This window comes from Pelodiscus sinensis, chromosome 3 (assembly GCF_052426305.1).
Source record: "Pelodiscus sinensis isolate ZL-2025 chromosome 3, ASM5242630v1, whole genome shotgun sequence".
Classification (NCBI taxonomy): domain Eukaryota; kingdom Metazoa; phylum Chordata; order Testudines; family Trionychidae; genus Pelodiscus; species Pelodiscus sinensis.
Genome location: NC_143054.1, coordinates 161,831,822 through 161,975,493, shown reverse-complemented (window position 1 = coordinate 161,975,493; position 143,672 = coordinate 161,831,822). Strand labels below are relative to the sequence as shown.

Below are 143,672 nucleotides of genomic sequence, written 5' to 3'. Positions count from 1 at the left end.
ACTGTTTAGGGTAAAAATCCACATGTAACTTTTCTTACTACATTAAATTAGCTGTTATTCTTTTGTTTATTTTAACTTAGTAACTTTCTTTGATCTTACTGTTTTCACTTGCAACCATGTAAATTCTACTGTTTGTACTTAAAAAGCTTTTCTTTATTATCAAGCCCACCGTAAATAATGGTTAGCTGGGGGGAGAAGGAGGAGCAACCATTGTGCATCTCACTTTTTCACTGATAAAGGGAGTGGACATTCTTATGAACTTTCTCTGTATGAAACTTCTACACGGGGTAAGATGGATTTGTTTGGGGATTTGGTCGCTTTGGGGGATGGTTTCCAGGGTGCTGAACTCAATGTATATATTGCTCTGCAGGAGGGCAGTAACCCCAATTCTACGCATTTCCTGGGGGGGCAGTGCTTCTGGCCCAGAAGGACAAATCAGTGGAGAGCCCCAGAGGGCAGTAAGATGTGTCAGTGGCATGATCAGCACATTGGGGAACAACCCCAAAAGGACTCCTGTAATCTAACCCATCACAAAGGTGATAAGGATTAGCCAGCTTGTCATGCATAAATTATACCAAACCAGTCTAATTCCCTTTTTTGCCAGGATCCCCAGACTAGTGAATAGTGTGGAAAGATGGGACGTGTCTTGATTTTTATATGCCTTTCAATGCTCCCTCAGAATATTCTAAAAAACAGACAAGGGCATATCTTCTAGATCATGGGGTTTCAAACTGGGGGCTGTGGTCTCCTGAAGGAAACAAAGCAGCTACTGGGGAAGTGTAAGGTGCGATAAAGGGGCTCTAGTTGGTTGGGAGTCAGGACCATGGGAGCAATGGGGACTCTTCAGTGGTGGGGGGATCCCTGCCAGGCCCCTTCCGGAGCCTGCTGTTTCCCTTTCTTCCCCTCTGACCACTGTGAGTGCTGTCTCCCCAGGCTAGCTGCAGACCCCCCTATTTTAAACTCTTCAGAGCTCAAGGGAGCAAGAGGCTGTAGGAAGTGGGGAGGGAAGTGAAGAGCCCTGTTTCACACTGCCCGGCCATGGGTTCTGCTGAGGACTGAGTCAGCCCACTCTTTCTATGAGTCACTTCCTGTCCCAGGCAGGTAGGAGTTGTCTGACAGGAAGGGGAGTCGTGGGTGAGAAGAGGGAGTGCATAAAAAAGTAGTCACGTGGGAACCTGTGCCCTAGTTTAAATTATTATAAGGTGAGTGTATAACATTTGAAAACCTGCTCATATTGTAGTTAGAGAAATTAGCAACAATTCACTATCAGAGTAAGGATTATCAAGTAGGGTCCTTCTGGGGGGGCTGTCAAAAAATGAGGAAGAACGGCTCTTGCACAAGAGGGGGGTTTTACGCAAAAAGATGTCTACACTGCTCTTTTTTGTGCAAAAGCCTCTTGTGCAAAAACGGCTGCTCATTAATTATGCAAATGAAGCGTGGCAATTCCACGTCAAGCTTCATTTGCCTAAGCTTTTCCACAAGAAGGCTACAGTGTAGATGTAGCCTAGGACTTTAACAGGATTCAAAAAAGAACTAGCTAAATTCATGGAGGTTAGATCCATCAATGACTATTAGCCAGGATGGGGAGGGATGGTATCCCTGGCCTCTGTTTGTCAGAAGCTGGGAATGGGCAATGGGGGGGGGTGCGGATCACTTGATTACCTGTCTGTTCACTCCCTCTAGGGCACTTGGCATGGGCCACTGTTGCAAGACAGAAAATAGGGCTAGATGGATCCTTGGTCTGACCCAGTGTGGAGAATCATAAGAGAGGGAGGGAAGGAGATGTGGTGAGTCTGGGACCTGTGGAGCCAAGGAGAACAAGAGGGGTTTGCTGACTGACCTCCCCAACCGAGAAGGCTTGAGACAGCTGAAGGCAGGAGGAGAAGCAGAGGGGAGTGCCAGCTGACTCTAAGCCAGAGGGCTGAAGCTAATAAGGACTAGTGGAGGAGAAGCTTACCTGCTGATTTCTCCACATCTGACAGCTGGATCCAGAGGGTTAGTGAGAAAACATGGGGGAGTAAAGGACGCTCCCTGGGTCATGATGGCCTTCCCACATGGGAAGAGCAGGATTGCATGGAGTGGCTGGCCCAGGACCCCCACCCCTTTCAAAAAAAAGCAGCAGCCAATAAGGAGCCTAAATGAGGTGGAAAATATCAGAATCTGGCATGAAACCAGTCTCAGCAGATAGGCTTGGAGGGGGTAAGTGGCTCATTCTGATAAAAGCAGGGTTGTAAGAACTAGATGCATTGGGGATGATATAGAGCAGGGGTGAGCAATTTTTTGCCGCAGGCCATTTCAGAAATTTTTGAAGTGGCCCCTGGCTGCACCAGAAGGGGCAGGACCTCAGGCAGGAGGAGAGGAGCGAGGATACTTCCCTGCTTCCCCTCCCACAGATCATGATTGGTCTGGGAGGGGGGAGCGTGTGAAGTCTTTGTCCCCCCTCTCCCTCCGAGGTTCCCCCTTGGCACCCATGCCCCTGGCAGTGGGAGGAGACTTTGCACATTTCCCCCACCTCCAGGCCAATCAGGGCTTGGGGGCGGAGGAGTGCACAAAGTCTCCTCCCACCCTGCCAGGGGCGTGTCATGCTTCTAAGTGTGTGGCATCCCCTAATTGGCCCGTGGGCAGGGGACCAGCAGGGCATCCGCGAGCCAGATCAACTGCTTGGCAGGCCAGATATGGCCTGCGGAGGCCCTTTTGCTCACCCCAATATAGAGTATGTTTGGGACAATTTGTTGGGGATTATTTGATCAGTATTTTTGTAATAATCCAACCCCCAGAAGGGGTGTTACTGGGACTGGCATCCAGTTCTTGGGTTACCTGCGAGGGGAAGCTGAGGCAGGCACTTCAGCTGAGTCACGGTTGGCTGCAGACGTCGTTCCAATTGGGGCTGTCTTTTGGCAGTGCTGACTGAAGGTGGTATAATGGTGATACCATTTCTCCTACTTTTCTACCGTATATTCCGGCGTACAAGACGACCTCTGATGTTAAAAAACATCCCCCAAAAATCGGGGGTCGTCTTGTACGCCGGATGCCCCGCTGCCGGAGCCCCTCCGCGGCTTTGAAAGCCTCGGGGGAAGCCGGCGGGGGGGCATCCCAGGTGCGCATGGGCTGCCCCCCCGCCGGAGCCCCTCCGCGGCTTTCAAAGCCACCGCGGAGGGGCTCCGGCGTGGGGGCAGCCCATGCGCACCTGGGATGCCCCGCCGCCGGCTTCCCCCAAGGCTTTCAAAGCCGCGGAGGGGCTCCGGCGGGGGGGCAGCCCATGCGCGCCTGGGATGCCCCCCCGCCGGCTTCCCCCGAGGCTTTCAAAGCCGCGGAGGGGCTCCGGCGGGGGGGGGGAGGGCAGCCCAGGCGCTCCTGGCGGCTTTGCTCCCGGTGCCTCTGGTCTGCTGGGGACCATCTCCAGCAGACCAGGGACACCTGGAGCAAAGGAGGCGGAGGGGCGCTGGGGTATAAGATGAAACCCTATCTTTTAATTAAAAAGATAGGGGGTCGTCTTATACGCCCAGTCGCCCTATACGCCGGAAAATACGGTAGTTTGTTCCCTTTGGCAACCAATTCCTTATCCCAGCAGAAAGGCTGCTCATGCAAGTAAGGGTATGTCTACACTACAGCACTATTTCGAATTAACTTAATTTGAAATAGTTAATTCGAATTAAGCTAATTCGAAATAACGCGTCTATACACAAAAACTATTTCGAAATAGCACGTCCACACTGAGTGGACCCTGAATCGAAGGTAAGGCTGGCTGGATCCAGTGCCAGCAGAGCATCAGGTTAGGACTTAGTGTGTGGGGCTGCTGCCTGAGGCTAACTGAGCTCCGTGCTTAAAGGGACCCCACCCCAGACAAACAGTTCTCAGGGTTCCCCGCTTGTTTGTCTACCTCGATGAGGGACACCACAGCACTCGGCCACATGGAGCCAGAGCTGCCCCTGGGCATGCCGGTGCGTCTCGTGGGGTCGTTGCCATCAGCCCGGCTGCATTTGCTGCAGGCTGCCATCCGGGGGATCCATCGGGGGTCTGTCAGGATCCAGGAGGCCCTGAGGAAGAGCATCCACCCTGAGGAGCCCTCAGAGCCTCCCCAGTCCTCCCCACCGGGGGCTCGTGCCCCATTCCTCCGTCACGTCCTTCCACTTACCCCTCCCTAGTCCCCCTTCCTGATGACAAATAAAAGACACGTATGTTCAAAAATACAAACTGGATTTACTGAACAAAACTGGGGAGGAGGTTGAACCTCTGGGGAAACTGGGAAAAAGAGGTGGGAGAGGGGAAGAGAAAGGGTGGAAGGGGGGAAGGGGAAACCTGGGAGGAGGGAGTTGGAAGGGGGAAGCAAGGGGAAGAAGGGGAAGGGGAAGCTCAGGGTTGGGGGTCTTGCCAGACCAACTTGACTTTCATGCTAACCTGCTCCTGGGTTCACATGTAGCCTTCGGTGGCCAGGATGGCAGCTATCCTGCCATGGATGGCCGCGTTCCTCTGTCTACTGCAGAGATCATGGAAGTTGGGGGCATCCTCCCCAAACCTGAATAATGTCCATGATCTCCACCCTTGACAAGGAAGGCGCCTGCCTTCTCCAGCCCCTGTCAGGCTCCTGGAAGCTGGCAGACGGCTCCTGGGGAGCGGTGGAGGGCTGGCTACCAGTGGCTTGCTGGCTCATGTTTTGGGGCCACTGGGTCAGGGGCTCCGGTGGCCACTGCTGGCTCTGGGCTGGCAGGCTTGGAGCTGGCACAGGCACTGTGGCCAGGGTCTACCCCTTTAATGGCTCTGGGGTTGGGGGAGAGGAGAGTAAGTTTTCCTGGTTGTGCCCTGGAGCACTTAATTCAAAATAGCTATGATCTTTGCCTTTGGGGGCCAGTAAAGTAGGTTTTTTGTCCATCTCCTGTCACACTCACTATGCAGAGGGCTACCTGAGGAACTTGTTATTTGAGATATACCTCACATGTAAACGTTGTGTGAGCAGGGGCTCTTCAGGTACCTGCTGCTGAAAACACACCACACTGGTCCTCGTTCCGATCAATCCTGGAGACAGATTTTGGTTTCAGAGGAAATAGAACGGAAACTTTTATTTAAAAATCAAAAGCTGAAATTCCCCTTTACATTTGGGCTTCCCCATGCTCACTGAAACAGGGACAAAACGTTTTGCAAGGCCACCTGGGGAGAGACTGTGGGTGTGTCTAGACTACATGGCTCCATCGATGGAGCCATGTAGATTAGACAGATCAGCAAAGGGAAATGAAGCTGCGATTTAAATAATCGCGGCTTCATTTAAATTTACATGGCTGCCGCGCTGAGCTGACAAACAGCTGATCAGCTGTTTGTCGGCTCAGCGCGCTAGTCTGGGCGCTCCGCGCCGACTTGAAAGCCTTTTATCGATATCCCCGTTATGCCTTGTAGGATGAGGTTTACCAGGGATGTCAATAAAAGGCTTTCATTTCAACAGGGGAGCGTCCAGACTAGCGCACTGAGCCGACAAACAGCTGATCAGCTGTTTGTTGGCTCAGCGCGGCAGCCATGTAAATTTAAATGAAGCCGCGATTATTTAAATCGCGGCTTCATTTCCCTTTGCCAAACAAACAAATCTACATGGCTCCGTCGACAGAGCCATGTAGTTTAGACGTACCCTGAGAGATTGCAATCTGTCAGAAGTCTGACCCTGTTTGCCTAACACTCCAGTCAGTACTGCAGGTCTTGATCCTGCTGGGACAGGGTTAAGTGAATTTTGCTGACTCATACTTGTTGGCAGGGGAGAATGACTCTGGTGGGGAGGCTGAGCAGTCCTGAAAGAGGAACTCCAGCAGCAGCCACAGGAGCTGAATTTTCTTGCCTTATTGTTGATTGCTTCGTTAGTGAATCCAAATCCCAGGAAGGGAATTCGTTTGTAGGCTGCAGCCATACAGCAGATTGGGAAAGCAGCCTGTCTGCACCATTATACTCCCATCAGATGGGAACAAATAGTCATAACCAAGCTGAGCTCAAACCAGTGACCCCAAGGCAAAAGACTCCACATCACATTGCCAATCCCTTGAGTCAGCCACTTACCTTATCTCCGCCTTCCTTTTGTGCTGAGCTACTTTCTGATGGTGGTGATCCTATGACAGGATCATCCTCTCATGACACATCCACATGTTATGAAGCCATATAGAAAAGACTTGGTTCCACAGATCACATTCAAGGGGATCTAATATTCAACATAAGATAATCAACGAACAAAACTAGCTAAAATAGGAACAGCCATTGCCAAATGTTCCTGACTCAATAGGCAATAAAAAGACACTTCCAGTTTATACTGCAAGTTTATTACAGTAATACAGATTAAATAATCTTCATAGTTGATATAGCTGTGATATAAATATTTTAGTTTCAATACAGGCAATCATTTCATTTTTACCGTGCAGAGAGTAATGTACAAATAGCCATGTGGAATAAAATTAAACAAGAGAGAAACATAAATTATAAAGTATGGCTTTAATCTATAAGAAAGTCGAATCACACAGCGAACATTCATTTGCACTTAGGCTTAGCTGGATTCAGTTCAATCAGTAAACATCAGCATTTGTCAGTTTCTCACTGAACCCCAAAATGGACAGAGGAAGACAAATGGCCATCAATGCTAATGAACATGTAGATAGATGAACAATATTTTAGACAAGTTCTCAGGGGCTCTGTCCCTTTGCTGTTAGTGGTTTGACAATGGCACCAAGAAGCCACAGTTCTTGGGCAGCACAGAGGCAGGAGCCTGCTTGTTCATCTGCATAGCGACAGAAATGGAAACTGGGGGTATCCACTTAAAAGATTTTATTTCAATAAAAAAAAGGGGGGAGGAGACTCAAATAGATGCTGACATGATAATTGAGCACCCATGGATTTGTTATGCCTGTCACTATGCTCTAACCGTGGGTTTCCTCAAAACTGTACCATGATTCCCTTCTGACAAGAAAAGTTGCTGTCCAACCTGGGCAGGGGGCCCAAACCCGAGCACCACCACCCAGGGGACAGAAGACCTTGAGCTTTGACCCCAGGGAGTGGGGCTCAACAGGAGAGCTGACAGCCATGCTGGGTCCCTGGGCAAGGTGGGGGTGGGGCACTGCCACCCCTGCTCCTGGAATGGGCAGGGCTTTGGGCAGAAGGGGCAGGGCCAGAGCACAGATAAGTGCATCACCTGCCCGGCCGTAGAGCTGCCCCAAAGCACGTCTGCGGCGATTTAAAGGACCTGGGGCTCTGGACACCGCTGCTGTCGCAGTAGAAGCCAAGAGCCCCAGGCCCTTTATAATTGCCAAGCCCTGGGGCAGTTGCCTCCTTGCCCCCTCCTGTCAGTGGGCTTTGGGCTCAGACTTTGGCCTTGGGCCCCAGCAAGTCTAACAGCGCCCTGGGGACCCTATTAAATGCAGTCATGATGACCTACAACAGGGGTGGGGAACGTAAGGCCTGGGGCCGTATGTGACCTCTGGGTTGCCTGGATCTGGTACCCAAGGCTTAGGGCCTCCCCCAGCATTGGGGAGCCCACACTGGCACTCCATCCCCCCACTACCTCCCCACAGCTACTGGCACCCGACTGATTTTTCTGTGGGTCAGCGGTCCTTGACCCAAAAAAAAGGTTCCCCACCCCGACCTACAATTTGAGAAGTGCTGCTCTAATCCATTGCCATGTGGTATTCAGGGGCGGAGCTCCTGCTTCAAGAGCACAGGCCACTGCCACTTCAGCAGATGACGAAACTTCCTTAGCTGCAACCAGTAGCTTGCCAGGCATATGAAACTGTTTTCTTGATTTAATGTATAGGCTTTAAGGCATTGATCACTGAAAGATCTGAGTATCTCACAAACATTGATGAATTTATCCCAGAAACTCCGTCGTCAGCAGCTCTGGAAGTGCTGTGGTATACACACATGCACACCTACACAAGTTAGGCCTTTCCAACTATAGTCATAGAAATAAGTTAAAAATCAAATCCTGCTGAGCCTACTGATCATCCAGGGCCAGGCACGCATTTTTCCCTCCCGTCTTTTTCTGTCTTATTCTTTCCAAAGTTTAAAAACAAAGATCTTAAATTAGACTCAATGAATTTTTAATGCCAAAGGTAAACATTGCTAAATGGCATCTAGCACCCCTTTTCTTGTTAAAAAAATACAATCACTAATATAGATATCATGCAAGTGCAGGGAATTTTCTCCTCCGGGACGATTCAAGGCTATGGGCCTATGGGATGGAGGGATTGTTTAACAGATCTAGAATTTAATTTTGCTCATGAGCAGGCTTAAGAACAATGCATAGGGATCCCCCCTCCCACCCAAGGTCAATGAAAACTGCGATGAAGCTGAGGTAGATTTTGCCATGTAAGGTGTAATATCCTTACAGCAAAGGAAGACACATGGGAGATCAAAATGAGCTGACAAATCAATGCGAAAGATAGGTGAACTAGGATGGGGAAAAATTCCCTCCCTTCCATCAAAACAACCCCACCTTTGGTGGTTTCCTCATCACAACCGGTCCAGCAACAGCACCAGCCTCTCCACTTTGGTCAGCCAGTGTCCGCAATCCCTGGTCCTAAGAACACCTCTAGATGTCAAATGGTAGATCGACCTCCATGACCTATCTGGTCTTTGTTCACTCTGCTAAGACTACCAACAAAGGAGCAAACTGAAGACCGGTGTAGTGATTTCTTTGATTCAGATTTCTGCTCATCAAGAATTGGGCTGAGGACACCAAACTCATTGCGTGCAGAGCAATGAACACACATCAGATACTAGCAACTTTCGACCCATATGGACCTAAGCTGCTATAACACCATAGTTTGAGCTACAGGAGAATTCCTTTTTCTGCTGCTGCTAAGATATTTCTTCTTGCTGCAGGCCAGCTGGCAGAGGGCAGCTTCTCACAACCATCACACTACCCTTGAACTTCCTCAACTAGGCAAACTGAAGACATCTTCATAGACTGGAGCAGTGGGGAACCTAAGCTCTGACCCCTGCAGTGAGTGAAACTTGCACCTGTTCACAGGGCCCACATTCAAGGCCCACTTGTGCCATATGCATTAGTTCTAGCCCTCTGCCAAGGAGTGAATTTCCCCATGTGTTACTGGGAAATACCAAATTGTTCACACAATCAATCCCTACTAACAGTGTGGAAACAATCCTCCCACCCACACTAGCTGGAGTGGATTTTCTGAAGCTCTGTTTTGCACTGAAGGTCTAACGCTATCAGGGAGCGTGAACATAGCTGACGAATTCCCTTCTGCTGTTGTTAATATGGATTTTCTGTTGCAGGAGCTTAATTAGCATCTTAATATTCCTACCCACTGCCTCCCCCTCTCCCGCACTGACATCAAAATCAGCAGCAGTTCCAGCGTAGTGGAGCTTGATCTGGCTCCCACTGACTCCAGCAGGGGCTTTTAGCAGCTGTGCTATTGTTCTGTCAGTTCAGCAGCCTTGGGGGTGGATCATCTGCTTTGTCCCCTCCCACGCTGTGACATTGGGGCCTGATGACTGCTTATGGCTGTAGGTGCCTGCATACTCTCTGCAGACTGGCAGGGTTGGCTGGGCAAGCACTTATTATGCTAATCTACCTTCCACTTGGCTCCGCTTCATGGGAAAGACACCCCTCAGCCGTGACAGCCTTCAGCTCTGCCAGCATGTGTTGCAGAGGCTGTGTCTTTGCACAAAAAAAAAATGGAATTGAGGCTTTCACAGAATTCCACTCCCACCAGCTGCCCTGCCCAAAAGGAATACATGAAAAAGGAACTATTTGTTCCTGGAGATGCCACAATAAGGGACATGCAGGGAAATAGGTTAACCCTGTCACTGCTGTTCTGCCATTGAAAAAGCCGTGCTGGCATTTTCTTCACTTGGCAGTGATGATAAAGGGTGTTAAGCTGCACTTACAATCAGCATTGCAGAAAGTGCCATGCACTGGAATAGTATGTACAGTAGCAGAACTGGAGCATTCTAGCTGGATGTACCCACTACATGCCGCAGAGATGCTCCATATGGACATACCCAGTCAGCAGCCCATTGGGGCACCTCCCCCGGGCATGCCCAGTTATTTAGTATTGTGCCATCCAAATACACAGAGTGCTGCTTTCCATACTATCACTGTAGGGGCTGCATCCATTGACTTTAGCGAAGCTGCACCCATTTATACCAACAGAGAACATAGCTCAGCGTTTCACGGTCTCAGATGTAGGTCATCGATACATGTAACAAGTGGCCTATTCAGTGAGTCATATAGCAGACCACTCCCTTGCATATCAGTTCTTGTTCATAACCTTCTGAACACTGACAGTGTAATTATGCCCTTTGCCTATCACTGAGTATATCTCTCACACCCTACAAATAGGGTTCCTTTTGGGGCTGGGGAGTAAAGAAAAGAGTTAAATTGGAAGAGATGAGACTACCTTGGCTGAAATAACTTCATGGCTACACACTGACTATGCTGCAAAGGGCATTAGAGTGGCATGCTGCTGCATCACGATTTCACTAGGCTGCTTTGATTGTGGTTAGAGGTGTGGGGAGCAATATTCCCCGCTGGCAAGGTACTGGCTAATTAACAAGGGGAGTCCCCTCAGTTCCTTTGGGACTTCAAGGCAGTCTACATCACCTTATGGGACCAATCCAGTGAACATCACCCCCTGCATGATTGGGCCTTTTTTCTGTGGCTATGGCATGAATGACCTAATATGCCATGCTGACGATTTATAGCAGCAAAATACCACATACCATCTTTAAGTAATTAACAAAGGTAGGTGGCTTGGATACAAATTTCTAAATCAAGGCACAGGCATAGCTGTAATTCTCTCGGGGGTCTCATCACCCCTTAAAACAAAAGTCAAGGGTAACTAATGTCACTCATTAAAGGTGGACTTCCACTGGTCCTGCCATCACTGAACAGCATGAAAGATGGTTCCCTCCTCTCTGTGCAATTCTACAGCAGCTTCAGCACTGGGATAGCCTTTAACCCATGCACCCCCAAATAAGAAAGGGTGCCTTCTCATCAATATGCTACCTGTCTTTATCCTCTGAGCAAGAGCCTCTGACTCAGAGGAAATGCAATATTATTCTGCAGCACTGACTCAGTACCACTGCAGACTGCAGTGAGTCCTGCCAGCCATAGGATTCCTCATTACTAGAGCAGAAAGGAGACCCAACATCTCCACCCCCTTGGTGCTTTTTATCCTGCTGGTAGAACCCAGTTCCACAGTTAGTCATTGAAAATTCCAATGGATAGGTCATTTTTTTGCCAGCATAATTTACACAGGGTAATGTTAATATATTGGGAATTCCGATACATTGATTTCAGCTGACAGTTAAAAAAATTGCTTCAATTATACTTAACCCTTCACATGCACCACAAAAAAGGAAGGATTTTGCTTTTTAAAAGTGCCGTGCCTGCAATGAATTAGAAAAACATTGAAAACCTTATCATAAAATATTGGATTTTCAAATGGGACCTACAGGAGTTAGGTACCAATATCTCATTGAAATTCTAGGGGAGGTCAGTGCCTAACCCACTTAGGAGCCTTTGAAAATCCAACCCCCCAAAAATAGTCAAGGAAAAACATTTACCACATTTTTTGTCTGTAGCTTTTTGCCATAGGAAGGTAGGGGCTTTAGTGCCTGAGGTATAGGTAGTTCCTGGATGCTTTTAGGAAAATGGGAAGGTGGGAGAGACTGGAGAATAGTTTGCATAGCTTGCAGGTATAAAGAGGCGGGTGTGTTCCCCACCAGGCTGTTGAATTTGTCTTCTCCTAGCAAAGTTGTCCAGTGATCGGGATGATCCTGCAGAACTTTCCGCATCTTAAACTGTGGATTAGGCATGAAGAGCAAGAGGTAATCGAGGCAGAGTTTTTTTGATGCCACGTTAACTTTGGAGTCCCACATCTGCTCCAGGATGACATCCAATGGGGTGAGCCCCTTGCTGTCCTCGATCCTGGGAGAAGCCCCGTTTCCTAGGAGGATGAGGACAGTTTCGGACCTCAGCAGTTCGCAAGCAAGGTGCAGTGGGGTTTTTCCATCTTCCAGATGAAAGCAGCCAGTCCTGTTGATGTAGGAGTTAAGGCTGGGTAGCTTGTGTGCAATCTTGATGATCAGCCCCAAAATGTCCCTCCTGTCGTATGTTACTGCCATGGCCAAATGAGGCGCAGAAGACGGGCAATAGCAGAAATGTTCTCCAGGCACCTTGAGAGCCTCCTCTGGAAAATGAGACAGCAAATACTGGGCATAAGGCAGGTGATTATGCACCACTGCATAGAGAAGTGCTTCCGAAGGTGAATAGGTTCTCAGGCTGGCATTTTCCTCCCAGTAAAAATACTCCATAGTTCTCATATCTTCCAGCATCCACACAGGTTTGTGGTCTCTTACAGCCTGGTAGAACATATAGGATAAGAACTTACAATGCCTGCTTTGCTCATCCTGCAGGCTGGCCTGGTTACTGGCCATGTCTCAGCAAATAAACAAGCTCACTCCAGAACGTAAGATTCACTCACTTTGAATGCAGATCCTGATGCTGCCTGCTGCAACCTTCAGCCTGTCATTGCAGCCCAGACTGCACTAGCTGGAATGCCTCCGCTTTTACTGGCTGAACATCTCCACCCATTCATTGTTTTCCCCCTCATTGCAGTGGTTTTATTTAGGTAAGCACAATCCCACAGCTTCTGTTAACCCGTGCCATGCAGTAGATGGCTCGTCAGTGCACCCTGCTCTGTGCACGGCACAGGTTGCTGGATCACTGTCAGACTAGCAGAGATTTTATCTATGCAGCGTTACATAGGAGAGACTAAAATTAGCTTCAGAGGTGAGGCAATTTTCTGTCTGTGTTTGATGCCTACCCAGATCAGCTGATATAGTGCAGTAAGCACAATATGCATTTAGTCATTTGTCACTGCCACATGCATTTGTACAATTCATTAGATAATAAATGTATATTAATGCTACATGATCAATATTGAGTGCTATATTGAATGTCTATATATTGATTGCTATCTCTATGGTTAGCAAGTGATTTCTGTTTCATGAATTCGGTTGTGGCTGGCCTATTAGGAGACACTGATAAGGGTTTGTTTTTTAGAGGTCATTGCTGTATAATCCAGTAGGCTGAAACTCCACACAGAAGGAGTTGAAGGCATCACACAGTAACTGCATCCAGAGTCATAAAGGATATTGTATGGTTAAAGCACTTCCCTTTATTGCCAGTTAAAGCTCTGGGATTCTTTTGTGTTGCAATGCAGGTGTATAAACAAAGGATTAATGCTGAAGCCACTTAGACCAACTAATCTGAGGGGGATCCTTGCATTAGGAGTTTCCCTGGAGTCTAACACAGGGACTAGCCAAGCAGTGGAAAAACGGGAGTAGGTCCATAAATTTGTGGGTGCTCACGCCATGCTCTGACCACTAGACAATATGCCCCTCTAACTGATGGCAGAAGTTTGTAGCCAAAAACAAAATTCAAAATTTGTAGTCTCTTCCAAAATGAGGGTAATTCTGTGGTGTTAAGTGGGTTTGGATGCAAACAGTATTATCCTTCCCATATAAAATACCACTGGCCTTGGGGGAGTGGAGAGGTAGATGCTTTGGCTAGGGCAGGGGTGGCCAACCCGCGGCTCTCGAGCCACATACGGTTCTTTGCTCAAAGAAATGTGGCTCTTGTTACTTCTGATCCAGGCGCCCAGACGACTCATGGCCAGCTGCTCTGCGCACATGCCCTAGCACCTGAAGGTAGAAGCATGTGGCGGCAGTGGCAGCAGTTCCGGTGAGACCCAGGAATTAGGTTAGAGCCGGGGGCGGGGGGATCCTGGGAGTGCGTGGTTCAGGGGGAGGGGTGACGCATTGGGTTAGAGAGGGGGGCTGGGGGTGCCTGGCTCTGTGGGAGGGGTGGGAGACTGGGTTAGAGTGGGAAAGCTGGGGGTGTCTGGATCTGGGGGAGAGGAGGGGTGGGGCATTGGATTAGCACAGGAGGACTGCGGGTGCCTGGCTCTGGAGGAGAGGAGGGGGATTGGGTTACAGCAGGGGGTGCCTGGCTTTGCGGGAGGGGAAGGGCATTGGAATAGAGCAGGGGATCTGGGGTGCCTGACTCTGGAAGAGAGGGTGGGTTGGATTAGAGCAGAGGGTCTGGAGGTGCCTGGCTCTGGGGGAGAGGAGGAGGATTGGGTTTAAGCAGGGGGCTCAGGGTGCCTGGCTCTGGAGGAAGGGTGGGGCATTGGATTAGAGCAGGGGGGCTGACGCACCTTAAACTCAAAGGGTATGTCTACACTACCCCGCTAGTTCGAACTAGCGGGGTAATGTATGCATACCGCACTTGCTAATGAAGCCCGGGATTTGAATTTCCCGGGCTTCATTAGCATAAGCGGGGAGCCGCCATTTTTAAATCCCCGCTGCTTCGAACCCCGTGTAGCGCGGCTACACGGGGCTCGAACTAGGTAGTTCGGACTAGGGTCCTATTCCGAACTACCGGTACTCCTCGTGAAACGAGGTGTACCGGTAGTTCGGAATAGGCACCCTAGTCCGAACTACCTAGTTCGAGCCCCGTGTAGCCGCGCTACACGGGGTTCGAAGCAGCGGGGATTTAAAAATGGCGGCTCCCCGCTTATGCTAATGAAGCCCGGGAAATTCAAATCCCGGGCTTCATTAGCAAGTGCGGTATGCATACATTACCCCGCTAGTTCGAACTAGCGGGGTAGTGTAGACATACCCAAAGTCTTCATGCATGCAGAATAAGGGTATGGCTACACTGCCACCCTAGTTCGAACTAGGGTGGCTAATGTAGGCATTCGAACTTGCAAATGAAGCCCGGGATTTAAATATCCCGGGCTTCATTTGCATGTTCCCTTCCGGCCGCCATTTTTAAATGCCTGGTAACTCGAACTACCTGCCCGCGGCTACACATGGCACAGGCTAGGTAGTTCGAATTAACACTCTTAATTCAAACTACCATTACTCCTCATTGCAGGCATAAGGAAGGCATAGGGGAGCAGTCGACAAAGGCTTCCCTTGTCGACCGAGCCGCGTCTTGACTCGTGCGCTGTGCCGATGATCAGCTGAGCCCGCATGTAATCTAGACGTACCCTTATTGTTTTTGAACCTCTCATATTTGCAGTCTGGGACAGACATGAATTTTTAGAACTATAAGAAAAGCCATAATCTTCATAAGTAAAAAAAAAATGAGGAAACCATACCAGAGATCAACAAGCTGGAGTGAAATAGGCACTTCAAATTGTGCTAATTTACTTCTCAGTTCAGTTTAATTAAAAAAACCTCACAGGACATAATAGGGCAGTAATGTTAAATTTAAAATACATGGTGGGGGATGCTTTTTGTGTGTGTGTGAGGATATTTTAAAGGGTTTTCTTTTATTAATTTGATATTTGTTCCTTCTCAAGTTCTCTGAAGATCTATGGACTGGCCGTGAATTTTTTAAGTGACTAGAGACTTTTTTATTGGTTTTTGTCTGAAATGTCCTGTAATGTTATTTTTATCACTACATTTTGTGTACTATATCTATATAGATAGATATATAAAAATAAATATATAATACGTGTAGCTTTGCATTCTATCCACAGCTATTTTGGCTCTTCGTCTCTAACTGGTTGGCTACTCCTGGGCTAGAGTGATCCTTAAAAATGAATGGCCATAAAAAAGTGTGCCCTATGCCCTCCATCTGCTTCTTCCTCTCTGCTAGACACTTGGAGTTCACCCCACTCTGACAACTGGGCACTCTTACTGGGGAGAAGGATCAGGGAGCTTGCCCTCCTCTATACACTAGGGCTATGTCTACACTGTGCATTGTTGCACAAGAAGATATGAGAGCGGAGGGTCATGATTCTGGGGGGGTCTGATACATGAATTTTGCTCTTTTGAAGTTGGCAATACTGACAATGAGATGGGAACTCAGAATGTGGAAAGACCCAATTTAGCTCCTGCTGACAAGGTGACTCTGTCTTTTGGAAGACAGAGCAGAGGTGCTCCCTGGTGAACAGTGGGCTAAGTGCCTCTTCCCCTTCTTGCACATGTGAGCATGTAAAAGGCAACTGAAGTGGTTGCTTGGGAAACAGGAGACAATGTTTTGGGGAAAGTTGAGATCCATGTTCAGTATCCTAGGACTAGAGAGGTTCAACCTGTATTTCCAAAACTGACACAATACTGACTTTCTTCCTGTATATTGCTAATAATGATCTTAAGCACATATTGTACTCTAAAGCATTCCATACAAACATCAGCCCTGATCTCACAAAGGGGCCTATATAGGAAGACCCTCACACCTCCCTTAACTTTGCAGCCATGGAGAATCAGTGTCTTTAGCTGAAATGCAGAAGGACCACTACATCCATCAGACCTGTCTAAAATGCAGCAACCTTAGGACAGGAGGAGCAACAGTCTAACCATGAACAGTAATGATACCCAACAGCTTACGACAGTGGGTGAAAAAGAATCTAACCACTTGTTAGAGGGAAATGTAATGAGAGAATGCCATTGCCAAAGTCGAATCCGGCCAGGATACAGGGGCAAGTCCCACTCCCGCCCTGATTAAAAGGTCATGGCACCTTTAAGGACAACTAGTGATCAGGGTCATTGCTTCAGAACAGGAAGGGGTCGAGACTCACCACAATGGCACTTCCTGCTGCTGGTCCCACAGGGCATTCGCTCTGACACTCCACAGGGCCCCCTCTTCTGGCCAGTGTCTTGCTCGTCACTCTGCTGGCTCTCCTTGGACCCATGTTTCTCCCAGGACCACAATGTCCTCTTCGGGACACTGCCCTCCAGCAGTGCCCCCTACTCCAGTCACTCACCCCTTTTGCGGGAGTATCAGCAGTCCTCAGTCTCTACACCTGCCACTGTGGCCAACTGCGGCTGCAAAGTCTAGCCCCTTGCCTCAGGGGCAAGTCAAAGTCTACACAGGCCATACTGTTGGTGTGGGGCAAGACAGGGCCAAGGCCCACTCAGGCACCCTCTGGCAGCAGCCTTGTCCTGTCCTCCTTCACTTTCCCTTAACGGCTCATGTTCCCTTTCCCTGGGCCACTTCCCTGTGACCCTTGCACTCTCCTGGCCCTTGTATCTAGGCCTGCAGGTATCAGGCTGGAGCCCTTCGCCAGCTACACTGAGCCTGCCTGGCACTGCTCTTTCCAGGTGCCTCACCCTTGCAAGGAGCCAGCCCTGCACCCTCCATGGTCAGGACCCAGCAGCGCAATCCTTATAACCGGGACGCCCCAGCAAGCCACCTTCCAACTGGCCCCCAGTGAGCCTTTTCCTGATTGGCTGGGGCTCTGCGGGCTCTTGCCAGCCTGCTTTAACCCCTTCCCTGCTGGAGTGGGGCAGCCGTCTCGCTAAAAGAACTCATCTAGCCGTCAAATTGCTCTCCAAAGTGAGCTGCATAGGATTTTTTGTTGATGTTGTTTCCCGTGTCATAAGGCCCAGGATTCAAATAAAGGGGGGGAAGAGGGGAAGGGCACAGCTCCCCCTCATCTGCTCAAAGCTAAGTGGGGCCCCTCCTGTCTGTGGCTCAGATAAACAGTGCTTCCACACAACTCTCCTTCCTCCTTGCTATGCTCAGACATTCCCCTCCTCTTTCACCTGCCTTAACTACAGTTCCTGCTGCATTGTGGTGTGAAATGATGGCTCCCACCCCTACCACTTCCTTCTACTTATTCTTCCCTATCAAATCACAACTTCCCTGTGTTAAATGAGGGTCAAATAATTAGACTGGGAGAATGACATTATAATAGGCTGACCCCTTCAGCCACAGCATCCACAGCCCTCAAAGAAGTGAGGTGGAGACGCTGAGTCTTTCACAAAGAGCTCTTTCCTCCTGTTTGTCAGGAAGAGGAGTTAAATGTGTTTTGTCTGGTGTCGCAATGAGAGGACCCAGTGCCAAGGGCACCCACCAATAAATACCTAAAATAAAAGCATTGCTAATTACACCTGATGAGTACATGTCAAGTATCCTTCAAACACAGTCTAGACAAGGCACAGTCTATATCTGGAGTCTGAGATGCCTGCTTGGTTCAGTCAGCTTAAAAAAAAGGCCTGATTTTATTACAGCCATTTCAAATGCTTTTGAGATCTGATTAACACAGCATCTGCCCAAAATGTACTCATGTCATGCTCAGGTGACTCTCCTCCCATGTCCCATTTCAAAGTGGCCTCTTTGCTCACAGTCCTGGTTCCTACCAATGTTCCCTCAAATCTTTTCCATCCATGTATGCAATATATATTGTTCTGAGCCCCGAGGCATGTGCAAACATGCACTTCTAGTAGAAGCAAAAAGAAACTAGCTGTGGGTGCTCTGCTAATCATCTGGGTGGCATTTGAATTTCTCCTGAGTGGCTGCACAAATTCATAGTGTACAGGGAACACTGAACCTAGTCTATTTTGGGGATACTTTCCCCATAAATAATGCTAAATGTCCAAAACACCCTGCCCAATCCAAGACCATAAAACCCTGACTGTTAAGTTGTGGCTATGCTTCATGAGCCAGAAATACTCTGATGGTTTGTAACTACACAAAAATTAAATCACTCAGTAGCTCTTTCCCCAATAAAGGGAAGGGGCCATGCTGCAGCTCGGCTTTTATCTGGGATTCTCTCCATCTAACTGGATACAACATGGTGACTACTAGCACAGATCCCTTTGTTATCTGCTTCAACAAAGCACAGGAGATCTTTTATAGGGGAAAAGGCAGTACGCCGCATTTATTGAGAATACTAGGGTATGTCTACGCTAGCCCCCTAGTTCGAACTAGGGAGGCTAATGTAGGCATTTGAAGTTGCAAATCAAGCCCGGGATTTAAATATCCTGCGCTTGATTTTCATCTTCCCGGCCGGTTGCCACTTTCTGAAATTTACAAGTCCGGACTAACTGCCCACATCTACACGCGTCAGGGACCCGGTAGTTCAAATTAAAGCCCTAGTTCGAACTACCTGTTAAACCTCATTCCAGGAGGAATAACAGGTAGTTCGAACTAGGGCTTTAATTCGAACTACCGGGTCACTGCCGTGTGTAGACGCAGGGTACGTCTACACTACAGTGCTAATTCGAACTAACTTAGTTCGACTTAGTTAATTCGAACTAAGCTAATTCGAACTAACGCGTCTAGAACTAAAAACTAGTTCGAATTAGCGTTTTGCTAATTCGAACTAGCATGTGCACATTGAGTGGACCCTGAACCGGGCTTAAGGATGGCCGGAAGCAGTGCCGGCAGAGCATCAGAGGAGGATTTAGAGCGTGGAGATGCTGTCTCGGGCTAGCCAAGGGCTGCGCTTAAAGGGTCCCGACCCCCACCCCGGACAGACAGTTCTCAGGGTGCCCCGCTTGCAAAGCAGTCCTGGCTTGGAGTGCCCTGAGTACCCACACTGGGCACATCACACCACTCGGCCATCAGCCCGGCTGCACTTGCCGCAGGCTGCCATCTGGAGAGAGGGGACAATTGGGGGGCTGCAGGAGAGCTTCCACCCCCAGAAGCCCGCAGAGCCAGCCCAGTCCTCCCCATCGGGGGCTCGTACCCCATTCCTCCCTCACCTCCTTCCACTTACCCTTCCCTAGCCCCTTTTCTTGATGTACAAAATAAAGGACAATTGTGTTCAAAAATGGAATCTGTCTTTATTGAACAAAACTGGGGGAGACTGGGAAAAGGAGGTGGGAGAGGGGAAGAGAGAGGGTGGGAGAGGGGATGGCAACTACAATGATCAGGGGTTTGGAACAGGTCCCATATGAAGAGAGGCTAAAGAGACTGAGACTTTTCAGCTTAGAAAAGAGGAGACGGAGGGGGGACAGGATAGAGGTCTCTAAAAGCAGGAGTTGGGTGGAGAGGGTGCATACAGAAAAGTTCTTCATTAGTTCCCATAAAGAAGGACTAGAGGACACCAAAGGAAAGGAATGGGTAGCAGGCTTCAAACTAGTAACAGAAAGTTGTTCTTCACAAAGCAAAGAGTCAACCTGTGGAACTCCTTGCTGCAGGAGGCTGTGAAGGCTAGAACTAGAACAGAGTTTAAAGGGACGTGAGATCAAGTCATGGAGGTTGGGTCCATGGAGTGCTATTAGCCAGGGGGTAGGAGTGGTGTCCCTGCCCACGGTTTGTGGAAGGCTGGAGAGGGATGACACGAGACAAATGGCTTGGTCACTGTCTTCAGTCCATCCCCTCCAGGGTCCCTAGGGTTGGCCGCTGTCGGCAAACAGGCTACTGGGCTAGATGGACCTTTGGTCTGACCCAGGACGGCCATTGTAAGCTCAGGGCTCAGGGTCGGGGGTCTCAGTGGACCCCCTTGATTTTCATGCACACCTGCTACTGGGTGGCCAGGCTGGCAACTCTCCTGCCCTAGACGGCCACTTTCCTGTGCCTAGTGCGGAAATCGTGGACAAGGTCCATGATGTCCGCACTAGACCAGGCGGATGCCCACCTCTTGCGGTCCCAGGCAAGCTCCCGGGAGCCTCCAGCCTGGTCCCGGGAAGAGGGAGAGGGCTGGGGGGCATCGGGTGGGTGGCTCGATCCGTGCCAGGTGCAGGGTCTGCTGGCTAGGTGCTGGCAGGCTTGCACATGGCACGGGCACCGTAGCCAGCCCGTGCCCCTTTAAGGGGTCCGGGGCCGGGAGAGGGGCAGACGAGTTTCCCTGGTGTTGGCCAGAGTGGCCACCAGGGAAAGCTGGGGAGGGCTAGCCTCCCACTAGTTCGAATTAAGGGGCTACACAGCCCTTAATTCGAACTAGTAAATTCGAACTAGGCTTAATCCTTGTGGAATGAGGATTACCTAGTTCGAACTAAGCGCTCCATTAGTTCGAATTAAGTTCAAACTAACGGAGCGCTAGTATAGCGCCTATGAAAGTTAGTTTGAACTAACGTCCGTTAGTTCGAACTAACTTTGTAGTGTAGGCAGTTAGTCCGGACTTGTAAATTTCAAAAATGGCGACCGGCCGGGAAGATGAAAATTAAGCTTGGGATATTTAAATCCCGGGCTTGATTTGCAACTTCGAATGCCTACATTAGCCTCCCTAGTTCGAACTAGGGGGCTAGTGTAAACATACCCCTACAGTTGCATATGCTTTTCAATCACTCACACACAAACATACACACACGCAGTCCCACCATGATGTTATAGTTACCAGTCCAGAGACTGTATCAATCTACTGGCCAGCCAGATTGATCACAGAGGGGGAGCCGGGCTCTGTCGGTCAATCGATCTGATGCTCCTGGAGTTAGAGGCAAGATGAACCCAAAGTTTCATAGCAAAGCACCCTTCTTTTATAATCCTTTTGGGTATGTTTACCCAGCAAAGTTATTTCTAAATAGCTGTTTTGAAATAACTTTACTAGAGTCTACACAGCCAAACCACTATTTCAAAATTTATTCAAAATAGCAGAGCGCTTATTTCAAATTTGGTAAACCTCATTCCACGAGGAATAACACCAAATTCGAAATAGCTATTTCAAAACAAGTGCTGTGTAGACACTTATATCAAAATAGGGGGCCTCCAGTCTTCCCAGGGTGCCCTGGTGGCCACTCCAGCCTCAACCAAGAACACTCCTCTCCCTCCCCCCTCCCTGGAGCCCTTAAAGGGGTAGACTCTGACCACAGTGCCTGTGCCAGCTCCAAGCCAGCCAGCCCAGAGCCAGCAGTCACTTTCCCTGACCCAGTGGCCCCAAAACATGAGCCATCAAGTCACTGGCAGCCAGCCCTCCACCGCTCCCCAAGAGCAGTCTGCCAGCTCCCAGGAGCCTGATAGGGCCCGGAGACGTCGGGTGCCTTCCTTGTCCAGAGTGGAGATCATGGACCTTATTCAGATTTGGGGGGGATGCCCCCAACGTCCACGACCTCCGCACTAGGCACAGGAATGCGGCCGTCTATGGCAGGATAGCTGCCAGCCTGGCCACCAAAGGCCACGTGCGAACCCAGAAGCAGGTTTGCATGAAAATCAAGTTGGTCCGGCGAGACCCCTAACCCTGAGCCCTGAGCTTCCCCTCCCCCTTCTTCTCCTTGCTTCCCCCTTCCAGCTCCCTCCTCTGAGGTTTTCCCCTCCTTTCTCCTCCCCTCTCCCGCCTCCTTTCCCCAGTCTCACCAGAGTTTCATTCCCCCCCACCCCAGTTTTGTTAAATAAAGAGTTTGTGTTCATGAAAATACATGTATTTTATTTGACATCAGGAAGGGGGGTTAGGGAGGGGTAAGTGGAAGGATGTGAGGGAGGAATGAGGCACAAGCCCCCAGTGGGGCAGACCAGGGAGGCTCTTAGTGCTCCTCAGGGTGGAAGCTCTCCCGCAGGGCCTCCTGGATACTGACAGCCCCCCGATGGACCTCCCAGATGGCAGCCTGCAGAAAGTGCAGCCAGGCTTGCAGCAACATGTCCACGAGAAGCACCAGAGTGCCTAGGGGCAGCTCTGGCTCCATGTTGCAGAGTGCTGTGGTGTCCCGAGTGAGGGCAACCAGAGCACGCAAAGACAAAATGTTTTATTGTCCCTCATTGAGATGGGAAAGCAAGCAGGGAAACCTGAGAACCGGCTGTCCAGGGTGTGTCCCTTTAAGCACAGGCCTCAGGCAGCAGCCACACAAAGTAACTCCTGACCTGATGCCCTGCTGGACCTGGTTCCGGCTGGCCTTAAATGCGATTCAGCGTCCACTCAGTGTGAACGCGCTATTTCGAAATAGCAAAACATTATTTCGAAATGTATTTTGTGTAGACACGTTATTTCAAAATAAGCTATTTCGAATTAACTATTTCGAAATAAGATATTTCGAAATAACGCTGTAGTGTAGACATACTCTCTCTCGCTGTTGAAATCAATGTATTCCACTGTGTCATTCTGTGACCGGAATGTTATCTTGTTGATGTCAATTGTTCCCAAACATCTCTTGCAGGCTCATCCTGTAATCAGTCGTCCTTTGGGGGTGCCCACTTGCTTCAAGGCTTGTCAATCTGCCAGTAACCCAATCCCTCCTTATTATGGGTACGCACTGGTGATTATAGATGGCTTCTTTGATGCCGATATGATTCTTTTCATAGTCTGTCCTGTACAGTTTGTCTTCACCCTGCATTCTCACCCTTTTCTCTTGACCATCTGGCTCTAACGATGACCTTCACACCGTATCTCATTCATGCAAACAGTTTTTCACAAAATCCTTCAAAAGTAAACAGTACTGTTTTATATTAAGCAAAAGCAAAAGCAAAACAATTCACATTGAAGGCCCGGGACTTCAATATTTCTAATCTCATTAAAATAGACATAATATGAGATCCTGTCTCTTTACTTACTAAACTTTAGAACAAGGAAATATAGGAGATATATACTTAACTAAAAAATTTGACTTCCTACATTTATTAAATATGATTATATATTACCTTACATTACTACATTACTAAACCTAAAATACAAATATAAAAAGAATAAAACTTTCAGTTCCAACACCTTGCTCTGCTATATCTATGTGCCACTTTCAAGGCTGAGGACTGAGAATCCAGAGAGACCCAAATTAATTTTGTCTTCAGTACAGATACAAAGAAAATGCTTTTCATGCAACACATTATTAATCTGTGGAACTCACTGCCACATGATATCAAGGTCAGAAGCTAAGTAGGACTCTGAACAGGTTAGTTACTTTTGCAATTTAAGCTCTTTGGGGTAAAGTCTGTGTTTTGTGTTTGCACAGCCTGATTCAGGACTGGAGCTCTTAGGGTATGTCTACACTACAAAGTTAATTCGAACTAACGGATGTTAGTTTGAATTAACTTTGATAGGCGCTACACTAGCGCTCCGCTAGTTCGAACTTAATTCAAACTAGCAGAGTGCTTAGTTCGAACTAGGTAAACCTCATTGTACGAGGACTAAGCCTAGTTCGAACTTTCTAGTTCGAATTAAGGGCTGTGTAGACCCTTAATTCGAACTAGTGGGAGGCTAGCCCTCCCCATCTTTCCCTGGTGGCCACTCTGGCCAACACCAGGGAAACTCTATTGCCCCCCTCCCAGCCCCGGACCCCTTAAAGGGGCACGAGCTGGCTACGATGCCCGTGCCAGGTGCAAGCCTGCCAGCACCCAGCTAGCAGACCCTGCACCTGGCACAGCTTGAGCCAGCCACCCGATGCCCTCCAGCCCTCCCCCTCTTCCCGGGACCAGGCTGGCGGCTCCCGGGAGCTTGCCCAGGACCGCAAGAGGCGGCACCCGCCTGGTCTAGTGCGGACATCGTGGACCTCATCCACGACCTCCGCACTAGGCACAGGAAAGTGACTGTCTAGGGCAGGAGAGCTGCCAGCCTGGCCACCCAGGAGTAGGTGTGCATGAAAATCAAGGTGGTCCACTGAGACCCCCGACCCTGAGCCCTGAGCTTACAAGTCCGTACTGGGTGAGACCAAAGGTCCGTCTAGCCCAGTAGCCTGTCTGCTGACAGCGGCCAACCCTAGGGACCCTGGAGGGGATGGACCGATGACAGTGACCAAGCCATTTGTCTCGTGCCATCCCTCTCCAGCTTTCCACAAACTTTGGGCAGGGACACCATTCCTACCCCCTGGCTAATAGCACTCCATGGACCCAACCTCCATCACTTTATCTCACTTCTCTTTAAACTCTGTTCTAGTTCTAGCCTTCACAGCCTCCTGCAGCAAGGAGTTCCACAGGTTGACTCTTTGCTTTGTGAAGAACAACTTTCTGTTACTAGTTTGAAGCCTGTTACCCATTCCTTTCCCAGTCTCTTTAGCCTCTCTTCATATGGGACCTGTTTCAAACCTCTGATCGTTTTAGTTGCCCTCCCCTCTCCCACCCTCTCTCTTCCCCTCTCCCACCTCCTTTTCCCAGTCTTCCCGAGTTTTGTTCAATAAAGAGAGATTCTATTTTTGACCACACGTTTTCTTTATTTTGTACATCAGGAAGGGGGGCTAGGGAAGGGTAAGTGGAAGGAGGTGAGGGAGGAATGGGGTACGAGCCCCCGATGGGGAGGACTGGGCTGGGTCTGTGGGCTTCTGGGAGTGGAAGCTCTCCTGCAGCCCCCCAATTGCCCCCTCTCTCCAGATGGCAGCCTGTGGCAAGTGCAGCCGGTCTGATGGCCGAGTGCTGTGATGTGCCCAGTGTGGGCACTCAGGGCACTCCAAGCATGACTGCTTTGCAAGCGGGGAACCCCTGAGAACTGTCTGTCCGGGGTGGGGGTTGGGTCCCTTTAAGCACAGCCCTCGGCTCACCTGAGACAGCAGCTCCACGCTCTAAGTCCTCTTCTGATGCCCTGCCGGCACTGCTTCCGGCCAGCCTTAACCCCGGTTCAGGGTCCACTTAATGTGGACATGCTAGTTCGAATTAGCAAAATGCTAATTCGAACTAGTTTTTACTTCTAGATGCGTTAGTTCGAATTAGCTTAGTTCAAATTAACTAATTCGAACTAAGTTAGTTCGAATTAGCGCTGTAGTGTAGACATACCCCTAGATGCTACAGCACATTTGCATATGCCTCAGTGCTCATGTTTATATAGTTTCTAGCATAATGGGGCCCTGCCTCATTGGTACTTTTTAGTGCCACCACAATTTAAATACTTAATAAACTCTCCACGTTAACATTAGCTAACTATCAAATGCTAAGGTTTAGAAAATACAACCACCTAGAGGGCTGTGATTTTACAACTGTCCATTAAGAAACTTCTTGCTCCTTTGTCTCAAGCACTACAAACTGGCCACTGTCACAGACAAGATACAAGGCTGAGTGGGAGTCGACCATTGGACTGAGCCAGAACAGTAATTCCTAGTTTCCTATGCCTCACTTTGAACGTTGCCTTGTTTCTGACCCATAGATACCTCCAGAGGCAAAAAATTCCATTACAGAATTGTCAACACAGAACATTATCAGTGTACATCCCAGGCAGTAATAAGAACAACAAAAAAGCTTGGAAATTAAGCTTGTCCAAGATCCTTCTAGAAGAGATTATCTCCACCACTGGGCCAGAAGAACTGTGATTGAATAATAATTGAAGACAAAAATTGCTGCTGCTATTACCAGCTGCTGATTTAATATTTAATAGGTTCTGAGCCTGCTAGCAGGCAGATGATCATCTCAGGTTCCTCCTCACGTATGGTTTAGTGTACAACTTCACCCGGGCATTTAAATTCAGTAGGTGGATTAGTGGTAGAATCAGCTGATGCAAGAGCAAGAAATTCAAAATGCAGCTGAAAAATAAATGTATGAGACTCAACACCTGTCAAAGTTTCAGGAATGTGAAGGATCTGAGAGATGATAGGTTATTTTTTCCAACTCTAGTTGTTAGGGTGAGGCCTGGGAAGCAGGAAATCAGAGGCTCTAATACTTGCTCTGCTACTTGCTGCTATGGTGATCTTATGGCCAGAAGGACCATTGTGATCGTCTAGTCAGACCTGCATATTACAGGCCACAGAACCTCCCACCCATTCCTGTAACAGCCCCCTAACATCTGGCTGCAAATCTAAGTTTTCAATTTTTTTAATCTTTTTGACCTTTTAAAAAATTTATACTAGAAAAGAAAAAAAATGTCCAAGTGAAAAGTTGTTTTTTAAATGTTAAAAGGAAGCATTACTTTGCCAAAGTGTAAAAAGGAAACATTTCAACCTTGCCCACATGCTTTCCTACAAAAAAAAATCTTCTCTAACTTTCATCAAAAGCAACATGTTCCCATCGAAAGTTTTGGTTTAGATGAAACAGCATTTTCCGTTCTATAAGAAAACATCTGTTCCACCACTGCACATTTCATCAGAAAACTTTCAGCTAGGTCCACTGCTGAATGAGGCAAAAGGCAGAAAGGATGTCAGATCTTAAGCCTCAGCTACACCTAAAATTACGATTGACGTAGCTATCTCTCTCAAAGGGTGTGAAAAATCCACATCTGAGCATTACAACTATTAGCATTGCCAACCTTGTATTTCAAAAACATGGGACTGTCTTCTTAGCACCCCTATAGGAGAGAAGTATCCTGTACCCCACAGGAGCCAGAGGGTGGGTGCCCATTGCCACAGGAAGTATGGGAACTAACCATGGTGGGAGTTGAGGAAACCTTCTGCTCCCTGCAGTAGTGAGGCATTGTTGGCAGCAGGGACCCAGCTCCAGAAATGAATAGGGCAGCAATGAAGGACCAGCAGAGTTGTATGGGGAGTGGAAAGATGCTCCAGTGGATACTGGCTACCTGCTGACTCCAGTCCTTGAGCATAACCCTGTCTGCTTTCCCTGCACAGGCTCTGTCTGGCACTGCTGGTGGATGCACTTTAGAGCTGCACTGAAAGCAAAAGCTAGGAAGGGGCTCTGTTTGACAGCAGGATTAGTACTCCTGGGTTATAGCTGGGAAGCTGACGGACCCTGGTTGTCAGCAGGTGGGACTAAAGCTGAGATCTTAGGGGCTAAAGCCATGTGCCTCTACCACATGAACTAAATGCCAACTGGCTCTCAGCTAAGGCTGTAGAGCAGACTTAACTCTTCCTTTTCAGTGAGCTCAGTGCCTCTGGGTTACACAGCCTTTCGTTCCCCACTTGCAGAGTTTCTGCCAACCTCCCCAGCAGAGGAGTGTAATTGCTGGTTGGTGGCAGCGCAACAATGGGGAAGCAAGGCAGGCAGGGACTCTAGTCTTGCACCTGAGACCACCTGCACAGAGCCCTGGTCATTTCCCCTGCTGGATAGAATGCTCTCCTGACTCCAGCCTGTAGGCTGGCCCTATCAGGTCTTTGTGCTTCTCTCCTCCGGATAACCTTATCTTCCCCTCCACTGGGGTGCCACACACCATAGTTTGAGAGCTTCTGAGGCATAGCTACATAGCTTATGGAACCAGCTCTGCATTACCACATTGTCTATTTACATACTTTATATCCCTGGCAGGAAAGGTGGTAATAAAACTGACTTTGCATAATGATAATATTTTTAATATATTAAACTATGGGATAAAAGGGATCTCTTACTGATACATTGTGGGGCAGGCAATTTTCTATTTAAATAAGGACCTGTTGTCCCTTTAATATGGACCTGTTGTCCCTTTAATATGGACCTGTTGTCCACGCTAGTAACTATACCAACCCAATCCCCAGTCTAGAGGCAATTAAGTGGACCACTTCAGCTGAAGTAGCTGCCATTCCTCAGTGAGGCGGAGTTCTTACACTGATGGAAAAACTCTTCCATCACTGTAAAAAGCAATATGGCACTAGAGAGGTATAGCTACAGTATTTTAGTGTAGCTAAGGATCTTAGAGTTTATAGGGCCAGCTACTAGAAAAACCTAAGTGTAAGTGCCTTCATTTAAAAATTTAGAGAATGAGAGATGAGAGAAATAGGAGCCATGAAGAAAATAAAAATGTGGAATTCATTTTTGCAATTACTTTTTTAAGCATGGCCCTCGGGGTGTTTCACAGCTTTATTTAATAATCATTCCGAGCACAAAGAGTTACTGAACCTTACCGCAAGGGGCTGAAACCAGACCAAAACATCAGTATGGACTCTGTTCCTTAATGGGCCATTAGAGAATCCACAGTGGGGCAAATACAGCTCTGACAGAGGAAATTCATTAGGCATCATTTTTCCACATCAGCTGTAATGCAGACAAATGAAGGGACGTGCCCTTCACTAATTTGCCAAAGTGAGAAGCACTCCCTTCTTCCATTAACACATGCTGCAGTCCTCTCTGAATCTGAATCTGGCTTGAATGTATAAAAATAAAGGCTTATTTGATTGGGGAGAAAGGTTGTGCAATCAAATTCTCCCTGCTAGTTTTCTTGCCATTAATGGTTCCAGATGATTCTTCCTTACCCACACGCCTCTTAATTTTTAACCTATGCATCATGTGTGCAGGAAGCAGTGACCAGTAAAGCAGCTACTCTTCTAAAAATGGGGATAAGAGACGCTCAGGGAATAGACTGGAAAAAAAAAAAAGACAATTACCTGTTTCCGTAACTGGTGTTCTACAAGATGTGTTGCTTATGTCCATTCCACCATAGGTGTGTGTGCTCACACATTTGCATTTGGACTAGGACTGTTAAATTTATGTGTTTAAAAAGGGGGTAAACAGTGAGGTGGCAAAATTTGCAGATACTACAAAATTACTCAAAATAGTTAAGTCCAAAGCTAACTGCAAAGAGTTACAAAGAGAGCTCACAAAACTGGATGATTAGGCAACACAAGGGCAGGTGGAATTCAATGATGATAAATGCAAAGTATTGCATGTGGAAAACTATAATCCTAACTATACATACAAAAATGATGGGGGTCTAAATTAGCCGTGACCACTCAAAAAAGGGATCTTGGAATCATTGTGGATAATTCCCTGAAAACATCTGTTCAATGCACAGTGGCAGTCTAAAAACTAGGGGTACGTCTACACTACCAAGTTTTTTTCGGAAAAACGGCGTTTTTTCTGAAAAAACTTCAAATACATCCACACTGAAATTGTGTTCCTTTGAAAAATATCAAAAGAACTGACGGGGTTTTCCGACATTGATAAACCTCTTTCTATGAGGAAGAAGCTTTTTTCTGAAAGAACTCTTTCAGAAAAAGGCGTGTGTGGATGGGGAAAAGGAAGTTCTTTCGCAAGGAAAGGAAAGAGAAAAAAGCACAGGTGCCCTGTTGGCCATTCTGCCTATAGTAATCATAGCTTAGATGTGAGATAGCGTCCACTGAGTGTGGATGCTCTCTGTTGGAAAAGCAAATTGCTTTTTCAATGTGCTTTCACAGTGAGAACGCTTTCTTTCAGAAGAAGTTTTTTTGGAAGATCTCTTCTGGAAAAGCTTCTTCTGAAAGAAGCCTGCAGTCTAGACATATCTTAAATAACTAACAGAATATTGGGAATCGTTAGGAAAACAATAGATAATAAGACAGAAAATATCATATTGCCTCTATATAAAGTCATACTATGTCCACATCTTGAATACTGTATACAGATCTGGTCTCCCCCTCTAAAAAAAGATATATTGGATTTGTAAAAGGTACAGAAAGGGCAACAGAAATGATTAGGGGTAAGGAACAGCTTCCATATGAGGAGAGATTAACAAGACTGGGATTTTCTGCTTGGAAAATAAATGACTACGGGATGGGGGGATATGTTAGAGGTCTAGAAAATCATGAATGGTGGGGAAAATAGAATAAGGAAATGTTATTTATTCCTTCACTAACAACACAAGAAGTTACCCCAATCCAATTAATAGGCAGATTTAAAACAAAGAAATTACTGCTTCACAGTCAGCTTGTGGAACTCTTTGCCAGGAGATGGTAGAAAGGCCTGAACTGTAAGAGGGTTCCAATAAGAACAAAATAAGTTCAAGGAATGCTACTAGCCAGAATGGGCAGGGATGGTGTCCTAACTTCTGTTTGCCAGGAGCTAGGAATGGGTCACAGGAGGTGGATCATTTGAATGCATCTTCTGTTCATTCCTTCTGAAGCATCTGGCATTGGCCACCGTTTGAAGACAGGATATTGGGCTAGATGGATCATTGGTCTGACCCAATATGGCCGTTCTTGTGTTCTTATATAGAGCCAAAGGATCTGCCCTCTTCTGTAACCCACTAGATCCCCTGCCTCCCTCCAGGATTAGTAACAAAGTAAGAATATATATAAAATCTTTAAGGCTAACCAGTGTCCCTTAAATAACATGCCACGACGTGTCAGAATATGTTAGTATTAGAGCTGAGAGGGTATAATATTTATTTAAATTCTCTTTCTTGTATATATAGGAATTAGATAAAGTGCTCCTATCAGCATATTGCTAAGTTACCAGCCAAAATAGGAGGGTATGTCTACACTACAAAATTAATTCGAACTAACAGCCGTTAGTTCGAATTAACTTCCATAGGCGCTACACTAGCGAGCCGCTAGTTCGAACTTAATTCGAACTAGCAGAGCGCTTAATTCGAACTAGGTAAACCTCATTTTACAAGGACTAACGTCTAGTTCGAATTAACTAGTTCAAATTAAGGGCTGTGTAGCCACTTAATTCGAACTAGTGGGAGGCTAGCCCTTCCCAGGTTCCCCTGGTGGCCACTCTGGGCACAACCAGGAAAACTCCTCTCCTCTCCCCCAGCCCCGGGCCCTTAAAGGGGTAGACTCTGGTCAGACGGCACTTGACACAGCCAGCCCTGCCAGCGGTCTCTGCCCCGACCCAGTGGCCCCACGATGAGCCAGGGAGCCAGTGCCACCGAGCCGTCCCCTGCCCAGTCCCCCAGCACTCAGGGGCCATCCAGTGGCTGTAGACGGCGCACGCACTCCTGGTCTAGTGCGGAGGTCATGGACCTCATTGAGGTTGGGGGCAGGACCCCAACCTCCATGATCTCCTCACTAGGTGGAGGAACGCGGCTGTCTACGGCCGCATAGCAGCCGCCATGGCCCGAAAGGGACACAGGCGCACCCAGGAGCAGGTGCGCCTGAAAGTAAAGCAGTTGCATCAGGCATACGCCAGGGCCACCAGGGGCGGCGCCGCAGCAGGGGCTGCCACCTGCCCCTACTTCCCCACTCTCAACCGACTCTTGGGGGGTGGGGCGGTCCGTGACAGCCCGGAGTACAGCGAGCTGGGACCCTGTTCCAGCAGGGTCATCCAAGGAGACCGTACCGGGTAAGTAGTTTGAATTAAATAGTTTGGGGGCGGGGGAGGCGGGAGGGAGACCAGAGACCGCGCACGTGGGCCATGCCTTCCACGGATCACGCAGACACCTGTGCACGTGCGAGCACGTGCCATGCCACCCTTGGGCAGGTGGCTCCAGCTGCGTGACACCCAGGGGCCATGGCCCAATAGGCACATGCATGTGTGAAGAGACCTGACGTGCTCCCGACCCCAGGGTGGGACCCAGCAGGATGCCCTCCCTTCACATGTCCCCTCTACACAGAGGCAGGGGACATCTCCCTCCCCGCCCCCCCCACGCCGTCCCGGCCACACTATACATGGCACAGGGACATGGGTGCGGTCTTGGGGCAGCTCCCTGTCCCGGGGAGAGCCAGACACCCTGACCATGGCCTCTGTACAAGCACAGCGGCTCTGACGGTGCAAGGCATGGTCACCCTCATGTCATGGGGGGGAGAAGGGGGCTGGGCATCATCCGCTGCGTTCCCAGGGAGAACTGACCACTTCTCTTCTTTCTCTACAGCTGCACCAGCTGCTCATGCAGGGCGCACCACCCCACCCGGGACATGCTCCCGCACCCGCGGCCTGCTCCGGACCGCCAGCACGGAGCAGGAGTACTAGGACCAGCACCTGGGGTCCTTGCGAGCCCTGCACCGCATAGTGGAGGCCTGGATGAGGGCAGACCTGCAGCTCCGCCACGAGCTGCTGGCTGAGGTCCGAGGGCTGAACTCAAACCTGCAGGCCCTGCTGCAGAGCATGGTGCCCCGTGCTGGTCCTGTGTCTGCTGCCCCCCCAACTACTGTCCCTCCTCCCACTCCTGCCCCCCCTCCCACCTCTTCCTCCTCAACCCCCACACCCTCTTCCTCAATGTCCACACCCCCCACCTCAACCTCTGCACCCTCCACCCCATCCCCCCGGGGACGCCGAGGCCCCCTCCCTCGCCATGCTCGGAGGCGGTTGGCCCGGCGAGACCCCCACTCCAATCCCTGAGTTTCCCCTCCCCCTCCTTTCCCTTGCTTCCCCCTTCTAGCTCCTTCCTCTCAGTTTTCCCCCTCCCCTCTCCCACACTCTCTCCTGCCCTTTCCCGCCTCCTTTCCCCCGTCTCCCCACAGTTTTATTCCCCCCCCCAGTTTTGTTAAATAAAGAGAGTTTCTATTTTTGAACACACGTGTCCTTTATTTTGTACATCAGGAAGGGGGACTAGGGAGGGGTAAGTGGAAGGAGGTGAGGGAGGAATGGGGCACGAGCCCCCAATGGGGAGGACTGGGCTGGCTCTGCGGGCTCCTCGGGGCGGAAGTTCTCCTGCAGCCCCTCGATTGACCCTCCTCCCCGGATGGCAGCCTGCGGCAAGTGCCACCGGGCTGATGGCCGAGTGCTGTGATGTGCCGAGTGTGGGCACTCAGGGCACTGCAAGCCAGGACTGGTTTGCTGTCCCTCATCGAGTTAGACAAGCGAGCGGGGAACCCCTAAGAACTGTCTGTCCGGGGTGGAGGTCGGGTCCCTTTAAGCACAGCCCTCAGCTAGCCTGAGGCAGCAGCTCCATGCTCTAAGTCCTAACCTGATGCCCTGCCGGCACTGCTTCCGGCCATCCTTAACCTCGGTTCAGGGTCCACTCGGTTCGAAACGCTAATTCGAACTAGTTTTTAGGTCTAGATGCACTAATTCGAATTAGCTTAGTTCAAATTAACTAATTCGAATTAAGTTAGTTCGAATTAGTGCTGTAGTGTAGACATACCCTTAGAGTTTTCCAATGCCTTAATAGCCCTAGGAAGAGGTGATGTGGGGAGAGGGAAATGGGATCGCTCTCCCCTCCCCCATTTGCTCTTTTGCTTCTATTGAGCATACTGCTGAAACCGCTGTCCTCAGTTTGCGCCCCCGCTCCCCATGCTCTGACTCTCCTCCCCCCGCATCACGGTATGCATAGGTTGCGCCCTCTTCTCCCCAACCAAAATCTGAAATGGTGCCTCTGGGGTCCAGGCCAGTGTTGGACGTTGCAATACAACAATATCTGTAAGAAATGTAAGTGTAGGATGGAGGGGGGGGCGGGTCTGCAGCTGGGTTACCTAATCCATCTGTCAGACAGGTCCCTGCCCTGCTGCTCTTGTTCACTGCCAAGGGAGCTGTGGGCCAGCTGTGCAGGGGATACCGCTGCAGGCAAAGAGGCAGCAGTGGTGTGCAAGGCATGTGGGGGACTGTGCATGCACTGCTCAGCATCCAGCAAGAGAGGGGACAGCAGGACAGGCGCAGACACATGAGTTGCCCAGCTTGGAGTGCATACAGCGTGCCCCAGCCAGTCTCTTTAATTGCCTGCCTCACCTGACTGCCTGCCGCTTACTGTGGCACATGGGACCGCCAGTGCCAGCCTGGAGCAGGGGCCCCAGGAGCCAGCAGGAGCCCAGCTAGGAGAGTGCTCCACTACAGGCGGAGGCACAGCTTATATCAGAGGAGCACACGGCTTTATTTTCACCTCTGGCACACGCTCCCCCCACCCTCAGTTCCTTCTTGCCAGAGACTCCAACAGTGGAAAAGGAGGGAGGGATGTGGATAAGTGTAACATCTCTCAAAGAACACCAGGTAACTCTTTTCTTCTTTCACGCTCCCCCACAGTGCTCTCCCCAACTCACTCCTGCCCAGAATGCACAGTGCCAGACCAAGCCATAAATGCACCCCAGGCAACGGGTGCATGGCGTATGCGCAGCCTGGCCCCGGGCATGCGGCGCCCCTTACCACTTCATTCAGGTGCCCCCCATAGGTTGGTGCCCGGGCAGCTGTTTGGCTAGTCTCCTCCTTAATCAGGCCCTGAGAATGCAGTACAACCATGTGGGAATGATAGCCCCTGCTCTCTCACACCCTACCCCGGTGCACCAAGACATTCTGTGGCAAGGGGTTCCCCTGCCCTTTCCCCTGACCAGCTGCACTAACGGATACCCTGCCCATGATGCCACAGCAAGGGTTTTCTCTGCTCTTTTCTCTCCTGCTTCACCTGCAGAGCATCTGAGATGGGCACAGAAGCACCCAAGAAAGACTAGAGAGGAGTTTTTGTGCAATGTTCTAGCCACGCTGTTGCTGGACACAAGGAATTGAACGAGTGGAGGGGTAACCACAGGAAGGAGCAGAAGGAGAGTATGCAGTGGCTCCTAAGCATTACAGAGCGGCAAGCAAACATGCTGCTAGCACTGCAGACATAGCAGCTGTGCAACCAGGCCACCCACCGCACTGCACAAGTGCCCGGCATCCATCTATGCAGACTCCCAGAGCCTGCCAATGCACTCAGCACCAATTTGCATGCAGCTTAGCCCTGATGAACTACAGCCCCACTTCTACTGCTCATCAGACAGAGAGGCTGCATATGAGCTGTGGACTTATACAAACCTGTGACATTTTTGGGCCGTGCCTCATCTCCAGCCTCCTCCGCTCTCCCTCCCTGTCTCACACAGTGCAAATGTTTGTTTTATGCTTCACAGATGTCCTATGTTTATTTATTTTTTCAACCAAGTGTACCCCCATCAAAGCTAAGGTGAGGGTAGCACTAAGTCCAGCATGCTGACCAGTGAGACCAACCTCCTAGCAATGCAGCCACTGCACTCCCATGCATAGTATCCAGTTTTACTGACTTTCAGCAACAAATTGCTGCCTATAGAACTATGGAGAAATACCCTTTGCAGTTAATGTACTGTAAAGGCAGGTGATCTGGTGCCAAAATTGGAATGTACATACCATCTGTTGCCTCTCCACAGTTTGGGAAGCCCATCAGTGCAAAACCATCCACAATTTCATGCACATTTCCCAGAGTCACGGTCTTTCGGAGCAGAATGCGATTGATGGCCCTGCACACTTCCAACAGCATGAATCCAATGGTCAACTTTCCCACTCTGAAATGATTGGCAATTGAGTAAAAGCTAGCTAGAATAGCCAGCTTCCCCAGTGCAATCACCATGTGCTTCTCCGCCAAAGAGCTGCTCTCATTCATGTGTCTCTGTGCCACAGGGTGGGGGAAGACTCAGCACAGTTCCATGAAAGTGGCTTTCCTCATATGAAAGTTCTGCAGCCACTGCTCATCATCCCAGGCTTGCATGACTATGTGATCCCACCACTCAGTGCTTGAGTCCCGAGCCTAAAAGTGGCATTCCACTATAGTCAGCACCTCTGTGAATGTAAAAAAAAAATCTTTTGTTTTAAGAATGCTACTGGGATTCCTCATCGTCACTTTGCAGCTTCAGGAATAACTTGATTGCCATGCATGACATGCTAGTGAGACCTATATAATATATTAGGTTGGTCTGGGCACCAGTGCGAGGGTCAAATCTGGGCAAATTGCTCAGAACCAGGGCTACTTAACAGCTCGAGACTGGGGTCCTCTCTATAAGGGCACCAAACCAGTTGAACAGAGCACTTCATCTGCCTGTCTAGCCAGCAAGAAATCTCACAAGCAAAACACCATAGACACCCCACCATTCTCTGTCCCATAAGCAGCACCACACCTTACATAGGTGTGAGGTTATAAAACCAATCTCACCAACTCCAAACAGGTTCTCCCAGTCCCAGGGACAAGCTACAGTCCCAGGTCAATTTATACCTCAGCTCTTACCCCAAAAAAGCAGGCTGGGCCAATCCTTTAGAATCTAAAATCTGAAAGTTTATTAAGAAAAGGAAGAAAAGGTTGAGAGTAAAATTGTTAAAGAGAATACATTGCGTATATCAGTCACCAAGTTTGTGATGTGGCTCTTAGCAGAGACGTAACAAACTGCTAGCTTAAAAGTCTCTGGTGTACATCCTATGTCTTTATCAGTGGTGCTTCTGGAGTGGAGGGCAGGAGTTAAGACAAACATGGAGGACCACTCAAGATCCTTTTATAATCTTGCCCATCCAGAGAGAAATCTATTGTTCTCCTGAGTACTGGTACGTCCCAAACTGGAACTGATCACATGATCATGATGTACTTGCTAGTCTGCAAGTTCCCAGATGCATTCCTCAGGTGTTTATTGGCAACCCTGAGAGCCTTTGTCCATGCAATATCACTAATTAGCATAACCATTCACTGAATAAATACTCCTCACAATAGGATGCCCACGCCTATTGCTATTTCCCAGACAGAGAACATTGAAAATACAATTACAGAGCCATATTCATAACTCTACATATAAAAATCATATAAGTATATGAGTAGAATTTATAGAATTAGCATAGCATAAGCTTTCACTAGAGACCTCACTCGGTCCACTTTGCACAGAATTTGGGGCAAACACACAACAGTGAGTGCAACAATGATCTGCCTGCTCACAATAAAATCCATTTATGTGACAATAACTCGATTGCCATTCATGATGTGCTAGTGAAATCTATCGACACTTTTATCAACAGCTGGGGATCCGTTTCTGCACACCAGGGAGGCAGAGCATGCAGCACAGAAGCCATTGAAAGATGGCACCAACTGTGGATGGAAGCACCAGGGTTGCTGGGATATGAAGAGATGTACATGAAGCATTGGGACAGGACCCAGGATGCCCCTTCACCTCCCCACAGACCTCTGTGGCAGAAGAGGAAAAGGTGCTCTGTGGGATAGCTGTCCAGAATGCACTGCTCCCAAAGGCATTGCAAGTGACATGAGTGTGGCTATGCTAATGTGCTGGCAGCTGATAGTGTGGACACCCAATAGCATTTTCACTGCTGTGCCCCATGAGCTTTACATTTGCCTGTAGACATGGCCTAAGAAAAACTATCAGCAGGGAGAAGATAACAGCTTAGGCTGAAGCAAAGCTGTTCCAATGCACTGACACTGGCAGCAAGAAAGAACTGAGAATGGAAAGGGCATACAATGCCCCTTATACTGTGCCATGGAGGCACCACTCCAGGGATTGCTAGAGATGCTCCCCTATGGGTACTGTTAGGGGAAAAACTTATGGAACGGACTATTGTGGAATGGACATATGCACGCACTCAAAGTAGTAGTATTGGTACTCTCCATTCACGACCCATGTTCCAACCTCTCATATCATTCGGGTGTCAAGTCACTCCCAGGTCATTGTGTAGCTCTTCAATTGGATAATTGTCCATCTCCTTGCTTTGATCAGCAGTGGAATGGCCAACAGTGTTGACATTTGAATGATAAACTAACACTAGGCTCCAGAATTAACAGCACTGAAACCAATAGGCATCATTCCAACTTATCAAAATTAAATTATTGGTTCAAGGTGTGCAGACTGTGGCACATTGGTTCATGAACAGTTCATGTATGGATGGCTATCTTTGCTGGAGATTTAGAGAAGGATTTTCAAAAGAATTCTGTATTGGCCTGATTCTTCTCTGATAGAAGCCTATTGGCATTAACAAAGTGCAGTTCCACTGAAAATAAGGTCATTTATCATTGTTAGACACTTAATTTTAGATAAGTGAAATTGCTGGCCTCGATGGTTGTATCAAACACCTAACAAACCTCCATCTGCTCTCAAATTTTGACAGAGCTATTGCATCTGTTAACAGTAAAATCTGAATGTACATGAGTCACCCATCAACATGCCCTGTGGAAAAACATTGAAAAAGCTGTGCCAGAAATGTGCCATCTGTGTGCCAAAATACAACCACATTTATGTTAAACCCTATTAAATATAGCCTGAAAATCATTATATAAATAGGTAGAAATATTTAATACACAGCTGGTTCACAAAATTCAAAGTGCTAAGCTATGGCCTGCAGCCCATATGTTTATCTTACTCATCTGTAAAATCAGGATTTCTCTTCATAGGGGACAAAGACACTCTTTCTGAAATTAAGTGCTCTTCCAGATTCATTACCCTGTGCCCATGTCATCTTCCCACACAGTTCTGACAGCGTACATCAGTCCCACTTATTAAGTGTTATTACAGGATGTATGGACTATGGAAACATTGGATATAACATTATTTTGGGAACTGGAAAGGACTTCGAGAGGTCATTGAGTCCAGCCTCCTGCACTCATGGCAGGACCATCTAGATCAGGGGTGGGGAACCTTTTTTGGGTCGGGGGCTGCTGCCCCACAGAAAAATCAGTCGGGGGCCGCACACAAGTGAGAAGTGGGGAAAAAACCCTCACTGTGGCCCCTGACTGAGAAGGAGGAAGACTCTCCCCATATTCCCCTTGCACACCAGAGCCTGGGGGCCCAAGCCTAGTATATTTTGTGCGCTCTAGCCCCAGAGGAAGAGCAAGGGGGCTGGAGCTCCAGCACGAGCTCCCCAATGTTGGGGGTTAGGTCTGAGCATCGGGGGCTAGATCCAGGCAAGCTGAGGGCCCCATCCGGCCCCCAGGCCTGAGGTTCCCCACCCCTGATCTAAACCATCCTTGACAGGTGTTTGTCTCACCTGCTTTAGAAAATCTCCAGTGATGGAGATTCCACAGCCTCCCTAGGCAACTTATTCCAGTGCTTAACCACCCTGACAGGAAGATTTTCCTAATGTCCAACCTAAGCCTCCTTTGCTGCAATTTAAGCTCATTGCTTCTTGTTCTATCATCAGAGGTTAAAGGAGAATATTTTTTCTCCCTCATCCTTGTAACAACCCTTTAAATGCTTGAAAGCTGTTATTTCTTCTCGGTTCCATACTAAACAAACCCAGTTCTTTCAATCTTTCTTCACAGACCATGTTTTCTAGACCTTTAATCATTTTTGTCGTTTTTCTTTGAACTTTCTTCAATTTGTCCATATCTTTCCTGAAATGTGGTTTCCAGAACTGGACAGAATATTCCAGTTGAGGTCCAGTCAGTGCTGAGTAGAACAGAAAAAATTTCTTTTCTTGGTTTTGTTTTCAACACACACACTAATATTAGGCATGTCGTTTTTTACATGATTAACCAAAAAGCCTGGGCTCATCCATAAATCCTAATGGCCACACGCACCTCCCCCCCTTGCTGCCTCTGTATCAGAGGCAGCAACGGCAGTGGGAGATGGGAGCCGGTGCCCGTGGGGAGCCAGCTCCCTGAACATGCCAGCTCCTGTGGAGTCGCCTGCTCTCCACGCTGCTGCCTCTGATAGAGAAGCAGCAGCGTGGAGGGCGGGAAAGGCGGGAGACAGTACACACAGGAAGTCAACTTTTAAGCCAGCTCCCTGTGCATACTGGCTCCCATGGAGCCACCTCTCCCCCCACCCTCCATACTGCAGCAGGGGAAAAGCAGATGGGGGGCAGGTGGGAGGTGGTTCTTGCAAGGCTTCCCATGAGCATTGGCTCCCGCCTGCCCCCTGTGTCTAATGTGTAACTGCTGAAAAATTCAGTGGTTATACATTAACAAAAATAAACGTTTGCTAACATCCCTAGACAATATATCCCAGAATGTTTGCTTTTTTCCCAACAGTATCTCATTGTTGACTTCTGTTTAATTTGTGGTCCACTATGACTCCTAAATACCTTACCACAACACTCCTTCCTGGGCAGCCATTTCCCATTTTGAAGTATTTTGCGTTTCGTCCTATTTACCTCAGACCATTTTTCCAGTTTTATCCAGATTATTTTGAAATTTGATTCTGTCCTCTAAAGCACTTGCATCCCTTTCTAACTTGGTATCATTCACAAATTTTATAACTTTACATTCTATACCAGAGGTGGCAACCTTTTCAAACCAAAGAGCCAAACTACACCACAATTCAGAACAAGTGGTCAACAAAGAATCAGTATAAGAATGCCCATTTGCATGACTGAAAATATACAACTTAATATTACTAATAATTGACACGATTAATAATACCATAAATGAAACATTGTACTCATAGACTTTATTTAATGGGACTTCTACTGGTGCATCTTTTCGTACAGTTCTTTGAAGTTTACATCATAACTGGTGAAATTCTTCTGTCCATCTTGAGTGCAAATTACATTTGTTGGGATTCAAATGAGAGAAAGCCTGCTCACACATATAGGTGGAGCTAAACATTGAAAGTAAGGTCAAGCAGACGTTCTGCATGGTGTTATATGTGACAGACAATTTTTTCCAAGTGTGCAGAATCAGATTATCATTGTGCTCCAATTTCTTCGTGTCACCTCATTTGTGCAGTTTTGCCAGTTCTGCACATTGTTGAGCAAGGCATTCTAAATCACAATTCAGCTTGATGAATTTTTCTACACAGGTACTGTATCTGGTTCCTTGAAATCTGCTATTTCCATTTCCAAATCGCTGACTGAGATGCTTGGAATGACTGTCAAATCCAGCTCTTCAGTGGACGCTTTATGTGGACGTATCATAAACTCAAACAGAGCACTGTGTTTGCAAAAGTAAACAAAACGAGACTCGAATCTCGTCAGGAGTTCAGAAACAAACCTGGCAAGCAGCTGCAAATTAAGATTGTTATTTGAATTCTCTCTAGGATACAAATCACGAAACACTTGTAATCTTTCAAAATGTGTCAGTCTTCCTGTCTTGATATCTTTGATGTAGACAGTGATAGAAATGTTAGTCTGGTGTAGCTGAAACAAAATACAGGACTATTTAGCACTTTAAAGACTAACAAGATGGTTTATTAGATGATGAGCTTTTGTGGGCCAGACCCACTTCCTCAGATCAAATAGTGGAAGAAAATAGTCACAACCATATATACCAAAGGATACAATTAAAAAAAGTGAACAAATATGAAAAGGACAAATCACATTTCAGAACAGAAGGAGGATGCGGGGGGCGGGGAAGGAAGGTAAATGTCTGTGAGTTAATGATATTAGAGGTGGGGAAAAGTAAATGTCTGTGAGCTAATGGTATTAGAGGTGATAATTGGGGAAGCTATCTTTGTAATGGGTAAGGTAGTTGGTGTCTTTGTTGAGCCCCCCTCGACCTAATTACCTGCATCCTACTCCAGAAGACTTTCAAATCTGCACTTGAAAGGGAATCCTCTGAACTGTCATTCATGCTAAAATTCAACACTCTTCAAGGGGGGCTCAACAAAGACACCAGCTCTCCCAGTATCTCCCTGTCCCCTCCTTTCTCCCACCCCCACTGATACTTTCCCTCCCCTCCTCTCTTCCCTCCTGCCCTTTTCCTCATTGTCTCCTCTTGTCCCTCTGGCATTTGTCTCTTCTCCACCTTGCTCCTTGGTGCCTTCCTCTTTCTTCTCCTGCCCTGCCCTCCTCCCCTCAGCACAAGCCCCTTCCTCTCCTGACCCCCCTTCCTCTTAGTTCCCCCCCTGCCCATTCCCTCATCTTCTGCCTTCCAGAAAGCAGTTTGCAGGGCTAGAATCTGCAGTCTGGCCCCAAAAGCCCCCAGAGCCCCAGCTGCTCCCGGGACAGGTCCGTGTGGTGGGACTAGAGCAGAGGCCACCCGTGGTGCTATTTTTAGTGCCGTTATCCAGTCCCTGCAAGCTGCTCGGCTCCAGCTGCAGTCAAGTGGCAGCCACACAATGCCTGTCCCAGTGAGGCTGTCTCAGCTGAAATGCACCTCTCATGGCTGCCACTTGACTCCAACTGGAGATGGGGCCACCCATGGGGACCTAGACTGCAGTATTAAAAATAGCACCACAGGCAACCTCCACTCCAGTTCTGGCACCTGCCAAGTCCAAGCACGCCCCGCCCCACAGTATCCTAGCTGGGCTCCACACAGCTCCTGCTGGGGCTCAAATGTAGCCCAGAGGAGGAAGAGGGGGCTGTGCCGCCAGACCAGGACCCCATGCGGCAGAGGCAGTCCCATGGAGGGTAGGAGGGGAGGGAGAGAGGAAGGGGCTGCACGCCACTGGAAATTGGCCTGGTTGCTTACGCACCCTGCTGGTGAGGAGGGGGAGGAGACTGCTTCACCACGTCGGTGTCCCCATCAAGTAGTGAAATGTCCAGTGGGGCTTTCCAGGACATTTCACCACTTGATGGGGCACCAGGGCAGAGAATTTAAATTCAGGACAGTCCTGGAAAAATTGGGATGTATGGTCAGCGTACCAACCTGTCACAGTCTGACACCCTTCGTATCCAAAAATGACTTAATCTCACTAATGCAGGTGACAAAATGAGACAAAACTTAGCCACGAGATAACAAGTGAACATTGTGAGTTAGTAGATCGGGGTATTAAAAATCTACTTCCTTGATCAGTGACTGAAATTGACGGTGATTAAGGGCTCGGGCAAGAATCCAAGTGAAAATGTGAACGACCAGTCCCATTACATTTCTGAATTCGGTTCCACAAGATTGCACAAAGAGTGCCTCCTGATGCACAATGCAATGAAAGTTCAAAAGTGGGCAGTTCAGCTGTTCTGACAAGAGTAAGGAATCCCCTGTATTTGCCAACTATGCTAGGTGCACTGTCCATACACACAGATACAAGCTTATCCAACTGTATTTTTCTCTCATTTGCAAAGTTCATCACAGTTTTAAGGATTTCTTCACCCCTTGTTTGATTCTTCATTGGTAATAACTCAATCATTTCTTCATGCACAGCATTTCCACAAATATATCATCCCAGAATACACAACTGATTAATGCCACATATGTTGTTTGTCTTGTCCAAAGCAAATGAAAAATAAGGAGCTGTATACAAATTTTGCATTTGTTCCTTGTCAGAGCTCTGTCATGAACTGTTTTTGTCGATATTGGCATGCCTTGGATTATCTGTAAGGTTTTGTCTTTGTTGTGAAACTCATCTAATAGTTCATGACCAATTTTTAGCATGCATCTCATCACATGATCCCCATCAGTGAAAGGCTTCCCCTCTCAAATAATGCTGTGTGAGCCTGCAAAACTTGCGTAGTTTAAGCTCCCACCTTTTCTTGGCCATGCCAACAGGGTATTTTGACCAATATTCATTTTTTGCTGCAGCTCTTCACAGGCTTTGTGTGTGTGTGTGTGTGTGTGTGTGTGGTATTTCATAGCAAATGCTGCATGTCTGTCATGTTTTTGTCTTTTTTGTTTGTTTGAAAACAGTCTCTCACTACAAATGAGATAGTGTGGAGATCCAGACCTATCCACAAATGCATACAAGTCTGTCCACTCCTTTTGAACTTTTCAGTACTCGTCATCTCTCTTTGGGTATGTCTACACTACCCTCCTAGTTCGAACTAGCGGGGTAATGTAGGCATACCACACTTGCAAATGAAGCCCAGGATTTGAATTTCCCAGGTTTCATTTGCATAAGCGGTGCTCCGCCATTTTTAAATCCCTGCTCGTTCGAACCCTGTGCCGCGCGGCTACACGCGGCACGAACTAGGTAGTTCGAACTAGGCTTCCTAGTTCGAACTACCGTTACTCCTCATTCCACGAGGAGTTCGAACTAGTGGGATAGTGTAGACATACCCTTTCTCTTTGCTATTTTACTGTTAGGGGGTTACAGAGTTCACCATCACATATGATGAAGGAAAGATTTTTTTGACCAATCAACTAAAAAAGAGAATATGCATGAGCCTTAATGAGTGGAGAGGATGGGTGGTTGTTAAAATGAACAGTAAAAGGTGAAATAGACCAAAAAATCATCTTGACATGAGTAATAATGTGTTTTTAAAATTTTGAGTTAATTTTTCATTTTAATTTAAAAAGTTGTGTGCATTTTGGGAATGACACAAGAGCCATATTTGGTTCCATACTGAGCCATATTGGCTTTAAAGCCACAGGTTGCGGACCCCTGCTCTATGCCATTATTTAAATTACTGATGAAGATATTGAACAGAACTGTTCCCAGAACTAATCCCTGTGGAACCCCACTTGTTATATACTTCCAGCACCACTGTGAACTATTGATAACTACTTTCTGAAGATGATTATACAACTAGTTAAATACCCACCCAACAGTAGGTCCATCTAGGTTGTATTTCCCTAGTTTGTTATTGAGAAGGTCATGTGAGACTATATCAAAAGCAGAGATGTAAAAAAGGTTTAAAAACAGTAACCGTGTAACTGTTAAAAATCCAAGTGGTTAACTGTTTTCGGATGGGTGGGGCTAGGGAGGAAAGGACGATGAGGGGTGCCCCTGTGGTTTCTGGGGAGATAGCTGCTATCCTGCACTGCAGACTCTGCAGTATAAGGCTTATACTGCAGAGCTGGCAGCTCAGAGTGGTAGCTGACTCGCTGGGAATGGAGCCAGCAGCCAGAGCCAATGCACACCAGGAACGGGCTTACAGTATACACCAGCTCCCAGCAGGTACTGGCTGCTGCCCCCGCAGTGCTTTGCCATACCCACACCTGGGGTGCTGGCCCTGCTCCCAGTAAGGAACTGGCTGCCCCACGCTGTGGGCTCTGCAGTGTAAGCTAATTTCCGGCACGCCCAACTGCCACCCGGTGCTGCAAGCTCTTATACTGCAGAGCCAATAGCACAAATTGGCAGCTGGCTCCCTGGGATCGGGGCCAGCAACCAATGCAACCAGGAGTTTATCCATAACAGAAACCAATAATCTGATTCTTATTGGTTAACCGGTTAAACTCTTACATCCCTAATCAAAAGCATTACTAAAATCTAGACATACCACATTTACTGCTTCCCCCCATCCACAAGCCTTGCGACCCTGACCAAAAAAAGAAGCTATCATGTTGGTTTGATGTGATTTATTCTTGACGAATCCATGTTAACTGTTACTTGTCACCTTATTATCTTCTAGATGTTTGCAAAGTGATTCCTTAATTATTTGCTCCATTTTCTTTCCTGGTACAGCAGTTAAGATGACTGGTCTGTTATTCCCTAGCTTGCCCTTATTTCTCTTTTTATAGATGGTGTCATAACCCAAGGTGCTAGCCTGGGGACTAAGAGGTTAACTGTACTTAGCCAGATAGCAGTCAGCCAATAGAAATGCAGATAGGAATTTCAAACTGAGACAAAGGAATTTTTGGTTTTCCCTCCTTTGTCTCTGGTCAGTTGACTCTCCACGTACTGAGGGGGACAGAGGACATGTCTCTCTCCAAGTAAAGACTCTTCACCATCTGTAAGTAGGGTAAAGTCTAGATAAATCCATCAGGTTTTATTGTTTTCTGGTTTGGGAATTTGGATCTAAGATCTGTGCTATTAGAAATGAGGGTTTTTCTCTACCTTCTGTAATTAAGTCCTGAGCCCATGGGAATCCCCCATGAGTTTATTAATTTGTGATTCTCACCATCCAGTCACCTTAATTATGTTTGCAACTGTAAATCTTCTTTTGGTAATAAAAGGTTATTTTATTTTTCTAAGTAACTGGTATTGGTTCATTTTTGGGTCCTGAAAGGTCTTCCTGCCTGACAGAGAGGCAGCCACAACAGACTGTAGTTTGTTTTTCTCTTTTCTCTTTTTTCAAGCTCTTTTGGGAAGAGAGCTTGGGGTAACCCGGGGGGGTTGCTTTCAAGTGTCCACCCCTGTTTGTGGGTTCAAAAGCACTTGATGGTGGCAGCAGATTCCTCAAAATCCAAGTATTAGGCTTTAGAGGGAGTTTTTGTACCAAAGCCTGTAGAGATCAGGTTTTGGGGCGTTTTGCGGGCCCCCGCTTCTGCATTCATCGTGCCAGAGTGGGAAAACAGCCTTGACAGATGGGCACTAAATGTGCCTGTAATGGTTTGTACCCTCACTGGTGTAGCACCTCCTGCTGGTCACACTGCGAATTAGCCCTGACCCTCAGAGGGCACCCTCTTCTCACCAATGGAATAGCCAGTCCTTCCTCCTCCCTGGCCAGCAGCCTCTTATAAGGCCCAACCTGTCCCTGACTGGCTGACTGTTCCTCCCTCACCCCGCCCAAATGGTGTCACTAGTCAAATGTTGGTAAATTTCTGTAGAACAATGTAGGAGCTGCCACTCCCTCCAAGTATCCACAAGGTGGTGCTATGTAATAAAATTTAGGAGCAGAGCTTCTAAGAGGGCTTGAAGATGATCTGCAACTCAGCTATGATCTAATATTGCTTTTCAGTATATATTGTATCCCCAAAACCAAACAACTTAGGCCATACTTACAATGCCAGAGATTGATTTCTGGCATTTGATTTAGCGGGACTAATTAAGACCCACTAAACCAAATGCTGAGAGCAGCTCCAGTCAGTGCCAGTACTCCCAGCAGTTGCAAGAAACAAGGAAAGCCAAAAGGAGCGTTTGCTCCCTTTGTGAAGATGGTGGTGCCAAGCTCGGCTTAAGGCAAGCAGTCTCCAGCTACATATTTTACATAGCTGGAGTTGAATACTTATCAGGTCTAATGCAGATCTGGATTTAGCCTTACAAAACTAATCCATCTTCTTTCTTGTGGGAGTCACACCTCCAGCAGCAATTCAGTCCCTGAGATCTTAGGACTCAAAGTTGGAAAGGACTCTGGTCCAGTTTCATAGCTACGAGTAAAGATTGTTCCTTATTGAATGTCTCAAACCATGGGGCTTCTTCTACTTTCCTTAGGATTGGATTCCACAGTTTAATAGCTCTTAGTCTCAGGAGATAACCACTATCAGGATATTGCTAAATTACATTGATCAGAGACAACTTTATCTCTGGGACTTATAAAATGCTTCCCAAAAGCTACTTCGGAATGGACTGAGTTGCATCAAGCAACATGGATTTAATAGAATGTTTTTTCCATCAAGAATATCTCTCCTTCCTGCCCCCCAACCCAATTTCATATGCAAGCTGAACACTGTCCTACGTTATCAATATAGTTAGGATGCTTTTCAGAAATTAAGGCCATGTACCTATATCCATCTCTTTCCTTGGTTAAACAAATGAATCAATTCACTAACAGGGGTGCAGTGATGCTGGAGAAGTAGGAGTGTCGCTCTAGCATTTCAGAATTTTCTCTTCCCAGAGCTCACTGGCTCTCTCCAAGGGTTTGTGCTCCTCTCTGAAGTGTCAGTTGATAGGTTGCCCTAGGAGATCATATGGGTGGGAGGAGGATTGTCTGAGGGACATAGGTGATATGTAGCTAGGGCTTCAGGGGGCTCAGCACGCCCCTCTAATTAGAGATACCCCATCTCCCACATACTCACTTCTCAGCTCTGTTGGGGAAGTCCCACCTTTGGGCATGACAGACCTAGCTTGGAAGTTAGTGCTGTACTGCCTGGCTGCCCAGCAGCAGGAAAGACAATCTCTAAAAGCACGTGTATTCAGAGGAAAGAAGAGGGTTTTTTTTGTGGGAGACGCTACTTCAAATATTGGTGGGACATCATTGGTTGTATTCCTTTTTAATTTTTGCACTAGAACCAAGGCTACTGACTCACTTCACAAGGTAACTCTGGTGAAACCCCCTTACTGATATTAGTGAAAGTTTTGCTGAAGTGCGTTCGGGCTGACCGTTTATGACCAGCCTCCAGAATCATCTTCATTTCTTTAGGTTCTCTGGTTTAAGGTTACACTGCAGAATTTCTATTCAATACCAGACCATCTGTGATACCAGTGACTCCTAAATCATGCAAATATCTTGTATCAACAAGACTTTAACAATAATAGGTAAAGATGCATGCTGTACTCATAAAAGAAATCGCTGTTCAGCAGAGCAAGAAGTCAAAGCCATCAGACAGAATTAAAGTTCTTTTATTAGTTTAAGTTGCTTTTCTCGGCCAACACTATCGGGGTCACTATTCATAATTTTAATAAAATTTATAGAATAATCCAATTGAAACACCTGATAGCACCTGAGCCATTGGCAGTTCCTGACTGTATGGCCTAGAGGAATGCAGAAAAAAATAATGTAAACCTATTGTTTGGACACAATGGGCTTAAACTGCAAATGTGTCTAAATTGTAACTGTAAATCAGAACTTGCCAAAGGGCAATTGCATGTACAAAACAGCTAAATAAGGCTGCTGATGGATACTTATAACTCCACTTATTACTAATTACTATAGATTGAGGGAGTGCCAGAAATGTCATAGGGAAGACAAACAGGAAGAAAGTTCACTGCCTCAAGATTACAGGCTGCTATCTGCAGGCCCAGTCCATCAGGCTGTTCTGTGGAGACAGACCTTTGTGTCCAGACACAGTTCCCTGTGGCCTCACTCAGGATGTGCACAGATCTGGAAGTCCTCTTGTGTAGAACAGCTTGCAAGACCAGTGCCTAGGTGATCAACATTCTGATGAAGAGTGGGGATTGGGGTACAGCAGAGTGACAAAATAGTGGAGCAGCCCCCTTTAGCTTCCTCATTTTTGTCTGGGATTTTGTTTCTCTTTCTTTGTCTCTCTTTGTATTAAGACATATCAGAGAAAGACACTGAGTTATCAGTCTGATGGGAAAAGCCTCTCTGAGTTCCTCCTTCAAAATGAGGGGAAAGAGGGTGGTATTGCATGTCATCTGAGGGGAATTCAGGCGTGGCAGGACCATGCAGAAAGAGATAAGATCAGAATGCCGAGGACAAAATGGAGCTCCATTTTTCTGCCTCAACACTTTAATCTCCAGACATCATGCACAAACTACCTGACATTATCATCAGCAAATGTGCAATGTGCCCAGCTAGATGGAGGGCTTATAGCTTGCCATCGAAATATAAGTCATTGGGTGATCAAGGATATGCAAAATAAGAACATAAGAATGGCCGTACTGGTTCAGACCAAAGGCCCATCTAGCCCAGTAGCCTGTCTCCGACAGTGGCCAGCACCAGGTATCCCAGAGGAGGTGGACCGAAGACAATGATCAAGTGATTTGTCTCCTGCTATCCTTCTCTAGCCTCTGAAAAACAGAGGCCAGGGACACCATTTCTATCCCCTGGCTAATAGCCTTTTATGGACCTAACTTCCATGAAATTATCTAGCTTCTCTAACATGGTTTAAGGCTGACCTTAGCTATGTTGCAGGTCATTGGAAAAACACCATTTTAAGAGAGGGGCTGTAGAACTGCCCTGTCCCATTTGATACTCGTTCAGAGATAACCAGAAGTTCCTTGGAGCTTCAGGGGGTAGCTGAGTTAGTCTGTTACAGAAAAAAAACAACAAATGGTCTGGTAGCACTTTATAGATAAATGCCTTGGTAGATCAAAAATTGGTAGACAAATGGTTGGTTCGGTGACAGAGTGATTAAAGACCGTCACCACTGACCACTCATTGCAACAAGCAGATTCCAGTCATGTTCGATAAATGATCATAAAGGGCATCTAGAAGACAGGTAAGCTGGAGGGCAGTTGAAGAGGTCTGTGTACAAAGGGAGGTAGCTATTCTTACAGATCTTGGCCAGCAGCAGCATGACAGAGATCTTCTCATGGGGTAAGTCTACACAGCAACATTATCTCAACATAACTAGCATTATTTTGAAATAACTTAGTCTGCGTCTACACAGCAGGCAGTTGTTTTGAAATAGTGTCAATATACTGTCAAGCTTGAGGACTTCTTATTCCGACTCCTGTAACCCTTATTGCACAAGGAATAAGGGAAGTCGGAGGAAGAGTGTTCTATTTCAAAATAAGTGCTGTGTAGACGCTCCCTATTCCGAAATAAGCTACGCAATTGACATAGCTCAAGTTGCGTAGTCTATTTCAAGTAAAGCCCTGCAGTGTAGATGCTCCCATGATGAATGTGGGCTGGTGTTATGTTACCTAGTATCAGTTGCCATGGCAATACAGTTGCCCATAAAGTCCCAGTAACAAAAGGTACAGCTCTACACATCAAGCAGTCTCTTGTGAGAGGATGTGAACTCCTGTCTTTGCACTGCAAATGATGCCAGCCTCCATTGCTCGTTATTTAAATTTACCAACAAGCACCTTCATTTTTTCTAAAGCTGTCCTTACACTTGTAAGTAGCATCTCCAACATCCTCAAAGCCTCCTCCTTCAGGTCCCTCCTCAAAATGCCTCTGCCATCATGCCTGCAAACATCATTTGGGCTGCTGGTGTGCTGAGATCAATGCCTGTCATGCTGACCATTATTGTCTCATTCTTTCCTAGAACTCTCTGCCAGTCAGTCTATATCAATCTTCTTGTCTCTGGTTTTATACTTAGCTTGTCAATTCTTTGGGTCAAGGACAGTTTTTTTCTATGTTTATACAGCATCTAGCATTATAGGGTCCTAGCTTTCAACAGAGGGTTCCCAACCATTACAGTAATACAAATAATAATGAAACAGGGAAGCAAGGGCATGTCTCCATTACCCACTGAATCGACAGGCAGCAATCGATCCAGCATGGATCAATTTATAGATCATCACCTGTCAACTCTGATATGCCACTAAAATTAGAAGAGTAAGTGGAGTTGATGAGAAAATGTCAGCTGTTAACTTACCGCAGTGAAGATACTGCAGTAAGGGACCTAAGTATGTCAACTTAAGCTATGTTATTTACATAGTTGAAGTTGTATAACTGAGACCGATGTCCTGCAGTAGTGTAGACGAGGCCTAAGTCATGAGGCTTGAGTAGAGTGGAGAAAGGAAAAGGAGTTAAAAACTCTTGAAGGTTTGTTTTTATAACATCAGTATTATTTTGTATGGAATGATTATGCTTGGAACAAGGGGTATGTCTACACTACAAAGTTAGTTCGAACTAACAGACGTTAGTTCGAACTAACTTTCCTAGGCGCTACACTAGCGCTCCGTTAGTTCGAACTTAATTCGAACTAACGGAGCGCTTAGTTCGAACTAGGTAAACCTCATTGTACGAGGACTAACGCCTAGTTCGAACTAGCTAGTTCGAACTAAGGGCTGTGTAGCCCTTTAGTTCGAACTAGTGGGAGGCTAAGGCTTCCCAGGTTTCCCTGGTGGCCACTCTGGCCAACACCAGGGAAACTCTATTGCCCCCCTCCCGGCCCCGGAGCCCTTAAAGGGCCACGGGCTGGCTACTCACTTTGTGCCAGTTGCAAGGCTGCAAGCACCCGTGCCTGCACAGCCTGCACCTGCCACAACATGAGCCAGCCTTCCGAGGGCTCCCAGCGCTCCACTGCTCCCCAGGACCAGCCTGGCGGCTCCCAGGAGCCTGCCCGGGGGCGCAAAAGGCGGGCGCCCGCCTGGTCAAGTGCGGAGATCGTGGACCTCATCGAGGTTTGGGGGGAAGCCTCCAATGTCCACGATCTCCGCACTAGCCACCGGAACGCGGCCGTCTACGGACGCATGGCTGCCAGTTTGGCCGCCAGGGGCCACCAGCGCAGCCGAGAGCAGGTGCGCTGCAAAATTAAGGACTTGCGGCAGTCCTACTCCCGGGCTTGCCTGCCAGGGGCCGACCCGGAGGCCTGCCCCCACTTCCATGCCCTGGACCGCATCCTGGGGCCTCATGCCATCCCTGCCCCCCGGGACGTGATTGACCCCGGGGCAAAGGGACCGCTCCTGGACACGGAGGAGGAGGAAGAGGGCTCTGAGAGCCAGGAGCCTGCCGCCAGCCTGCCCAGGACCCGGGACCCCCGAGGCACGCCACAGACCCGCTCGCCTGCATCGTCAGAGGCCGGGGAGGCGTCCACCTGTGAGTACCCTCGTGTTCCCCTTATGTGTACGGGGGGCTGGGGCGAGAGGGAGCCCCGGGACCGTGCGCCTGGGCCTTGCCCACCACGAAGCAGCAGCTGGGGATCCTGCAGGGGCCCTGGCCTTGCAGAGGGGAGCTGGGTTTCACACACCTGGGCCCCTGGGGAAATTGACCGCTGGTCTTCTTGCACCACAGCTGCAGCACCTGGGCCTGCAGGGCGCACCACACCGCCTGCAGCAGCCGCCCGCGCCCGGGCAAGCAGGACAGCCAGGAACCAGGAGGACTACCAGAGGCGGCATCTCCGGTTCCTGGACCGACAGCTCCGTCTCCAGGACCACTGGGTCCAGGAGGACCTCAGGCTGCGCCGGAGGAGTCTGGAGGCCCTGGAGGAGCAGGGCCGTGCCCTGCGAGGCCACCTCCAGAGCCTGCTGGACCGCTTTCCATTTCCTCCTCCCCCTGCTCCCCCTCCTGCTCCCCCTCTTGCTTCCCCTCTTGCTCCCCCTGCTCCCCCTGCTTCCGCTCCTGCTTCCTCCACACCCCCTGTTCCCTCTGCCCCCCCCTCCACAACCATTCCCCACCGACGCCCCCGGACCCGCAGTGTGGCGAGACGGGAGAGGCAGCCGGACTCCCACCCCTGAGCTTTCCTTTCCCTTCCTCCCTTCCCTCCCCTCCCCTTCCAGCTCCCTCGTCCCAGGTTTCCCCCTCCCTTCTCCCACCTTCATTCCTCCCTCCCCCCACCCCAGTTCTGTGAAATAAACAGACGTTTTTGTTGGAAAAACAGGTGTCTTTATTTGACAGTAGGTAGGGAGGGGAAAGGGGAAGGGTGGAAGAAGGCCCCGGTGGGGCATGCAGGGAGAGGTCAGTCCTCCTCCTCCTCCACCTGGAAGCTCTCCCGCAGGGCTTCCCGGATCCGGATGGCCCCCCGCTGGGCTTCCCGGACGGCGGCGGTGCGGGGCTGACCATAGTGTCCAGCCATGCGGTCAGCCTCAGCCATCCAGGCTGGCAGGAAAGCCTCCCCCTTCCGCTCACACAAATTGTGGAGCACACAACATGCCGCCACCACGGGAGGGATGTTGTGCTCGGCCAGGTCCAGACGTGTGAGGAGGCATCGAAAGCGGGCTTTCAGTCGCCCGAAGGCCCCCTCCACCACGATGCGGGCCCTGGTCAGCCTGGCATTGAAGGCCTGGCGGGAGGGATGGAGGTGCCCCGTGTAGGGCTTCATGAGCCACAGCTGCAGTGGGTAGGCGGCATCCCCCACCAGGCAGACGGGCATGTCCACGTCCCCGACCTTGATGTGGCGGTCAGGGAAGAAGGTCCCGTCCTGCAGCCGCTGGCACACGTAGGAGTTCCGGTACACCCGTGCGTCGTGTGCTTTGCTGGACCAGCCCACATTTATGTCCGTGAACTGTCCCCGGTGGTCACACACGGCCTGCAGGATGACGGAGAAGTACCCCTTGCGGTTCACGTAACGGGACGCCTGGTGTTCCGGGGCACGGAAGGGGATGTGCATCCCGTCGATGTCCCCCCCGCAGTTGGGGAAGCTGAGGGCGCCGAATCCCCGGATGACGGCGTCCGGGTCGGCGAGGCGGACCACCCTGCGGAGCAGCACCCAGTTGATGGTCTTGACCACCTGCGGAGAGAGACACAGCAAAGCGCCAATCAGTGGGGCGCCCAGGTGGCTGGGAGCGTGCGTGCCCTGGCAGTGCCCCGTGCCCCACTCCCGGAAGCAACCCCCCTGGCGGCGTGTAGTACGGCAGGGACAGCCCGACCCCTCCGGTGCGGGGCGCTTTCGCCTCCTCCCGCCCCCCCCCTTTGTCCCTGGGGCGGCCCATCCCCTCCTCGCAGCCTCCCTCCCCCCCGTCTCGGTGGCCGACGAGCACCGTACCTGCATGAGCACCGCTCCGACGGTGGATCTCCCCACGCCGAACTGGTTCCCGACGGATCGGTAGCTGTCCGGCGTGGAGAGCTTCCATAGGGCGATGGCCACCCGCTTCTGGAGTGGGATGGCGGGTCTCATGCGAGTGTCCCTTTGCAGGGCAGGGGCGAGCCACTCGCAGAGCTCCAGGAAGGTGTCCCTCCTCATCCTAAAGTTCTGGGTCCACTGTCGGTCGTCCCAGCGCTCCAGGACGATGCGGTCCCACCAGTCGCTGCTGGTGTCCAGACGCCAGATGCGGCGGGGCACGCCAGTGCCAGGGCGCCGCCGCGGCTCCTCCACGGCCCCCAGGGCGGCCAGGTGGAGAGGCATGGGGCTGACGTTCCCCAGGTGGTGCCAGGCAGCCTCGAGCCATTGCTGGCAGGCTTGCAGCAGCAAGTCCAGAACGTGCACCAGAAGGTGCAGGGCGAGCCGTGGCTCCATGTTGCCACCTGCGGCGGCCCCCCCGAAGGGAAGCACTGACACAGACGGGCACAGAGACCGACGCTTTGCTGTCCCTCGGCGAGGTTGGCAAGCAAGCATGAAAAGCTGAGAACCGGCTGTCCAGGGGGGTCCCTTTAAGCACGAGCCTCAGATAGCCTCAGACAGCAGCCACACAAAGCAACTGCTGACCTGATGCCCTGCCAGAACCGGTTTCAGCTGCCCTTAAATGCCCCCCTGTGTCCAATCAGTGTGGACGCGCTAGTTCGAACTAGCAAAACGCTAGTTCGAACTAGTTTTTAGTTCTAGACGCATTAGTTCGAACTAGCTTAGTTCGAATTAACTAATTCGAACTAAGTTAGTTCGAACTAGCGCTGTAGTGTAGACGTACCCAAGGTGACTTTTTAGATTTCTCCCCACCTCCATCTCTAATTTTAAGATGATTTTATGGTATGGAAACCTCAACCAAAAAGGTTAAAGGGGTCAATCCTTCAGATTTAAAGCATCCATTTGTTGGATATATAAATGAAGTGACTAAGCACTGGAACATTTGATGCAGAGGGGGCTATTAAAACTGAATTTTCCTCTGAGCTGTTTATAAGCTGTTGGCTAAGAGGACAGAATTAGATTTTTTAGAGAAGTCTGTACAGATGATTTTCTTGGAAGAGATTCTGAAGAGTCTGCCTGTCCAGCATATGGGACGTGATGTCCCCGCAGTGTCTGATTAATCCCTTGCCAGGCAGCAGTATTGGGATTGAAAGTAGAAGCCCATATCTCTGATTAATGTTTTCAGTGCTAGCATGAAAGAGTCATAATAAGAAGCAATAGCACATTCATATTAGCGACAGACTCAAACAAATGCCCCCCAGATGTGAATGTTACTGAGCATTTGGGGTATCTGAATTCAAATGTGGATCCAGATCTGAAATTCACCAATAATCACTTTCATTAGAATCAAATAAAAACTTTGCGGCCAGAAACTATCACACTGAGCTGTTCAAATTGCAGGCACAGACGTTGACAGGGGCATATCTGTATTAACAGCAGGGGAATAATATGATGAAATGAAGCAAAGGAGAACTTCTTCCTAGTGTGATCTCTGATAACATGGAATAATCTCGAAAGGGAAATGATAGAAACCAAACCACTTTTATTATGTAAAACTTGACTGCTAAAAGCACTGTGGGGGTATGTCTACACTACAAAGTTAATTCGAATTAACAGCCGTTAGTTCGAATTAACTTTCATAGGCGCTACACAGGCAAACCGCTAGTTCGAACTTAATTCGAACTAGCGGAGCGCTTAATTCAAACTAGGTAAACATCATTCTACGAGGACTAACGCCTAGTTCGAATTAAGTAGTTCGAATTAAGGGCTGTGTAGCCACTTAATTTGAACTAGTGGGAGGCTAGCCCTCCCCAGCTTGCCCTGGTAGCCACTCTGGGCACCACCAGGGAAACTCATCTGCCCCCGTCCCGGCCCCAGAGCCCTTAAAGGGGCACGGTCTGGCTACGGTGCCTGTGCCAGGTGCAAGCCTGCCAGCACCCAGCCAACAGACCCTGCACCTGGCACAGCACGAGCCAGCCATCCGCTGCCACCCAGCCTTCTGCCTCTTCCCAGGACCAGGCTGGTGGCTCCTAGGCGCCTGCCCGGGGCCGCAAGAGGCGGGTGCCCGCCTGGTCTAGTGCAGAGATCATGGACCTCATCGAGGTTTGGGGGGAAGCCTCCAACGTCCACGACCTCTGCACTAGGCACAGGAAAGTGGCCATCTAGGGCAGGATAGCTGCCAGCCTGGCCACCCAGGAGCAGGTTTGCATGAAAATCAAGGTGGTCCTGTGAGATCCCGACCCTGAGCTTAGAACATAAAAACATAAGAATGGCCGTACTGGGTCAGACCAAAGGTCCATCTAGCCCAGTAGCCTGTCTGCCGATAGCAGCCAACACTAGGTACCCTGGAGGGGATGGACCGAAGACAATGACCAAGCCATTTGTCTCGTGCCATCCATCTCCAGCCTTCTGCAAACAGAGGCCAGGGACACCATTCCTACCCCCTGGCTAAGACTACTCCATGGACCCAACCTCCATGACTTGATCTCAGTTCCCTTTCAACTCTGTTCTAGTTCTAGCCTTCACAGCCTCCTGCAGCAAGGAGTTCCACAGGTTAACTATTTGCTTTGTCAACAACAACAACAACAACTTTCTCTTACTAGTTTCAAGCCTGCTACCCATTCCTTTCCTTTGGTGTCCTCTAGTCCTTCTTTATGGGAACTCAGGAAGAACTTTTCTGAATGCACCGTCTCCACCCAACCCCTGCTTTTAGAGACTTCTATCCTGTCCCCCCTCCATCTCCTCTTTTCTAAGCTGAACAGTCCCAGTCTCTGTAGCCTCTCTTCATATGGGACCTGTTCCCAACCCCTGATCATGTTAGTTGCCCTCTCCTCTCCCAGCCTTTCTCTTCCCCTCTCCCACCTCCTTTTCCCAGTCTCCCCCAGTTTTGTTCAATAAAGACAGAGTCAATGTTGGAAGAAACGTTATCTTTATTTTGTACATCAATAAGAAGGGGGGCTAGGGAAGGGTAAGTGGAAGGAGGTGAGGGAGGAATGGGGTACGAGCCCCCGATGGGGAGGACTGGGCTGGCTCTGCAGGCTTCTGGGGGTGGAAGATCTCCTGCAGCCCCCCGATTGCCCCCACTCCCCAGATGGCAGCCTGCGGTAAGTGCAGCCGGGCTGATGGCCGAGTGGTGTGATGTGCCCAGTGTGGGTACTCCGGGCACTCCAAGCCAGGACTGCTTTGCAAGCGGGGCACCCCCGAGAACTGTCTTTCCGGGGTGGGGGTCGGGACCCTTTAAGCGCAGCCCTCGGCTAGCCTGAGACAGCAGCTCCACGCTCTAAGTCCTCCTCTGATGCCCTGCTGGCACTGCTTCCGGCCATCCTTAAGCCCTGTTCAGGGTCCACTCAATGTGGACTTGCTAGTTCGAATTAGCAAAACGCTAATTCGAACTAGTTTTTAGTTCTAGACGCGTTAGTTCGAATTAGCTTAGTTCTAATTAACTAATTCGAACTAAGTTAGTTCGAATTAACGTTGTAGTGTAGACATACCCATACATAGTGGGCACTAGGTTGCAGGGGCAGCTCTACTGTATAAAGAACATGAGGGTTAGGTGTTTGTGAGCAGAGGGAAGGAGGCCTACACTGTGTAATGCCCATTACAGGCCACAGAGGAGGAAAGGGAAGAGGCCTGTACTGCCTAAGGAACACAAGTTGGCGCAGAGATGGAAAGTGGACAAAGGGGCGCTTGTACTGAATAATGGGCACTAAGGGCAGCAGAGTGTGAGCAGGGGACAGAGGAGCATAGAACTCCACACAGAGACAAGGACCTGAAAAGGGAGTGGGTGGGAGTGGCTCCCATACTGCACTGCTGCCCCTAATGGCAGGGATGTATGAGAATATGGCCACTCCTCTGGCCTCTTCATCCTCTGTTGTCTCTATTTCCCATTATGTAGCAGAACTGCCCCTTAACTCCTCTTTCACCTTCTCTATCCCATGCTGGGTGTCCTGCAGTACAGATTCCCTGTTTCCTTCTCACAGTTTGCCTGGCTCCTACTGCCCATTGACTCTGAGAAGGGGAAAGGGCAGCTATACTGTGCCAAACAAAGCAAAGGGTCAAAATGGAATAAGGGGGAGGCTATGTTGTGCAATGGACAATAGAGTCAGGCAAAGATGCGGCCAGCCTGTATAATGGGCACTAGGGGCCAGAGAAGATGAAAGGCAGAAGGGGCAGCGATATTGCTTACAGGGCCTGCAGGGAAACAGAGAGAAGGGGGGAAAGGGCAGCTACATTGGGGTACGTCTACACTACAGCGCTAGTTCGAACTAACTTAGTTCGAATTAGTTAATTCGAACTAAGCTAGTTCGAACTAACGCATCTAGAACTAAAAACTAGTTCGAACTAGCGTTTTGCTAGTTCGAACTAGTAAGTCCACATTGAGTGGACTCTGAACAGGGCTTAATGATGGCCGGAAGCAGTGCCGGCAGGGCATAAAAGGAGGACTTAGAGTATGGAGATGCTGTCTCAGGCTAGCCGAGGGCTGCGCTTAAAGGGTCCCGACCCCCACCCCGGACACACAGTTCTAAGGGGTGCCCCGCTTGCAAAGAAGTTCTGGCTTGGAGTGCCCTGAGTGCCCACACTGGGCACATCACACCACTCGGCCATCAGCCCGGCTGCACTTGCCGCAGGCTGCCATCTGGGGAGAGGGAGTAATTGGGGGGCTGCAGGAGAGCTTCCACCCCCAGAAGCCCGCAGAGCCAGCCCAGTCCTCCCCATCGGGGGCTCGTACCCCATTCCTCCCTCACCTCCTTCCACTTACCCTTCCCTAGCCCCCCTTCTTATTGATGTACAAAATAAAGATAACGTTTCTTCCAACATTGACTCTGTCTTTATTGAAAAAAACTGGGGGAGACTGGGAAAAGGAGGTGGGAGAGGGGAAGAGAAAGGCTGGGAGAGGGGAGGGCAACTAACATGATCAGGGGTTGGGAACAGGTCCCAGATGAAGAGAGGCTACAGAGACTGGGACTGTTCAGCTTAGAAAAGAGGAGACGGAGGGGGGACAGGATAGAGGTCTCTAAAAGCAGGGCTTGGGTGGAGAGGGTGCATTCAGAAAAGTTCTTCCTGAGTTCCCATAAAGAAGGACTAGAGGACACCAAAGGAAAGGAATGGGTAGCAGGCTTGAAACTAGTAAGAGAAAGTTGTTGTTGTTGTTGTTGACAAAGCAAATAGTTAACCTGTGGAACTCCTTGCTGCAGGAGGCTGTGAAGGCTAGAACTAGAACAGAGTTGAAAGGGAAGTGAGATAAAGTGATGGAGGTTGGGTCCATGGAGTCCTATTAGCCAGAGGGTAGGAGTGGTATCCCTGCCCAAAGTTTGCGGAAGGCTGGAGAGGGATGGCACGAGACAAATGGCTTGGTCATTGTCTTCGGTCCATCCCCTCCAGGGTCCCTAGGGTTGGCCGCTGTTGGCAGACAGGCTACTGGGCTAGATGGACCTTTGGTCTGACCCAGGACGGCCATTGTAAGCTCAGGGCTCAGTGTCGGGGGTCTCAGTGGACCCCCTTGATTTTCATGCACACCTGGTCCTGGGTGGCCAGGCTGGCAGCTCTCCTGCCCTAGACGGCCACTTTCCTGTGCCTAGTGCGGAGATCGTGGACGAGGTCCACGATGTCCGCACTAGCCCAGGAAGGTGCCCGCCTCTTGCGGTCCAGGGCAAGCTCCTGGGAGCCGCCAGCCTGGTCCCGGCAAGAGGGGGTGGGCTGGGGGGCATCGGGTGGGTGGCTCTGTGCCGTGCCAGGTGCAGGGTCTGCTAGCTGGGTGCTGGCAGGCTTGCACCTGGCACGGGCACCGTAGCCAGCCCGTGCCCCTTTAAGGGGTCCGGGGCCGGGAGGGGGGCATAGAGTTTCCCTGGTGTTGGCCAGAGTGGCCACCAGGGAAACCTGGGGAGGGCTAGCCTCCCACTAGTTCGAACTAAAGGGCTACACAGCCCTTAGTTCGAACTAGCTAGTTCGAACTAGGCGTTAGTCCTCGTAAAATGAGGTTTACCTAGTTCGAACTAAGCGCTCCGCTAGTTCGATTCAAATTCGAACTAGCGGAGCGCTAGTGTAGCGCATAGGAAAGTTAGTTCGAACTAACGTCCGTTAGTTCGAACTAACTTTCTAGTGTAGACATACCCTTGTATAGCAGGCAGGAGAGGGTCAAAAAGGGTGTTTGTGCTGCCCAGGCTGGCACAAGGGACAGCAGATAGTGAAAGCAGGGAAAGGAGCAGTTCTAAAGCATAACAGGCACTGTGGGCAGCACAGTGTGAAAGGGAAACGGGCACCTATCCTGTCATAAAGGACACTATGGGAGAAGTTAGGGGAAAGGAGGCTATGCTTCACAATGGCCAGGAGAGAACTGTGTTTATGCTCTCCTGGTATGCACTATTGGGGAAGGGGCAGTGTGACAGGGTCCATTATGCCCAATGCTCCCGTCTAGAGGCATTGCCGCCCCCCGCCCCAGGGGAAGAGCAAAAAATAGGTTTTCCAAGCAGAGTGGCTGCCTCTACTGCAGTCAATCTGGGCCCTGCAAGCTGATATAAAAGAAGCTGCTGGACCAGGGCCTGGCAGTTCCTTGTTGGAGCTCAACCTAGTCAGACTTGGGGATTGACTGGGAGGACAGCAGCACCTCTGACAGCTCTAAGTGTGAGCTGGACTCCAGACTTGATGGAAACCCAGATCCAGTGACTGAAGACTAGCCGTAAGACTACAGCAATTGCAGAACCCTGGATGGGGGAGGTGAGAACTTGATCTCAAAGCCCTGAGAGATAGAGCTGGAGAGAACAGCTTCTTGGGGAAGTGGTCCAGGGAGAAAGGTAACAGTGGACTGTAGCAGTAGACTGTAGTGAGCAGGCAACTGCTACTTAGAATGGACCCAGAGGAGTGTGTGAGCCTGGGTCCCCCCAACCCTGAGCAGCTACAAGAAGGGGAGAAGCAGCCTAGTCCCAGGCAACTGATCAGAAAAACCATCTGGGACACCTCCACTCCAAGAGACAGTCAGGGTGGAGAAGTTGCGCACACGCCCTTGGCCACAAAGGGGTACCTGAGAGAGCCCCTTCACAGGCAGATATATAAAGCCATTAGGTGATCAGAGTGCAAGAAGGAAAATTGGCAACTAAACTGCGTAACAGGCACCACAGCACGGAGAGGAGAAGTGAGGGAAAGAGGCATTATGATCGGTACCAGGGGTACGAGAAGGTCACAAGAGGGAAAGGGCAGTTAAGGTGCCTAGGAGTGGCCTAGGGGCAGAAGAATGTGAAGACAGGGAAGGGAGTGTTTCTAATGCATAACAGGCACTGTGGGCAGCAGCGTGTGAAAGGAAAAGAGGTGCCTGTTCTGCATAATGGTCACTAGGGGGAGAAGAGAGGGAGAAGGGAGGCTATACTTCACAATGGCCACTGGGGGCAGCAGCGTGTGAATGGGACAGGGTGCTTATACTGCCTTATCAACACTTGAGGAACAAAGAGCTGAAGAACAGAACTAGGTTGTATACTACATTGCTGCTGCTAGGGCCCATTATACACACTGGCCTGTCCCTTCCCTCCTTTTTATCCTCTGGAATCAAGACTGGGTGTTATGCAGTATAGGTGCCCTTTCCCCTCCTGAGGCCATCTCTTCACTAAATAGAAGATGGATGCCGCCGTGACTGATCTTCCAGAGTTTGAGTGTCTAGTTAAGAATCACTAAATCGAACTCAGAGAGTGCCCCCATCGGCAGCTGTTACTCCTGCTTCTGCGAGGAGTAAAGGAAGCTGGGGCAACATTTGTTCCTGTCAGCCTCCTGCTGTGGGAATTGTGGGGAAACTCTAAATAAGGTATGTGGTCTCCAGCTATGTAATTAATGTAGCTGGAATTGCATATCTTGATTTGACCTTTTAGTGTAGACCTTGCCTCAGGGTCAGCAGGTGTAAGGTGCTGGAGACTGTGAAAGAGGAAAACAGGGAAATCAACTTCCTAAAGGGCACTATAGGCAGGACAGAGTAAAATTGGGGGAAAGAGTGGATGTACTATATAATATGTACTAGGGACATCAGATGGTGAGAAAGGGAAAGTGGTAGCTATTCTGCATGATGGGGACAAAAGAGCAGCAGAGGGCAAAAGTGGAGAAAGGTTAGCTACACTTCGTAATGAGCAGCAAGACAGGCTATGCTGCCTACTCTCTACTAGGACATGCAGAGGGTGAAAGAAGGGAAGTGGCTACTTTATTTCGTGAAAGGCATGAGAGTCAGCAAAGAAGGAAGGGAGAAAGGGTGGCTAGACTGCCTAAAACTCAACAGAGAAATGGGCACTAGGAGTAACAGAGTGTGAAAGGGGGGAAGGAAAAGCCATCCTGAATAATGGGCACTAAGGACAGTAGCGAGAAATAGTGGGGAAAGGAATGGCTACAGTTCCTACAAGACACTATCAGCAATGGAGACTCAAAGGGGCAAGGGACGGCTCTATTAAAGAGGGGCATGATGGCCAGCAGAGAGGGAAGGTGGGAAAGGGACAGTGCATAATGGGCAATCGAGGCAAGAGAAGATAAAAGGAGGAAAGAGGTGGCTACATCCTGTAACAGGGGTGCTCAGGGTAGCAGATGCTGCAGACTGGAATGGGGCAGCTATACCTTTTAAAAAGCAATAAAATAGGAGAGAAAAGGAGAGAAAAGCAGCAGCCTTATTGCTTCATCTGCTCTAATACACAGTGAATAGGTGTCAATTCCATTATCACATCGAGTTCTGGGCACCACATTTCATTACAGATGTTGACAAACTGGTGAGACTCCCGAGAAGAACAACAAAACTGGCTGAATGCCTAGAAACCAGCAACTATAAGGGAAGAATAAAAAAAATGGGTTTCATCCTGCATAGCACACACTGAGGGGAGAATAGGGAGGCTATACTTCACAATGGCCACTTGGGGAGGCAGAATACAAGTAGGGGACAGGCACTTATACTGCCTCACCAAGAGTAAGGACAGATGAGAATAAAGGAGGGGAAAGCATGGGGAAAAGCCTAACAAACACTAGGGCCGTGTCCAGACTCAGGGTTTTTTTCGGGAAAAGTAGCCTTTTCCCGAAAAAACTTCCCCTGTGTCCAGACTCAAGCCGCGTTCTTTCGAAATTATTTCGAAAGAACGTGGCTTTTCTTTCGATGGCGGTAAACCTCAATTTACGAGGAAGAACTCCTTCTTTCGAAAGTTCCTCTTTCGAAGGAAGGCGTTCTTCAATGTAAAGAGGCCGTCTTCGAAAGAGAGCATCCAGACTCGCTGGGTGCTCTCTTTCGAAAAAGCGGATTTCTCTTTCGAAAGATCCGCCTGCAGTCTAGACGCGATCTTTCGAAAGAGGCTCTTTCGAAAGATGCTTTCGAAAGAGCCTCTTTCGAAAGAAGCCTGCAGTCTAGACATAGCCTCTGGGAAGGAGCAGGGGAAAGAATTGAAAATGGCAGCTATGCTGCATAATGGGCAAGAGAGGAAGAAGAAGGCAAAGTAGCCGTCAACTTGTGGCTAAAGAGGATGAAAGCTGGAAAGAGGGCAAAGGGGCACCTACACAGCATAATGGGCACTAGGGGTAGCTGAGTTTGAGCAAGGGACAAGGATGCATAGAATTCAAAACAGAGACTAGAAAAACAAAAGGTGGGGGGGGAGGGGAGGAAGAATGCTTCCCATACTACCTCACTGCCCTTAGTGGCCATTACGGAATATGGCTACTCGGGGCCTCTTCACCCTCTGTTGCCTCTATTCCCCATTATGCAGCAGAGCTGCCCTACAACTCCTCTTTCGTGTTCTCTAGCCCATATCGGATGTTCTGCAGTACAGCTGCCCTTTTTCCCCCTCACAGTCTGCGGTCCCTACTGCCCAGTCTTGGGTCATGGGGCTGCGGGTTAGAAGCCAGGGGCTGGGCATTGAGGACAGACCTTAGGGTAGGGCTTTTGGGGCCAGAGTCCATGTCTTGGGGGCCATTCTTTTGAGCCTTGGAGACTGAGGTCTGGGACCTGGGGTGCCAGGTACTAGGCATCTGGGCTCAGGTCTGGGCCTTGAAGCCTTTGGAGCCAGCCCTTGTGGCCCTTTGGATGTGGGGTCTTTTGGGGCCGAGAGCCAGGCACCGGGACCAGGTTTTGGTGCTTTTGAAGCTGGGGTCTGGGCATTGGAATTACGGTCTGGGACTAAGGGCCTGGGATATGGGCATTTGCACCTTTTGGGGATGGGGTTCAGGCCTTGGGGCATTTGAAGCTGGAGTCTAGGTCTTGGGGCTGGCCCTTTGTACCTTTGGGGCCAGGGACCGGGCCTTGGGATCTGGGGCCTTTTGAGGCTGGGCCAGGGTACAGAAGCTGGGCCTTGGCATCTTTGGAGCTGAGTGCTGGGCTGGGTTTTGGGGCAAGGAACCTGGGCTTGAGTCTTTAGGGACTGGGCACTGGGGTCAGGGGCTGGATCTTGGTGTCTTTTGGCTCTGGGAGCCAGGTTTTGGGGGTCTAGTCTATTAGGCCAGGGTCTGGGACTTGGGGAAATTTGGGTCTGGAGGGATGGGCCTGTGGGATGGCCCTGTGGGCACTGCAGGCTGAGCCTGTGTGTATTAAGAACCAGGGCCTGGGTATTGGGACCTTTTTGGGGCAGAGGTCCTGGGTCTTTGGGGCCTTGGACATTGCTTGTATGGCAGGGGGGGAATATTACAGGCAAACACATTGAATGCAGGGGCACCTCATTGAGAGCAACATTGCAGACTCTCAAAACTGGCCATTCATAATACTTTCTTTCAAAGCCTCTTTGATTTGCACTGCTTCACACTATACTCTCCTTATCAGCCTGGTGTCTGGCTGCTCAAAATCTCTGGCTAGGTGTTCTGCCTCAGCCCCTCACCCTGCCAGATAACTTTCTCCCTTGCTCTCACAATTATGGAGCACACAGCAGGCTGACATCACAAAGGGAATGTTGCATTCATTGAGGTTCAATTGAGTTAGTAGACTCCTAAACCTTCCCTTTAAGTACCCCAAGGCATATTCAACCCTCATTTTGCACTTGCTCAAGCTGTTGTTGAACTGCTCCTTACTGTGGTCCAGGCTTTCTGTGTATGGCTTCATGAGCCATGGTAGCAAAGGGTAGACTAGGTCACCAGAGATCACTATTGGCATGTCCACCGCTCCAATTCTAATTTCAGTCTGCGAATAAAGTTCCAGTGTGCATCTTTCGGAAGAGGCTGGAGTTCCTAAAGATGCCCATCATGCACCTTTCCCGACCATCCCACATTGATGTTGGTGAAATGGCCCTTGTGATCCACCAGTGCCTGCAGCACCATCAAGAAGTATTCCTTGGCAAGGTGGTTGGGGGCCAAGATGGGGAGGTGTGTTCCATCTACTGCCCCACAATAGTTAGGGAACCGTACACTATGGTATAAACATTTCTCAGACTCACTACCTTCCATAGCAGAATGGTATTGATTGCCTTCGCTACTTGTATAACAGCCCCCACCATAGATTTCCCCACTCGAACTGATTCCCAACTGACTGGTAGCTCTCTGGCATTGCAAGCTTCCACAAGGCTATTGCCATGCACTTCTTCACTATCCGAGTAGGTCTCATTCAGGTGTCCCTGTGCTTCAGGGCAGGGGAAAGCTCTTCACAAAGTTCCACGAAAGTTGAGCATTCAAAAGCTTTGCAGCCACTGCTGATTGTCCCATACCTGCAGCACTATGTGGTCCCACAGTCTGTGTTTGTCTCACAGCACCAGAACCAGTGTTCCACTGTTTACAGGCGATCAAATGCCAGCTGTGTTTCCAATTCACTCAGTGTAAGGTTTTGCCAGTGTAACATCTCTGAGTGCCTGGGGATTCTTCCTCATCCTCTGCCTCGTGAAGTGACATGCTTATGTTCTCAAAATACTGCAACGTTAGGCGCACTAAGGTAGACATCAACATCACAATACTTTGATGCACAATGGGAATGAGGGGGACCTTGTTTCACGAGGCATACCTGCGAGTCGACAAAGGCTTCCTTGTCGACAGTGGCACGTCCAGACTGCCCCGATCTGCCGACAAACAGCTGATCATCAGCTGGTCGGCAGAGCGCGGCAGCCATTTAAATTTAAATGAAGCCGCGATTATTTAAATCGCGGCTTCATTTCCCTCTGCCGATCAGCCTAATCTACATGGCTCCATCGACGGAGCCATGTAGTTTAGACACACCCACAGTGTAGACCTGGCCTAGGTCTCCTCTGTGGCTGCCCAGCAGTAAAAGGAACTTAGCCAGGGGCAGCACTTCTTCAGCATGTGACCTCGAGGGCCAGCACAGCAACCAAGAAGGGTTAGGAAAGTCACTTATGCCTCGGTACCATTGAGGGTTCTGCAATAGTGACATATGTACAGCTTCAAAAACCATTAGTCACAAGATTAGCTTAACAGTTCAATACATACAACTATGCTCCCAGGCCTAGGAAAAGAGTAAAACATGGCTCCATCTCAGCAAAGACAAGATCTGAAGCATGGCTCACTTTAACCAACTTCATAAGGGGGCATTTAAGCACATGGCTGTTACACTAGTTATAAAGCTCTCAGCCATCATTGAGTCCAGTGCAACACAGAACTTTCCTTTTTTAAAGGCTACATGATGATAGTGAGTTGTCCACAGCTGGCCCCATCCTTCTTACCTGCAAATCCTGAGTGCTCATTGCAGGTGGCTATGGACAGCTCCCCAGATAAAGGGGAAGAATGATCCCCTTCCCTATTTATTTCTAGACAGGAATTGTATACTACTTCATCCACCTAAAAACTACATTTGTAATCTGTAATTCATTGCAAGGAGATCTATAGTCTTACTTCTGAAGACTAATTGTGCTATATGGAATACATGACAAAGATTTAAAATAGCTTGGGAAAATCTTTAAAAATGAGACTCACATGTTGTTGCCTCCATATCTACATAACTACATTTTCAGGATTCAACGTTGACTGCAGTCAATAGGCTAGAAATAAGAGAAAGGGGTGGGTAGGAGGTTCTTTGAGAGGAAATTTATCTTCAATTCATTATGCAACTAGCATTTAACAGGCCCCATGCAACCTATTACTATCTTATCCTCTCTGCTTTTCTTCCTTCTTCTCTGACACATGGTTTATTAATCCCTGAATTCAGCACTGCACCCACACTGGAAGGATAACTTCATAAGTGAAAAACCCACTTGAATTATTTGCTTTCCAGGACTTAAAAAGAAACCAAATCTCCTTCAGTTATGTTAGACAGCAGCACTCTGTGAAGCAGCAACAAGTGTTGTGCAAGTCTCAGATGGTCAAAGGGTTGCAGTGTGGAAGCCACTATTGCAAGCCAAATGCTGCTGTGCCTCTCTTTACTATCCTGCATCTCAACAGTCCTTTACCCCATGCAAAATGAGCATGAGATGTAGATTAAATTGAGTAGATTGTCCAGTGCTTTGCACTTTGTGCAACCAATCAGGATGTATACTAAGGGTTCATCCTACACAGAAACTCCCACCGGAACAAAGCCAAGGGGCTACAATGCAATTTTACAATAAAATCTGTACAAGTGATCTTTCTTATTAGGCAGCTTCCTGTCTTAGAAGACTGTCCCAAATTATCCTCAAATGCACAAGTACAGTTCTGCTTCATCTTTAGAAGGAGACGGTGGGAGAAAAATCAAATAACTCCAACTGTGTCTAAGGGGGGACTGGAGGAAATCAAAACTCTCTAAAAGAAAACTGCTGTAAGGGTTAAAAGTTTTCCAGGCCTCTCTCCCTGTAACAGAGAGAAATCATCTTAACTCAAATCAAGACCCTTACAATGCCTCCTATCTCAAGTTCATGGAGACTCCTAGTCTGTCACAAATTGCCATGTAAACTCTTACCTTTGTCACAGTTTGCCTTGTAGACTCCTCACTCAGGTTATCATGTGCCTTTGTACTGTAAAACTTACTTCTAGCACTTCTGGTATGAACAGAAACATCTCAGAGTACTTCTGCTGAGACTTTGATATGTTAAAGAAAATAATCAACAACTAAACTGTCTGAACATACTGTATAAAGGATCCCTGAAACTGTCTCTCAGGGCTGCTGCTGCTCTCACTCTGGTAGCTGTCAGCCTGCATGCATGCATAATAAAGTTTTCCTTCTAGATTTCTCCCCTGCCTCACTGCTTTGACCTCCAGCCTCGGACACTTCTGGGGACTCTGTACCCCAGGGGAGCGAGATTTCCCCAACAAGACCACCTTAACTAAGCAACCAATTATTGTCAATCCCTTGAGCAGTTTTGTAAAAAGAGTTTATATTTTATTGGCATACATATTTCCAAGAAGTAACCCTACAGCAGTGGTCCCCAATGTGGTGCCCGCAAGTGCCATGGCGCCTGCCGGGCCATTTCAGTGCACCCGCAGACTGATCAGGGGTGGCACCAGCCCCGGGCGTGCAGCACATGGGCAGCCCTGCCCCCAGGCACGCGGTAGATGGGCTGTGCCGGCACCGGAAGCGTGGCGTATGGGTGTCCCCTCCCCTGGGCACGTGGCACAGGAGCAGTGCCGGCCCCGGGCATGCAGCGCATGGGCTGTTCCGGCTCCAGATGCGCGGCGTATGGGTGGCTCCGCCCCGGGGCACGCTGCACAGGAGCAGCGCCAGCCCCGGGTGCGTGGCGTATGAGCAGCTTCACCCCTGGGTGTGCGGCACAGGAGTGGCGCCAGCCCCGGGAGTGCGGCGCACGGGTGGCCCCACTCCCGGGTGTGTGCGTGGCCCCGCCCCCGGGCATGTGTGTGGCCCTGCCGCTGGGTGCCCAGTGCGTGAGTGGCCCCGCCTCCCGGTGCCCAGCAGCCCCAAAAGATTGGGGACCACTGTCTTACAGTATCTGGACCTGCTCTGTTAAACTAACTGAAGCTCAGAACACAAGGCTGCTTGCATTCAAAGTCAGAATCATATATTAGGCCAAAAAACTGAGAAAGAGATAGTATTAAAAAGTTGTGTAGTTGTGCCCACGTCCACAAAATAGGGGGCTGGGAATGTATTCAAAAGTGTGATAATCAAGACGGAAAGAATTATATTACCCCAAAGAAAAGTAGGACTAAGGGACCATCATTCAGGAAGCCCTATAATCTGGTCTAGCAACACATGTAGGACATAATACAATTGTGTTTGCTGAATGTTTGCTCCTGGGAATGTACAGTGAGTCACTGCACACAACTCGCTGCTGAGATCCACTCTAATCACTCAGCAGAGAGGCTGATGACAACTATTAGTAACAAGGATCTGCGGATGTGGGTTGCTTGTGGAGGACTGTATGGCAAGTTTCTGTGACTTATGTATGTATCACTGTCCTCAAAATTAGGTAGGTAGGAAGTAATGTAATGCCTCTTGTTATCAAAAGGCTTTTATGACACCCTCAATAACTGGAAGCTAATTAAAGATTCTGTGGCTCTCGCTTAATATATGGCCAGTCTCTACTCTCATTGCCACACATGGTGCAGGACCGTGCACACTAGCACAGCTTTGTGACATGGTTTCAGACAGGTTTGGGTTTGAAGGTATTTTTAATCCACCTCATCTGTTGGTTCCAGCACATCAGGGTACGTTCCTTACTCTTCTGTTTTACTGTGTACATCTAGATCTGCTTTAAGAACATAAGAACAGCTATACTGGGTCAGACCAAAGGTCCATCTAGCCCAGTATCCTGTCTTCTGACAGTGGCCAATGCCAGGAGCCCCAGAGGAATGAACAGAACAGATAACCATTGAGTGATCACTCCCCCGTCACCCATTTCCAGCCTCTGACAAACAGAGGTTAGGGACACTTTTACTACCATTCTAATTAATAAACACTGATAGACCTATGCTCCATGAATTTATCTAGTTCTTTTTTGAACCATATTAAAGTCCTCGTCTTCAAAACAACCTCTGGCAAGGAGTTCCACAGGTTGACTGTCCATTGTGTGAAGAAATATCTCCTTTTGTTTGTTACTTCCTTTTCTTTCCTTACTTGCTCTTTTAGGGGACAAGGAATTTGAATGAGACCAGCCAAACAAAATTCACGTTAGATATGAATTGTAGTATCCTAAAGTTAAAAAGCCAATCCATTTGCTCCCCTCACAGAACTCCCATTAAAATGGAATTAGATGAGTATTGAAGACTTTCAATTTAAAGCCATATTCATTCTTTGAGTACTTTATTGGGAAACATTCAGTCCCAGCTCATCTACCTATTTGTATTGTGATGGCATTTTAATTACATTGTTTTCTAAAGGTTGATTCAATCCTAGACATTAGCTTTGTTATTAACTTATACACAAGTGGGATCTGACCTTATTTTGCTCTAAATCTCTGCTGTTGGTAAACCGCCCTGTTGTTCAGTCAAATTTCCAGTGAATTAGGCTCAATTGCTCATCCACTCTGAAGTGCAGTGCATTTCTCCTCACATACCCAATAACTTCAGCATATTTTTTGCCAAGTCAGTCTGAAGATCAAGAAGAGCTGCCTTCACAGAACTAGCTCTAGGTAGCACCTAGCATAAGTGCCAGATGTTTCCATGTCATTTCACTTCATGCTTGTCCACGTATGGATATTTCCCTTGACCTTGGGACATGGTTCCAATGAGGGAATCAGTTTGTCATTTTAAGGCAAGATTTGAGTGAGATTTGTTTTTTATTGATTGTTAATTAAGGTTTCTTCAGAGCCTTTCCAGATGGTATCTATCCTGATGTTGTTTGCTTTGAGCTGCTGCTGGGTTAAGTTGGTCAAAGCTGGAATAGCACTTTGAATATATAAGCATTATAGATGTGATAAGTAATAGCATGCTCTCTTCATGTGATGTGCAAAGGCAGCTAATTTCAACAGGTGGCTAGATTATTCTGATATATTGTGCCCCTATTGGTGCATGCAGGGCATAATTTAAGCACCCGAGTTGTGCATTGACCATTTCATCCAGTGCCATGCACTGGTAAATTATTCAGGGACCAGAGGCAAGGATAGTGAAGTACTGTGAGTAGCTTCTGCCAAGCCTGAGCACCCTATGCTACTTCAGGAGGAGAGAATGATGTATGCAGTGGTAAGAACATAAGGACAGCCATGTTGGGTCAGACCAACGGTCCATCCAGCCCAATATCCTGTCTGCCGATAGTGGCCAATTCCAGATGCCCCAGAAGGAGGGATCACAACAGGAAATCCTGACATGAACCCTCCCCTGTCACCCACCTCCAGAGAAACAGAGGCCAGGGACACCATTCCTACCCATCCTTGATAATGGCCATTGATGGACCTAACCTCCATGAATCTATCTAGCTCTTTTTTTAACCCAGTTTAAGTCCTAGCCTTCACCATATCCTCTGGCAAGGAGGTCCACAGGTTGCCCTGTCACCAAAGACATGCTCTGTAATGAGCATAGGGGGCTCTGAGATCTGCAGGGAGTGCACACCTCACGTAGGCAGAATCACCACAACCTATCCCACCACCCTGTGCAATGAAGTCATCCTGGTCCTGCTGCAGGTAGGAGGCAGCAGCATTTGCCCCACAATGTGCAGGTTTAGCAGCTTCCTAATGATGCCTCTAAAATGGAGATAATAAAGATCAAGTTTTAACAAAATAACCTTTGCTCTGCACGTCTTTCAGACCACATGTACGTCACAGGACATGGCTAATCTAACAATGCAGCTAGGTTGTTATAGTGAAAGAGGATCAGAAACTTATTTCTTTTCTAGAAAGGCATTTCTAATAAAGCAGACCTTGCAACCAAAAAGCCTTAACAGGATCCAGCCAGAAGCTGGCAATCACAGAAAAATAGATACCCATTCACTGAATGGGAAACCCCGCCACGAATGATATAGGCCTTCTCCATCAATCCCAGTAGGCACTGCTCTTGGCAATCCTGCCAAATATGTATTGTGCCTGTATAGGATGGATTTCTCAGGACCAGATCCATAGCACCTGCAACTCTCATAGACTGTCTCTGCCCACTACAGTCAATAATGGCTGGGGGACCAACAGAATTGCCAGGCCCCTGAGAAAGGTGACGGGGACAGCTCTGCAATAATGGAAGGGGTGGTACTGGGAGCAGCCGGTAGTCAGCGCTGCACCACCCTGCCAACCAGCCCTCAGAGCTGCCCAGAGTGCACAGTGCAACACTCTGGCACTGATTTAAAGAGTTCAGGGTTTTAGCCATGACTGCTGCAGTTTGATACAAATTGTACTGACTACACAATTAGTCAGTTACCCGCTTCTGAACATCCTTAGTTGAGACAAGGATTTAAGGTAGAGTCTTAGATCCATATTGATCTAATTAACTCTCTTCAGACCATCCTAGATTTTAAATGGACCAGTTTAGTACAGGCTAAAGTACAATTGTTTTATTCTGACTAGCGGTTTGGAAGGTATTAAATAGATCTAACTATATAACTCCATCTAACATCACATATTTATATCCTAGTCTGTACAAGACCTGTGTGTAGAGTGTAGGCACAATGGAGCCCTGACTGACAGGGACAGATAGGCACTAATATAATACTATCGTACTAACAAATAACCAGTAATTTATTAAGCGTCACAACAACAGATGTCCAGGAAAATGACTAACACTGATGTAATATCAATAATGATGGATCAGATGAAGGGAAATATTGGTCAAAGGAATTCTTGTGCTGATTTTTTTATGTTTATGTCCTCCCTTTGATCCTACACCCCAGAGACATGACCTGACAACTGAGTCTTTCTTCAAAGACCACTTTTGGCTTGGTTAACTCTTCCATGACCTCTAGCTCATTGTGACCACACACACACACACACACACACAGCTGTGAATACAAGTATCCTTTCAAAGCCCTGTCTCAGAGCACCTAGACAGCAAAAGCACAGCTCACTACCAAAAGCATGCATCCTGTGCACAGAGCCAAAGTAAAATAAGAGAAGTGAGTCAGTACACCTCAGTTTAAACCTGTATTGCTGCCTGTTATTCTGGTTCCAAGCTATCATGTTGCTCAAACCTGGACTGCCACATCCCTGCTAAATAAAGCTTTGGGCCTGCCCTGAACACAGCCAATCACTATGCTGAATGATGCTGTGTTCTATTCTTTGTGATACAAACACCTGAGTACACAGGAGGTTAAACTGAAGCACCACACATATTTCCATTGGCATGTCTGCCAAATCTGAGCCTAGAGATATCAATAAATGAAAGGCCTAATATCAACCCCCGACACAGGTATATGATGCTAACCCTTCCACTGGCTCAGTGGTTGTGCTCCTCGGCGCTACTGGACCAACCCGGCAGCACCCCAGCTGCTGTGCCCCAGGTGTCCCCAAGTCAGCCACTGCTGAAACTGACCAGCGGCTGACTACAGGAAGTCTGAGGCAGAGTTGCTCTGCCCCAGGCTTCCTGGAATCAGCCGCTGATCAGTTTCAGCAGCGGTTGACTTGGGGACACCTGGGGTAGAGCTGCTGGGGTGCTGCCGGGTTGGTCCCCGCAGCGCTGAGGTGCGGCGCTGCGGGGACCTACCCGGCAGTGCTCCAGCTGCTCTGTCCCAGGCGTCCAAATTCAGCCGCTGTTGAAACTGATCAGCGGCTGATTCCAGGAAGCCCAGGGCAGAGCAACTCTGCCTCGGGCTTCCTGTAGTCAGCCGCTGGTCAGTTTCAGCAGCGGCTGAATCTGGACGCCAGTTCCGACTTCCATACAAATTCAACTTAAGAACAAACCTACTGTCCCTATCTTGTACGTAACCCGGGGACTGCCTGTATCTCAGTCACTATTACTTGGATATTTTTTTCAAAAAGCTCTGCTCTAAGAATTACTTTGGGGAAGTTCTATGGTTTGTGTTACATAAGCAGTGAGACTAGATGCTTATAATGGTTCCTGCTGGCTTTGGAATCTATTATTAGCATCATTCTAAATTACAACCAAGAATATTGTCCATAATAACGAGATCAGTACTGCACTGTTAATTATAATAAAATATACTTCTACTGCACCTGTCTAGAAGGCTCCCAAAGCAATTTATAAATAAGACAGAGAGCAAGAGGAGTCTCCTCACACAGTACTGAGAAGCAGCCTATTCAGCAGTGGAACATAGCAGCATTTTAGCAGCACCCAGCAATGCTACACAACACTATAAGATGGGAACTGAAGGATTCCTTATGCATAACAAACAGGGAAACTTTAAACATAACAGTACAAAGGAGACTAAAGAAGTGGGTTTTGCCCATGAAAGCTTGTGATATAGATATAAAATTTGTTAATCTCTAACATGCCACAGAACTACACATTTTTAAAGTTACAGACTACCATGGCTATGCCTGAGACTTAATAACAAATACAGAAGGAATTCTTTACTGTGGCTGCTGTCAATAGATCCTGGGCCTCTCTCAGGTCATGGTACCTGGCAAGTGAATGTGTGAATACAGCACAGGTAGACATACCCCTGCTATTTTAATGTAGCTAGCTCCAATAACAATAGGGTTGCCAGATGGTTTCAACAAAAATACCGGACACACTTGACATTACATCACAATCTACATTACATCTTATTTAGAAAATGCCTGACATTTATATTTTCTCAATTTGTTTCCCAAACAGAAAGCTCAAATACTGGACTGTTCAGTTCAAAACCGAACACCTACCAACCCTAAATAACAATAATAAGGTAGATGCGGTGGCATTGGCTTCAGCACAAGCTAGCAACCAAAATACAAGCTCACCATGTACCCTAGGTATGCATGTGAAAATACTGAACCGCCATTACCATACCTATTTTGCTATTGTAGTCAATCCTGGCTAGATTAAAGCTAGCCCAGGTACACCTACATGAGCTACAATCACTCCTTCCCTTGCAGTGTAAACATATCCCCAGATTTGAAATAGTCTGTGCTGCCTAGTCTCACACAAGGGACTAAAACTATGCTAACACCAACTGCAGACCAGACTCTAAAGTCTTGGAAGGACTGCTGAGTAAGATGCACTTACTTACATCTGAAGGAGGCTTAACTAATGTAAGGAAAGTACTCTGAAGATTTACGTACCCTGTGGTATTATATTGCCCCTGAATTAGCTGGATGCTCATATATCTAAACTTATTCCTGTTTATCTCTCTCTAGCTAGTTATCTCTCAGGCAAATACATATAGTAATGTGCCTGATTAACCTCCCATTCATTACCAGGAGGCACTTTTTACATCATGGCTTTTATAGAGGAGATGCTGCAACATGCAGCTTCATCCTCATAAATTCTCCCTTCGTCCACCCTCCTCCATCCACCCTGTTTCTGAACGCCTTTCCAAGGCAATGAAAAAAACCCTGTCCCTGATGCCATCTGTCAAGCTATGCTAATCTGTCCTCTGCTTGTCTTGTTGACAATTTGTCTCATCTCTGATTGATGCAGCTAACCTATGTGTGTTACTGGAAACAAGGAATTTAATTGCAGTACCATTCATGGGTTGCTACTTTGATTTTTCATAAAATAATTATAAATATTACATCAGCAATGTTTTCATCTGCAGATGTCAAAGAATTGTTCTGTACATTAATTAGTTAAACCCCATAACAGAACTATGAGGCAGGTTAGCTGTAGTATCCCCATGGGTATATGAGGTAGAACAATATAAGATGATTTGCCCAAGGACATACAGTGAGTCAGTAGCAGAGCTGGCAATCAAGCCCTGTTGTCCTGGGAATAAAACTGAGTCATCAGCTCTAAAACAATATATTGCACAGACTCTCACTTTGTCATGCCAGCCCTTCGTTTGTCTTTGTTTACACTGATTTCCATGGCAGTTTTCCAAGACAGTGCAGCATCAGCTGAACAACCTTAAGCATTAGGGTCAAGTTGTCCAGACTCAAAAGGTTTAAACTGGGGTGGGGAAACTTTTTTGGGTCGGGGGATGCTGGCCACTGACCCACAGAAAAATCATTTGGAGGCTGCACATAGTGAAAAGCAAAACAAACAAACAAAAACAACAACAACAAAACACACACATGCTAATACACCCTCTCACTGATGTGGCCCCTGATTGAAAAGGAGAAAGACAATCCCCACATTGCCCTTGCACACCAGAGCCTAAGGAGGTCCAGGCTAGTAGTTTTTGTGTGTTCCAGCCCTGGGGGGAGATGGCGAGAAGGAAGGCTGGAGTGCCAGCGCAGGTTCCCCAGTGCTAGAAGGAGAGGGGGGATGGAGGGAGCGTGGAGCCTCGGGGGCCAGATCCAGACAAGCTGAGAGCCAAATCCTTAGGTTCTTCACTCCTGGTTTAAATAAACATATGCATTTATGACTGGCTATCCAAATCACACTGTAACCCTGAACATGTTGATGTTCTCTCATCACTGCTTGTTTACCTTTCTATCTACAAATATATGCAGGGTGTATACTCACTACAGAGTTATTTCTAGCAGTAAAAGATAAAGACCATGCAAGGCGAGACAACCTGAAAACCAGCTGATCCCATAATTGCACACTGCACTTTTTATAGGCAGAATTATTTATACCCCTTTTATATCAACGGAGGGAAGAATGCTGCTGAGTCACTCCTCCTTTCCACTGCTATAGCTGTCCCTGAGAGCTGATGCCACAACATGGGCAGCAAACCTGATAAGTTACATGCACAGAAGCTATATTTAATACCTTGTTGCGTCAAAATATAACCAAAATGCACAGCACAGCAGAGGGCAAAGCCAGTGAACATAAATCACAAGATTTAAAATTATCCTTGCCTAATGAGTTTCTTAAGAATGTTGGAGACCTAAGGCTTATCAACACAAAAATGATGTAGTGCTTTTTTTGTACCACTTTAACTAGATAGGTATACATGCCTTAGTATGAATGCAATTATACTAATATAAGAGTGCTTGTACCGATATAACTTCTTCCCTTATGGAAAGAGGAATAAGCAATATCAGTATGTTACCTTTATAACAGTAAAACAAAACAAAAAAAACCCAGTCATGTAGCACTTTAAAGACTAACAAGATGGTTTATTAGGTGATGAGCTTTCGTGGGGCAGATTCATTTCTTCAGATCATATTCAGATCATCTGAAGATATGGGTCTGCCCCACGAAAGCTCATCACCTAGTAAACCATCTTGTTAGTCTTAAAGTGCTACATGACTGGATTTTTTTGGTTTTACCAAGATCACACTAACAGCTATTTCTCTGTTACTTTATAACAGTGTGCACCGCAGAAACTGTACTAATATCATTATTTCAGTTAAAAAAAAATCACACCCCTAGCCAAAATAATTATACCTGCGAGTCAATAAGGCCTTGCAACTGGCAGAGAAATAATGGGTGCTACATTGGTTTGGCCAAATCCACAACAGTGCTGAAGAGGAAGAGGACTTGGAACTGCTGTGAAAAACACATTATTCTAACTGAAACAGCATGCAGCAGGGGTTTAAAACACTACAGTCAGGACTCTTGTGTTCTGTTCCCAGTCTGTACCACAAGCTTTCTCTGTGAACTTGGAAAATTCACCTATTGTATTAAGTTAGCTTAACATTATTAAAATACTTTCTTCTGGTCATTAAGGTGCCAGCTGGCACACGTGAAGTCCTCTATGCTGGCCATGTTTTAGCTTGAGAGGGGTGGGTGCCCAAGGCTAAAAGCTTTGTCTGAAGGAATAAAAAAGGGTTATTTTTCAGTCAAGTTAGCTCTGTTGAGTTAACTCCTTTGAGAACCCCCTTGTTACTAGCTTTCCTGTGGATGTATTTTATGAATGTTTTAAAATGCAATTTTTAATAAAAAAACAACCACCCATCCATGGCTTGACACTTTAACACCTTTAGAAATGCTTGAGTTGCTCATATAATAGTCTAGGGTCCACATCTTTTAGTGTTTAATTTGAGTTAAGCTAAATTGATTGAAGGAATAAGAATTATAAGAAAACACTGTAGGATAGGTACAACATCAGTGTGCTCCCTCACAGGCTGAAATGGCCATGTAGGCTTGTGCCTCAGTTTCCCTCCAAGTCCCCAAATAATTCACATACACTCCAGATCTTTAATAGAATATTCTTCCTCCAAGAGGAGGGTGGTAGTGGAAGCGGGGTGTCTAATTTATTCGGATTGTTCAGGTCCCCTTCTAGTGTCAGGGGTCGCATAATTCCCCCCCCCCCTCATTTGGCCCAGTTAGGCCTCCCTGGCCTATAGAATCTCCCTCAGGTTTCAGAGCCATCCCCCTTGAGATCTGTTTGCTCCAGGTTCAGTGTTAGCCTACCCATCCTTAGTCTGCAGAAGCGAAGAGTGAGGGGGAATTTGATAGCAGCCTTCAGCTTCCTGAAGGGAGGTTCCAAAGAGGATGGAGAGAGGCTGTTCTCAGTAGTGACAGATGGCAGAACAAGGAGCAATGGTCTCAAGTTGTGGTGGGAGAGGTCCAGGTTGGATATTAGGAAAAACTATTTCACTAAGAGGGTAGTGAAGCACTGGAATGGGTTAGCTAGGGAAGTAGTGGAGTCTCCATCCCTAGAGGTGTTTAAGTCTCGGCTTGACAAGACCCTGGCCAGGTTTATTTAGTTGGGATTGGTCCTGCCTAGAGCAGGGGGCTGGACTTGATGGCCTTCTGAGGTCTCTTCCAGCTCTATGGTTCTATGATTCTATGATCCTATAGCTCACCCCTCAAATCTAAGGTGACACATTCCTCCTTGCTAAGACAAAGTCTTTAAGGTCTGGCCTCCCTGGCCCATAACTCACCCCTCAAATTTAAGAATTGCCCAATTGTATACCCCTTCTTCCAAGATCTTCGTGCTAATTCCATTCTTTTTTCTTATTTTCCCTTCTCAGCAGTCATTAGCTTCAGAAGCTCCCCTTCTAACTGTATTAGAGCCAGGGCTGGATTAAGGCATGGGCTAGCCAGGCAGCTGCCCAGGGCGCCAACCTATGGGGGGTGCCTGATGGCAGCTGTAAGGGGTGCACAGCACCCCTTACAGCTGCCATCAGGCACTGCGCACCCGGTGCCCAGATCGCGGGCTGCAGCAGATCCCAACAGCCATCCTGCAGCGGCCGCCCGGGGTGGGGGCCGCGTTAACCACTGCAGCGCCGGCCAGCAGCGCTCTTCCCCCCGCGGCCGTGGGGCCCTGCAAGGCCAGACTCGGCCCACCCCATGCGGGCCTGGGCTGCGCACCAGCGGCAGTAGCTGGGCTGGGTGGGGCCGGACACATTCGTCCTGCCGCCGCCAGCTCCGTGCGCCCTCCCCCACGTGCAACTATGCACCATCCTCCAACCCGGGGCGCAATTAAACTGTCTGCCCGGGGCGACGGAATGGCTCGGTCTGGCCCTGATTGGAGCCTCCCTTTGACTCTCCAGCTGAGACAACTAATCAGTGTCTTACTCTTTCCCGATGAGTGGCTGTGCCTGGCTAGGAGGAAGGGAACCCACCCTATTCGGTTCTGGTCCTGGGTTTCTTACTTAAAGGAACAGTGGTCAAGGTTTTTCCTACAGTTCTCCTTCCAGGCACTGAGGCTGTGTCTAGTAGCCTTTTTTCGAAAAAACTTCACCTGTGTCTAGACTACAGCCGTGTTCTTTCAAAATTAAATCGAAAGAACGCGGCTTTTCTTTCGACGACGGTACTCCTCATTTCACGAGGAAGAACGCCTTTTTTCGAAAGTGCTCTTTCGAAAAAAGGCGTTCTTGAATGTAAAGAGGGCTTTTCGAAAGAGAGCATCCAGACTGCCGGGGTGCTCTCTTTCGAAAAAGAGGCTCACTTTTTCGAAAGAAGAGATTGCAGTCTAGATGCTCTTTTTCGAAAGAAGCTTTTTCAAAAGTATCTTTCGAAAAAGCCTCTTCCAAAAGAGGCTTGCAGTCTAGACATAGCCTGATTGTTTCTAGTACCAACTTCCTTTCTCCAAATGACTACTTTAAAACCTTTATCCACTTTCCCTGGACGTTCAGTGCCTATTAGAAAGAGGCAGCAGGGGTGGGGGAGACGAGTGGGTGCCTAGTCCAAACAGTTTCTGAAAAATGTGATTTTTTTTAACGGTTTGACTCTTTTTTCCGAGAACTAGTGAATACCCTCAAAAAGTCATACTCTTTCAGTAGTACTTTCCATTTTTTATTCTTTTATGCACACTATTTTGGCTGCAGAGAGGTTTTAAGGACATGTCAAAAGCAAGAGCCTGAGCCAATGTTAACTATGGATCAGTTATTAGTGCCTCAATAGTAAAGTAAAAAAAACATGGCCACCTAGAACTTCACAGGTGCTACTATGATGCATACCATGGCTCATTAGGACTTTTAGCTCCTTCTTCTCCAAAAAAGCAGGTCCCTACCATGTGTGGTAAAGGAAAAGCTCTGATAGTTGTCAACAGTATTGGACCTATACAATATTCTGATTCTATCCAACTAAAGCCAGTGGTAGATATTTAATTTATTCCAATGATTATAAAATAAGGCCCCCCTCTCTAGCCACTGTAGGTTGCAGTACTACACTGACTTCCCCTCTGTACCATGGGTGGAGTCAGGGATGGGAACAGATAATGCTGTAGAATGGAATACTACAAGAAATTCTGCTCCCCAAATCTGGAACAGCCCATAAGCAGGTCTCTGGAGGTTCCCCTAATTTATTCCAAAAACCACATCATCCCACAGACCAGACCAGGATTCTGAAAGTATGAAGATGGTGCAACCTGGCCCCTGGCCCACCCACTTCCATATCTGCAAGCATGCCATGCAAAAGGGGGCAGGGAGTCAGGAGAGAATGTGAGCAGACATGGGCTTAAGCATCAGCTTTGTCTATACTAAGGCGCTATATTGGCCAGCATTTCTGAAATGTGACCACTGTAGCCGCCCACCTACAGCCATCAGTGGCTTTTCTTGCAGCCATACCTCCTGGGCAGTGTTGGGAGCGAGGACTGGCAAAGCAGTGGCCCTTCCACTGAGGCTGGGTTCTGCCCCATTCTGGAAACAGAAATGTTGAAGTCATGCTTCAGCCAAGGGGTGGCAGGCTCCAGCCATGGAGCTTTGGGCTCCATTCTCTGGCAGTACGGGGATGGACTTTGTCCACATGCTCATTGTAATCTCCTAGTCCATTCTGCCTGTCCCAGTCTCCCTTTACCCTGGCCCCACTGCTTCTGTACCCACCTCCCCATCCAGGGCCTAATTTGTTCCTGGACTTGCAGAGGCTAATTCAATCTGCTGTGAAAAGTGTTATTTATATGCTTGTTAATATCACTTTTCATTGCAGACTTAGTATCTTGCAAGTCTAAAACAAACAAATCCTAAAAGGCAAAAACAACCCCCCAAAAAAAACCCAAAACAAGAACACACAAAGCACCTTATTTGTGTTTCTATTCTGTTTAGGCCCAGTAAAGCAATAGTTCTCAACCAGGGGTATGCATGCCCTTGGGGATACACAGAGAACTTCCAGGGGGCACAACAGTTCATCTAGTTTTCCAACAAGCTACATAAAAGCATAGCAAAGTCAATACAAACTGAATGAGAAAGTCAGCAATTTTTCAATAATAGTGTGCTGCAATATTTGTATTTTTAGGTCTCACTTTGTACACAAATAGTTTTGAAGTGAGATGAAACTTGATGTATGTAAAACAAATCAGACTCCTGAAAAGGGTACAGTGGTTTTGGAAGTTTGAGAACCATTGTAGTGAAAAACAGAGACAGCTGTACAATATTTTTATTATCGAGTCTGAAAAAAGGCTACATAAGTAAATTATAATGATTTGGAGATGTGCATATTTATTTGTTTTTTTACCTAAAGTTAATTAAGTATTTTAGGAAAAACTGTCAGAGACACAACCAGCAAGAATTGGTGGCTGCAATTGGAAGCTACTAAAATATTTGTTGTGAGAATCCTTGCAATAAGCTGTCCTCCTAAGCATCATTCCTATTACTCAGTAGGAAAAACTAGTGATCAATGCTCTCATTATTTGCCATGCATGCCTTGTGTTGCACAGCCATTTAATTTATGTGCACACTCTTCACCTGTGCCTGGCAGGATGAAGAGCTCTGAGCATCAGCCAATTGAAGACAGGAGACATCCTGTTGGGAAGCACACAGGAATTGCATCTCACAATACAATGCATATCTCTTGGGAAACTAAACTAAATTTCATTGTTTTGTTTTGTTTTTAAATACATCATTTTTTGAAAATAATTGAGATTTCACACCAAAACTGTACATCCTTCCTGAGCTGTATATAACTCACTATAACGCTGGCCTGCAGCCAAATTTCTGCACTTACTTAACTCTGAGAGCTGTCTTCCCACACAAATATACAGTAGGTTATTTGTAGTTCTTTAATGTTTCAATAACTATTTGGAAGATTAGTACATTTATATCAATGTCTCCACCTTAGTTAGAACTCTTTGTTAGTTTGGTTTAAAAGTAATATGTGGTTTTATAATTCTGATATGAGCCACATTTGTGCCAAATGAATTGATGTACCTTTCAGTCAGCAATATTACCAACCTTGATTCCTTTATTTAAAAAGCAGTTTTCACCACATTTTCTCCTTGACTACTGTGCAGAAATAACAAGTTCTTGTATTGATGGTGTGATTGCTGGTTTTTGTCAGCAAGAACCAGCAATGTCTACTATATATTTGAGGATATGTCTGTTGGAAATAAGCTAGGACACTTTGGATGCAGGTGAAAACAAGCGGAGGATTTATTATACACTAGCTGATGGAGTGACATGCAGGGGTTACCCTGGTGAACACTGGTTAATTAACACAATACAATAGGTTATATAGTCAGCAGGTGGACGGAGGAAAAATGATTTGATAGGTTTAGCAGCAAGATGAAATGAGCACATAAGCCAATAGAACTACTAAAGATTACATAATATCTCCGCCCATTGCAAAGTAACAACTTATTAATTAATACATATAGGTGGTTATTGTTTAAATGCCAAAACATGTTAGCAAAACAGTAATAACATTTTAGTCTGCATTGATGATGATGTTACTTATAGCAGGCGGGTATGGCCTTGAATTGGTGCAGCACTTGGTTCTCAGGCTCATTATCTAGGAGTGAAGCAAGACAGTTAAGCAAATTTATGAATGTTATCTTAAGAAAAATGTGTTAGGTTACTAACTGGAGTCTTGTCCGAGTGTCTTAGAATGTGGTTGCTATGGTGCCCAGGGTTGTTTTACTGTTTGCAGCTCTTATTCTGACTGTGGTGTTTCCAGGCCTTAATCCTAGAATGGAGTTATGCTATTTAGAGGCCTACTAGCACATTTAGGGCTGCCTCAGTTTACCCTACAATGTCTACACTACATTGTTATTTTGAAATAGTTAATTTGAAATACGTTATTTCAAAATAATACGTCTACACACAAAATGCATTTTAAAATAGCGTTTTGCTATTTCAAAATAGTGCGTCCACACTGAGTGGATGCTGAATCACATTTAAGGCCAGCTGGAACCAGATCCAACAGCAGCGGCGGATATAGGGCAGGGTGAGCGGGGCGGCTGCCCCGGGCCTCGCACTTCAAGAGGCCCCGCGCATGTGCCATGTCAAAGGGGGGTCCTGCAAAATTGTGCTGCCCTGGGCCCCACAAAACCTTCATCTGCCCCTGTCCAGCAGGGCATCAGGTCAGGAGTTACTTTGTGTGGCTGCTGCCTGAGGCTATCTGAGGCCTGGGGCTATCTGTGCTTAAATGGACCCCCTCTGGACAGCTGGTTCTCAGGTTTCTCTGCTTACTTGCCCACATCAGTGAGGGACAGCAAAGCATTTTGCCTCTGCGTGCTCTGGTTGCCCTCACTCAGGACACCACAGCACTCTGCAACATGGAGCCAGAGCTGCTCATGGGCACTCTGGTGCTCCTCATGGATGTGTTGCTGGGAGCCTGGCTGCACTTTCTGTGGGCTGCTATCTGGGAGGCCCTGCAGGAGAGCTTCCACCCTGAGGAGCTCTAAGAGCTTCCCTGGTCTACCCCACTGAGGGCTTGTGCTTCATTCCTCCCTCACATCCTTCCACTTACCCCTCTCTAACCCCCTTCCTGATGTCAAATAAAATACATGTATTTTCATGAACACAAACTCTCTTTATTTAACAAAACTGGGGGTGAAACTCTGGTGAGACTGGGGAAAGGAGGCAGGAGAGGGGAGAAGACAGGATGGGAGAAGGGAGGGGGAAACCTGGGAGGAGGGAGCTAGAAGGGGGAAGCAAGGGGAAGAAGGGGAAGGGGAAGCTCAGGGTTCAGGGTTGGGGGTCTCGCCGAACCAACTTGATTTTCATGCAAACCTGCTTCTGGGTTTGCATGTGGCCTTTGGTGGCCAGGCTGGCAGCTATCCTGCCATAGAAGGCCATGTTCCTCCATCTAGTGCAGAGATCATGGACTTTGGGAGCATCCCCCCAAACCTGAATAAGGTCTATGATCTCCACCCTGGACCAGGAAGGCGCCTGCCTTCTCTGGGCCTTGGCTGGCTCCTGGGAGCTGGCAGACTGCTCCTGGGGAGCAGTGGAGGGCTGGCTTCCAGTGGTTTGCTGGCTCATGTTTTGGGGCCACTGGGTCAGGGGAAGTGACTGCTGGCTTTGGGCTGGCAGGCTTGGAGCTGGCACAGGCACTGTGGCCAGAGTCAACCCCTTTAAGGGCTCCAGGGATGGAGGAGGGAGAGGAGTGTTCTTGGTTGAGGCTAGAGTGGCCACCAGGGCACCCTGGGAAGGCTGGAGGCCCCCTATTTCGATATGTGTCTACACAGCACTTATTTCGATTTAGCTATTTTGAATTTGGAGTTATTCCTCATGGAATGAGGTTTACCAAATTTGAAATAAGCAACCGCTATTTCGAATTAATTTCGATTAGCAATTTGGCTATGTAGACTCTAGTAAAGTTATATTGAAATAACGGCTGTTATTTCAAAATAACTTTGCTGGTTAGACATACCCTGAGAGATTTTTTGTGTCTGTCTGTCTGTCTGTCTGTGAGTCCAATTGTTCAAGAGCTCCTCCTAAACGGTAAGAGCTAGGACCCCCAAATTTGGTATACAGCTTCCTCTTATCATAACTTAAAGCAAGGTAAAGGTTTGGTTGTGCCAGGACAATGAGCTGTGCCTGGAATTCAATTGGTTTTCATAAAATGAAACAAGAGGGGTCTGGATAGGAAGAACAGTTATACTATAAAAGGACCACAGGGGGATAGCAACAAGTCAGAGATAGGGACTGGGACAACTATATCCCCATTGGGACAGCAGGGGGCAGAGATAGAGAAAGGAACAGCTATCCACTATATATTTCAGAGAGTTTGTCTGTGCGTCTCTCTGTCCCCCAGCCAGGGGACATGCACCCCTCCTCTGGTTGTGCTCACTGCAACTGCAGCGGCTATGGACAGGCGCTTCTCATCTGACCCCAAACTGCTGGGGTGAGAGAGGGCTGAGTTGTCCTCTCTTTCTGGGGCAGCCTGTATACTGAACCTCTCATCCTCAGTCCCACCCCACAACAATTATTTCAGTGAAGAAAAACAAAATTTATTTGAGTTAAGGACTCAAGCAATGCTCGGTAAATTTTCTAGTAGCTAAATAAATACAAAATGTCACTTCCTGAAGGCAACAGGGGTTCATGCAAAGCTGGGAGTTGAATTCATATTACTTGACTCCCAGCTCCAGATCCTCCAAAATATGTAGGTACCTAAATGTCTTCGAGGAGCTGAGCAATAACACATTTAGTGCTGTCAAGGGACCATGTTGCCCTCACAACACCAATCAAGACAAATTATTTCTGTTTGTTCCAAAGATCAGACTCAAAATGTTTTAATTTTTAAAATATAGATTTGACCCTAAAAAACTCTGAAGTAGTTTTTTGTTATAGTAGACACCCATGTATCTGAAGAGAATGAATCACTGGGGGAAGGCATGCAAATTTATTCAGGCAAAGGATTTTTACGGTGACTGATACCATTGGAGAAAGAGGAGACTGTCCCTATTTTTGGATGACCACGTTTTTCATGTAAAAATAGATTGAATTGATTTCAATTATCAAGGCTTAAATGATGGAGGATATTGAACGAGAGACTGCAGCCAAAGGGAAATGACAGTTGGGAATGACAAGAGTATGGATGATGGGGAGGTGTTGATGTGGTGATGGGAGGTCAGGTAAGAAGAGTGTGGGTGACAATGGGGTATTTTAACAGTGTTGGGTATTAAAGGGGTGTGGATGACAATAGGGTGTTTGGATGGTGTTGGGAGTAAGAGGGCTTTGGGGACAGAAAGGGTTCATGCAAAGATGGGAAGTGGGGGTGTGGAGGCATTCAAACAGTGATGGGAGGTTGCGTTAAGAGAGCTGTGGGTGACAAGGGGTGTTTCGGGTAAAAGGGCTGCAGGTAAAAGGGAGGGGTTCAGGCAGGGTTGGAGGTAAACTGGTGATGGAGAGGTGTTCACACAGTTGGGGGGTAGGGTGTAGGAAGGGTGTGGGTGATGAGGAGGTGTTCATGCAGTATTGGGGATGTGGATGAGAAGGGGGTGTTCGAGCAGTGCTGGGTTAAGAAGGGTGCGATTGACATAGGGATGCCTAGGAGGACAGCAGAAATAATGCCTAGGAGGACAAGGGGTATTTGGGTGGTGTTAGGGTGAGATGACGGGGGATGTTCGGGGACTGCGGGATAAGAGGTTTGGGTGAAAAGGAGTGTTTGGGCGCTGGGGAACGAGGATGTGGGTGACTAGGGGGCGCTTGGGTGGTTTTGGAGAGAGGTTGTGGTGACAAGTAGGGTGTTCGGTGGTGCGGATGACAAGGGGCTGTTCGGGCGCTGGGGATGTCTGTGGTGTGTTTGAGTGGTGTTAGGGCGAGGGGGTGGGTGACTAGGGAATACGGGGGCTGCCAGGAGCGACACTCAAGTAACGCCGCGTCAGCCACTCTGACTTGTGGCCGGTGTTACAAGCGGATTCTTATACGTCACGCGAGGAGTGACGCCCCGAGAGCGCCCCTGTGACCTCACCAGGCTGTCTCGCCCTCTGTCCTCTGTCACTCGCTCCGGGCACCGTCAACAGCGGCACGCGCCAACCGCCCCGCCTCCAACCGCCCTCCCCTCCTTCCTCCGCCTTCTGAGTGGCCCGGGCCAGGAGGGGGCGTGACCCAAGGCAGCGGGGCAGGGGCGGAGCGGCGGTGGGCGTGTCACTGGCGGTGAGTGACAGGGCGGGGCGGGGCCCGGGGGAGGCGGAGTCAGACGGGCCGAGAGAGCCGAGCTGTGGAGCGCAGCTGAGGGGAGACCGCAGACACCGACCCGCTTCGGCCGCCGCTTGCCAGGTAACAGCCCCACGGGAGCGGGGCCTGGCTGGAGACTGTGGGGCGGCTGCAGGGCCCGGCTGTCCCGCGCTAGGGCGGGGGGCTCCGGGCCTGACTCCCGCGGTCCGGGTGTGGGGCACCTCCTCGCAGCGGCCCCGGCCCGGTTCCGCACCCCCCTTCCCGTATCCGCGGCAGCGCCGTCACACCGAGCCCCCCGCCCCCAGGACCGGCAGAGCAGCTCCCCCCGCACCCGCCACAGCCACCCCCGCCAACAGCCCCCCTCCCGGAGCACCGCAGCAAGGCTCTTCCCCGGGTCCCCGCCGCTCAGTGTCCCTTGCCCCCAGCGCCACCGTCACCCCGGGCTGCTGTAGCGCCGCACCACTTCCTCCTCTGCACCCATCCGGCGCAACAGCAGCCCTCGGCACTAACACTCCCCCTTCCTCCCCCAGCAGCAGCAACAACAACAGTCTCCTTCGCCTCCACCAGCCACACCGCCTAATCCCCCATTCCCGGCAGGGCACAGTACAACCCAGTACTCCCCGCGCGCGCACACCCGTGGCTGGCTGTGGGTATTTGGAGAAGCTGGCTTGCGCCACGGGGGGTAGTTTCATTTCCTGTTGTGAATGTGGTTTTACTTTGTTATCCCTCCCCCCCCCCCCACACACACACTCCCCCTATATACATACAAATTATCCAGCCGACACTTCTTACCCTTACCCACCATCTCCACCCTGCAAGATAAATAGTACCCAAAGAATCAGCCCTTGGACTGATCCCAAAGTAAGAGGTCCAGAGATAACTCTCTTGGACCAGTTATCCTTTTGTTCTTCCATCTCAGCAACAACACACTTCCTACTCCAATAAAAACCTCTAATACACCTTTCCATTTTTTAAAAAAGTGGCACAGAGTGAATTTGTTTGGATCAACACATCCTACCCAGTGTAATAGTTTCAGCTACACAGTCTGTTGCATTAATTTCCATCCAGCCCCAATTGACTCTGTTCCTGTTCAGTCCCTCCCATAAGGTAAATCTAGGGAACACCAGGGGTATCAGTAACCTGCAAACATGATAATACTATTTGAATGGTGGGTGGGAGAACAACCACTCTCTGTGGGGTTGCTACTGAGGGGGTTGTTCCTCCTGCCTTGGTAGCGTGCTACCTGTGACTCAGACCCACAGTACTTTTGTGTTTCATGTCAGCTGTTTCCTCTTATTTGTTGTCAAGTTGCCTGTGCTTCTGGTAGAGCCTCATTCTCAAACCAGACATAGACTGAGTGTTAACTGATTGGCTCCTGGCAGCCCACATGACCAGTATCAGCTGTTGGATTGCTCTGTCTCTTCCTCCCCACCCCTCCCCCTTTGGTTTTCTTTGTGTACAGTTTAGGTTTAGATAATAGAGGCTGCTCTGTATGTTCTGGGTCTTGTGGGTATGAGCAAAGGCAGTAGCGCATGCTCTTGCAGTCATCTGCAGTGGCTGCTCTGTGAGGAGGATTCTAGTGCTGCAGTGGTGATGCTATTGCTGTAGCCAGAGCCCAGCTTACAGCCAAATATAGCAGTAGCCTCAGTGACTAAAACATTTATCAGAGAGGAGCAGGCTCTGCACTTTTTAAAAATTCTTTAATAGACTTCATTTGAACAGCCTACATTCATAAACTGCTTATGAAACAGGAAGAACTAAAACAGAATAATCAGTAATTTGCTTTTGAAAATTGTGACAACTGATAATTTTGTTAATATAAAATGCCTTGTTTCAAAATTCCCTTCCAAGTATATATTCTTTTTACCTGTAGGTGCAATTTTGAGGCAGTTGACATGCACAGTTTAGGTTTCCTTTTATAAAAAACAGTTATTACAAAGAATTTCATGACTTAACAAATTGTAAAACTTTATTGTGATTCTGTGTGCAAATACAGCTTTCAGAAACAAAGTGACAGTTTAAATTCTTGTCCCACTGCTTGCCACGCTCTCCCTCTCTCTGGCAGCTTTTGCGGCCAAAGACCGTAAGAGTGTGATGTTGTCATTCTGTCACCCTGCACAGGGAAGGGGGGGATTTTAACATAGCTACAGTCTTTCCAAGCCAAGATGGGACCCTGACAGTAGCACTGACTAAAATAAATACTCAAATTGTTCTCAGTATTTGCACTTAACTTAGTTTCAACAGTGAAAACCAGAAGTATAAAGGCTGAGAAGTTGAAGAATAATTTACTTTTAACATTCTTTGATATGATGAGTTATGGATTAGTACCACATAGGGATGTTAAATGTAGGTTAATTGGCTAATTAAATAGTTGATGCAATTTACATCGACTGTTCGATTAGTCGATAAGAGTGCCTCCACCTTTGAAGTGTAGCAACAGCCTCAGGGCTGTTGCTACACTTCAAAGGTGAAAGCGCTATGAGGAGAACGAGGCCAGTGGGGGACTCAAGCAGTCTCCCACTGGCCTTGTGCCTCCTACGGCATTTCAAAATGGCAGCACTGCATGGAGCCTGGAGTTAGCTGAGTCCCCAGCTGACCCCAGGCTCCATGTGGTGCTGCTGCTTTGAAATGCCAAGGAGAGCCTGGTGTAAGGCACAACTCGCCGTTTCAAAACAGCAGACCCTGAGCTCCATGTGGCACTACTGCTTTGAAATGCTACCTGCAACCCAGGCCATCTGGGGAATGCCCAGGTGGCCCCAGGCTGCACACCGCATTTCAAAGCTTCAGCTGTGCATGGAGCCCAGGGTCTGGCCCCGGACTCCACATGGTGCTGCTATTTTGAAGCACCTCCATCCTCTCCCTTCTCCCCTCCCTCCCTCCCACCTTGCTGTCTCTTTCTGATAGAGGCGACAAGGGGAGAGGAAGCGACTAGTGTATCAACTATCCGATAAGCAAATGCTTTCTCAGATAGTCAAGTAGTCATTCACATCCCTAGTACCGCAGTTAAGGAAACTTATTCTTTGATAGTCATCTTAACTAATCCTTTTTACGAAGACACTACAAGTGACAAACAGAAAAAAATATTTTTATAGCATCCAGGAGGGCATATTATGCATGTTAGCACATCTAGCTTCAGATGATACAAACAGTTTAACCATTGACGTAGTTGTTCTCTTTGGTTATAGTGACGTGGTGTATTGTCTAACATGGACATAAGCTTACTGATTTACTTTCTCCTATTCTCTCCTCCCATATCCCTTGCCCTTCTATCATGGCATCCTCTTTAGCCTGCTTATGATATGATATTCAGCATGCAGGAAATACCAAAATACTGGAAGTGTGTTATGAACAATCCATATTGCAAAAAATAATGATCTTGCAAGCAAACCTATTTCCTGACCTTTCAAACTTAGATAAAATGTTATGTGGCTATGTCAGGTTTCATATAAATCCAGAAAGACCCCAATACTGCTAATGGATTAGCATGGCTAGTCCCAGTTGTCTGCACAGCGCTGTATTGAAATCAGTATAATTCTGACTGAGTCTAACATTTACCTACACAGAGCCATTTTCAGGATTAGGGCCTTAATGATGTGTAGGCTTTATGTTTCTGCTTCTTCTGTTCCCCCTCCCCTCCAACTTATAAAAACTGTTATTTGTTTAAAAGCATCTTTTCTGTTTATGCCTTTCTGAAGTGTCATTCCATCTGTCATGAGAGATGTTGAATCAGCCTTAAGTAAACCCCATGTCCTTAATTGATAGTTGACGCTTTGAGTTTCTTCAGTGCTAGACTGATCTTGATCATCTAATTATTACAAATTTCACTGCAGTTACATTCAAAATCAATTTTGTCTAACAAATTTTGGATTTGGATCTCTTTCATCTGACCTGGATTCTCAGGGAACTAAATTATTCATTCCAAGTGTTTTAATTCTGGAAAACATTTTAACTGAGGCAAACAAAAAAATCCTAAGTAATGTCTATATATCAACACAAACTTATAATGCCTAAACTAGTATGAGAGTACCACTAGTCTTGAGTAATATATGGCATGTTGGTTTCTTTTTTTTTCTTTTTTTCCCCAAAGGAGCTATTTTAAAACACTACTAGATTTTTTTTTTTTTTTTTGAAAAATAATTTTGTTGCACCTTCCATAGAGTAAAATGAAATACTAAGATTAGGTTAAGGAATCAACAAAGGAAATAAAAACATGTAAAGTCTGAATGACTTAGACATATACAAGATATTATTGCCTGTAGTTTGTCTTCTAGTAGTGATGACTAATGCTGAGAGGTGACATTTTAATTTCTAGTTTTTGTAATTTTGTGTCTACAGAAACATCCTTTGTAAACTTCTGTCACCCATTACTTTCCCATTATAACTTTCAAAGTATTTAAATATCTTTTAAACTATACATTTAATTCCCTATAAAAAGGTTTCAGTCTTGTGTGGAGTGAGAGATGTGGGGTGTGCCTGAAAGCTGCGTCAAGCAGGTAGGATAGCAAGACCAGAAATGTTACTAGAAGCCTCAGACAAACTTGCTAAATATTGTACTTCCCTTTTCAGTCTTTGCTGTAAAATTGTGGTGGTTCCCAATAATTTAAGTTATCCAAGTTCCTTTTCTAAAATTAATTTGTGGGAGGTGTTTTGATTTGTCTTTTTTTCCCTTTCAGTGGGGACCTAGTTAGCATGATATTCTTTATGAATGACTTCTTTGGTGTCTAGGTGGAAATATTATACTATGAACTTTTGGTAATATTGATATTCTTAAATTTTAGGACCTTTAGCTGTCGTCAAAATCTTTTAGTGTATAGCACCACTTAAATATTTCTATAGTGTAAGCAAATTTCGAAGTCCCTTTCCTGCCAGCGTGTGTCAGTTCTACACGTTTGTATGTGAATATAGTTGTTCAGTTTTCACTGGCTTATTTTAAATGTCTAATAAAATATTGGTATTTTTAGAATGAAGATTAGTACCATTTGGACACTGAAATTAATTACATATCATTTGGGCATCTGTATTTAACATGTATAACTTTTTGTGAAAGTTAATGAAGGGAGACTAAAGTTCACTATTCTTAAAATATTTTCAAAATTAATACAAAACAACAATCAATAAACAGTTAATTTTTGCTCATCAAAGACAGTTGAAAAATCAGGGTCTAAAGAGGTAATCCTGTGATTTGGAATTTAGGTAATTTCTGGCTGTGGACTTTCTGTGTGAACATGACTTCATCCCTGTCTCTCCCTTACCCATCTGTGAAACAAAAGAAATAGCTCTGCCTTGCCATGATACTGTGAGGACATGTACATTAATGTCTGTGGTGTTGTGCTGGTGCATAGGGCAATAAAGAACACAGTAATGCAAATTGTCAGCTGACCTATCTTCTTTGATACAGGCTGTCTTGTTTGTTTACTACATCAAACACTATATTCAAGTATCAGGGGTAGCCGTGTTAGTCTGAATCTGCAAAAGGTGCCACAGGACTCCTCGTCGCACAAACACTATATTGATGCACTAGATTGGCACTGCTACAATTGATGCAGTGGGTTTAAATTTAGCAGGTCTGTTGAAGATATGTTGAATGGATAGGTGAACACTCTTATATTTATTTGCACTTACCTTACACTTTTTTTTTTTTTTTTTTAAAGTCCATGACAAAATGTAGATGCTTGTGTAAGTAGAGGTAAACTATGTCAACTGCAGGTACATTATTCATATAACCAAAATACCATAACTCGGGTTGACTTGCCACCATAGTGTAGGCCAGCCCTCAGACAAAGATGCAAGAGTCTTTATACTCCTATATCAAAATAACCTGAAGAAATCCCGTATTGGGCCTATCCATAATAGGGAATTGTATTGTGGAAATTTGCATCAGTGAAACTGACTGAGTGCAAATTGCAGTAGTGCAGAGCATCCACATTAGCTACCCTGTTCTAGGGGGTTACAATGAAGTGCATATGGACAATTATGTATTATACATGTTCCTTTTTTTTTGTTTCATTGCCTGCTTCAATTTGTTCTATCCTGCATAAGGATGCACGCTTCATAAAAAGCAGAGTTTACACCAGGCTTGGACAAATTACGGCCCGCAAGCCAGATCCGGCCCCCCAAGCCACTGGATCCAGCCCATGGACATTGCAAAGAGTCCCAGGCAGACTCCCCACTTGCCTCGTCCCACCCACATACCACTCAAACACAGCTGTGGGGTGGTTTTTCTTTAAAATCTGTGAGTCGGGGGGGGGGGGAGGGGAGGAGGGAGAAGCTTTAGGAACTTCTCCCACGTCCAGCACAATCCCATTAGCTGGTTTCTGTCTAGAAACCAGCCAATGGGAGCTGCCTTTTTCAATAACAGGCAGCCACAAAGTACAAGGGGGTCCAAAGCACATGGATGCAGCCTGTGGGGGGTCAGGACAGGCAGCAGTGTCCCTTTAAGCTGCTGGCAGTACAGCTTCACAGGTGATTAATCAGCCCTGCCCAGTCAGAGGCTCAGGGTTCCATGAACAGAGTTGACTGACTGGGTAGGGCACCTGTGAAGCTGTGCTGCCATGCAGCTTGGAGGGAACACTGGCAGGCAGGGAAGCTGATTCAGGAACAGCTGCTGGTTGGTAAGTCTCCTAGCTAGAGCTTGTCTTTAGCATCCCAGCCTTTCGCCTTCCCCAATGCTTTACCCTCCTCTCGGGCCTCCTACTCCGCATACACAAATCCTCTGACCCCCTCCTGTACCCATATCCCCTTCCAGATCCGGCACCCCAGTCGCCTGCCCCAGATCACAGTTCTGAAGTCTCCCTCTGTAATCTGGTTTTAAAGTCTCTTTGTAGTAAGACACATGTTGACAGGTCTTTAAAGAGGGAGACTTTCCGAACTTTTACTTATGCTAAAATTTGACACCTTGCAAATGGGCCTTAACATAGATAATTACCTTACATATTACAAAGACAGCCTCCCCACGATTTGATATTCGTAGTAACTCCAGATTAGCCACTTATTGACTCTTACAATAAGCAATTTCCTCTTCCTTGTCTCTTCCTTGTCCCCTTGCCCCTACCTTCTGTTCTATGTAGCTGATTCGTTAGTTTGTAATTTGTTTACTTTTTTCATTGTATCCCTCTGTTATTAATGATCATGCCAATTTACTTTCAGAATATGATCTGAAGAAGTGGGTCTTCTCCACGAAAGCTCATCACCTAATAAACTATCTTGTTAGTCTTTAAAGTGCTACATGACTGCTTTTTTGTTGTTGTTTTACCAAGACCAGACTAACACGGCTACTTCTCTGTTACTATCAAGGAGGATGTATGTCTGTAGTTATATCTATGCACCAGTTATATTTAGGAATTGTATATGGTGTGATATTCTTAACTTTGCTGTCAATTTATTAAAACTGCCAAAAGATAATAGACCTTGTTCTTGTGATTGTATGTGTTGCTTACCTATAGTTTCATGTCTTCCTGTGAGTTCTAAATCTAGATTCTAGAACAAAGTTATCTCTGTTGAACTTGAAGCTGTAACCACCAAACTCACTATATTATAATGGTGCTAAAATTAACATCAAATACAATTTTAAAAGATTATACTGCATATTCACTCAGATGTAATGTTGGAAGATTATCAGCTCCTGCTGTACTTGCTATTAGCTTGACTGGGCCTGGAGGCCCGGATTGTATTTTGATGAGCATAAACACCTTTGGGAGGCACTGCTAAGACGGTAAGGAATTGACTTTATTTTCATTCATTTATCCAATAATTCTTGGTTTTTGTTGTGCTCTTTTTGTGTTGCTTTGTTTTGTGGCTTAACTATTAGTTTCTTTCTCGCTTGTATTTCTTTCTAGATACAAAGTTGAAATGATCTGTACTTGGTTCCAGTGTGAGTACCTCTTCTCAGCCTCTCTAAATGTGGCTCTGAGTTTCTTCTGTACTTAAAGGACCATGTTGTGCTCCTATGTTGTGCACCACTTTTCCTTAAGGGAATGATAGTGAGTGCTGGAGGACCATGGGAAGGTAAAAGAGTTTACTTGGCAATATGAAGACTGAAGTCTGCATTTCCTTTAATTAGCAATCTTCTTCAGTTTTCTCTCTTAGATTCCAGGAATGGTGGGAGGTGGTCCTGAAACAGTGGCTAGACTGATGGAACAATCCCTAAGTGAAGCAAGTTTGTATGTTCAGGGGTCCATTGTCAAAACAAATATCAACAGGTGGTGTATTTTCAGGTGATTCTCTGTGGGACCAAAATCTCAATTGTTAGAATGCTTTTTAAAAAGTTAATAAAGTTTATCTTGCATTATGTTTCTTCTGTCATCTGTTGCTTGTGTGAGTAGAATGGGTAGAGGACATACCGGGGAAGCTATGGTACTCTTGAGTGTCCAGTAGGTAAATAGCTTAATCGGTGACAGCTATTTGCCCTGAGCTGACATCTGCAATTCACTTAATAAAAGTCTCTGTTACTGACTCTGAATCACTTTATTCAGAATAATGATATTCACTTGAATATTGGTCATCTAGTTTCCAAATGTTAACACAACAAGCTTTGAACTTTTCCATATGGACATTGAATATCTTGCACATATTTATTGCATGGCAAAGAACAGATGGAGCTGCATAGTTGCTTTAAGGAAAGTCTGAGAGACAAGAAGTCTCTACCTATTCCTCAGTTTCTGCATTTTGGATCATTATCTGTGAATGTGTCTGGTAGTACTTGTAGATTCTTCAAGAACAGCATGGAAGTAGCATAATTATTAATAGCTGTGCTGATGCCTTCAGGGTTATGAATGTCAGCAGAGAACTTGAACTATTTTGAGAAGTCCATTGCAGCTATTTGTATGTAGATGCATGGAGACAATGCTGGACAGGTTTATGATCTTCTTTCATTGGAATTTAGACCTCCAGTTATAAAAGTCTAACTTTTTTTCAACAAAGGCATTAGTTTCTGCAGAGTTAAAGCCTTAGTGTCTCATTCACTGGAGAGAGTTCCCACTCCCATTGGATACCTCTTCCACGGGATGTTAATTGATCTAATTTAACTTTTTTCAGCTTTATCTTGAGCAGTATTCTACCTTCCATTTAAGGTCACTGGTTACTAGCCTCGAAGGCAGAAAGGCAGCTTTTTACTTCTTCTTCTATATTGTTGTTTGACATGCTTGACTACAATCCAACCAAATTTCTTTCCAGGGCTTAACATCAGTATATATGAAAGAGTAGACAGCCTTTGTTCACAGCAAGATATCTTCTCTACATGTGTATTCTGCAGACAAAGTAGTGCTAAACTGGTGCTCTCCTGAAAAATTTCAGGGAAGCCTCTCAAGGCTAAACGCAGAGTTTTCCTAGCATTTTCCTGCTCCTTTTTAGCGACATAGCTGGTCCAACTACTCAAGATCAAATCAGTATCCCTGTGCAGATACGAGATTGGTATCCACATTGATATGTGCAAAAACAATCTGCGGATTCCACATCTGCATATGCAGATACTTGTGGATATCCAAGAGTTTGCCGGGTTCTGTGCGCACAGATTCTCTTAACGAAGGATGCAATGACAAACTATCAATTTACTCAGAACAAAATCAAGGTGATCCATTTCTTTCTCGACTATGGCAACTAATCCCATCTGAGATGCAGTCATAGCTGGAATGCCCCGGAGCACACGGGCAGCGGACAGCCCAGACGCGTCTGGGCTGCCCGCTGCCCGCGTGTTCCGCCGCTTTGCTCCTCTTCCCCTTTTTCTGCAGACCAGGGGGACGGGGAGCAAAGCAGAGCAAAGCCGTGGAGCACGCGGGCAGCGGACAGCCCAGACGCGTCTGGGCTGTCCGCTGCCCGCGTGTTCCGCCGCTTTGCTTCCTGTCCCTGGTCTGCTGGAGACCAGGGAGAGGACCCCGTTCGTAACTGCGGATCGTCGGATCCACGTAACTCGGGGACTGCCTGTATTCCAGATCTTTATCCTTGCAATAGAGCTGATGTTTGTAATGGGGAAGATGGGTATGTGAATTTTTAAAATGTTAGTCAAACTTTAATAAAGATTATATTAATTGAAGGTAATAGATTTTATAGAACCTTACAGTTATCTAATCTGACCTCGTGTGACAGGCCATAGTACCTCCCCTAGTAATTTTTGCATTAAGCCCAGAACGTAATCTGAGCTGTAGCTCATCTAATGAAGTTGGTTTTGTCTGCGAAAGCTCATTATACTATATATTTTTGTTAGTCTGTTAGGTGCTACAGGACTACTTTTTTTTTTAAAGTTACCAACTAACATGGCTACTCTCTGAGAATCTTAAAAAAAAAAAAAAAAAAAAAAATATTCTGTCTTCACTGAAATGTGGTGATGAAGAATCTGCTTTTGACCAGGATCAGTGTCAGACTAACTAGCCTGTAGTTTCCCAGGATAATCCCATTGCCTTTTTAAAAAAAAATATTTCCACAGCCTTTGCTTTTTTCCCCAGTCCTCTCGAATTTTCCTGGTATTGCAGGATGTTAATTATTAATATTAGTGATTCAGAAAGCTCAATTTTTTTAATACTTTTGGATGCAAGTTATCCATTCTCGCAGACTTAAAAGAGCTACTATTTGTTAAACTTTTTAATATTTTCTTTATTTACCAATAGAATAGAGTATTTCATTGTAAGATCATCCAGCTTCTTTTCAAATATAGAAGAAAATAATTTGACTATTTCTGCCTTTCCATAATGATTTTATCATCCTTGTCCCATGTCGGCCCAATACCATTGCTGGGATTTCATTTGTTCCTGGTTTATATTTAAATAATTCCTTCTTGTTGTCCTTTCATGCTTACTGGATTTTTTTCACAGCTTCTCTTTGTTTGCTTTATTAATTGTCTGCATTTCCTGAGTACTGGCTCATACTCTTTGCTATCAGCTTCCCTATTTTTCCATTTGATACAAAAATTTTAACTTTTTTATTGTGGCTTTTGCTTTTCCTCTTTGACAAGGTAAGTTAAAACCATACTAGAAAGGGATATCTGGCCACTTAAAATTCAACTTATGTTTCAGTTTACTTGATAAAAGAATTAAGTTTTTTGACAAACATGTAATTCAAACACAATTTAATACTTAAAACCTGTGTTAAAATAACTTCTGTTCAATAACAGATTGCTATTTCATTACTATACAAAACAATACAAAGCAACAAAAAAATCAGTGGCCTTATACTTGAAAAGTATGCTTTAGGTTAGGATGGAATTGTGATTTTTGTGTTTTTAATTAGTGTGTTAAATGCTTGTGAAGTAAACTATTTCAGTTTATGGGAGAGAACCTCTAGAAATAGAAACCTGAAGTGAGAAAAGATTCACCATGTCCGATTATACCATGTTTCCAAGTTGAGTGTCCTATCTCTGGTTGTCTGATGCTCAGAAGAAAACCAAACACCCTGCCTCGCACATACAGTACACCAACTCATTGTGTCATGCAGTAGTTGGGGAGGAAAAGGAAGATTAATCCATTCTGATTCTTCGTGGTAATAGAGTCTTGACCTGAAGCACAAAGAAAGCTGTACTTTAACTTAGTTTATATAAACAAAATTTTAGTTGTAAAGCTTCTTTAAAAGAGAAGTATGGAAATAAGATATTCCTCTGTATGATACAGTGCTATCCTTCATTATCTGCTTCTGCTATTGTCTGGGTATCTTCTGTGCATACCTAATGGCCAATCTTCAATATCATGGCAACTTCAACATACGTAACTTACTTTAGCTCCTTTTTGCAGGTTAGGGGAATTGCTTAGCTGCTTCAGTGATGGTGCCTAGAAATTCCCAGGAGACATGTAAACATTTTAAGCTATCAAGTTTTTAAAATTGAAACTGTTTATATATAATCTGTCTACTCGTAAAGCCTCTAGAACCAGGGAGGTGAGCCTTTTTTTGATTGGGGGGTCACTGACCTATACAAAAATGTCGGGGGCTGAGACAAAACAAAAAACCAAACCTCACTGACATGACCCCAAGCTGAGGAGACACACTCCCTACGTTCCCCTCACACACCAGAGCCTACTGGAGCCCAGCCTCATAGATTTTGTGTGCTCCAGCCCTGTGGTGAGAGGGGCTAGAATGACAACACGGGCTCCACAATGCTGGAAGGGGGCATGAACCTCAAGGAGCAGATCAAAGGAAGCCAGGGGCCATATCTGGCCCCCAGGCTTGAGGTTCCCCACCCCTGCGATATAAGGTGGATTGTTTGAAATAGTATCTGAACCTTAACTGTACTCTTATGTATATGAAATAGTATTGCCATACTTTACAACAGACTGCTAAGCATTGTGGCCCAATCTGCTTTTATAAAGGAACTAAGGCAGTGTTTAACATTTTTTTATAAAGTACCCCTTTATTAAAAAAAAAAGTACCCCAAGAGCCAGGTGCCCCCAGGCCTTCTGCTCTAACCTAATGCACTCACCCCTCCCCTAGAGCCAGGCACCCCCACCCCCTGCTCTAACCCAATGCCCCTCCCCTCACATTCCCCCGAGCCCCGAACCGGATTTATGGTAACCCTACCATTAAAGTGCCTGTTCCTGCTGCCTGACCCTGCCTTGGCAGCTTGTCTGCAGGGAGCAAGTGGCCCACCAGTCCGGGGCTCGGCACATGGGGCTGTGCGCTCCCAGCTGGGCGCCCCCCTAGCGTGGTGCCCTAGGGCAACTGCCACCTCCCCCCCGTGCTATGCCACTGATGTGGGGGGTCCTTTGGAGCAAAGCTTATTCTGCCACTTTACCACCTTTTAGCTCCTTTCCGCAACGCCATGGGGAAGGAGTGATGGGGATGCATTCTACTGAGCTGCTGGCGGGGGTGGGGGCAATGCGCGTCTCCAGGTTCAACCGCACTTCCTCCTAGAGCGGAAACGAACTAGGAGAGGGGGCTGTGGAAACTTTTTTTTTCCTCACCACCCAAACCTGCCCCCCAACTTGGAACTGCCTTGGGTTTCACCAGAGCCACGACCACAGCTGCACGCTTTTCCTGCCAGGCACTGAGGTGCGTGTGCAGCGTGGCAGTTAACATCTGGGAGCGCAGCTCCGAACATTGAATTTGCCAGGCATATGCCACCGTCCCCTCCTTGATCCCCTTGGCAGGGCAAAATTCTGGACATTTTTTGCCAAATTTCACTTGCGATGATGTACTCCCCAGACTTCTCTTGCGTACCCCTAAGGGTACACGTACCACTGGTTGAGAAACACTGAACTAAGGTGTCCTGGATGATTTTTGGCATTGCGCATAATAGTGAAGCATTACTACATGAGTGTATGTGACAAATGTGACAAGCTTGGGACATGACCAAATATGTATTAAATGACTCAGAGAAATTAATCTGTAACCATCCTGCTGATTCACAGTATTAGCTCTGTGGTAATACTAAGTGACTTATCCAAGTGTTGACTAAGATGGATGAGTTTTATTGGAATGGCATGTCAGGATTTTAGTAGAGAGAATACATTCTTAGATGGGGAGGGAGCAGAGAGTTTTGAATATAAGAGCCGTTATTACAGCCTGAGGCTGTGGTTCACAGATATAAGTTACTGCTCTCTCAGGGGCACACTGCAGGCTCACTTCATACATCTGATTGTACTTCTATTCCTTCCTGGTTCAGAGCACTCCAATTATGTCCCGCTGTGCTCATCTCCTGCCTTGTCCTACTAACATATGGCAGCAAAAGAAAAAGCCCACTGGCAAGTGTGTGCAGAGGGGTTATGCTGTGGAATATTGAACTGAATACAGGCAGTCCCTGGGTTACGTACAAGATAGGGACTGTAGGTTTGTTCTTAAGTTGAATCTGTATGTAAGTCGGAACTGGCGTCCAGATTTAGCCGCTGCTGAAATTGATCAGTTTCAACAGTGGCTGAATCTGGACGCCAGTTCTGACTTACATACAGATTCAACTTAAGAACCCCAGGCATCCCCAAGTCAGCTGCTGCTGAAACTGATCAGCGGCTGATTCCAGGAAGCCCGGGGCAGGGGCTTCCTGTAGTCCAGCCACTGGTCATTTTCAGCAGCTACTGACTTGGGGACACCTGGGGCAGAGCAGCTGGGGTGCTGCTGGGTTGGTCCAGTGGCGCCCAGAGTGGCGCTACGGGACCAACCGGCAGCGCCCCAGCTGCTGTACCACAGGCGTCCGGAGCAAAGCCGCGGAGCACGGGGGCAGCGGGACAGCCCAGACGCGCCGTGGCTATCCTGCTGCCCTCGGGCTCCGCGGCTTTGCTCTGCTCTGCTCCCCGTCCCCCAGGTCTGCAGACCAGGGGGAGGGAGAGCAGAGCAGAGAGGCGGAGCACGCGGCCAGCTGACAGCCCAGATGCATCTGGGCTGTCAGCTGGCCGCGTGCTCGGCTCTGCTCCCCCCCCCCCCCCCCGCAGACCAGGGGGAGGGGGAGCAGAGCAGAGCGGAGCAGAGCAGAGCGGCGGAACGCGTGTCTGGGCTGTCAGCTGGCCGCGTGCTCCGCTCTGCTCCCCCCCCCCCCCGGTCTGCAGACCATGGGGGGGGGGGAAGCAGAGCGGAGCACGCGCGTTCCAGCTGACAGCCCTGCGCGTTCCGCCGCTCTGCTCTGCTCCACTCTGCTCCCCCTCCCCCTCCCCCTGGTCTGCAGACCGGGGGGGGGGGGGGGAGCAGAGCGGAGCACGCGGCCAGCTGACAGCCCAGACGCGTCTGGGCTGTCAGCTGGCCGCGAGTTCCGCCGCTTTGCTTCCTCTCCCTGGTCTGCTCGAGACCAGGGAGAGGAAGTGCCCCGTTCGTAACTGCGGATCCGACATAAGTCGGATCCGCGTAACTCGGGGACTGCCTGTAGTATTGAATACTTTTCCAGAACTACAAGTGTTGGAAGGCCACATCATAATTACTCTAACTTTATACACTGAAGACAACCTGATTACAGTAATCATGCTGAGGCTTCACTGTTCAAAGTGCCATACAAAATACCTAGTAAAAACACAGTCCCCCTACCCTGAAATCGTTCCTCTTTGCTTTACATTGCCTGGCTCTTCAAAACCTTGTTTTGGTTTTGCTCAAGGCCCTGATCCTGCATTGAGTTATGCATGTGGGTAGCATTTACAATTGTGAGTACAGGTTGTACCTCCAGAAACTGGGAATCTCTGGTCTGGTAACATTGGTTGTCCACCATCTCCCTCTCCCTACCGGCATGATGCCGTGCCTGAATTCAGCTTCTATCTACTATATTACGTATCCAGGCACCAATGTTATGCACGCAATCGTGCATTGGCACCATTTTGGTCCTCCTTGAATTGTCTCAGGCCACTGAGTGGGTAAGATTTTCATATCCAGTGCACAGACGATTCAGTTATTGTATCCATTGAATTATCAAGTCTGAACAACGTCAGAGAAATCCTTGTGTGTTATTGAAATGTCAAATATCTATACTGACATGATGGTGTAGCTATGGTAACATGCAAGTGTCACTGATGACTGGTCACTTTAAAAAAATAGTTTTATATTTTATTAAAAATCTGAAGGAAAAATCTTGTTTTAAAATTAAGGGTTCATCTTGAGCACATACAAGCAAGGAAATTAAGAGCTGAGGTGGTTCGTGGCTTCTGTGCTCTGTGTGGGGGGTATAAACTTCATGATATTGACTTAAGTTGGAGGGAGAGATTTAGTTAACAGGGATATTTTAGAGTTCTGATCTGCTAGCTGGATGTTTACTGAATTTTTCATAACACATTCCTGAAAATTATAATATTTTAATGGAATAAAAAACAAAAAACAATTTGAGAACTTTCTCATTTTGGTTATGTTCTTAGTCTCTTTATTTCCATCAGGGTTAAGGAAATAAATGATAACGTAAACTGTAAATTTAGTACTTTATGATCTATTAAGAGTTTGTATATTCTTCAGCTGAATTGGCCAGCAATATGTTCGGGTCATATGTCAGAGGACGTTGTATGTGAATTTGCTGTATGGATGGAATATCTCTGTTTAATTTCAGGTCTTGAGTCTAAACTTAACAATGGGCAGAATTTTCCTGGACCATATTGGTGGCACTCGCCTGTTTTCCTGTGCAAACTGTGATACAATCCTGACCAACCGCTCTGAGCTCATATCAACTCGCTTTACAGGAGCCACAGGGAGAGCCTTCCTTTTTAATAAGGTTGGTAAGAAATTAGATGTTGAGAGCTTTTTGCTTTTGAAAAATCACATTTGTGGGGAACTATGAATCTCTCATCACGCTGTTAAAATTTCTAGGATTCAGTTGACATCCTGCTCTGTGACTTGTTTAAAGGGGGGAGGGGCTAGGGTTTTTTCCTAACTTTATTCTTTTTGTCATTGAAACCTCACTGTAAACTGCCTAAACTAATGGAATTACGTCACTTAAAAAGCTATAAGGAGGATTAAGAATTTAGTATCTTGCTAAAGTGCATGTGGTTAAATTCAAAGGAATCTGAATTCTATAATGTAAAATTCAGGTTAATTGTAATAATACTTTTACGCATAATTTCAAAAGGACATGCCTTTTATGTCTAATCTATTCCCAATTTTATTACAATGCTTTTTGTTATGATAGCTTTAAACTTCACAATATATCTACATACTTGCAACAATAGTGCCCTCAGTTTATGTGCAGGAATACCAGTGTACAAGTTGGTATCTTGCCTAAGAGTGACAGAGTTGGGAATGAGAATAAAATATGGCACCCAGGTGCGTGGTGATGGTAAATATGTAAACACCAGATTTTTATGCCAGCTCTGAATGAGAGAGCACAGAAAATCTGTGCATTAAATAGCAGCAGCCAGACCTTAGTAGCACTTTTTTGATTGCATGGTTCTTCCACGTGTATGCAAGAAATGTCTTCAGTTATAGCATGTGGAGTTCCACAGTTTAGGAAGAAATCAGTGGAAACGCAAACAGCTTGAGCAGTTGCAAGTGTCCATTTTATTTCATCAGGGAACTAACTAGAGCCAGCCCAGACCAGCTGGGTTGACCCCCTAATGACCTAACTCAGTTACTATAACAACGAGATCTGTATCTACAACCCAGTACACAACATATTCCTCCCTTCTTAATAAGAACGTCCCTTTAATAAAACAAACACTAACTATGGAATGAGAATAGACTGCCTCAAGTTCCCAGCTAACCTCCGGCATTATTTTGCCCCATCTGTGAGTTAACCTCAACTAAAGGTCCCAGCTGTAGAGGAGGCCGCCTTTCTTTAGGTGGATTATGATAGGCATCTGGCATTCTTGCATCTGAAGGTGTTATGGGTGCAGGCCTGACAATGGGCTGCGAACTTGAAGTGCAAACAGGTGAGGCTGTCAGATCAGCCTGCTCAGGAGGGGGTTTATGTTTGCCTCAGGCGGTGATGAAGGAGGAGAGTCAGGAACATGTGATTCTTGATGCAGTAGCTCACTGGCTGTGGGGAGGACGGGCAGCTCAACTGGAGACGTCTGGGGGGGGCAGGCATAATCTGTCAATAACTGATCTCCATGCTGCCACCAGATGAGATCGTCTGCAGTACTGACAGTATAGGGAACAGGTTGGCTATTTCTACGCTGCAGGCTTCTTGCTCAGGAATGGCCGTTCTTGCGCAAAAACTTGCGGAGCGTTTACACTGCACGCATATTCTTGCGCAAGTAAATTTACAGTAGGGTGTAGGAACAGAGGGCTTCTGTGCAGGAGTTATTCCTCTCCCTACAAGAAAGGCAGTGTGGATAGGCAACAGAGGTTTCTTGTAGAAAAAAAACCCTATGGCTAAAAGGGCCATCAGAGCTTTCTTGCGCAAAGGATAGTCCACACTGCCATGGATGCTCTTGCGCAAAAGCACATGGCAGTGCGTGTGTCGTCTTGTTCAAGACCTTTTGCGGAAGAACTCTTGCGCAAAACGGTTCTAGTGCAAAAATCTTGCATTGTAGATGTAGCCCTCATGTTTGAGCAATAATAGTGGCGGAGATCCATTTAGCTCCAGGAGCATAGTTCTGAGCCAAAACTAGCTCTCCAGGACTAACGGTTTGGTCTTTTGCTCTGGATTCACGCCTGATGACTTGACCTTGGTGTTGACGTTGCACAATTTGTCATGGTTCAGAAGGTTTCAGCAAATCAAAGCAAGCGGGCAGCTGATGACCCCGGCTTTTCTAATGATGGGACATTTTGGTTGTAGCATGAGGAGTGTTTCTGTAGGATAGTAAGAAGGTGTCCATATGCTTTTGCGTGAGTGAGTGTCCTCTAGCCGATTTTCAAAGCTTGTTTCATAGTCTGCCCAAACCTTTCAGACAATCCATTCATGGATGGGTGATACAGTGCTGAAGAGATGTCCTGGATCCCATTTGCTTTCATAAAACTTCCAAACTCCTGAGAGACGAACTATGGACAAGTTGTTCTGGAAGACCAAAACAACAAAAGATTCCCTGTATTTTTTTGGATAGTACTCTCAGCAGTAGTGGAACAAAATGGAGCAGAAGTTATTCCGAAGAGTAAGCGACAGTAGCAATAAAGCCCTTTATGCTCACAGTAGTTAATAGCTCTTGGGACGTCTCATCGACGTGCATCTGTAAATGTGCTTGACTCAGATCAATCTTGCTGAACTTTTGTCCTTCCAGCCAGGCCCGCAAAGAGATCATGGATGCGGGGAAGAGGGTATTGCTCTGCACACAACACTGGGTAAACAGTGACCTTAAAATCTCCACAGATCTGAATAGAATCATCTTTCTTCCGCATGTCACAGTTCTGGCCTTCAGATATTTTGGTTGGCTGATGGGTTTAGTGTTCCATTTCAGTGATTCCCCTCATATTTCTCAGATCCTCTTCAATAACAGCAGCAGGTTTCTTTAACATATCGATCAATATGTCCTTTTTTTTTTCCTACACTATCAGCACGCTAGGTCCTTACACCAGCATTCTGATGCATGATGACCTGGCTTACCACAGCGGTAACATTCCTGGCTCCCCATAGTTTTTTGGGTAGGTTCTTGGGATGCTTTATATACACCCTAGTCAGTGCACCGAGGTATTGTGCCTCCTGCATGGCCAGTTCCATGGAAACCGCAATATCAACGGCCTTCTATAGAGTGAGCTGAGCTCTGTTAATAGATGGATCCATATAGCTTCACGCAGGCCACACGCTAACCTGTTACATATGGTGTCAATTAACATCTCCTTAAATTGAGTGTTCTGCAAGCTTTTTCAAATTTGCTACAAATTATACAATTGTTTCACTTTTTTGGGGGGTGGGGGAGGATGACTCTGTTATGGAACTTATACCTTTCTGCAATTACCAATGGTTTTGGAGCATAATGTGATGCCAGGATTTCTACAATGTCTCTGTAAGATTTGGTCTCTGGCATAATAGAGAGCAGCAAACTGCATAGCAGAGAGTAGGTCTTAGCCCCTACAACACTTAAAAATATTGGCACTTTTTTCTCTTCCTTAATGTCACTTGCAATAACAAAGTTCAAAATGCTCAGTATATACGTACCATTTCCCTCTAGTCTCCTCAGAAGGTCCCAGTGGCCCTGTAAGTGTAGCCATGGCTGCTGCAACTCCCTTCTTTCTCTTTATTTTCCAGCCTCTGGGCTCCACTGATCTTAGTTTCAGTTTGCACTGTCAGTGTAACAGTCAGTTCTTACCCCCACCTTCCAGAACAGCAAAAAGGTTTGTTTTCTTACATTGACTTCAACTTCTTCTGTTGCTGGAGGCAGCACAGATATTCCATCCTCGTCGCCACTTTGTTATATCATGTGGTGTTCCACACTTTAGGAAAAAATCAGTGGAAACAGAGTGCTTGAGCAGTTGCAAGTGTCCATTTTATTTAATCACAGAACTAACTAGAACTAGCCTAAACCAGCTGGGCTGACCTTTAGTGACCTAACTCAATTACTATAACAAGATCTATATCTACAACTCAATACACAAGTTAATATGCATGGTTTCTGAAACCACTGTTGTGGTGTGTATAGCTCATATATGCAAATCGTCTTCTGTATACTACATGTATGTAAGGAAATACAGCAGGAAATCTGATTTTATACTGGTCTTAAAAAGTATTGGATATTTGGGTCCAAATTCTATTTGTGAGAAACACTGAGCTAAGGCTTTATGATTGTTGATCTTTGCAACCCTGACCTGCACCACCGTAAAGTTATAATATTCCTTAAATTAAATCTTCATTTAAATTGTCATAAACTAGTGTAAATGTGCTGAAAAGTAACTATCTCCTGTTCAGTGACCTAAACAAGTTAAAGGTGGATTTTTTTTAAGCTGCTAGGAAGGGAAGAGATCATTGGTACCAACCGCAAAGGGCATGCTCTTGTCAGCCCACTCAGTTTATCTTGAGTTGAGATTTTCAGAAATCCCAAGGGGATTTAAGAGCACAAGTCTCATTGACTTCTGTTGCTCTTAAATCTCCTCTTAAAGACTGTGTTTAGAAAAAAAAATAACTCTTAATATTTCAGTGAATAAACTGACTGATCCCTTCCTGTGAGACCTGTTGCTAACAGTGGTTTTGGTACCATGAAATGACTTGATGTCAAGGGGTTACTAAACTGTCACATCATGAGTAGCTTTATCTAATTGTTATGGATTAGTTGGGCAAACTAAATTATACTTTGCACTTGTGATTTTGGTGGTAGGATCCCACTGTGCTTGACACAGAGTATAGTCTCAGAACACTGTTGTGAAGTAGATCTTTGAAAGCGCTGTCCACCCAAGCAGGAGAACTTTGATAGTTGATAGTATTATGTTGCAGCCCCCAATATGCACAGTGTTGATGTTAAATTGTGGCTAATTGACTAGTCGAGGAGTCAATGAATTTCCATCGACACATCAACTAGTAAATAGGCACTTCCGCATTCCTCCTTTGAAATGTACAATAGCTCCTGTGGAGCGCCCCAGCTTACCATGGATTCCGCATGGCATTTCCCCAGAACCCGGGGTCAGCTGGGAGCTCCCTGGGTTCCACGGAAATGGCGCACTGAAGTCTGGGATCAGCTAGGGAGTCCCCAGCTGACCGCGGGCTCTATGCCTTGGCATTTCAAAGGGGCAGTGCCGCACAGCTGAGCCAGGGCTCAGCTGTGCGGTGCTGACACTTTGAAGTACCCCCTCTTCCCATCCTTTGCTGCCTTTATCTGATAAAGGCAGCAAGGGGAGGTAAAATCGACTGACTATCCAATAAGCATTTGCTTATTGATAGTCAACTAGTCCTTAACATCCCTAATGCACAGTGCCACAGATACTTCACTAGAGATGTAAAATCCTGTTTAATTGGTTAACCGATTAAAGGGGAATGGATTGAGGGGGCTACTCCAGCCCAGCCGTGCTGGAGGCCTTCCTCCCTCCCTGTTCTCCCCCTCTCCCCCCACTGAGTAAAAGCTGCTCTGGGTGGCCAATCGGAGCAGCCCTTGCCTGCAGTGGGAGGGCCAGGTCAAGCCTACCATGGACAGGGACTGCTCTGGCTGGCTGATAGGTTGGAGCAACCCCTGACTGTGGTGAGGGGCGTGGTTGGGCTTGCTGCAGACGGGGACTGTAGCAAGCCTCATGGGTCTGGAGCAGCCCCCTGCCTGTGGTGTGCGGGGAGCTGCTCCAGCCACTACTGGTTAACAGGAACCAATAAGCTTCACCTGTTGACCATTCACATCCCTAGCCTTCACTAAGGGCATGTCTACACAGCAGGCAGAAGTTGAATTAAGCTACACAAGTTGAGCTGTGTCAATTGCGTAGCTTAAGTTGAAATTGCTTAATTTAGCTTTTGGCAGTGTCTACACAGCAGGAAGTCAAAGAAAGAGCACTCTTCCTTCGACTTCCCTTACTCCTTGTAAAATGAGGGTTACAGGAGGTGGAGTAAGAAGTCCTCCAGCTCGATGTTATTTTGAAATAAAGGCTTTGTAGTATAGACACATTCTTTATTTAAAAATGTCAGTTATTTCAGAATAACATTCCTGTGTAGACATAGCCTAAGACATTTTATACTTTGACAGATGTTCCTTGGATTTCCTAGTAACTGGGAAATAGTTTTGAGACTCTTGCCTACAATAGGATTAACCCTTCTCCTTATCCCCTTCATGTTTTGCTTAGGTGGTAAATCTGCAATACAGTGAAGTTCAAGACCGGGTCATGCTCACTGGTCGCCATATGGTTCGAGATGTGAGCTGCAAGAATTGCAACAGCAAACTGGGATGGATCTATGAATTTGCTACTGAAGACAGCCAGCGCTACAAGGAAGGCCGTGTTATCCTGGAAAGAGCCTTGGTCCGAGAGAGTGAGGGATTTGAGGAGCATGTTCCATCCGATAATTCCTGAAGAGACTTCAGCCTCTTTCGTGGTTTTCTTCAGTGAAACTCAAAAAATAAAAATAAAAAAATCAACAAAAAAATTCTACTTATATACACTGTCACCTTAGCATCAGAGTTGGATTCATTGAACTACGGACTGGGAAAGATTGTGAGAATTTCAGATGGAAACTTCCTTTCTTTATTCCTTTTATTTTTTTCTCCCAACAGCTGTTTGTAGAGAATGTTGTTCAGATGCTATAATTTTTTTCTCCTTTGCGTTAACATCTCTTAGATCTGAGATTGTATTTGCAGCTAATAGTGGGTTGAAAGGAAAATAATCCAGTTATATCTGTTAGAGAGAAATCAATGGGTTTTAGCATGTATAAACTCTGGTACAACAACAGAAAATTATTTTAAGTCTAAAGGTGTGTTTTAATTTCCAATTTTTGGCCTAAGTTTTAAACTTTTTTTTACCCAGTCATTTCACCAGATATACTAGTTTAAGAAAAGGAATCTGAATTTGTGATGAGTGCAAAAGGTTCAGTGTTGGTACGGCTTGTGCTGGCCGTTGTGCCATATTCTTGTTGAGGTTGATCAGTAGCACAGAGCCCATTTTTTCTTGTCATTATTGACCCAAAGATGTCAACAGTCCTCATTTATTTGTATAGTCCCTTTCACCATATACATGTTGATTGGAAACTATTTTTGAAATAGGGCAAAACTGCTTGGCTTTTTTTCTTTTAACTGATGTAACTTATAAGCATAGTAATAATCTGTAATAAGTGTCTGTTTAGTCTTGTGTTGCTTTAAAAATCAGAAGTTGTTTGTGATGATGGGGTTAACTTAGTAACTACTGTTGCGATAGTGAATGTTTTTTTTTTCTTTCATCTCTTTATAAACCTCATTAAGTAGACAAATCTATTGCAACTCTTAATTCTTGTTCAAATTTATTTCTTTTTAACCCAAGACTTTGTGTTTAAAACATAGCTACTGAGGAGGAAGAAGAGGAGAATGCTAGCATGTGCATTCATGCGTACAGCATACAGTCTGCAACTTCTAAACTGCTTGTTTTCAAATGCTGCTTCTGGTATTGAAACTCTTACCTATCTCAAAATTTTGTTGCATCTGTCTGTTGTGGTGATTCACCTTTTGTCTTTCTCACCATCAGAACAGGCTTGCCTGGTTGTTAATTGACTTCATTCCTATTTCCTTCTGGTAGAAGTCAATTGTTTTAAGATACTGAAATCTTACCTCTTGTCAAAAATGTTCTCCATTACCCTTTCTTAAGGGTGCCAAACATAATGTTACTTGGGGCTATATTGACATCTTGCTAAGAACCCAATGGCTGCACCTAATCTGAATGGTAGTTATGTACTGTTCTTTATCAGAAATAAATATGCATAGATATAGTTTCTGCCTGAACTCAGATTTTTTTTTTGTTTTGTTAACCAGAAACTGATATTTGATTAACACACTTACAAACAATGTATAAGACAAGGCATCCACAGGCCTGTATCTGAGACAGCAGGGTGTAGGGAATAATATTCCAGAGTTGGTGTTGGGTTGTGCTTTGGCCACTCTGTGGCTTAAATCTGTCATCTATTAACATAGCTTTACTATAGGATTATGTCACTTAGAGGGAACACAATATAGATTCACATACCACAGCTATTTTGAATCAAGGTACATAAACAGTAGTGTAACTTGTCTCAAGTGAGTCAGCTCTTCGTGACCCCAAAAATCACTATTGGAGTGATTCTCTGCGGTACTCTGTCCTTTTGGTGTTACAGAACAATAAAATGTGTGTTGTCCTGAATCTTCCACCAGTCTGTTTTTGCATTTGATTATTTGCAAATGACGGAGGTTCCATAATAGGAGATAACAGGAGTTCAATATCTTGCGTTGTCTGAGCAGGTGGCAATAAGTGCAGAACCAAGGAATAATCGTGGGTCAGAACAGTGTTTCTCAACTTTTTTTTTTATAAAGTACCCCCAGCACCTATAGTTTTCAGACACACATTTTTTTCTATCATTGCAACACATTTGTTTAAACAACTTAATCGTGGGCAGGCGATGAAATTTTTGGGTGTAAAAAGTACAAAAATAATGAAGCACTGTAAGACTTAAAACAAAAATTCAGTTTTCTCCAAATTTCAGTTGTTGATGTACCCCCCACCCTTCTCTCGAGTATCCCTAAGGGTACTCGTACTACTGGTTGATAAACACTGGGTTAGAACTGGGTTCTCAATTTAAAATGTTACATCTTAATTAGAATTGCCAAGCTTCAACTTTAATACAACGTGATGGGTGAAGTAATATCTTTTACTGACCCAACTTCTCCTGGTGAAAGACAAACTTACACAGAGCTCTTCAGGTTGGCACTACTACTCTTCAAAACATGACTGTCCTATCTGGAAGGGTTAGAAAAAAGCATGCTATAGATCGTTGGCATTTTAATTCAATAGACCTTTCAAATGGGTGTTCAGTATCTTATTTGAAGAAATTCACAGCTCACTGAGAATTACTTACAAGCCAATGTTTTTTGTTCCTGTACCTAAGTGTTGAAAAGTTAACAAAGAAAACAGAAAGGAAACAGGTTCACATATACATGATTCCTTTAATAGCAACTGTGTGTTTTACACATTATCCGTAATCACACAACAGCCATTCTACCTGCATATCTGGAATGTAAGAGTGAGATTACAACGTGTCTTTAAAACTGAGCTTTTGTTTCTCTCTTTAAATTGCAGGAGAGAAAAATAATTTTAACTCAGTGTTTAAACTTACTTTTCTTAGCGTCTCATAAACCAGTAAGTTGCACTGAGTTACACAGAAATGGCTGTTAATTCAGCAGTCTTCTGCTTAGTCTAGACCAGCTTTCATACTGTGGAGTGCAAAAATTAATATACTCATGTTTTTCACTTAAATCATGCTCAAAAGCTCTAAATTCGTACAATTCAAACTGGTTGGCTCTTAACTTTCTGGGCCAATGGAATTTGGAATGTGTTTTAGAGAAAGATGCATATTTGTTACATGCCGACACTGTCCAATGTTTAATAGGGTTGATATAAAATAGGTATTCACTACTAACAGGGAAACTTAAGACTACCTCAACCTGATAACTATGCTGCTCTGGCTTCCAGTCTAATGTAGGATCTCATTTAAGGTCACTAATGTATAGGGTCTCTCTTTTTCATTTTTTCCCCCCCTTGATTTACCACAATTGCTGTGTTTCTTAGGGACTCCAGGAAATGAGTGTTTGCTACTCTGAAACTCTCAGCAGCTGATCTGTACCTTTTTGCCTCAAATACAAATGGTGTGCTGTTTCAGCCCTGAATGAGAGCAACTTTTTTTTTCTTTGAAGGAAGTTTCTGCAATCTCTAACATTGACTTTCTAAGTGCCTATGTGATTGTATTAGTTTTTGCTAGGAATCTTGTAATATTCAAGTACCTTTGGGCTTACAAACTCAATCTGTGAGGTTAATTTCTATTCCATTGGCTTTCTCAAAAATGTTCCCATCATTGAAATATGTAAAGCTTGAGCTTCTATACAGACATTTGAATGCTATGCAGTAACTCCTAACTCTGCTTCCAATACTATGTTCAGCTTCACTTTGGAGGGAACTGGTTGGCAGTCACCTAGGATATGTCTACACTGCAATGCTATTTTGGGATACCAGAGTGTCCCAATATAACTATCCTATGATTTCACAGCAAGCCCCTTATTTTGGGCTCGCTATTCAGATGTCCCTGTAAAACTCATTCTACGAGGAGCGAGGGATCTTTCAGAATAGTGCTTTATTTTGAAATTTGGCGCTATTTCAAAGTAGCATTGAAATAAGATATGCAATTTGTGAAGCTATCTTATTTCAAGTTATGGTGCAGCGTGGACACACCCCTAGAGTAGAGTTCTGCTCAAAGAAATGGTTACTCTTCTGTATGGTAACTCTTGTTCTTTGAGTCCCTATGAATGCTCTACTAACCGTCCCCCTTCCCCTCTCCTGATATCTCTACTATAGAGCTTTGCTGTAGAGGAGTTGAAGGCAATTCACCTATGCAGTGCTATATAACAGTGGCCTGGGGCAATGCACAGGCTGAACAGACACTGCTGTGAGAAATCTCTGCTCCAAGGCACAAATCACACAAGCGCACCTAGAATGGTGCACCACTGGAGAGACGCATGCTAAGGAACCTTAGTTAAGGTACAGGGTGAGTAACCACTTCTATGCTGCTTTGTCTCCGCTTCCTTCATGACACTGTCCTAGTAAGATGTTCTGTAATCTTGATACCTGCTCAGTGGGAATTAGGCTAAGACCATTAACTTTTTCTCCTATAAACAAAACAGCAGTTTAGGGCTAGTTCTCCCATTTGTGCCCATTTTTGTATCAGCAGTGCCCTAACTAATGTAGTGGCTAAGGGCATGTGTGTAAAACTGATGACTTCTGATTAATTTAATGAACTTTATGTACAACTTATCCTCAACATATTGGTGACTTGCTAGAAATTACTGGCAACCAAACAATTAAGAGTAGTGAACTCTCTTCGTTAGGTGGATCCCATCTCTTCCTAACAATCCTTGTGCCCAGAACAGAGTCCCATGGTTGAAGAAACCAAAGCCCTCTCTGCGACACCATCTGCGCAACCATGCATTTACGTCCTCAATTCGACGATCCCTGCCCAGTCCTTTCCCTTCAACAGGGAGGATGGAGGAGAATACCACTTGCGCTCCAAATTCTTGGATCCTTCTTCCTAGAGCTACATAATCCGCAGTAACACGCTCAAGATCATTCTTGGCCGTATCATTAGTTCCCACGTGGAGAAGCAGGAAGGGGTAGCGATCCGAAGGTTTGATCAGCTTGGTAAGCCTCTCAGTGACATCCTGAATGCGAGCTCCCGGTAAGCAGCACACCTCTCGAGATTCCAGGTCCGGACGGCAGAGGGATGGCTCAGTCCCTCTTAGGAGGGAGTCCCCGACCACCACCACCCGTCGTTTCCTTTTGGGCGTGGTGACCATGAAACCCCCATCCGTAGGACTACACATCCCATGCCTTCCAATAGATGGTGTTCCCTTCTGGTTTCTTCCTTGTGAGGTCCCTTCCAGAGCTTTCAGCACTGCAGAGCCTGTGGAGAGAGCTTGAAAGCGATTGCTTACCTCTATAGCATCGGGGGATTCCCGTGCTGGCCTTTTTCCCCTTCTAGAAGTTACATGCTGCCAGTTCTCTTCTTGGTCACGTACTGCCCTCTCTGGCTCTTCTGCCTGCCGTGCTTGAAGGATTAAATGCTGCATTCTATCGAGGAAGTCTTCATCCTCTCTGATCAAGCGTAGGGTCGACAGTTGGGCCTCCAGTCCTCTAATTTTTTCTTCCAAAATGTCTACCAGCTTGCACTTGGTGCAGATGAAATCCGTTCTTTCTTCTGGGAGGAAGACAAACATGGCACACGCTGTGCAGGTAACAACAGCAGACCCATCACCAACCATCGCTGCTGTCCTGGAAAAGGGATTTAGAAACAAAGGCAAGAGAACCTCCCGCCCTTCCCAACTCCCTCTCAAAACTCCCTGTTAGCAATCACCTGTTCGCAAGCTCCTTGGTTGCTTGCCCACTGCCTTATAAAGCCCCTCCCCCTACCAAGGCTCAGCCAATCAGCAGAGGCTTCTAGAATTCAAACTTTAATTAGAAGCCAACAGTTTCCACCTGCCAATCACAGCCAATCAAGAGGAGGGGGGAGGGAAAAAAAAAGCCTCACTCTCAAACACAGGGGTAAATAAATAAATAAACAAAAAAAACCAGTTTGGCACTACACATGCAGCAAGGTGCGGTTGGAGGGGAGGAGCCTGGGGAGAGGCATAAGGATCTTGCGCAAAAAGGGTTGGGGGGTTTTTGCGCAAAAACCACTTGTGCAAAAACAGATTGGAAGAGATTATGCAAATGAAGCATGAGAAAATGCTAATCCTCTCCATTTGCATTACCTCTTCCGGCAAAGCTTTGTAGTGTATTTGTAGCCACAGAGATGTGCCAGCAACCTGCCACTTCTAGGAGTGCTATATGGAGTCATGGCATGCAGGTTGAGCTTTCCTGAAATGCTGGGCAGGAGCCACCTGTGGTAGGTGCCTAATGTCCAGAGCTTGTACTTCACACCCCCTGCTGCACTCCAAACTTTGCTCCAGATCAGAAGCCCTTCCACCCAAATTCCTTCCAGATTGTCCCCTCCTGGACCCCAATCTCCTTCCCAGCCCTGAGCTGCCTCCTCCACCAAACTTCCTCCTGGAGCTCACACCTCTCACCCCCTTCTGCACCCCAATCCCCTGCACCAGCCTGGAGCTTTGCATGTGATGTGGCGCTCAACCATATTTTGGTATAGAACAAAAAACCCAAATGTCTCTTCTTCAAAAGGTTGCCAGCCATTAGACTAGAGGATGGCTTTGACCTGCAGAAACACTGCCAGGATAGTCAGCCCTCCAGGATAGAAAAACACAATGTGCTGTTTTGCTAACTGCACTCTGCAAAGGTGAGAATGGAAAGGGGCTATTGTGTCTTGTTCTCATTGACAGAAAAATTAAACCCTAGCATGAAGAAATAACTTGTTTCTTCTTCGAGTGATGTCTCCGTGGGTGCTCCACTGTAGGTGCTGGGCTTGCCCCAGCACCACAGGACAGAGATTTTTCACAGCAGTAGTCTGGCTGGACCGCACATGTGTGGGGAATGTCTCGCAGCATTCACACCTTTTTGCGCTGCTCGGTCTGGTCTGAGCCAGTTCCCCTCAACCGCCCTCAGGCTGCAGATGGAGGAAACCTCTCTCCTTGGATCTCTTCTGTTCGTGAGGTATTCAAGCTTGTTTCTCATTTCTCGTTCATACCCAGTTTATACTTACCTTCTCCTTTCCGTTCCTAGTTTTTTTTTTTAATTAAAGTTAAAGGTTACAGTTTAAAGTAGTTCCCATACATTTACTTGCCCTTACTTGCTAAGTTTCAGTTATCTTCCCTGTTACTCATTACCTTCTTCCTGTTTTAAAAAAAAAAAAAATTAAGTTTATTAAAGTTGAAGTTAGATTAGAATAATACCTGGTTCACCAGGATTAAAAAAAATGTGAGGCCTGCCGGGAGGGCCATGGGCCATGGCCACCTTGGATGGCCACTCCTCCTGTATTCGTTGTTTAGGGGAGGGTCATGTTCCACAAAAATGCCCTCACTGCTCTAAGCTTACAGCTAGAGCGCAATGTGACAGGGAGATGAGGCTCAGGATGATCCTGTTCGATAAGGCTCTTCAGCCTCAAGGATCCACCTCTCCTTCCCCCCCCCCCCCCAGCCCTGCAGCCATCAAGAGAGCCACAAAAAAGGGCTTCCTCTCCAATCGCCGCCCTGCCAGGAAAGAGTAAGCCGTTTCTGACCCGCTCTCTGCCTGCTACTTCGCACGGCAGATTGAGCGTTGGCAGTAAACTGGGCATTTCAGGCATGTCTATGGTGCGCACAGCACCGTCCAAATCAGCTAAATCTGGCTCTTCAGTGCTGACCGCACACCATTCATCGGCACCGACGTCTTTGGCGCTTCAAAATGGTGACCCTTGCATCAATTATCCTAGCCTTACATCAGAACAACTGGTTCATTGCTCTCAACCTACAGGACGCTTATTTCCATGTTACGATCCACCCTGCACACAGGCGGTTTCTTAGATTCGTTGTTGGCAAAAACCATTATCAATACAGGGTCCTTCCATTTGGACTTTCAGCTGTCCCCAGAGTGTTCACAAAGGTGCTCTCAGTCATCGCCGCTCATCTCCGATGCAATGGGCTAATCATCTTCACAGGTAGGCAGGATGCTATTCATCACCAGATGAAATTTCCAATCTCTTGGCCTACTAGTGAACGAGGACAAATCAACATTGCTTCCCACCCAAGACCTAGAGTTCATTGGGGCGAGGCTGGACTCCAAGGCAGCAAGAGCATTCCTACCTGTGGCCAGGTTTCATTAAATACAGCTGTTAATAGATACCTGTTGAGCCAATCACAGGATTCAAGTACTCTTAGCCCTCAAGCTCATGGGACATATGGCAGCAACTACTTTCGTGGTCACGCATGCCAGGCTATGCTTTCGCACCCTCCAGCATTAGCTAGCCACCCTGCACAATCATACCACCCCTGATGTACACAGAATGTGGTGATACCTTCCAATGTCATTACCTCCTTGCACTGATGGACCATAGAAAAGCATTTGCTGTCAGGAGTGCCCTTCCACCAGCCGCTACCGCGATACCAGATTACGACAGATGCTTCCCTTCTGGGCTGGGGCGTGCATATGGGCGGAGCCTCTGTACAGAGCTGCTGGAGACCCCAAGAGACATTGCTCCATATCAGTCTTCTGGAGCTCAGAGCTGTCGCCAATGCTTGCAAGCATTTTCGCAACCACATACACAACTCCATGGTAAAGATCCTAACAGACAATATAGCCACAATGTAGTACATCAATCGACAGGGTGGAGCACTCTTATGCTCCGTATGTGCAGAGGTGGTCCAACTCTGGAACAGGTGCATCACCAATGGCATCACTCTTGTGGCATCATACTTACTTGGCATCAACAACATAGCATCAGATTCCCTCAGCAGGAACTTTGCACCAGATCACGAATGGGAGCTTCACCATGGAGTTCTCCATTTCCTCTTTTACCGATGGGGCACGCCTCTCATCGACCTCTTCACAACCTACAACAACAAGAAGTGTCACCAATACTGTTCCAGGGCAGGCCTCGGTTGCCACTCACTGGGGAACGCATTCCTCATCAGCTGGAGGGAGCCCCTAATGTATGCCTTCCCTCCTCCCCCATACCACTCATTCCAAGAGTGTTGCAGAAAATCAAGACAGACCGGGCCACAGTGATATTGATCGCTCCTGCATGGGCGAGGCAGCACCGGTTTCCTCTATTATTGCAACTGTCCCACTACCCGTCTTACCAACTACCACTATTCCCGACACTTCTCACCCAGAACCACAGCCACCTTCTCCACCCACAGCTTCACACGATGCACAGCTTCACACTGAAGTCTTATGCTCTGAGAAGGTTAAAAACGGTCTCATACATAGTAGGTGACGTAATACAAGAAATACATACCTGGAAAAATGGACAAGGTTTACCGCCTGGTGCTCAGGCCGTCGCATGAACCCACTAGTTGCTCCTATGCATAACATTCTAGACTATATATTGGATCTACAACAAATGGGACTAGCTTTAGCATCACTAAAAGTACATCTCGTGGCAATAGCAGCTTTCCGACAGCCTATAGAGGGGTTTTCAATATTTGTGCATTCCCTCACAAAGAGGTTTATCAGAGGCCTAACAAATCTGAACCCGCCCTTGCGCACCCCCACCCTCTGCTGTGGGACTTGGACTTGGTACTACAGACCCTTACAGTCCCACCATTCGAACCGTTGGCCACAATACCTCTTCAGCTCCAGACCCAGAAGCTGGTGTTTCTATTCGCGATCACCTCTGCACGCAGAGTCAGCAAGCTATCAGCAAGCTATCATACACCATCTTCCAGAGGGACTGTGTTGTCCTCAGACATCACCCAGCCTTTATACCTAAGGGCTGTTCCGATTTCCATGTTAATGAACCCATTGTATTACCTGCATACTACCCTAAGCCACACGCTTCTGCTAAAGAAGCAGCTCTCCATACTCTAGATGTGTGTAGAGCACTAGCCTTTTGTGTTGATGGCACCAAGCCCTTTAGCAAGACAGACAGACTTCTCCTGTCCCTGGAAGAATGCTCCAAGGGAGAATCCATTTCTGCTCAAAGAGTAGCTAACTTAATTGTGTCATGCATCACCCATTGCTACTCTGTTCAGGGAATACCGCTCCCCAAGCGCCCTAAAGCGCACTCCGTTAGAGCCATTTCAGCTTCCATTGCCTTTCTCAGAGGGGTTCCCCTTGCAGATATCTGTAGGTCAGCCATGTGGGCGTCCTATCGCACCTTTGTAGACCCATTACGCTGTACAGCAGAGATGGCTGTTGGATAAATCTTTAACGGCCGCAGTTCTTTCATTTGCCAACTGATAAAGACTCCGATTCCCACCTACCTCCATGATATGGGGGGAGGGGGAGGATACTGCTGTGCAGACACCTACAGTGGAGCACCCACAGGGATATCACTCGAAGAAGAAAGCGAAGTTACTCACCTTGGTGCAGTAACTGTCGTTCTTCGAGATGTGTGTCCCCGTGGTTGCTCCACTGTAGGTGTCTGCACAGCAGTACCCGCCCACCTCCCCTCTTTGGTTCTATTTTCCCGATACTGAGGTGGGTATGAGGAACTGGCTCAGACCGGATCGAGCAGTGCAAAAAGGTGCAAATGCCACAAGACACTCCCCGCGCATGCGCAGTCCGGCCGGACTACTTCTGTGAAAAATCTCCATCCTTTGACGCTGGGGCAAGCCCAGCACCTACAGTGGAGCACCCACGGGGACACACATTTCGAAGAACGACAGTTACTGCACCAAGGTGAGTAACATAACTTTGTACAGTGAGCTACTCTTACTGCTGCCCTGTGATAATGGTATGTGGCTGACAAAAGGCTGTACAAAAAGCAGCCAGTAGATGGTGCAGGAGTTGAAAGCGAAACTAAACTGAAGAAGAGAGAAAAACAGGCTCCCTGAGACGGGGGAAGAGGAAAAACATGAAAATAAACGTATTGATGTGGACAGACTAACGGGGAAATCTTTGTGTGGATGTTGTGAAGATTTCACATGTGAGTTACTTGCTTATCTAAAGCTGAAGAAGTTCTAAAGGTAAATTTGTAAACTTTCTGTTCTGCTTGTGCAGAAGTGGGATTAGATCCAAGCAAAGTAGGGCGTATAAGAGATCCTCTTTTTCTTAAAGTGCTCCAAACAGCCTGATGATCCTTTAGAGAAGCAGAGTTTGATCTTTTCCCGTTCTAGTTAGAATCCTCATTCCCTGGAGAAGGTAGGGAATATAGTATCAGAACTAAATTTCCAGCTTTGGTGTATTTCAGTGAAGATAGGGGCTTTCCCAAGATGCAGTGCATGTGTCCTTTAAAAATGTGCTGTGCTTTCTGTGTTTAACAGCACCAGTAACTTGCATAAAAGGAGGTAAATACTGAAGATGGGTTTGAGCTACAAAGTTCAGCTGCAGAGCCAAACCTCCTCATTGCATGAGAGGTGTTCAGGTGTCCAGGGTTTTGATTCAGTCTAGGGCAGGAGTAGGCAATAATAATTTCAAAAAAATTTGAAGTGACCCCGGCCTCTCTGGAAGGGACAGGGCCAGGATGCTTCTGGGCTTCCCTACCCCCAGACTATGACTGGTCTGCAGGTGGGGGGAAATCCTTTTGCCCCCCCTTCCCACTAAGCACTCATGCCCTGATGGTGGGAGGAGACTTCCCATGCTCCCGCATCCCCAGGACAATCAGGGAGCCATGTGGCACTGCCTCTTTGAAATGCTGAGGATTGACCCTGGGCTCCACATGGCATTTCTGGAACCCAGACTCCCCAGCTGATCCCGGGCTCCATGCTGCACTGACACTTTGAAATGCCAAATAGAGCCCGGGATCAGCTGGAAAGTCCCCAGCTGACCCCAGGCTCCGTGTGGCATTTCCATGGAACCCAGGATCAGCTGGGGATTTCCCAGCTGATCCCGGACTGCAGTGTGGCATTTCAAAGCGGCAGCAACACATGAAGCCTGGAAGCACTGACCTCAGGCTCCATGCAGGAGCTTTCACTTTGAAATGCACAAGAGCCCCCTCCTATACTCTGAACCCCATTGCTGCAGTCCTCTGACTGTTGTGCTAGCTCAGGTGGATTTTGGACAATGTATCCTTCTCCACCCTCATATCCCTCCTAGCAGGCCCGCTTTGGAGGTCTGTGTATAGCTGTGCCCTAGCTCCTAGGACCTATACTATTGCATACTGCACGTAGGAGTACAAAGATATAGCTTTGCCGCTGAAAGACACAGATGGGATGGGTGGATAGAAAACAAAGTGTTTTTTAACCAATCCGTGGCTTTTTCATTCACTCTGTAATTATTCTTTCTGTTACTTGCTTTAATTCTGCTAATCATATGATATCTAGGAAAGGGTCCTATTTATCCATCTTTTAACAACACAATAAATGTAAAGATTTATTGCTTTGCGTGGAGATATGATCGTTAGTTGACTTTTGACCTTTCCCAGCACTGCCAGGAAGTTAAGCCTTGTCTCCACTTACTGGGAGATTGATGCTGCAGAGATTGATCTCTCGGGTCAGTTTCGTGCGTCTAATAAGGACCCGCTAAATTGACCACTGATCATGCTCCCATTGACTCTGATACTCTACTGGGTCACAAGGAGTAAGGGAGTTGACAGGAGAGTTTCTGCAATCGACTTCTCACAGTGGGAATGCCATGGAAATTTGAACTAAGGTACCTTGACTCCAGCTACACTATTTTTGCATACCTTAGTTCAATTTTCCCCTCTAGTGCAGACTTGGCCTTAGTGTCTGAAACACGCTGGGCTAAACTCTTCTGTCTCTGCCCCATGTGTTTTACGCTGATCTCACCTGTTGACTTCAGTGGAATTATCCCTGATTACCAGCTGAATGAGAGGAGAACGTGTCTTCAACTTTGTTATTGTGAGGAAATGAAACTCTATGGCTGCTGAGCTGGGGAGTTTCATTTTCATTTGGAATTCTTTCTAGTGCCGAAAACACACATCTTGTGACATGTGCAGGAAGTGGCTGTTTCTTGGATACACTCACTGGTACTCTCTATTGAGTTGTGTGTATCTCTATTATCTCAGCTGTGATTTTTTCCCCTCCCTAATCAGATTTTTTAAGAAGTGACCAAGGCTCCCTCTGAATTGTAAGAATTCAGTACAGCCTCTTGTCTTTCTTACAGAAACAGGACAAAATCAGAACCTGATCTGAGGCTGTAAGACAAGTAGTTCAGATAAAATAAACCCTGAACCCAAAGTACTTGTGATTTATTTTTGGGTGTACAAGCCATAGTGAAACCAGGCTTGTCTGATCATAGAGTCATAGAAATGAAGGGCTGGAAAAGACCTCAAGAAGCCCTCAAGTCCAGCCCCCTGTGCAGAGGCAGGATCAAATTTAGACCATCCCTGACACATGTTTGTCCAGCCTGATCTTAAAAATCTCCAAGGAAGAGGATTCCACAATCTCTCTTGAAAGCATATTCCAGAACTTACTATCCTTACAGAAAGAAAGTTTTTCCTAAAAGCTAATATAACTCTCCTATGCCCCACCACTGCTCCACTTTCATATCCCAACCACTGCTTCAGCCTTGGAGCTGCTACTCCAGGGTCAGGGGTGTCTCAAATCAGCCTTCAGTGGGTAGCCGAGTTAGTCTGTTACAGGAAAAAAACAGCAAGCAAATGGTCTGGTAGCACTTTATAGACTAACAAAACATGTAGATGATATCATGAGCTTTCGAGAGCACAGCCCACTTCTTCAGATGACCAGAGTTATGACTAGGGGATAAGAAAACTTGAAATAAATAGGAGAAAGGAAGAGGGGGGTGCGGAGGGGAGAGAAAGATGCTCTGTCGCCCACCCCCCAACCTCTAAACATAAATGGTATCCTTCCTGCCTTGCCAATCTATCCACTGACTTTGATCTTTATCTACTCATATTTAGCACCCTTTCTCCAGCACTTTACAATGGTAGGTAAGGATTAGTAGCCCCATTTTACAGTTGACAGTACAGAGAGTTTAGCTGACTGGCCAGGGTCCCATGGAAACCAGTAGCAGAATCTCTGGTTAACAGTCTGGTCTCTTGACTCCTGGAGCCATGTTCTAACCACTCGATCACACTGCCATCCCCCAAAGGAGGTTTAAGCCAATTGATCTGGAGAGCATGAGAACCAGCTGAACCTAGTTCTGCTTTTGAAACAGTTCCCTGCAGGCTTGACTCCCTTTGCAGGCTGGGGTCTGGCAGACCTGATTAGAAAGGAACAAAAGCATGATCCAATGTTCCTGGGCTTCCCCATTTTGTTGTACCCCAGGGTATGGGACATACCACGCACGGAGTGTCCTGAACCATTCAGCTCTCCTATGTGTTATGGCACCATTTGGAGGATGCATGTACAGGACTTTGTGGTTCATTGTACGGGGACAACTTAAAAGTATTTCTATGCAGTGAAAAAAAAAAGAAAATGGTTTGGGCTTGGATTGGAGCCTGGCCTCTGAGACCCTCGCCAGGTTGAGGAGCCCGGGCTCCACACTGAGGCCAAGCATCTGCACTGCTATTTTCAACCCTGTAGCAGGAACCCTACAACTTCGTATCAGTTGTGCCAGGCTCTGAGATTTGCTGCTTTGGATCTTTCTTTTTTTTTCCTGTGCAGATGTGACCTAAATAGGACTGGCAGAGAGACTGCCAGACCTGCTGGTCCCGTTTTTAATACAGAGACACCTGCACTCAGGGCCTCTCCTGCAAGAAGCAACTCTGTGTATCTAGAAGTGCCCTTTCAAATAATCCCAATAGTTCCTGTTCTCTTTAGTTCTAGATTTAAAGACCTATTTCCATGGTGACTGACAGGCTGGTTCCATAAGGAGTCCATAATACCCCTTGTACAGTATATATTACAAATGAGCCATCTATAGGGTAAGATGTCACACATGCAGATAATAAAGGTCTGGTCCTGATACAGTGCTACAGCCATTTAGGCCACCTGAGTATCTGGCCTCAAATATTAAGTTAATCTGTGCTGGTGCCTGTTTATTTCTAATATGATTCATCAAAATGGCTGTAACCATCATCAGCTTGCTAGGGCAACACTGTTGTGTGGTTGTTTTTTTTTTTAATTACCTTATTTTCTTTAGGGCAACTGACCTTCACTGAGGGCAATGACAGCAATGTGCCTAGACATCCTGCTGGCGATCTTGGAGGAGCTGGAAGAGGAACAGAGAAAGAAGTTTAAATTTAAACTCAATACCACTGAACTGAGGGAGGGCTACAGAAACATTCCCAAGGGACTTCTGCAGAAAGCTGATGTAACAGACATGGTTGATCTGCTGATGAAATACTACCAAGAGGAGTATGCTGTGGAGGTGGTGATAAATGTGCTCGATCAAATCAATAATAAGGATCTGGCCGAAAGGTTGCGAAGAAAGTCAGGTGAAGGTGGGTGGTGATTAGGATGGATATCTAGCCCCTGTCTGTAAGGATAGATAAAGCTGACAGGTATGAGTGGGATTCTGTGTTTTAGTGCAGCCCCTTGGTATCTTGGTGTAAAGTGGCCCTGAAGCCACACACAATCATCCTGGTGTAGAGTGATCCTCCAAAACCACATAGCAGTGTCTATGTTTTAAAAACAAATCCCCCACAACAAAATGCTCCACTGCGCATCCAACTTCCCACCCTGGGAAGATGATATAAGAGAGAACGAACTGCACAGGGGAGATGTTAGGCATCTCAATGCACAAGTGGAAGGTGCTTTGTTGCTGTGGCGCTGAGGGAGGTATCGGAACCTGAACAGAATTCAGTAATGGCTCCTAGGCTATCTCTGCTCCTGTCCGCTAACAAAAGAATTAGCTGGAGCTTCCTTGTACACTAACAACTGCCAATTGTCATACTGGCCCTTAAGGCCACTTTCATGCTCCTTGCCGGGTTGCACTGTGTATTGGTTAGAAGGGGCTGAGGCTCTGGGCCTAAATGTCTGTATCATTGTAGAGCTACCATAGATATGACATGACATATACTCGGTGGATAGCACATCTTCCAGGACATGATGAAATGTATCTTTTCTTTCAGTATGGAAAACCAGACCTGTTTCTGTAAAGCCCCCAGACATGGGTAAGTCTTTGCCCAGCAGTTTGCACTCTAGCTCATACTGTTGAGAAACTGCAAGTGTATCAATCTGTTTAAAATTCTGTTTTTGTTTTAACACAATGAAACGTGCTTGAAATGTGCTCGAATTGAGTGCAACTCCATTTACAGTGAAATTCAAAACGGAAGGTCCCGGTGCATCAAAATGCAGATCCCAAGTCTGCTTAAACTGAAACTTCCTCCTAGACTGCAGTGGTTCAGTGGAAACAAAATGGCTTTGCTCTGAAAGCCAGGTCTACACTAAAAGGGAAGGCTTAATCAAGATACGCATCTTCAGTTACATTCATTATATAGCTGGAGTCAACGTACCTTGTTTTGAGTTTCCCCACCATCCCTGCAACAGAGTTTCCCCACCATCCCTCCTCACAGAAGCAGGAGTACTGGATGCTGATGGGGCACCCTCTGAGTTCAATTTAGTGAATCTTAACTAGACTTGCTAGATCAAACTCCAGAATATCAATTGCAGCAGTGTCTATCTTCAGTTTAGTGAAGACATGGCTTAGACAGTATTATCATTGTCCAGTTTCTCTAGATGTAAACTGGAAATTGATTTTGGGAGGACATCCAAACTGTAAGGAAATTAGATTCACAGCTGAGCTTTGAAACTCAGGCCGTATTTACTATAAAATGTCCTTTTAAAATGACTGTTCCTGTCACAGTGATATATTTAAGAATAAGTTCTTAAATAGGCTGGAATATTAATAAACTGTTCTCTTCCCATTCCCAGATCACAGAGTGAACTATGTGACCTCTATGAAGGAAAAATTTAGAAGGGTGAAGGATTATAATTCCCGGCCAGGAGAATGGGTGTCTTTAGAAGACCGCTATACAACACTCTTTATAGTAAAAAAACACCATCAAGTAGAAGATAAAGAACATGAGCTACTGTCTAGGGGAAAAAGACACATGGAGATCATGAGGAAGCCAAGCAGCTTTGAGGACTCCCATGTTAAGGTGGAACATCTTTTTGACACATTATCAGATGGTACAATAACTAGAAAAGTGATTTTACAAGGAGTAGCAGGGATTGGGAAGACGGCCACAGTTGGAAAAATTATGTACGACTGGTCATGTGGGACACTATACCAGGGCAGATTTGATTATGTTTTTCATTGGAGCTGCAGGGAACTGAACCAAAGAACAGAAAAACTGAGCCTAGTTCAATTGATTTTACAAAATTGGGGACATCCAAAGCCAGCAATTGGGGAAATTTTGTCTTGCCCAAGTAAAGTCTTGTTCATCATTGATGGCTTTGATGAACTCAGGTTTCCTGAGGATTATGATGAAAGTAAAATCTTATCCTGTGATTTGGACACACCTCACTCAGCAGCAGCTGTGGTAGAAAGTCTTCTCAGCAGCAGGAGCCTTTCTGAGGCATGTTTTCTCGTCACAACAAGACCCTTAGCCGTAGCAAAGCTGGAGACCCATATGAAAGCTGATCTCTGGGCAGAGATTTTGGGCTTCTTGGAGGAAGACAGAAAGGAGTTTTTCAAGAAGTTCTTCAAAGATGAAAAGAAAGCAGCCATTGCCTACCATTACATCCAAGAAAATGATGTAGTATTCACCATGTGTTTCGTCCCCCTCATCTGCTGGATCGTCTGTACAACCCTGAACCTTCAGATGAAGCACGGTGAAGAATTTGTTCAAAAAGTGAGCACAACCACCCAAATATTTACCTATTTTGTGGCCACTTTATTGCAGTCCCATGGTCGCTCACAGACCTCCACGCAAAACCTTTTTCACAACCTTGGATCATTAGCCTATGATGGTATGAGGGACCAGAAAGTGTTGTTTGATGAGAGCATGCTGAGGAAATGTAACTTGGAGGTGTCCAAAGGTCCATCGACTTTTCTCACAGAATTACTGCAGGGAGACATTTTTGTGGAAACCATCTATAGCTTTGTCCATTTGAGTGTGCAGGAGCTGTTTGCTGCTTTGTTCACCTACTGGAATAAGAAGGAAGCTTTCGAGCTCTTGAAAGAAGCCTTTGTGGAGAAGAAAAGCCACTTGATCCTAACTGTTCGCTTTCTATGTGGACTGAACAACGATGAGTCACTGAAGCCTTTGAAAAGATACTATGAAACCGAGACAGGCATTTCAAAGAATGAGTTGCTGAAATGGATTAAGAAGGCACTCCTTATTTGCCAGGGGCAAGAAAAGCAGAGCAATCTCCTTCTGGAGCTGTTGCATTGTTTGTTTGAGATTCAGGATGAGGAGTTTGTCATAAGGGCTTTGGAGGAGGTCAAGGAAGTGGACTTGCTGGAGAACAATCTAGGGCAGGATGATCAACAGGTGGTACTGTACAGCGTGCAGCATGCCAGGGAAATCAGGCAGCTGAAACTGGCCAGTCTGAAAGAGGCACATATTATCAAACTGCTTCCCTTACTAAAGAAATGCAAACAGATCCAGTAAGTACAATCAATGCGACCGAACTTTAGCAGAGTTCATAAGACTTTTATCTCACTAGTCCCAGTGTGAATAAAGGGAAAATGTCATAGGACCCTGTGGAGTTACACTGCTGTATGTGAGATCAGAATCAGGCCCAATAAAATCAATAAGGTGAAACTTAGGGAAAAATTGAGCCTGAAAAATCCTTGTTACTTGGGTTATATATGAGCCAGCAAGGAACCTCACAGCCTAAGTTGAGTTTTCAGGATTTGCAGTTAAACAGCACCTCCCTGTATATGGACTCCTGGGAGTATGTCCACATTGGAGCTGGGAACATTGAGACAACACACTAGCTCCTGCGCTAGCACTGCCAAGATTGACATTGCTGTGGTGATGTGCACTGGGTATCCAAGCCTGCCACCCTCTGGGTCCATTCTTGCAAGATTAGCCCATGTCACTGTCTATGTCCCAATGTCCATCTTGTTGTTTTTGGAGTGCTAGATCAAAGCTAGCCTGTGTCTGTCTTCCTGGGCACATTCCTCGTTGTAGTGTCAACATCTTCACTGAGAGCCTCAGTGTCACTTTTCAGAGAGCTTCATATTGAGAGCCTTATTCAAACATATTGAGGTATCCCCCCTCTTCTTCTCTTTCGCTTGTCTTCTCTGCTCATCCTTCATCCTAGCTCAGGCCAACCAAATCCTCCTCCTTTCCTTCTCAGCCTTGCCCTTCTCTCTTCCCAAATCCCCACAAGCATTGCAGCTCTAATGCCTTTTCTTGCTCCTTTTCTATTACCCTCCAAGTTCCACTTACTTCCCCTCCCAATTCATTACCCTGTCAGGGCTCCTGGCTCTTCTGGTCCCATCATGGGGAACCATCAGCTCCTCAGACCAGATTCAATCATTACTTACTAAATTAAATACTGTGCAGTACGCCTTCGCCCTGATATTTTCTGTATCTGATAGGAGAATACTACATATTGTACTCTAGACCAAAACTCCAAGGGAGTCCATTGCAAGCATTTCTGCAATCACAACTACTCTCTGCTGACAGGTCTTCCAAATTAGCAGCGCATCTACTCCTGCAGACTCTGGTAGAGATATTAACACATCTAAATCTGTTTTTCTCCCTATAGTTTGAATGCCTCTGGAATCTCATTGTCTATGCTACACAAGGTGTGTGCTCATCTTTTACAAAAGCTTAGAATGACCATGCTGAGTGTGCAGCAAGAAGAAGATGGAATTCGTTTTGTCGTGGAAGCGAGCTGTGAGGGGGACTCTTGCATGTAAATACAACTCTTTGTTTCGCTCACTCCATGAGGGGGAGGAGAAGAGAGAGAGAGAGAGAGAAAACACGTGGCCAACAATGCAGTATGGCTCTTTTACACTGGCTTTGGACAGTGACTGCAGAATAATACTATATTTCTATAAAAGGCAACCAGAGCAGGATTAGTTGTGCTCCTTTTGATTTCTGATGGCAAGAGTGTTGAAGAGAAGCCAGTAGTAGTGTACCTTCCAGGTCAGTAGTGGATAGTAGAACCTAGCCTTTCAAATTGTTATCCCTTTCACACTCATATGGGATAAAAATGATCATGAAATTAAATTCAGGATTCTAAGGAAAGGTAGGAGGACAAACAGCAGAATAAAGACAATGGACTTCAAGAAGGATATTTTAGAAAAGTCAGAATTGGTAGGTGAGCCTAACAAGTCTAAGGGGGAACAGTACAGGAGGGTTTATAGGTTTTTGAAGAGACATTATTAAGGACACAAGAGCAAACTATCCCAGGACATGGGTAAGATAGGAAGTATGATAAGAAGCTGCTCTGGCTTAACCAGGAGATCAACAACCTGAAACTGAAATGAGTCATACAAAAAGCAGAAAGTGTCAGAGGGTAGCTGTTAGTCTGGTTCAGCAAAAAACCCCGAGGAGTCCGGTGACCATAGGCAGCAGGTTTGTATAATTTTTTATGGTGTCCCATTAGCCACACCTCTGGAGGTAACACACTTGGGGCAAGATGGACACATGACCAGAAGTAAACGGTGTCATGTCACCCCTCTCGAAGGGCTTTTCCCATCATCCTCCTACCAACAGGGATTAGTTTGGCCCCCACCAAACCCCCCGCATGCAGCTATCCTGCAATTACATTAACCAAATGTGTGTGACATCAACTCGAGGGCAGAGAGGCTGGGGGAAGTGTTCTCTCTAAGGCTATGTCTACACTCGCGGCTTCTTGTGCAAGTACAGCCGTTCTTACGCAAGAACCCACAGAGCATCCACACTGCCCGCCTGCTCTTGCGCAAGGAAATTTACAATACGGTGTGGTAAGAGAGGGCATCTTGCGCAAGAGCTATGCTCTTTTCTAACGGGTGTAAGATCTCTTGCGCAAGAGGGCAGTGTGGATGCTCAGCAGGGATTTCTTGCGCAAGAAACCCCTATGACTAAAATGGCCATTGGAGCTTTCTTGGGCAAGAGAGCATCCACGCTGCCATAGATGCTCTTGTGCAAAAGCACAGCTTGCACATGGCAGTGTGGACATGATCTTGCACAAAAATCTTGCACAAGAAACCGCCAGTGTAGGCTAAGAGTTTCCCCCCATGAGCAAAATTAATTTTGTGTTGTGCCCCAGTACTGAGTTCATGTGGCTTGTTTGGATGTGCCACCCAAGTTAATAAATATTTTTAAACCTTTACCTTTTCTCTCTGCTGCCATGTCTCCTTCCCTTGTTCCATCAGCTTCCCTGGTGCCTGCTGCCCCCCCCCCAACTCCTCACCCTCCTCTGCTGTCCTGACTCCTGCCCTTCTCACTGCCCTCAGCCCTCCTGCAACCTGCCCCCCTCCACCAGCCCTTCTCTCCCCCTTCTGCCCACTCCCCCAGTAGCCCCACTCTGATCATGTGAGCTTCTACAAACCTGCCCTGCCTCTCTCCTCTGGTGGTGGTCCCTCCCCTGCAGGTGTCTGCCCTTCTGCTTCACCACCAGAATCCCCTGGCACCAGCACCTCCTTGCACAAGAAACCCCTATGGCTAAAATGGCACCTCCTCCTCCAGCCCCCAATGCCCTTACCCTTTCCCCTCCCAGTTTCTACCTGTCCCCCTCCCACTGACCCCTCCCCTCTTGCCTTTTTCTTCATTGTCTTCACTTGGCCCCCTGGCATTTGTCTCTCCTCTACCCTGTCCCTTTGGTGCCTTCCCCTTTCTTTCCCCTCTCCCCTCCTCCTCTGCACAAGCCCCTTCCTCTCCCAGCCCTCGCCCTCCCCTACCTTCTGCCTTCCAGTTTGCGGGGCCAGAGTCTGCGCTCCGTCCCCGGACTCCGAACCCTCAATTCAGCTGCATGGCGCGGTGCAACCCTGCGCCCAGCAGTTTTAAAATCCTGGGCTGTGACGTTATGTCACACCCAGGTGTCTCCCCACCCACCAGTTTGAACACGCTGCGCATGGCAGCAGCAGCCAGCAAGGGGGAGCTCAGTGGAGGTTGCGCACGGCAGGGACGGGACTGGGCCAGGGACGGAGGAGAGATGCTGTGGGGCAGGGGTGGGAGGATGTACGCAGGGGGAGCGGGGCCCACTCCAGCTCCAAATATTGGTGGAACCTGGGCACCACAAGCCTGTACAACTCGCTGCCCATGACTGTGGCACTTTAAAGACTAACACATTTATTTGGATGTAAGCTTTCGTGAGCTGGAGCTCACTTCATCAGATGCATGAAGTTTCTACTTTGACACTTTTCCACTTTTTGTGTGACTTATTTTAGTTTCAGCCAGAGCAATTAGGGCATTTCTGGGTACCTCTCTGGCTCTGTCAATCAGTTTCTTCACTTCCTCAGGTGAGTATTGTCTCTGTCTGAGGGTCTTGAGCAAATGCAGTTGTATCTTAGGGCTTGTCTATAGACAATGGATAGTGTAATATGTTCTGGGGGAAAGCTGGAGGCCTGTAGGTAAGTATAGCAGTCAGTAGTTTTCTGGTATAGGGTGGTGTTTAGTTGACCATCACTTATTTGCACTGTCAAGGACGTAGATCTCTCGTGTGGACTGGTCCAGGCCAAGATTGATTGTGGAGTGGAAATTGTTGAAATCTCCCAGCGGAATTCTTCAAGGCCTCCTTTCTGTGGGTCCAGATGATGAAGACATCATCAATGTAGCACAAGTGGAGGGGGGGGCACTTAGGGACGAGAGCTGAGGAAGCGTGCTAAGTCAGCCATAAAAATGTTGGGGTACTGTGGGGCTATGAGAGTACTCTTAGCAGTGCCTCTGGTGTGAAGGTATAAATCATCCTCAAATCTGAAATGATTGTGAGGGCAAAGTCACAAAGCTTAACCATTAGCTGTGCTGTGTGGCATAATTGGGGGTACAGTTCCTGATGCCTTGCCCATCTTTATGTGGAATGTTGGCATAGAGAACTTCTGTATCCATAGTGACCAGGATGGTGTGGGTTTGGGGTTTTTTGTTTGTTTATTTTTATTTTTGTTTTGTTTTGTTTTGAAATTCACTAATGGATTGTAGCTTCCTCAGGAAGTCAGTGGTGTCTCAAAGACAGGAGTGCTGATTGCATAGGGCCTGTGGAGAGAGTCCATATAGCCAGACAATCATGCTGTAAGAGTGCCAAAGCCTGAGATGATGCAGTATCGAGGATTTCCAGTTTACGGCTCCTGTGTAGCAGAGAGAATACCCTTGGTTGGGGCTCTAGGGGTGTGTCTGTGTAGATTTGTTCTTGTGTTTCTTCAAGGAGTTTCTTGCGTAGATGGTGTAGTTTCTTTTGGTACCATTCAGTGGGGTCAGAGGATAGCGACCTGTAGAATGTGGTATTGGAGAGTTGCCTAGCAACCTCCTATTCATAATTCAACCTATTCATGAAAACTATAGCATCTCCTTTGTCAGCCTCTTTCATTTTAACGTCAGAGTTGTTTCTGAGGCTGTGGATGGTGGTGCATTCTGCATGGCTGAGGTTATGGGGAAAGTGATGCTGCTTGTTAACAATTTCAGCTTGTGCACATCAACAGAAGCACTCTGTGTAGAAGTCCAGTCTGTGGTTTTGACCACCAGGAGAAGTCCGTGCAGAATCCTTCAAAGACAGGACACAAAGTATTGGGCATAAACTGCAGCAGAGGAGATTTAGGTTGGACATTAAGAAAAACCTGCTGTCAGGGTGGTTAAGCACTGGAATAAGTTGCCTAGGGAGATTGTGAAATCTCTGTTGGAGGTTTTTAAGACCAGGAATGTCAAACACCTGTTAGGGATGGCCAAGATAAGACTTAGTCCTACCTCAGGTGAGGGAATGGATTAGATTATCTATTGAGGTCCCTTCCAGTCCTACATTTCTATGATAAACTCACCTGTGTATGTAAGGCACCATCCACTTAAACTTGGGGTGGGTGGGGTGGTTAAATAAGATTTACTTAAGGTAGTGCCTCATGCTGGCCCTCTGCACAGGGAAGAATTTCATTCCTTTCAAATCCTGAGTTCTGATCCCAGCTCTGTTGCTGACTCATTGTGAGGTGGCTTTGACAAGTTGCTTAACCTCACTGTCTCTATTTGATTTATCTGTAACATGAGATGAATCTGTTGTGAAGATTAATTTATGATAATGCCCGTGAAGTGTGTTTATGATGGAATGCTCCACTTATGTAAGTGCTGTATGTAAGCATCATCTCTGTCATGAACTAGGCATCTCATTAAAATACAAAGTTTATTAGGCACTAATCTCCATTAACACCCCCATCCTAATTCTGCCAAGGCAGCATGCCTTGATAAGGTTCAGCATTTCTAATGGCCTTCCTCAATTGCAAATTCCCCTGGTCTGGTGGTGCATCATAGCTTGCTGCACATTTACTTAGTGAAATCTCCACTCTGTGCAGGTAGCCAGCACAATCATTCCAATGCATGCAGTGAATGTCAAGCCTGGCTGGTGCAGGTCTCACCAAGATCACAGAACTGTTCTGAATAGTAAAGCAATGTACAGAATCATAGAACTATACTGTTAGAAGAGATCTCCAGGGTTGTCTAGTCTATCCACCTGCCAAGATGCAGGATTTGTTGTGTCTAAAACAAGTGGTATTCTAAGCCATCATTTTGTTTTGCTGTATTGGTAGTGAATGCATATGGTGTTAAAGGTGACCTTCTTGAAAAGGAAAAGAAAATTGGGTGTATGCCATATTTTGCCCACTTCTTTTAGATTTGGATTTTTCCTGTACTTGAATTTCTTCTTAAAATCTCCAGCTATCAAATTGAGATTTTCTCTGGTTTTGGTGGCTGACTCCTGCACATCTCAGAGACATGGATTCTGATGCCTTTCAGACCTCACTTGATGGGACTGGGTATTAAAAAAGAGAAGTTTGTTTGTGCTTATGTATCTGAGTTTGAGTTAAATACCTGTTAGTTAAAAGTCTGTACTTTTATTAACCTGTATTTTTAAAAAGCCACTTTCTCTCTCAGTAAGTTTGTTTGCCAGTTGGCCATAGCATCTTAGAGGAAGAATTAAGTCGATAAAATCTCAATTTTTGATGGTCTAACAGGAAAAAAATCTTCCATTTCAAAACACGGGCCTCTTTCATGTATCAAATAGGGTTTTTTGTTTTTTGTTTTTTTTAAGGCCACTAGCCCATTTTTTTTCTCCTTCCTATTTATTTGCAAGGTCACCTCTGAGCCATAAAACCATTCAGTTTCATATTAGACATGTGAAGACCACCCTGGGTTTGCCCTGACATTTCTCATTTTATTTTTCTGTTCTATCAAATTCTCTAAATAAGTTGATCTCATTCTGGTTATAGAATAACTTTAGATGACCTTCCTGAAGACACTGCCTCTGCAATTTGTGACGACATTATTCCAGCTCACCCTGGCGTTGTCACCCTTGAGGTGAACGGGATTCAGGGAAGGGAGCCATTTGTAACTACCCTGAAGTACAGTCTTCTGAACTCAGACAGCAGACTGCAATCAGTGAGGTAAGTGGACATTTGCCATTTCAAGTTATTAGACAGACTCACCAGTTCTCAGGTGACCTACCATATCCTTCCTCTCACAGAAACTAAGCCAGGTTCTCCCTGATGAGATTCATCCATGTATTTTAATGTCATACTTCAGAATAGAGGTGGGTCATCTTGTGGGTCAGAAAGATATTTACAGAAGATGTAATTCAGTTTTACTTTATTTTCTGCCAAGCTTCAACATTGAGAACCCCAAACAGAAGGCTTTCCAGGACATCTGCCAACATCTTGCTACTCACCATAGCCCAAGAAAATTCCTCTTATTCCGAAGGCATGAAGAGGATAAAATACACTTTGGATATGAGACAAAGGATGAAGAGGAGAGTGGCAACAGGCATGTTTTAATTGATTTTTCTTCCTTTGCCTCTTATTGAAATAATATGTCGTGTGGGGGAGGGTCACTGGGACCTCAGCAAGGAGCTCTCGTTTAATAAAAACAACATCACAGGGACTTTCTGTGCATGCTTTCATCCTTTCCCAGACTGAGAGAGGGCATAGCCAAAGCCTAAGAAAAAAGGAGAGGGAGAAATCAGGGTTTCATAGCTAGGGGATCTCCGTGTTCAATCTTCTCAGCTTTGGTCTCTGCACACAAGGGTTAACGGTCCCAGCATCCAGATTCACATTGCTGTTAGTATTCAGCATGTAAATAGGCTGCCTAGTATACCACTCTGAGCTTCCTGGTCTGATTGGCTTGGTTTCAGTTCCTAAGATATGTAACGGGGCTTGACTTATCGCCTTGATGCCTTCTGTTGGTCACACTGGGAAATAGTTCAATTCAGAGCATGTGCTGCCTTCTGGTTGTTGTCTTTCCCATTCTCCACTCTCCTATCTCCACCCTCTGGCCCTGAATCTGCATTGCTCCCTTGGTCCATGGCATCTCCCTTGCAGGGGCATTGCAGTCTTCAGTCCATGCACCTGCTGCCATGGCCAACTGCAGTCCCACAGTCTAGCCCCTTGCCTCAAGCCGCAGTCTATACAGGGCTTGCTTCTCCATGGCCAGGTGTGGTGCAAGGGAAGTGGGAGGAACTCAGGCCCCACTACTCTGGGGCCTAGCCCAGGGACCTGCTGGTGGCAGCCATATCCTGTTTTCCTTCTCTCCTTTCTACTGTGCGTGCTCCTTGGGCCACTTCCCCATGACCTTTGCACCCACTCAGCGCTTAACTCAAGGCCTGCAGCCTGGCAGTGGTTCGCCATCACGCTATACTGTTACCTGCCCAGCAATGCTGTGTCCCAGGTGTGGACCTCCTTAGTTCTCTGAGAGCCTGTGCTCCTTCCTGGCCAAAGCAAGAATCTCTTAGCCCTGCAACTTTTTATGGGGCCCAACCTGGCCCTGAGTGGCTGACTTCTCCCTTCTTCTGATTAGCCAGGTTTGTGCAGGCTCCCTCTAGTCTGTTCTTAACCCTTTCACTGCTAGAGTGGGGCAGCCGCCCCATTACAGGCAACAGAGATCAAAACAGTGAGCAGAGTGATCCTGGAGGGCATTGTGGGATATCTTCAGGAGGTCAGTCACAGTGACTTCACAAATGTAGTATCTATGCTGATGCTTTGTTGCTCCAACTTTGCTGCAAAAAGCTCTGTGCCTCTCATCAAAGCAGTTTTATTTTATCATCAAAATGGGAATTTTCCTACTAAAAGTAGCCCTGTCCAACATATACCTTTAGCTTGAGAACATCAAATGGGAGACAGTTATGGTTTTTTGAGTCATCCAATAGAGATGCGGTGCATAGAATCGGGTTTCTGAATGTACAGTCCCATCTGAGAGGTTGTTAAATATTAAAGTAAAAATGTAAAATAAAAACAGAGCAATCCAACTGACAAACAATGTAAAGTAAATTCTTCATGAACAGACTCCCCATAGACCTCCTGTAGCATTAACATATCTCCTGAGGCAATATGTAATCCACATTTCTCAGTACGGTGCTTTGTCCCTTTTTAGTGATGGTTGAGCCACATAGTCAGGTTGATGAGTCTCTTACATCCTTGGTTAACAGAGCCAGGTCTTTTAGCTTGGGCAACAGAGCTTATTTGTAAGATCCAGAGATTGTTGGTTTGATTCTTGCTTATGACCTAGCCAAGGGCATAGTATGATCACTATTGTCTTCCCAGGCACGGGAGTTTCAGACCTTTGATCTGACCCAATATGACCATTCTTGTGTTGTTCTTAGTCTTCTAAAGCACTTGAGGCACTGACATGCTTTGACATGCTTACCCAGGAATTTATTTGTACTTTCAACTTCAAATTCATCCTAACTCTACTGAATTAATTGATTGGGTTATTGGCCAAGGTATACATAAATATAGATCTAGATCAGTGTTTCTTAAACTTTTTAAAACCGAAGAACACCAAACAATACTTTTATGAGGAACACCACGGATTTCTTTGTTGAGGGAAAAAAAGGGGGGGGGGGAAGAAGGATCGGGGGAAAAAAGGGTTGCTTGCCCCTTTAAGGGAGGCCATTTTGAATTCTTTTGTTCTCCGTGGCACACCTCCAACTGCCTCACTGTGGAACACAGTTTAAGAAACACTAATCTAGAGATTAGAAACCTGTGCAAAACATAATCAAGTTTGATTTTATTTGAATAAATACAAATGAATGTATTTGGGGAAACAGATATTCAATTGGTGGGAAATGATAGTGCTACAAGAGACTTGAAAAGGAAAAAAAATAATTTACACACGAGTGTGCAATGGGATCTAATAGAAAAAGGCAGTGCAATTTTCATGGCTGCATGCAAAGGCAACATATCCTAGGATATTCAGACACTGAGCTTGCTTGGATTTGTAACTTGAGTCAACATAAGCTTTTTGTTCATGTTGCTTGATAAAATAATAACATTGCTACTGCTTCTTTTACCAGATTATCTTAGAGTGGTTAATTTATATGGAAACCACTGTGGAAGGATAAATAGAAAAGTAATTCTTATAGCACCACGTTTCCATAGTTATAATGTAATCTTTTTCTTTTATCCAGATTCCAAAAGAAAAAGAAGAATGAAAAGCGAAAAGGAAAGAATGAGGCACAGAAAAAGTGTTTTCCTTGGCCAAATTTAAAAAGGAAAACAAGAGAGAAAAAGAAAAAGGACTGCATGTAATTATCCCCTTCCTTTTTAATGGCTTTTTCTTGGGATATGTTCATTAGTTCAATCTAATAAAATAGAAGTCCCTGAATATATTTCCCCACAAAGATACCAGATCCAAAAGAGAATAAATGACAAGAACTCAAATCAAAGTCCAAGCATGAACTTCAGGGAATTTCAAACCTGCTTGCAAATTTCATTATTTGTCTCCATCACTATATAACATCAAATCTGAATCAAATATCTGTAATCCCACAAACTAAGGGAACATCTAGAACCAAATTTTGCAGTTCTGTCCCATATCTGAATTAATGGCTGAGAAGAAAGGAAAAATGTTTAATCAGTTAACCAGCTAAATGTTAGGCAGCCCCAACGTTTAAGCGGTTAACCGATTAAGTGGGATTCCAGGTGGAGGACGGTTCAGCCCACAGGGTTTCTGTTCCTGCGCAAGGGCTGATTTCAAGCTCCCTGGAGCTGGCTGCAAGCTCCTGGCCCCACACTGAGGATCCCAGTGGGGATGCTCTGCAGACCCGTTAACCGTTATTAATTTACATCCCTAGTTCAGATTATTATTTATTTTGTTTGCCATAGTATCCATGATGTGCTAGGTAGAGCTGGAAGGAACTGTTTGAATGAAACTTCTTTTTTTTTTTAATAGCAGAAAATACAGCTTAGAACCAGTCCACTTAAGAGACACAAATATTTCACTAATTCATTTTCACATATTTTGTTTCAATATTTTCTAAACAAACTGTTTAAATGTTTGGGCTCGAAACAACGTCTTGAATTCAAATTTCCTGTTAATACTATTTTTCAAAATATGTTAAATGCTCAAACACAAAAACAAGAGGTTTCATTTTGGGTGGAATGAAACCAGAAATAATTCTTGTACCTGAAATAATTGTTCCAGCTTTTCAATTTGCTAAAAAAATTATTTTTGTCTCTATCTGAAACTTTTTTTTTTTTTTTTTTTGGAAATGCCAGTGAACCAAAAATCCATTTCCTTCTCAGCTTTTATGCTAGGTGCTTTATAGACTATAAGAAAGGACAGCCCCTGTTCTAAGGAGCTCACAGCCCAGGGGTATAAAATTGAGAAGTCAGAGATCATGGAATGTGGACAACAAAATGGATTTTCTATATAAATCAATAAGATTTGCTAGAAGTATCATGGCTGGTATGTTTTAAGAGGAACTTGAAAATGGAAAAGGCGGGAGCCTCGCTTTATCTCAGGGCAACTGAATGGCATGGAAGTAATTGGTGGACAAAGGTTGTTTAAGTGGAGGGAAAGAAGATGGTGATGCATATTTGATAAGGCTCTCTATAGAACCTTGAAGGAGGATCATACATCACGTTGGCTCTTTTTCTATGCCATGGATGGGAGCCTTAGACCCAGGGGCCAGATGCAGTCCCCAGCTTGCCTGGATCTGGCTCCCGGGGCTCTGGACTCCTCACCATCACCCCAACATTGGGAAGCCTGTGCTGGCACTCCAGCCCCCACTGTTCCCCACCAACTGATTTTTCTGTGGGTCAACAGCCCCTAACCATAAAAAGGTTCCCCACCCCTATTCTGTGGGTTCTCTTGCTCACTCTGTTGCTATCTATATGACTGTGAGCTTTCGCTTATGTCAAGATTTTCAGAAGTCTCTTGTATTTTGGGATGCTAAGCTTTGGGGTGCTCAGATTGAGATCCCCTTTGGACCTGGTTTTTAGAGGAGCTGAATGCCTACAACTCCGGTTGACATGAATGAGCGCTACGGGCATTTGGCTGCTTTGAAAATCCAACTCTAAATGTTCCAAATATGGCATCCAAAACAAATAGCCGATTTGACTATTTTGGCCTTAACTGCTCTGTGCCTCTGTTTCCCCCAAGTAATATGAACTTTGGTAGAGTGCTTAGACATCCTATCCAGGATGATTTAGACCAGGGTTACTCAACTTTGGAAGCCCCAGGGGTCACGATACTCACAGCACATGCTGAGGGCTGCAACTTAAGTGTGATTGCATAAACATGCAAATACATATGCAAATAGCTTCTTTCACACTGAGGGGCATGAATACAAAGATTAAGGCAAGACTACACATCACACAGGCCCCATTTAAGTCAGTTCTGCTGATATTAATACAATGCAGTATTTACCCGATTTCTACCCATATGACAGCACTTTTAATGAGCAATGACAGTCCAGGAATTTAACCACTAAAACAGTTAAATCATATCAACAGAAGGCCATTCTATTGACTACTTTTTTGTTTTGGCTCCCAGCCATAGGCCGCATGTTGAGCACCATGTAAATCCAAACCACACCATGGGCTGCAAACAAACAGGCCACATGTGGCTCATGGGCTGCATGTTGAGTAGCCCTGATCTAGATGGTGCTTGGTTCTGCCATGAGGGCAGGGGACTGGACTCGATAACCTCTCAAAGTCCCTTCCAGTTCTAGTGTTCTATGATTTTATGATTCTATGATCCTTGCGTGGGAAATGATACCAGTGGGAAAAGTATTATTGTTACTTGTTGTTATATCTTTTATTGTTTAAAATCTGCTTTTTTCCACTAGTGCTAACCTCTCCTGTCTCCCTGAAGAGCATTTTCTTGACCTCACCATGTGGGTCACCTCCACATTCACTCCGCTAGCCCTGTGCCTGGATGAAAATTCCATCGATGATGAGCTGATGAAAACACTATGCAACAGTCTGAACAGTACTGAATATCGGCTTCAGTCACTGAGGTAAATAGAAGCGTCTAAGGGGTCTTCCTGGATAGGAACAGAGGAATCTGCCAGAATTGCCAGGACCCAGGGAGGCCAATAGACTTGCTAGGCCCCTGGGCAACATGGGGTGGGGTCTCAGGCAGCAGGAGTAGGGCTGGAGGCAGCCAGCCCTCAGCACTGCTACAATGTGCTGCACCCCCTGCCCTCCTGCCAGCACTCAGAGCCACCCAGAGCATGGTGCTCTGGCCGTGATTTTAAAGGGTCCAGAGCTCTGGCCACAGCCACTGCTGCAATAATGGTGGTGGTGGCTGGGAATTGCCAGGCTCTGGGCAACTGCCCCCTTTGCCTGTCCTCCCTCCCCCTTGCATCAGCAGGCCTTCCAGGACCAGACCAGTTCTCCATTTGTTTCAGTTTCCTGTCTCTGACAGTGGCCTGTACTAGATGCTTTTGAGGGCTGAAGTTTACACCAGCTGAGGGTCTAGCCCTCCCGCCATTCATCTGACATTCATGAAGGGCTTATGCAACAAATACTTACCAGTGGGAATGACTCTGAGTTCATAATGAGCAATCCAGGGAGTTGGTAAGGGGGGAGGGTGTCTAAAAGATACATGTCCATGTAAGCACAAAATATGTGCTACAGCAGTCAACTGTCTACAATTTGAAATCTGGGTGGTGTGTCTGTTGGTTGGTGTCTGTCGGTTGGTCCTGATCTTTTCTCCTTGTATCTTTGTCCTTAAAGCCTTCGCTCTAACAACCTCACCCAGGAGAGTATAGCTAATATCTGCTCTCTGTTCCACTGCAACATGGCAGTGTCCTTGAACCTGCAGAGCAACTCCGTGGGGGATGAAGGGGTTAAAATACTTGCGACGTGCCTGAAGAGTAAAGGTTGCTGCCTAGAAAAACTGAGGTACAGTTGGAGAGAGATGCTCTGGTGTAACTGTTGATATGGAAAACAGGGCACTGAAACTAGCACTTATGGTGGTTTCCACTAATATCAAGGCACAGTTACTAATACAGGCCCTGGTCTTACAAACATTTCTGCACATATTTAACTTTAACATCCATTTAAATGGGACTGCGTTTGATAATCAGTTTAAGCATCTATCTGTGGCCTGGTCTACACTATAAAGTTGTTGGCTAACTACATTTCTTAGGTGTGTGAAAAATCCACCCTGCCCCTGAGCAGCATAGCTAAACCCACCGGTGTAGTCAGTGCTAGGTAGATGGAAGAATTTTTCCATCCACATAAGTGCCACCGATTGAGGAGGTGGATTAACTACAGCAATGGGAGAATCCCTGTTGGGGGCTTAGGTAGTGTCTATTTTGAAAGTTTGCAGGACTGGGACCAGGGTCTAAGAAACAAAGGGCCAGGTGATGGCCAGCAGAGGAGTCTGTGCATTCACAGGAGCTCTTTGCTGGCCAAGGCTGCCTCCCTCACACTGGCAGAAGGGTTCTGGGGACAGGACATGGGCTGGAAAGGGTGTGGGAGGCAGGGTGGCGTGGAGCCCTTCTCCACCCAGTCTGCTGAGATCTGAGTAGAAGCCATACCTCCGTTCAACTTTTCTTTTGTGGCCATTCCAGCTTACCAGGTGCTGGCCTGACAGAAGACTGTGTTCCCGCCATCACCTCTCTGTTCTCCCAGAAGAACACCCTGAGGTGGCTTGATCTGAGCTTTAATAACCTTGGAGATGGAGGAGTGAAAGCCTTGTGCTCTGCCCTGAAAGATAAGGAGAGCCGTCTTGAGAAACTAATGTATGTCCAAGCTCTGCTCTTTCTCCTTTTCATTTTGTTGATGCCATGATGAAGGGCCGAGGAACCTTTTCTCAGTCGGGCTGCTGACACAGGGGAAAATCAGTTACGGGCCACACGGACGTGAGAAGCAAATAAACAAACAAGCAAGCCCTGCCCCCAAAACCCTCACTGACCTGGCCCCCAAATTGGAAGCCAAAAAATAAAACACAAATAAAACCCCTCCACTCACTCACTTCATACTCAACCCAGTTGTGCTCCAGCCTGTGGGTGGGTGGGAGGAGCACTAATGCTTGGGCTCCCCCCAGCCTGGCCAGCTGGTGCTTGTTCTCCAGCCCCGGCTGGGCGCCGAGGCTTGGGGCTTAGGCCTATAGCAGGATCAGCCAGCGCTCGTGCTCCAGCGCAGAAACTTGTTGTGGGCTAGATCAAAGTAAGCTGGGAACTTTATCTGGCCTGTGGGCCATAGGTTCCCCGCCGCTGTGAAAAGAAACCAGGTGGGTTGTTTATGGAACCATAATTCCCTTGGTAATTCTTCATTTTCATTCTGGTTTCAGTGATTTCAGGCAACCACTAGGTTTTCAAACTCTGATTCTTTCCTTTTTCTCCCTATTACGTAGCCTTGAAAACAATGGCATCACTAACAGCTGTGAGAAGGAGCTCATCCAACTCATTGAAACCACCCCGTCCCTGCAATACCTGTGCTTGGATAATAATGAGTTCTCATCCACATCCAGAGCCCACATCTATGACATATGGGAAGAGTATCATGAGGAAGAGGAGGGAGGAGGTGGAAGGGATTGACTTGGGAGTCACAGGTGCTGCACTCAGTTCTCAGCGATTAAGGTAGGTGCTGAGGTCAGGAACTTCCATGTGTTACGAACATGGTGCTAATGAAAAGAACCAGAATGAAACCACTGGGACATTTACAGTAAATTCTTTACACACGGTACAAAATTCAACACAGGATGCAGCAGTGCAACCACTTCCCACGCTGCTCTGCCCAGTGACCTCAACCCCATCACGGACAGAGTGTAGCAAAAACATATATTTTAATATTGGTTATACGGTTATAAGTATGATGCATAATGATTTGATGTAATGACTTGCTTATAAGTTCTGGATGCTTCTATTTCTCTCTGTGTCTCTCTCATGATTAGATAATGTTTACTGAAAGGTCTTGCTCCCTGTTAACTTTGCAAATTAAGTTGTACCCCTTCTCTGCATCACAAACTAAGTTGTGTAATTATTATCTTGTCTGAAACTCTGTACAATTGTTTGGTGTGAGTGGAGGGGTTTGTGAGTGAAAGCCATCTCAGATGCCCAGGTGATCAAGAACAAGTGGAAACTCTGAAGATAACAAAACAGTAATTGTGTCTGAGGCTGAATTGAATTAGCAGCATTGACAAACCCTGGAGACAGACACAGACCCCACCAAGACTGAGACAACGATGGGAATCCTGACAATCACCATCAAAGGATAACCTGGAGAATGCAGAATAACACCTCTTAAGATTGGATGACTGCAGCATGACACTGCAATATCCATAGACCCAAATGGGAACTTACAAGTATAAGAAGGGGAGTTCTTGCCATGGAACTCTAGGTTCAGTCCTGCAGGCCAAGCCTCAGAGAAGCCTCAAATTGCAATCAAAGGATCCCAACTCCTCACTCAGTCAGCTTTGCCTGGCCAGTAAGACTGACTTGAGCCACAATGGTCTGGTAACTATGCACTATCTCTCTGAGTGAGTGTGTGTGTGTGTGTGCGCTAACTGCTTCACTACTATATTCTCAATAAACGCGGCATATTGCCTTTTCCCCTGGAAAAAGATCCTGTGTGCTTTTTATAAGCATAACAAGAGCACCTCTAAGGATGCAATGGTTACAGTCTCTGTGCTTGTCCAGCCCTTGGCTTTTCTGATATGATGGACATAAAGGATGCCAACCCAATGTGATGGCAGAGAAAACCAAGAGGGCAGGAGGAAACATAACTACACAGGCCCAGATATTGAAATCTGATTTCCAGAAATGACTGTATCAGGTGTCCTGACATTTACAGAAGGCAACTTTGCAAACTACAATCACCTGAGAGCTGCAAAATGGTGGTGGTTCATTTCACTGAA

At 46.6% G+C, this 143,672-nt stretch overlaps 3 protein-coding genes across 9 annotated transcripts; 2 read left to right on the top strand and 1 right to left on the bottom strand.

The window, feature by feature from the left end:
* Positions 1–7,181: 7,181 nt before the first annotated feature.
* Positions 7,182–12,473, bottom strand: LOC102443650 (ankyrin repeat domain-containing protein 9-like). Its single transcript, XM_006118076.5, has one exon. It carries the CDS (start codon positions 12,421–12,423, stop codon positions 11,533–11,535), a length of 891 nt encoding a protein of 296 aa, XP_006118138.1. The 5' UTR covers positions 12,424–12,473; the 3' UTR covers positions 7,182–11,532.
* Positions 12,474–86,469: 73,996 nt separating this feature from the next.
* YPEL5 (yippee like 5) lies at positions 86,470–110,247 on the top strand. Of its 5 annotated transcripts, none has more exons than XM_075925351.2 (4): positions 86,470–86,746; positions 94,240–94,355; positions 102,567–102,728; positions 108,641–110,247. In XM_075925351.2, exons 3-4 carry the CDS (start codon positions 102,588–102,590, stop codon positions 108,863–108,865), a joined length of 366 nt encoding a protein of 121 aa, XP_075781466.1. In that variant the 5' UTR covers positions 86,470–86,746; positions 94,240–94,355; positions 102,567–102,587; the 3' UTR covers positions 108,866–110,247. The 5 variants fall into 5 exon arrangements, with proteins under 5 accessions (XP_075781466.1, XP_006118136.1, XP_075781464.1 ...); XM_006118074.5 differs by lacking the exon at positions 94,240–94,355 and adding an exon at positions 91,080–91,137; XM_075925350.2 differs by lacking the exon at positions 86,470–86,746 and adding an exon at positions 91,080–91,137.
* A 9,170-nt stretch (positions 110,248–119,417) lies between these two features.
* Positions 119,418–143,392, top strand: LOC102463374 (NACHT, LRR and PYD domains-containing protein 3-like). Of its 3 annotated transcripts, none has more exons than XM_006118072.5 (12): positions 119,418–119,570; positions 123,650–123,950; positions 124,581–124,622; positions 125,383–127,063; positions 128,176–128,325; positions 133,799–133,972; positions 134,190–134,348; positions 136,987–137,103; positions 139,651–139,821; positions 140,543–140,710; positions 141,385–141,555; positions 142,170–143,392. In XM_006118072.5, exons 2-12 carry the CDS (start codon positions 123,674–123,676, stop codon positions 142,351–142,353), a joined length of 3,294 nt encoding a protein of 1,097 aa, XP_006118134.3. In that variant the 5' UTR covers positions 119,418–119,570; positions 123,650–123,673; the 3' UTR covers positions 142,354–143,392. The 3 variants fall into 3 exon arrangements, with proteins under 3 accessions (XP_006118134.3, XP_075781463.2, XP_006118133.3); XM_075925348.2 differs by having other exon boundaries at positions 119,418–119,610; positions 123,650–123,944; XM_006118071.5 differs by having other exon boundaries at positions 119,419–119,610.
* Positions 143,393–143,672: the final 280 nt, after the last annotated feature.

Excerpts from the sequence above, each read along its gene's own strand:
- YPEL5 (XM_006118074.5), top strand. The coding sequence starts at position 91,105 with ATGTGGGGTGTGCCTGAAAGCTGCGTCAAGCAG. Across the intron at positions 91,138-102,566 it reads CTGAAAGCTGCGTCAAGCAG|GTCTTGAGTCTAAACTTAAC; the intron begins GTAGGATAGCAA and ends GTTTAATTTCAG. Across the intron at positions 102,729-108,640 it reads GAGCCTTCCTTTTTAATAAG|GTGGTAAATCTGCAATACAG; the intron begins GTTGGTAAGAAA and ends TGTTTTGCTTAG.
- LOC102443650 (XM_006118076.5), bottom strand. The coding sequence starts at position 12,423 with ATGGCCAGTAACCAGGCCAGCCTGCAGGATGAGCAAAGCAGGCATTGT.
- LOC102463374 (XM_006118072.5), top strand. The coding sequence starts at position 123,674 with ATGACAGCAATGTGCCTAGACATCCTGCTGGCGATCTTGGAGGAGCTG. Across the intron at positions 139,822-140,542 it reads TATCGGCTTCAGTCACTGAG|CCTTCGCTCTAACAACCTCA; the intron begins GTAAATAGAAGC and ends TTGTCCTTAAAG. Across the intron at positions 140,711-141,384 it reads TGCTGCCTAGAAAAACTGAG|CTTACCAGGTGCTGGCCTGA; the intron begins GTACAGTTGGAG and ends TGGCCATTCCAG.